Source organism: Pleurodeles waltl, chromosome 1_1 (assembly GCF_031143425.1).
Source record: "Pleurodeles waltl isolate 20211129_DDA chromosome 1_1, aPleWal1.hap1.20221129, whole genome shotgun sequence".
NCBI lineage: Eukaryota > Metazoa > Chordata > Amphibia > Caudata > Salamandridae > Pleurodeles > Pleurodeles waltl.
In genome coordinates, this window is record NC_090436.1 from 332,040,481 (window position 1) to 332,184,659 (window position 144,179).

The window sequence follows — 144,179 nt, forward strand, 5'->3', positions numbered from 1 at the left end:
AGTCTAGCAAATATCTTCCTGTAAAAGAAAATCTGGAAAGATATGTATTACATAACTCAAAAGAAACTTACTAATGTTAACCTAGCATGATGCAATACAATGACACAACAAAACAAAAACACAACAAAAAATAACAAAACCCAACACAATGACATCAGCAGAAGGCAGTATAACAACAACATAGCAACAGGACAACACAAAACCACATTAAAAAAATACACAGAAATGCAATACAAAAAACACAATGCTGTGCATAAAACAACACAACAAAACCCTACAATTGCAATTCAATAATCAAAAACAGCAATAATACATATAAAAACAAAACCTAACATGACAGCAAAAGAACAAAACATATTCATGCAAAAAAGATACATTCGTGCAATTCGAAAAACAGCAGAGCTGCACAGATAAGTACAAACACAATGACAATGCAACAGCACAGGATGAAATGCACCACTAAACAACACAATGCCATGATATAACGGAGTAGCGCAAAAACACACCACTTTGGCAACAAAGCACAACTGAAAGCAATCCACAAAACAATTCAAACACACAATGCAACCTAAAATAAGAATTCAGAAAAACACTTAACAATTTTATAGCTCGGCCTTTATAGTAGATTGTAAGGCTGCTGTATTTTTTGTTATTGTGTTGTGCAAGTTTGCTGTGTTACGTTGGTGCGTTTTTGTGCAGCTGTGATGTGCTGTTTTGTAATTGCTAGTGTTTTGAGTTGCTGTGTTGTATCATACTGGCTTCTTGTGTTATGTCGAAGTGTTACATTGTTATAGCGCTGTGTATTTGTTGTATTTTTTGTTGCACTGTTCTTGTGTTGGTTTGTTGTGTTTTATTTAGCTGTATCATCGTAATGTGACTGTGCTCTATTTTTTGTAGTTGTGGTTTCATCTTTGTTCTTCAACTGCATCTTCTCTGCTTGTATGTGCACATACTTGTCACATTTCTCCAGTTTCTGCATGTATATATATGTATGTGCAAACTACCGATCACAGGTTTGAATCACGGAAAGAAAGCTTTGTTGGCTAATGCTCCGGCTGCATCAATCTGTGTGTAACCTACAGGAAAATATTAACAGTAATCCATTAAAGCAAAATCAGTAAAACAGGATACCATTGATCTGGGTGAGAGAGACAATAGCAGTGTTTTAATGCAAGCAGCAAAGCCTGTTTACGAAGTTGATCATTATTAAAACAGCTGCAACCTAAAACGTACACTATTTTCTTCAAAACCAATAATTCCTGTATTGATGTGGAACGATAGCACGGGACGGGAGACGTGGTTAAGAATAAATGAGAGCAACTGGAGAACAAAAGTCATTTCTCTACATCTTCTAGGTGGGTAAGACACGTGTAACTGTCAAATTTAGGGTCTCATTTACAAGCCCTTTGCACCACTGTTGCGTCATTTTTTTACACAGCGGTGGCACTAGCAGTCCACTACACTGCTCCATATGTACAAACTGACGCATTGGGCTCCATGGTTCAGTTTGGGAAGTGTTGCTTCACATTATACCTGTGCCAGGTGTGATGTATGCAGATTAGGCATTCCCATGGGAAAAGCTACGCAGAACTGAAGCAGTGAAATGTACAACATTTCACTGGGTCATTCTGGTCCTTCACTGCATCCAAATTATTACCGCCTGCTCACAGCAGGCGTAAAATTGACACAACCCTTTTTCCTATGGGAGACTCCTCGCATTGCCAGTGTTGTGTCACTTTAACGGTGCTACCCCAGAAGTGCGTGAGTTTAACACTAAGAAATGCATCTGAATTTCTGACGCATCTGTGAAAACATGTGCCATGGAGTTATGTATTGTAAATACATCACATCCATGGCATTGTTAGGGGATGTGAGGGAAGCACAAGAAATATGATGCATTGATGCAATGCCTCAGGTTCTTGTAAATGAGCCCCTTAGTGTTTGCATGGGGTGGTGGGTGAGCAGAGCAGGTAAGGTAGATCCCTGGGCATGGGTGGAGAAAATGTTGATGCCCTTGCTGACAGCAGTGAATTAAATTAGGCGGCAGAGAATCCCTTTTTTTTACTGCTCAGTGCATGGATGAGCAGTGACGGGCCTCTGAACACAAACATCACCAGCTCATCTAAATCACCGATATAGCTGCCCCAGACAGATAATGGTTGCGTTCATATGTGTGAGCAGGGGTCAGAGGGTGAAGGGAGGGCAAGGAAGGGGGCTAAAAGGGTGTTAAAAACATTGGCTGCAGCATGATACTGAAGGATCAGACATGAATGACTAAGTCCATGTTAAACTGGCAAATCAGATGGAAACAAAGTGGCAAGTAAAACAACAAGGCTAGAGCAAGATGAGAAGGGGGCTGCTGCTGGCATAGCCTTAATGCACACACAGTTCCATGCACCCCTCAAAAAATTGGAGCATTGGGCTTGGGTCCAGCTCTCCAATGCTAAAGGCCAGCCCTGCAGGTGAGAACACAAATCGGCATCTGAAAGAAAATGATGAATTCAGTTAAAATATAGGAAGAAAATCAAACAAACATGGTATGATTCCAATGAGACAATGTTTTTGACCACCCGAGGTATAATGTCCATTGCTGAACCCTAACATGGCAGAAATGTGGGGCAGAGGAAGAGGAGAGGGTATTCTTGTTCGATAGCACACACATCATAGCCATTTGGAGCAACTGGCACAGGGTTCGTGTGGAGAAGGACTCATGTCGGCACTGGGATGCCATGAAAAGCTGTTCCTGTTATTGCCTGCAGCATTAAATCTGTTCTGAGCCTCTTAACCCAACCCACCAGACCTCAGCAGGGGGCCTGATCTGTAAGTAATAAACAGCAGAAAGGATAGCCTGTTTTCTAAAGCAGTCAGCCACTGCTGTTCTGTTCTGTACCCAACAGGGACATCAACCCTTCTTTAACAACTACTGAGTCTGACACTGAGCCAGAAGAACGCCTCATCTTCTATAACACATGCAGCCAGAGGCTGGAGAAGATCTGTCACACTTCATTTACAAACTCCTGCCAGCCAATGCTGTGCCCTGCAGGAAGCTGGCTCTGTATATACTTTACCAAAGTAAGGTATAGTGAATGCAGCGTCCAGTGGATCCCCAGAGGCTTTACAGAGGCTAAGGTAGATAGTACTAATGCTCTTTTGTGGCAGTGTGGTCGAGCAGTTAGGCTTATCAGAGGGTAGTGCTAAGCATTTGTTGTACACAGGCAGTCAAGAAATGAGGCGCACACTTATACCCTCATTACAACCCTGGCGATAAATCTCGCTTACCACCGTGCTCAATGCCGCCAACATACCTTGGCCACGGCTGAAATCCGCTACAGGTATTACAACCCACATCTCGTAATCTGCCACAATACAGACACCCACACAAGCCCGCCACACCAAAGGTCAGTGATAAACTGGAGATATCAAAACCCACACCGTCACGCCAACAAGAATACGCCCACACTATCACGACCCACGAATCAAACGGTGGTCTTTCAACCACGGTAATCCATTGGCGGCACACACTGCCGCGCTCAAAATACACACACATTTACAAAACACAACCACATTGGACAATTCCAAATGCACACACCTGATACACATACACACACCACACGCACACACTCACACCACTATACAACACACACCCACATTACCCACAACCCCTTACAACAACATTTTTGTGAAGAAGCAGAGAGAGAGAATATCAAATACTATACCAGCATCCACAAGCACACCACACCATCACACATACAACATTCACGCACCTCAAACAACACACACTAACACAACATTTCACACAGCACAACAAACATCACCTCGCACATCACCCATACCATGGCACCTCAAAGACACCCCAGGTTTTATGAGGAGGAGCTCAGGGTCATGGTGGAGGAAATCATCCGGGTGGAGCCACAGCTTTTTGGATCACAGGTGCAGCACACCTCCATGCTAGGAAGATGGAGCTATGGCGGAGAATCGTCGACAGGGTCAACGCAGTGGGACAGCATCCAAGAACACGGGATGATATCAGGAAGAGGTGGAACGACCTATGGGGGAATGTACGTTCCGTGTTTTCAAGACACCAGATTGCTGTACAGAGGACTGGCGGTGGACCCCCACCTCCTCCCCCACAACTAACAACATGGTAGGAGCAAGACCTGGCAATACTGCATCCTTAGGGCCTCGCAGGAGTAGCAGGAGGACTCGAGTCTGGTAAGGCAAATCTTTACTACCATATCCTCCACCCTACCTGCATGCCATCACATACCCCCACCCTCACCCCATCACTCCAACACCTCACATATGCCCCACTATCACAACCCAGCCATCCCAATACCAAGCCCTGCATACAACACAAAAGCATGGACATCCATCACCAAAGCATGTCCAGTACAGATACCCACACAGACCCCAAAACACTAATCACACAATGGCAAACACAACAATGCAAGCACAGGAGTAGAGGGTAACTCACACAATGCACAAGATGGCACACACAAATACAATAACTATGCATTTACACCCCAACAGGACCCATACCCAATGTCACCGCACAGGAGGTGCCAGACATATCCATTCCCCCCACAGAAGAGGCCCACAGTGACAACGGCAGCTCTGCACACCTGGATCTGGATGACCAGCTCGGCCCATCAGGGACCACTGGACAGTCGGTTCCGCTGCCACTGTCACAAACCACCACAGAGCCTCCCCGTCAGGAGACACCACCACAGCACCCACCCAGCGGGCCCATCCCTCTGTCCCCAGGACACGTCAATTAGCAGTGTGTCCACCACTACAGGGACCCCAAGCAAACCCACCAACCCAAGACAATCAGGGACCTGGGGTCAGTGGCAGTGGGCACACGGTTCAGGGGACAGAGGCACAGGATAACAGGGAAGCTGGGAGGACTGATGTGCGACAGGGGGAGGACAGACCCAGGGAACCCACTCTCCACGAGGCACTCTCAAACATCATGGGAGCATACCATCATTCCCAGGAGACCATGGGCACGGTACTGGCCAAGTTTCAGGAGACCCAGCAGCTGCAGAAGGAACACTACCTGGGGATCAGGGAGGACTTGAGGTCCATCAACACCACCCTGGTCACCATTGCAGGGGTGCTGGAAGACCTGGCCAACACCATGAGGGACACAGTGGCACACAAACGGGCCCCTGACACTAGCCTGAACGATGAACAGCCCTCCACCTCCGCCGGCGCTAGTGGACAGGAGGCTCCGCCACAGGAACAACAGGCCACCAGCACCCCACCCCCTGCAGAAGGAGAACCACCCCACAAACGGTCCCTGAGATCCAGGAACAAGATAGAGAACATTGCCAAGACCCCGCCAGGAAATAAGACTCCCCTGATTGTCACCCTTTTGTCCCACTTTGTCACCCTGACAACTTTGACCTGCCATCAATCCACTTCATATGCCCCCTTGGACAATGCACCTGTAAGACCAAGAGACTGAACTCTACCATGGACATTCCCCCACAATCACCCCAGCCCATTGCACCCCCCCCCCTCCACCTATTAGCACAGAAATAAACACCCTTGAATCACAAATCAATCTAGAGTCAGTCTGTACTTTCACAAATGTGTAATTGCAACCTCTCTGAAATATAGCAATGTCAAAGTTCATGTTCACATACCAATGTTACACAGTTGTTGGGCAGCAGTAAACATAGCAGAGGGCACAAAGTGGGACCCAGATATGTGAAATGGAAAGGCAAAGTGACATGTCAGGGTCCATACACAGAGGTAAAAAGGCAGATTTATGCTATGTCTTACAGTAGTATGAGATGTGAGAAGCAGTGTCATCCTCTTACCTGTGTCTCACTGGAAGTACTGCATGATGATGTTGTTTCGGTTGTCTATATCTTCTTCTTCTGCCTCCTCTTCTTCACTGTCCACAGGCTCCACAGCTGCCACAAGACCAGCATCAGGCCCATCCTCCTGCAGAAAAGGCACCTGGCGTCGCAAAGCCAGGTTGTGCAACATACAGCATGCCACGATGATCTGGCACACCTTCTTCGGTGAGTAGTATAGGGAGCCGCCAGTTAGATGGAGGCACCGGAATCTGGCCTTCAGGAGGCCGAAGGTGCGCTCTATTATCCTCCTAGTTTGCCCATGTGCCTCATTGTAGCGTTCCTCTGCCCTTGTCCTGGGATTCCTCACTGGGGTCAGTAGCCATGACAGGTTGGGGTAACAAGAGTCACCTGCAAATATCGAGGGAAAACTGTTAGACATCCACCAACCCATAGGGACTCTCCCATACCCAGACACCTATTTAAACTGTGTGGGGACCTTGGGATCACCTATTAGCCACACACGGTGCCTCTGGAGTTGCCGCATCACATAAGGGATGCTGCTATTCCTCAAAATGTAAGTATCATGCACAGAGCCAGGATACTTGGCATTCACATGGGAGATGTACTGGTCTGCCAAACACACCATCTGCACATTCATAGAATGGTAGCTTTTGTGGTTTCTGTACACCTGCTCATTCCTACGGGGGGGAACAAATGACACATGTGTACCATCAATGGCACCAATAATGTTGGGGATATAGAAGTCACCTTTCACTGTGGGCAAATCCTCCACCTGAGGGAACACGATGTAGCTGCGCATGTGATGCCATGGCCACTGTTGTTTGAAAGGAACCACTGGCCAGGAAATGGAGCACTGACAGGACCTGCACTAGAGGGGGAATTCCTGTGGGATGATGGATAGCTGACATTAGGTCTGGCTACAACTGGGCACACAGTTCCTGGATTGTGGCACGATCAAGTCTGTAGGTGATAATGATGTTTCTGTCTTCCATTGTCAATAGGTCCACCAGGGGTCTGTACACCCGAGGATGCCACAATCTCATCACCTGTCCCATCGGACGTGCCCTATGGAGGAGAAAGGTGAGCAGAGGGTCAGACACCACATAGGTTTCACAAGGGTGTTTAGCACAATCGTGATATAATTGTTGTGTGCCTGGTATATGGGGTCCTCCCCCTGTACACGCTACTCTACGGTCCTCCAGACAAACAGGTGAGTAAACTGTGTGCATGGAGGATGGCACATGATTGTATGGAATGTCGTGGATGGAAGAGACAGGGGGGGCACAAGCCAGCATGTGATGATGGTGAGTGTATGTTTATCTGGGCCAGGGTGGAAGGTTGTGGGCAATAAGTGAGAAGAACCGGACGGGGGAGTAACATCCATTTTTACTTCACTATTCCTCTAGGTCAGCGCCCACCAGAAGAAGGGTATTTGGCGTGCCATCTCCAAGGAAGTGCAGACCCTGGGGGGACTACCATAGACGGAGCACCCACTGCCAGAAAAGATGGGAGGACCTGCGCCGCTGGAGCAAGAAGATCGCGGAGGCCCAGCTGGGGATGGTATCCCAACGTGGAAAGGGTGCCCGTCGGACCATGACCCCTCTGATGTACCGGATCCTGGTGGTGGCATATCCTGAGTTGGATGGGCGCTTGAGGGCATCACAGCAGCCACAAGGGGGTGAGTACAGTCTCATTCAGCTGACTCTGCACGCTTGACGAGGAGTCTGGGTGGGGGAAGTGGGCTGTTGGTTCCCCTAGGCCAGGGCAGAATCGCCAAGGTACATCCATTGTATTGTAGGCTCAGTGCCACCCCAACCCCAAAGGTGGTATTTGCCCTCTACACCTAGTCAGGCTCCTGTGGGTTCCAGCTGGGCATCAAATGGATCTAGGCAGAGTCCCCCATGGGCATGTACTTTTTCCCTGCACTGTTAGTGCATGCGCTAGTGCATAGGGATGTTCCATATGTGTTGTGTCCATCAACGGTAGTGGTGTTGCAGGCATTGACCATGTGTCTCTTTTGTCTTTCCCCCCTTTTTGTTTTGTCACTGTGTCCTTGTGTGCATTAGCATCATCTGGCGGAGGAGCAGTGGCATCGGAGCAGGAGGGAGCTGCAACCCACATGGTCCTGGACGGTGAATTTACAGAGTCTGAAGGCACCAGTGGGATGGGGCGAGGGGAGCTCCACAATGGGGACAGGAACAGACACCAGCGACAGCGACTCCTCCTCTGATGGGAGCTCCCTTGCGGTGGTGGGCACCTCTGTGCCCACCCCAACAACAGGTACAGCCGCCACCCCCTTACCAGCACCGCCCTCCCAGCAGCCCCTCATCGAGTTTCCTGTGCCCGCTCACCCAGGAGGGTGGGCATCTCCTTCGCCCCAGGCACCTCAGGCCCTGCCCCAGTCAGTCCTGCTGCCCTCAGTGAGGAGGCTATTGACCTCCTGAGATCCCTCAACGTTGGGCAATCAACCATTTTGAATGCCATCCAGGGTGTCGAGAGGCTTTTGCAGCAAACAAATGCATACCTGGAGGGCATTCATTCTGGTGTGGCGGCCCAACAGAGAGCATTCCAGGCTCTGGCCTCAGCACTGATGGCAGCCATTGTCCCTGTGTCCAGCCACCCCCTCCAACCTCCACTACCCAGACCCAATCCCCTGTACCTCTGCCCATCCCAAGCACACCATCAGATCAGTATGCACACTCATCAACACACAAGAGTGGACATGGCGTCGAAAACGTGTTCAGAAAGATGGAAAACATGGCCGCCGGCGATAGGCAGCGGGAAGGCTGCTAGCAGGTTGCGGCGTTTATAGGCAGTAAATACAATTAAAGCCCGAATTTGAGGTCCCTCACCCCCCCCCCCATTCTTACCTTGCATATGCCCCCTCGCAACCGTGAACACCGGCACTCTGCGACGCGAGGAGTTCCACATGCGGAGACGCCGGGAGGTTTGGATCCGGCAAGGAGGAGCAGCGGCCCTTGGACGAGGGCGGCCCTGGAGTTGAGGAGGGTCAGGACCCTCACTTCCAGGGTAAAGCTTAGAGGAGCATCCGGGAGCACGCCGGGTAGAGACAGCACTAGTCCTACCATTAGAAGTGCTGCCGGAATTAGGAAAAAAAGCCCTGGCAGCGACGGAGAAGGAGGCGGAGAAGACCGAAGGAACTCTTTCCTTCCCCCTGGTCCTGGAGGATCTTGTTCAGCCAGATAAGGCTTTCCCATATTTCCGGGAGTCGGGGGGAGGGGATACTGGTACAAGGAGTATAAATATATCTACGGGGATTATTTAAGAAGGGGATTGTTATCTAAACAAAGCCTGGAAAAAAGGAAAAAGGAGTCCCCCAGTAAAGACCAAACTTCTGAGGTCCAGGGTGGGATAAAGGCCCCGGCATGGATAGCATTATGGGGAAGGACAAGAAAAAAGCTAAATCTCCTCGCCCGCAACAAAAAATAACCCCCTCTTTAAGATCTTATTTCAGGGCTAAGGATTTAGCCGCTTCTATGGCTACTCCCTCTTTTTCTTCTCCCCCATCGCCGCAGTCGCCAGGAAAGGGGTTGTTGACAGGATTGGAGGAAACAGATGAGGGGCAGATAATGGAGCCTCCCGTGAGGCAGACATCATGGTCCAATGGAACTATTGAGGGAGGGGATCCTCATGAGTGTGTGTCGAAAGGCCTAACACAGTTAATGGAGCAGAGTCAAGAAACCTTTTTGGGAACCTTTACGTGGGCCCCAGGTGGAAAATTCTGCCCTAGAGGAGATTGAAGGATCTCAGATAGTGATTTCGGAAATGGCAAGTCCGTCGTGTTCACAATCTGGTTCTCTGGAGTTTCTCCTACAGTCCTCGGCAAAGGAGGTGAGGCAAGGTTTCTCGGTCTCTCAATCCAACCAGAAAGGAATTCAGGAAGTTTGCGAAGGCCTAGCAAACAAGATAGACTTGTTAGCTCAAAGAACTCAGGTCTTGGAAATTCAAGTGGAACAACTAAAGGTAGTGTCGGAGAAGATAAGTCGTGATATAGTTGACCTAAAGGCTAAGAACAAATACGATGCAGAGAAGCTAGAGTCATTGGAGAATAGTGCCAGGAGAAATAATATCAAGCTAATGAGTGTCCCTGAAGGGAAAGAAGGCAATGATATTAAAACTTGGGTAGTAGACCTCTTGATGCAGAGTGGTGTGTGGGATGGTACAGAGTCAATATTAAAGGACGATATACAACGGGTACATGAAGGCCCCTTTCGGAAAGCTGCCAATAGGGTAAAACCCAGGAGGATCCTGGTGAATTTTCTCACCTATACAGTTAAGGAAAATATTTTGTCTAAGGCTTTAAAAATGGGAACACTGAAGGTGAATGTCTGTTCTTTTGAAATTAGATCTGATGTTTCGCGCATTACTTCGAACAGGCAATTAGAACTAGGTAAAAGGATGGAGGACTTTAGGAAGCTAGGTGCAACGGTTCAATTGAAGTTTCTTGAAACTTTGAAGGTAATGAGGAACAACTAAATGTATAATTTAAGAGATGTGCAGGAAGCTGATACCCTTCTGAATGAATTTAGGGGAGTTTAGATCTACGGGGGAGGTTTTGTTGGTGGTTCTTTTTGTACATAGAAGGCTTTTTCTTTTTTTTTGGCTTAAGTTAGAATATAATAGCCCATAGCGCCGAATGGCTTAATGGTCAGTAGAGATGGGGAGGTTCTCCAGGGTGAGGGAAAGGGTGTGGGGTAGAAGACGGGGAGGCGGAGAATTGGGGGGGGAGGGATAGAGGTTTGGGGAAGAATATGTGTGCCTCATTGCTAAAAAGCCCGACGGGTCGTTTTTTTGGTTTGGTGGATCCGTAAAGTGAATGTAGCTAAAGGGAATGGCTGAACTTTCCTGGAATGTGAATGGGTTGCGGGAAAAGCCCAGGAAGAATTATATTCGTCAATATATTAGGGATTCTCCAGCCCAGATCATAATGCTGCAGGAGTTTCATCTTGCGATTTCAGAGGCGCAGGATATTTTTGGAACTCAGAAATGGGTGAAACATATGGTTTGTTCGAACAACACTTCTCATGTAAAGGGAATAATGATCCTGGTTAAAAAGGGGATAGATGCAGCTACATTCCATCATAAGGCAGACTCGAACGGTAGATGGGTTATAGTTGATGTTAGATGTAGTGGGAATAACTATACACTTGTTAGATATTATGGTCCTAATTTAGATGATATAGGGCCATTACAGGATTTATGTCGTGAATTGTTAGAAACGTAATATCCAATTATAATGTCAGGGGATTTTAATGTTGTCCTAAATGAAGCATTGGATAAATCCACTGGAAGCAGATCAATAGGTCATTTGAAATCGCAAGCGTATATGAAAACAATTATGAAACAATTTGCGTTGGTGGACGTTTGGAGGGAAATTCATGGTCAATCTCGGGCTTATACCTATCATAATAAGAAATATAAACATCACTCCAGGATAGATTATTTTTTGATAAGTAGGTCTCTTAGGCAATCGGTGGTTGGCACTGGCCATATTCCCGTACACTTGTCTGATCATGCCGTGGTAACTTTGACCTTGGTATGTGAAGTGGAACATTAGCTGCGTAGGTGGACGCTGGATAGATCCCTTTTAAATGATCCCCAGATAGTGGTACACTTAGAACATGAATCGAAGCTCTTTTTTGAACTCAATAGGAATTCTGCAGCTCCTCAAGTGGTCTGGGATACTTATGAGGCTTATATGAGAGGGATTCTGATAAGCATTTCTGCACAGAAAAATAAAGGCTATAGCAAGGAAATACAAGATCTTGAAAAAGATATAGGGTGTTTAGAACAAAAGCTGGTAAAGTTACGGAAGGAAGGAAAGAACGAGGAACTTATACGGTTGGATATGTCATCTAAGCAGGCCTTGTTGGTAGCCATAATAGAAGCGAGAGTAGGGAAAGGTAGGAGGCAAGCAAGTTGGAGCATTTTGAATATGGTGAAGGCGCGGGTAAGCTATTGGCTTGGAAGGCTAAATCAGATTCTGTAAGTAATGAGGTAGTAGGAATAAGGGACCCTATTACGGGGATGGTATTAAGGGAGGTTTCCCAGGTCCAAAACTTTTTTGTGAGTTTTTTTGAGTCATTGTACACAAAAAGCCTGTCAGACTTATCAGAGGGTGGCCAACAAGAAGTAGAAGATTTACAGATGAGGAAATTGGATAATGAACGGAAGGCGGTTTTGGAGGAGGAGATTCTAGGTAGTGATTTAGTTCAGGCCATTGCTAAAGGTAAAAAGGGGAAGGCAGCAGGGCCTGATGGTCTACCGGTTGAATTTTATGTGAAAATGCAAGCTGTTATAGCCCCAGTTTTAACCCAGCTTTTTAATTCTGTTTTCAATGGAGAGATTCCCCTCAACAAGTCTTGGAATGAGGCTGTGATTACACTGATTTTGAAGCCAGGGAAAGACCCTCTATCTTGCGAGTCATATAGGCCAATTTCTTTATTAAATAGTGATTATAAATTATTTTCAAGCATTCTGGCCAATAGGTTAAGTTCGGTAATTGGGGGACTGATTCAGAGTGATCAAAAGGGCTTTCTAAAGGGAAGGTATACATATGAGCTATCCCATGAATTGGTTGGGGCAATTGATTTAGCAATTGCATGCAAATTACCTCTGGCAGTCATAACATTGGATACTACTAAAGCCTTTGATAGAGTAAAATGGAAATATTTACATCGTATTTTGGCTAATCTTAATTTTGCAGCAAAGATTTGTGGGGCTTTGAAAACTATTTATAAGGCCCCACTAGCTAGACTATTATTGAATGGGAATTTAACTAAACCCTTTCCTAGAACAAGGGGAACGAGGCAGGGATGCCCATTGTCCCCGTTATTATTTGACTTATATATAGAACCTTTAGCCCTTATGATTAAGAAAGACCTGCTGATTAGGACATTTAGTTATATGTGCTGGGAAAAGAAAATCTCTCTATATGCAGACGATATCATGATTTTTACTAGAGATTTGCCCTTTGCGTTAGAAAGATTAGAGGTTTTAACAAAAGATTTTGGCCAGATGTCAGGGTATGCAGTAAATTTGGCAAAGACAGAAATAGTGACTTGGAACATGAATGAGAAGCACAGGTTGATTAAAAAGGAGATGAAATATTTGGGTATTAAGATCACCTCGCACATCACCCACACCATGGCACCTCAAAGACACCCCAGGTTTTATGAGGAGGAGCTCAGGGTCATGGTGGAGGAAATCATCCGGGTGGAGCCACAGCTTTTCGGATCACAGGTGCAGCACACCTCCATGCTAGGAAGATGGAGCTATGGCGGAGAATCGTCGACAGGGTCAACGCAGTGGGACAGCATCCAAGAGCACGGGATGACATCAGGAAGAGGTGGAACGATCTATGGGGGAATGTGCGTTCCGTGTTTTCAAGACACCAGATTGCTGTACAGAGGACTGGCGGTGGACCCCCACCTCCTCCCCCACAACTAACAACATGGTAGGAGCAAGACTTGGCAATACTGCATCCTTAGGGCCTCGCAGGAGTAGCAGGAGGACTGGAGTCTGGTAAGGCAAATCTTTACTACCATATCCCCCACCCTACCTGCATGCCATCACATACCCCCACCCTCACCCCATCACTCCAACACCTCACATATGCCCCACTATCACAACCCAGCCATCCCAATACCAAGCCCTGCATGCAACACAAAAGCATGGACACCCATCACCAAAGCATGTCCAGTACAGATACCCACACAGACCCCAAAACACTAATCACACAATGGCAAACACAACAATGCAAGCACAGGAGTAGAGGGTAACTCACCCAATGCACAAGATGGCACACACAAATACAATAACTATGCATTTACACCCCAACAGGACCCATACCCAATGTCACCGCACAGGAGGTGCCAGACATATCCAGTCCCCCCACAGAAGAGGCCCACAGTGACAACGGCAGTTCTGCACACCTGGATCTGGATGACCAGCTCGGCCCATCAGGGACCACTGGACAGTCGGTTCCCCTGCCACTGTCACAAACCACCACAGAGCCTCCCCCGTCAGGAGACACCACCACAGCACCCACTCAGCGGGCCCATCCCTCTGTCCCCAGGACACGTCAATTAGCAGTGTGTCCACCACTACAGGGACCCCAGGCAAACCCACCAACCCAAGACAATCAGGGACCTGGGGTCAGTGGCAGTGGGCACACGGTTCAGGGGACAGAGGCACAGGATAAGAGGGAAGCTGGGAGGACTGATGTGCGACAGGGGGAGGACAGACCCAGGGAACCCACTCTCCACGAGGCACTCTCAAACATCATGGGAGCATACCATCATTCCCAGGAGACCATGGGCGCGGTACTGGCCAAGTTTCAGGAGACCCAGCAGCTGCAGAAGGAACACTACCTGGGGATCAGGGAGGACTTGAAGTCCATCAACACCACCCTGGTCACCATTGCAGGGGTGCTGCCAGACCTGGCCAACACCATGAGGGACACAGTGGCACACAAACGGGCCCCTGAAACTAGCCTGAATGATGAACAGCCCTCCACCTCCACCGGCGCTAGTGGACAGGAGGCTCCGCCACAGGAACAACAGGCCACCAGCACCCCACCCCCTGCAGAAGGAGAACCACCCCACAAACGGTCCCTGAGATCCAGGAACAAGATAGAGAACATTGCCAAGACCCCGCCAGGAAATAAGACTCCCCTGATTGTCACCCTTTTGTCCCACTTTGTCACCCTGACAACTTTGACCTGCCATCAATCCACTTCATATGCCCCCTTGGACAATGCACCTGTAAGACCAAGAGACTGAACTCTACCATGGACATTCCCCCACAATCACCCCAGCCCATTGCACACCCCCCTCCACTTATTAGCACAGAAATAAACACCCTTGAATCACAAATCAATCTGGAGTCAGTCTGTACTTTTACAAATGTGTAATTGCAACCTCTCTGAAATATAGCAATGTCAAAGTTCATGTTCACATACCAATGTTACATGGTTGTTGGGCAGCAGTAAACATAGCAGAGGGCACAAAGTGGGACCCAGATCTGTGAAATGGAAAGGCAAAGTGACATGTCAGGGTCCATACACAGAGGTAAAAAGGCAGATTTATGCTATGTCCTACAGTAGTATGAGATGTGAGAAGCAGTGTCATCCTCTTACCTGTGTCACACTGGAAGTATTGCATGATGATGTAGTTTCGGTTGTCTATATCTTCTTCTGCCTCCTCTTCTTCACTGTCCACAGGCTCCACAGCTGCCACAAGACCAGCATCAGGCCCATCCTCCTGCAGAAAAGGCACCTGGCATCGCAAAGCCAGGTTGTGCAACATACAGCATGCCACAATGATCTGGCACACCTTCTTCGGTGAGTAGTATAGGGAGCCGCCAGTTAGATGGAGGCACCGGAATCTGGCCTTCAGGAGGCCGAAGGTGCGCTCTATTATCCTCCTAGTTTGCCTATGTGCCTCATTGTAGCGTTCCTCTGCCCTTGTCCTGGGATTCCTCATTGGGGTCAATAGCCATGACAGGTTGGGGTAACAAGAGTCACCTGCAAATATCGAGGGACAACTGTTAGACATCCACCAACCCTTAGGGACTCTCCCATACCCAGACACCTATTTAAACTGTGTGGGGACCTTGGGATCACCTATTAGCCACACACGGTGCCTCTGGAGTTGCCGCATCACATAAGGGATGCTGCTATTCCTCAAAATGTAAGTATCATGCACAGAGCCAGGATGCTTGGCATTCACATGGGAGATGTACTGGTCTGCCAAACACACCATCTGCACATTCATAGAATGGTAGCTTTTGTGGTTTCTGTACACCTGCTCATTCCTACGGGGGGGGGACAAATGCCACATGTGTACCATCAATGGCACCAATAATGTTGGGGATATAGAAGTCACCTTTCACTGTGGGCAAATCCTCCACCTGAGGGAACACGATGTAGCTGCGCATGTGATGCCATGGCCACTGTTGTTTGAAAGGAACCACTGGCCAGGAAATGGAGCACTGACAGGACCTGCACTAGAGGGGGAATTCCTGTGGGATGATGGATAGCTGACATCAGGTCTGGCTACAACTGGGCACACAGTTCCTGGATTGTGGCACGATCAAGTCTGTAGGTGATAATGATGTTTCTGTCTTCCATTGTCAATAGGTCCACCAGGGGTCTGTACACTCGAGGATGCCACAATCTCATCACCTGTCCCATCGGACGTGCCCTATGGAGGAGAACGGTGAGCAGAGGGTCAGACACCACATAGGTTTCACAAGGGTGTTTAGCACAATCGTGATATAATCGTTGTGTGCCTGGTATATGGGATCCTCCCCCTGTACACGCTACTCTACGGTCCTCCAGACAAACAGGTGAGTAAACTGTGTGCATGGTGGATGGCACATGATTGTATGGAATGTCTTGGATGGTAGAGACAGGGGGGGCACAAGCCAGCATGTGATGATGGTGAGTGTATGTTTATCTGGGCCAGGGTGGAAGGTTGTGGGCAATAAGTGAGAAGAACCGGACGGGGGAGTAACATCCATTTTTACTTCACTATTCCTCTAGGTCAGCGCCCACCAGAAGAAGGGTATTTGGCGTGCCATCTCCAAGGAAGTGCAGACCCTGGGGGGACTACCATAGACGGAGCACCCACTGCCAGAAAAGATGGGAGGACCTGCGCCGCTGGAGCAAGAAGATCGCGGAGGCCCAGCTGGGGATGGTATCCCAACGTGGAAAGGGTGCCCGTCGGACCATGACCCCTCTGATGTACCGGATCCTGGTGGTGGCATATCCTGAGTTGGATGGGCGCTTGAGGGCATCACAGCAGCCACAAGGGGGTGAGTACAGTCTCATTCAGCTGACTCTGCACGCTTGACGAGGAGTCTGGGTGGGGGAAGTGGGCTGTTGGTTCCCCTAGGCCAGGGCAGAATCGCCAAGGTACATCCATTGTATTGTAGGCTCAGTGCCACCCCAACCCCAAAGGTGGTATTTGCCCTCTACACCTAGTCAGGCTCCTGTGGGTTCCAGCTGGGCATCAAATGGATCTAGGCAGAGTCCCCCATGGGCATGTACTTTTTCCCTGCACTGTTAGTGCATGCGCTAGTGCATAGGGATGTTCCATATGTGTTGTGTCCATCAACGGTAGTGGTGTTGCAGGCATTGACCATGTGTCTCTTTTGTCTTTCCCCCCTTTTTGTTTTGTCACTGTGTCCTTGTGTGCATTAGCATCATCTGGCGGAGGAGCAGTGGCATCGGAGCAGGAGGGAGCTGCAACCCACATGGTCCTGGACGGTGAATTTACAGAGTCTGAAGGCACCAGTGGGATGGGGCGAGGGGAGCTCCACAATGGGGACAGGAACAGACACCAGCGACAGCGACTCCTCCTCTGATGGGAGCTCCCTTGCGGTGGTGGGCACCTCTGTGCCCACCCCAACAACAGGTACAGCCGCCACCCCCTTACCAGCACCGCCCTCCCAGCAGCCCCTCATCGAGTTTCCTGTGCCCGCTCACCCAGGAGGGTGGGCATCTCCTTCGCCCCAGGCACCTCAGGCCCTGCCCCAGTCAGTCCTGCTGCCCTCAGTGAGGAGGCTATTGACCTCCTGAGATCCCTCAACGTTGGGCAATCAACCATTTTGAATGCCATCCAGGGTGTCGAGAGGCTTTTGCAGCAAACAAATGCATACCTGGAGGGCATTCATTCTGGTGTGGCGGCCCAACAGAGAGCATTCCAGGCTCTGGCCTCAGCACTGATGGCAGCCATTGTCCCTGTGTCCAGCCACCCCCTCCAACCTCCACTACCCAGACCCAATCCCCTGTACCTCTGCCCATCCCAAGCACACCATCAGATCAGTATGCACACTCATCAACACACAAGAGTGGACATGGCGTCGAAAACGTGTTCAGAAAGATGGAAAACATGGCCGCCGGCGATAGGCAGCGGGAAGGCTGCTAGCAGGTTGCGGCGTTTATAGGCAGTAAATACAATTAAAGCCCGAATTTGAGGTCCCTCACCCCCCCCCCATTCTTACCTTGCATATGCCCCCTCGCAACCGTGAACACCGGCACTCTGCGACGCGAGGAGTTCCACATGCGGAGACGCCGGGAGGTTTGGATCCGGCAAGGAGGAGCAGCGGCCCTTGGACGAGGGCGGCCCTGGAGGTGAGGAGGGTCAGGACCCTCACTTCCAGGGTAAAGCTTAGAGGAGCATCCGGGAGCACGCCGGGTAGAGACAGCACTAGTCCTACCATTAGAAGTGCTGCCGGAATTAGGAAAAAAGCCCTGGCAGCGACGGAGAAGGAGGCGGAGAAGACCGAAGGAACTCTTTCCTTCCCCCTGGTCCTGGAGGATCTTGTTCAGCCAGATAAGGCTTTCCCATATTTCCGGGAGTCGGGGGGAGGGGATACTGGTACAAGGAGTATAAATATATCTACGGGGATTATTTAAGAAGGGGATTGTTATCTAAACAAAGCCTGGAAAAAAGGAAAAAGGAGTCCCCCAGTAAAGACCAAACTTCTGAGGTCCAGGGTGGGATAAAGGCCCCGGCATGGATAGCATTATGGGGAAGGACAAGAAAAAAGCTAAATCTCCTCGCCCGCAACAAAAAATAACCCCCTGTTTAAGATCTTATTTCAGGGCTAAGGATTTAGCCGCTTCTATGGCTACTCCCTCTTTTTCTTCTCCACCATCGCCGCAGTCGCCAGGAAAGGGGTTGTTGACAGGATTGGAGGAAACAGATGAGGGGCAGATAATGGAGCCTCCCGTGAGGCAGACATCATGGTCCAATGGAACTATTGAGGGAGGGGATCCTCATGAGTGTGTGTCGAAAGGCCTAACACAGTTAATGGAGCAGAGTCAAGAAACCTTTTTGGGAACCTTTACGTGGGCCCCAGGTGGAAAATTCTTCCCTAGAGGAGATTGAAGGATCTCAGATAGTGATTTCGGAAATGGCAAGTCCGTCGTGTTCACAATCTGGTTCTCTGGAGTTTCTCCTACAGTCCTCGGCAAAGGAGGTGAGGCAAGGTTTCTCGGTCTCTCAATCCAACCAGAAAGGAATTCAGGAAGTTTGCGAAGGCCTAGCAAACAAGATAGACTTGTTAGCTCAAAGAACTCAGGTCTTGGAAATTCAAGTGGAACAACTAAAGGTAGTGTCGGAGAAGATAAGTCGTGATATAGTTGACCTAAAGGCTAAGAACAAATACGATGCAGAGAAGCTAGAGTCATTGGAGAATAGTGCCAGGAGAAATAATATCAAGCTAATGAGTGTCCCTGAAGGGAAAGAAGGCAATGATATTAAAACTTGGGTAGTAGACCTCTTGATGCAGAGTGGTGTGTGGGATGGTACAGAGTCAATATTAAAGGACGATATACAACGGGTACATGAAGGCCCCTTTCGGAAAGCTGCCAATAGGGTAAAACCCAGGAGGATCCTGGTGAATTTTCTCACCTATACAGTTAAGGAAAAGATTTTGTCTAAGGCTTTAAAAATGGGAACACTGAAGGTGAATGTCTGTTCTTTTGAAATTAGATCTGATGTTTTGCGCATTACTTCGAACAGGCAATTAGAACTAGGTAAAAGGATGGAGGACTTTAGGAAGCTAGGTGCAACGGTTCAATTGAAGTTTCTTGAAACTTTGAAGGTAATGAGGAACAACTAAATGTATAATTTAAGAGATGTGCAGGAAGCTGATACCCTTCTGAATGAATTTAGGGGAGTTTAGATCTACGGGGGAGGTTTTGTTGGTGGTTCTTTTTGTACATAGAAGGCTTTTTCTTTTTTTTTGGCTTAAGTTAGAATATAATAGCCCATAGCGCCGAATGGCTTAATGGTCAGTAGAGATGGGGAGGTTCTCCAGGGTGAGGGAAAGGGTGTGGGGTAGAAGACGGGGAGGCGGAGAATTGGGGGGGGGAGGGATAGAGGTTTGGGGAAGAATATGTGTGCCTCATTGCGAAAAAGCCCGACGGGTCGTTTTTTTGGTTTGGTGGATCCGTAAAGTGAATGTAGCTAAAGGGAATGGCTGAACTTTCCTGGAATGTGAATGGGTTGCGGGAAAAGCCCAGGAAGAATTATATTCGTCAATATATTAGGGATTCTCCAGCCCAGATCATAATGCTGCAGGAGTTTCATCTTGCGATTTCAGAGGCGCAGGATATTTTTGGAACTCAGAAATGGGTGAAACATATGGTTTGTTCGAACAACACTTCTCATGTAAAGGGAATAATGATCCTGGTTAAAAAGGGGATAGATGCGGCTACATTCCATCATAAGGCAGACTCGAACGGTAGATGGGTTATAGTTGATGTTAGATGTAGTGGGAATAACTATACACTTGTTAGATATTATGGTCCTAATTTAGATGATATAGGGCCATTACAGGATTTATGTCGTGAATTCTTAGAAACGTAATATCCAATTATAATGTCAGGGGATTTTAATGTTGTCCTAAATGAAGCATTGGATAAATCCCCTGGAAGCAGATCAATAGGTCATTTGAAATCGCAAGCATATATGAAAACAATTATGAAACAATTTGCGTTGGTGGACGTTTGGAGGGAAATTCATGGTCAATCTCGGGCTTATACCTATCATAATAAGAAATATAAACATCACTCCAGGATAGATTATTTTTTGATAAGTAGGTCTCTTAGGCAATCGGTGGTTGGCACTGGCCATATTCCCGTACACTTGTCTGATCATGCCGTGGTAACTTTGACCTTGGTATGTGAAGTGGAACATTAGCTGCGTAGGTGGACGCTGGATAGATCCCTTTTAAATGATCCCCAGATAGTGGTACACTTAGAACATGAATCAAAGCTCTTTTTTGAACTCAATAGGAATTCTGCAGCTCCTCAAGTGGTCTGGGATACTTATGAGGCTTATATGAGAGGGATTCTGATAAGCATTTCTGCACAGAAAAATAAAGGCTATAGCAAGGAAATACAAGATCTTGAAAAAGATATAGGGTGTTTAGAACAAAAGCTGGTAAAGTTACGGAAGGAAGGAAAGAACGAGGAACTTATACGGTTGGATATGTCATCTAAGCAGGCCTTGTTGGTAGCCATAATAGAAGCGAGAGTAGGGAAAGGTAGGAGGCAAGCAAGTTGGAGCATTTTGAATATGGTGAAGGCGCGGGTAAGCTATTGGCTTGGAAGGCTAAATCAGATTCTGTAAGTAATGAGGTAGTAGGAATAAGGGACCCTATTACGGGGAGGGTATTAAGGGAGGTTTCCCAGGTCCAAAACTTTTTTGTGAGTTTTTTTGAGTCATTGTACACAAAAAGCCTGTCAGACTTATCAGAGGGTGGCCAACAAGAAGTAGAAGATTTACAGATGAGGAAATTGGATAATGAACGGAAGGCGGTTTTGGAGGAGGAGATTCTAGGTAGTGATTTAGTTCAGGCCATTGCTAAAGGTAAAAAGGGGAAGGCAGCAGGGCCTGATGGTCTACCGGTTGAATTTTATGTGAAAATGCAAGCTGTTATAGCCCCAGTTTTAACCCAGCTTTTTAATTCTGTTTTCAATGGAGAGATTCCCCTCAACAAGTCTTGGAATGAGGCTGTGATTACACTGATTTTGAAGCCAGGGAAAGACCCTCTATCTTGCGAGTCATATAGGCCAATTTCTTTATTAAATAGTGATTATAAATTATTTTCAAGCATTCTGGCCAATAGGTTAAGTTCGGTAATTGGGGGACTGATTCAGAGTGATCAAAAGGGCTTTCTAAAGGGAAGGTATACATATGAGCTATCCCATGAATTGGTTGGGGCAATTGATTTAGCAATTGCATGCAAATTACCTCTGGCAGTCATAACATTGGATACTACTAAAGCCTTTGATAGAGTAAAATGGAAATATTTACATCGTATTTTGGCTAATCTTAATTTTGCAGCAAAGATTTGTGGGGCTTTGAAAACTATTTATAAGGCCCCACTAGCTAGACTATTATTGAATGGGAATTTAACTAAACCCTTTCCTAGAACAAGGGGAACGAGGCAGGGATGCCCATTGTCCCCGTTATTATTTGACTTATATATAGAACCTTTAGCCCTTATGATTAAGAAAGACCTGCTGATTAGGACATTTAGTTATATGTGCTGGGAAAAGAAAATCTCTCTATATGCAGACGATATCATGATTTTTACTAGAGATTTGCCCTTTGCGTTAGAAAGATTAGAGGTTTTAACAAAAGATTTTGGCCAGATGTCAGGGTATGCAGTAAATTTGGCAAAGACAGAAATAGTGACTTGGAACATGAATGAGAAGCACAGGTTGATTAAAAAGGAGATGAAATATTTGGGTATTAAGATCACCTCGCACATCACCCACACCATGGCACCTCAAAGACACCCCAGGTTTTATGAGGAGGAGTACAGGGTCATGGTGGAGGAAATCATCCGGGTGGAGCCACAGCTTTTCGGATCACAGGTGCAGCACACCTCCATGCTAGGAAGATGGAGCTATGGCGGAGAATCGTCGACAGGGTCAACGCAGTGGGACAGCATCCAAGAGCACGGGATGACATCAGGAAGAGGTGGAACGATCTATGGGGGAATGTGCGTTCCGTGTTCAAGACACCAGATTGCTGTACAGAGGACTGGCGGTGGACCCCCACCTCCTCCCCCACAACTAACAACATGGTAGGAGCAAGACTTGGCAATACTGCATCCTTAGGGCCTCGCAGGAGTAGCAGGAGGACTGGAGTCTGGTAAGGCAAATCTTTACTACCATATCCCCCACCCTACCTGCATGCCATCACATACCCCCACCCTCACCCCATCACTCCAACACCTCACATATGCCCCACTATCACAACCCAGCCATCCCAATACCAAGCCCTGCATGCAACACAAAAGCATGGACACCCATCACCAAAGCATGTCCAGTACAGATACCCACACAGACCCCAAAACACTAATCACACAATGGCAAACACAACAATGCAAGCACAGGAGTAGAGGGTAACTCACCCAATGCACAAGATGGCACACACAAATACAATAACTATGCATTTACACCCCAACAGGACCCATACCCAATGTCACCGCACAGGAGGTGCCAGACATATCCAGTCCCCCCACAGAAGAGGCCCACAGTGACAACGGCAGTTCTGCACACCTGGATCTGGATGACCAGCTCGGCCCATCAGGGACCACTGGACAGTCGGTTCCCCTGCCACTGTCACAAACCACCACAGAGCCTCCCCCGTCAGGAGACACCACCACAGCACCCACCCAGCGGGCCCATCCCTCTGTCCCCAGGACACGTCAATTAGCAGTGTGTCCACCACTACAGGGACCCCAGGCAAACCCACCAACCCAAGACAATCAGGGACCTGGGGTCAGTGGCAGTGGGCACACGGTTCAGGGGACAGAGGCACAGGATAACAGGGAAGCTGGGAGGACTGATGTGCGACAGGGGGAGGACAGACCCAAGGAACCCACTCTCCACGAGGCACTCTCAAACATCATGGGAGCATACCATCATTCCCAGGAGACCATGGGCGCGGTACTGGCCAAGTTTCAGGAGACCCAGCAGCTGCAGAAGGAACACTACCTGGGGATCAGGGAGGACTTGAAGTCCATCAACACCACCCTGGTCACCATTGCAGGGGTGCTGCCAGACCTGGCCAACACCATGAGGGACACAGTGGCACACAAACGGGCCCCTGAAACTAGCCTGAATGATGAACAGCCCTCCACCTCCGCCGGCGCTAGTGGACAGGAGGCTCCGCCACAGGAACAACAGGCCACCAGCACCCCACCCCCTACAGAAGGAGAACCACCCCACAAACGGTCCCTGAGATCCAGGAACAAGATAGAGAACATTGCCAAGACCCCGCCAGGAAATAAGACTCCCCTGATTGTCACCCTTTTGTCCCACTTTGTCACCCTGACAACTTTGACCTGCCATCAATCCACTTCATATGCCCCCTTGGACAATGCACCTGTAAGACCAAGAGACTGAACTCTACCATGGACATTCCCCCACAATCACCCCAGCCCATTGCACACCCCCCTCCACTTATTAGCACAGAAATAAACACCCTTGAATCACAAATCAATCTGGAGTCAGTCTGTACTTTTACAAATGTGTAATTGCAACCTCTCTGAAATATAGCAATGTCAAAGTTCATGTTCACATACCAATGTTACATGGTTGTTGGGCAGCAGTAAACATAGCAGAGGGCACAAAGTGGGACCCAGATCTGTGAAATGGAAAGGCAAAGTGACAAGTCAGGGTCCATACACAGAGGTAAAAAGGCAGATTTATGCTATGTCCTACAGTAGTATGAGATGTGAGAAGCAGTGTCATCCTCTTACCTGTGTCACACTGGAAGTATTGCATGATGAAGTAGTTTCGGTTGTCTATATCTTCTTCTGCCTCCTCTTCTTCACTGTCCACAGGCTCCACAGCTGCCACAAGACCAGCATCAGGCCCATCCTCCTGCAGAAAAGGCACCTGGCATCGCAAAGCCAGGTTGTGCAACATACAGCATGCCACAATGATCTGGCACACCTTCTTCGGTGAGTAGTATAGGGAGCCGCCAGTTAGATGGAGGCACCGGAATCTGGCCTTCAGGAGGCCGAAGGTGCGCTCTATTATCCTCCTAGTTTGCCTATGTGCCTCATTGTAGCGTTCCTCTGCCCTTGTCCTGGGATTCCTCATTGGGGTCAATAGCCATGACAGGTTGGGGTAACAAGAGTCACCTGCAAATATCGAGGGACAACTGTTAGACATCCACCAACCCTTAGGGACTCTCCCATACCCAGACACCTATTTAAACTGTGTGGGGACCTTGGGATCACCTATTAGCCACACACGGTGCCTCTGGAGTTGCCGCATCACATAAGGGATGCTGCTATTCCTCAAAATGTAAGTATCATGCACAGAGCCAGGATGCTTGGCATTCACATGGGAGATGTACTGGTCTGCCAAACACACCATCTGCACATTCATAGAATGGTAGCTTTTGTGGTTTCTGTACACCTGCTCATTCCTACGGGGGGGGGACAAATGCCACATGTGTACCATCAATGGCACCAATAATGTTGGGGATATAGAAGTCACCTTTCACTGTGGGCAAATCCTCCACCTGAGGGAACACGATGTAGCTGCGCATGTGATGCCATGGCCACTGTTGTTTGAAAGGAACCACTGGCCAGGAAATGGAGCACTGACAGGACCTGCACTAGAGGGGGAATTCCTGTGGGATGATGGATAGCTGACATCAGGTCTGGCTACAACTGGGCACACAGTTCCTGGATTGTGGCACGATCAAGTCTGTAGGTGATAATGATGTTTCTGTCTTCCATTGTCAATAGGTCCACCAGGGGTCTGTACACTCGAGGATGCCACAATCTCATCACCTGTCCCATCGGACGTGCCCTATGGAGGAGAACGGTGAGCAGAGGGTCAGACACCACATAGGTTTCACAAGGGTGTTTAGCACAATCGTGATATAATCGTTATGTGCCTGGTATATGGGGTCCTCCCCCTGTACACGCTACTCTAAGGTCCTCCAGACAAACAGGTGAGTAAACTGTGTGCATGGTGGATGGCACATGATTGTATGGAATGTCTTGGATGGAAGAGACAGGGGGGGCACAAGCCAGCATGTGATGATGGTGAGTGTATGTTTATCTGGGCCAGGGTGGAAGGTTGTGGGCAATAAGTGAGAAGAACCGGACGGGGGAGTAACATCCATTTTTACTTCACTATTCCTCTAGGTCAGCGCCCACCAGAAGAAGGGTATTTGGCGTGCCATCTCCAAGGAAGTGCAGACCCTGGGGGGACTACCATAGACGGAGCACCCACTGCCAGAAAAGATGGGAGGACCTGCGCCGCTGGAGCAAGAAGATCGCGGAGGCCCAGCTGGGGATGGTATCCCAACGTGGAAAGGGTGCCCGTCGGACCATGACCCCTCTGATGTACCGGATCCTGGTGGTGGCATATCCTGAGTTGGATGGGCGCTTGAGGGCATCACAGCAGCCACAAGGGGGTGAGTACAGTCTCATTCAGCTGACTCTGCACGCTTGACGAGGAGTCTGGGTGGGGGAAGTGGGCTGTTGGTTCCCCTAGGCCAGGGCAGAATCGCCAAGGTACATCCATTGTATTGTAGGCTCAGTGCCACCCCAACCCCAAAGGTGGTATTTGCCCTCTACACCTAGTCAGGCTCCTGTGGGTTCCAGCTGGGCATCAAATGGATCTAGGCAGAGTCCCCCATGGGCATGTACTTTTTCCCTGCACTGTTAGTGCATGCGCTAGTGCATAGGGATGTTCCATATGTGTTGTGTCCATCAACGGTAGTGGTGTTGCAGGCATTGACCATGTGTCTCTTTTGTCTTTCCCCCCTTTTTGTTTTGTCACTGTGTCCTTGTGTGCATTAGCATCATCTGGCGGAGGAGCAGTGGCATCGGAGCAGGAGGGAGCTGCAACCCACATGGTCCTGGACGGTGAATTTACAGAGTCTGAAGGCACCAGTGGGATGGGGCGAGGGGAGCTCCACAATGGGGACAGGAACAGACACCAGCGACAGCGACTCCTCCTCTGATGGGAGCTCCCTTGCGGTGGTGGGCACCTCTGTGCCCACCCCAACAACAGGTACAGCCGCCACCCCCTTACCAGCACCGCCCTCCCAGCAGCCCCTCATCGAGTTTCCTGTGCCCGCTCACCCAGGAGGGTGGGCATCTCCTTCGCCCCAGGCACCTCAGGCCCTGCCCCAGTCAGTCCTGCTGCCCTCAGTGAGGAGGCTATTGACCTCCTGAGATCCCTCAACGTTGGGCAATCAACCATTTTGAATGCCATCCAGGGTGTCGAGAGGCTTTTGCAGCAAACAAATGCATACCTGGAGGGCATTCATTCTGGTGTGGCGGCCCAACAGAGAGCATTCCAGGCTCTGGCCTCAGCACTGATGGCAGCCATTGTCCCTGTGTCCAGCCACCCCCTCCAACCTCCACTACCCAGACCCAATCCCCTGTACCTCTGCCCATCCCAAGCACACCATCAGATCAGTATGCACACTCATCAACACACAAGAGTGGACATGGCGTCGAAAACGTGTTCAGAAAGATGGAAAACATGGCCGCCGGCGATAGGCAGCGGGAAGGCTGCTAGCAGGTTGCGGCGTTTATAGGCAGTAAATACAATTAAAGCCCGAATTTGAGGTCCCTCACCCCCCCCCATTCTTACCTTGCATATGCCCCCTCGCAACCGTGAACACCGGCACTCTGCGACGCGAGGAGTTCCACATGCGGAGACGCCGGGAGGTTTGGATCCGGCAAGGAGGAGCAGCGGCCCTTGGACGAGGGCGGCCCTGGAGGTGAGGAGGGTCAGGACCCTCACTTCCAGGGTAAAGCTTAGAGGAGCATCCGGGAGCACGCCGGGTAGAGACAGCACTAGTCCTACCATTAGAAGTGCTGCCGGAATTAGGAAAAAAGCCCTGGCAGCGACGGAGAAGGAGGCGGAGAAGACCGAAGGAACTCTTTCCTTCCCCCTGGTCCTGGAGGATCTTGTTCAGCCAGATAAGGCTTTCCCATATTTCCGGGAGTCGGGGGGAGGGGATACTGGTACAAGGAGTATAAATATATCTACGGGGATTATTTAAGAAGGGGATTGTTATCTAAACAAAGCCTGGAAAAAAGGAAAAAGGAGTCCCCCAGTAAAGACCAAACTTCTGAGGTCCAGGGTGGGATAAAGGCCCCGGCATGGATAGCATTATGGGGAAGGACAAGAAAAAAGCTAAATCTCCTCGCCCGCAACAAAAAATAACCCCCTGTTTAAGATCTTATTTCAGGGCTAAGGATTTAGCCGCTTCTATGGCTACTCCCTCTTTTTCTTCTCCCCCATCGCCGCAGTCGCCAGGAAAGGGGTTGTTGACAGGATTGGAGGAAACAGATGAGGGGCAGATAATGGAGCCTCCCGTGAGGCAGACATCATGGTCCAATGGAACTATTGAGGGAGGGGATCCTCATGAGTGTGTGTCGAAAGGCCTAACACAGTTAATGGAGCAGAGTCAAGAAACCTTTTTGGGAACCTTTACGTGGGCCCCAGGTGGAAAATTCTGCCCTAGAGGAGATTGAAGGATCTCAGATAGTGATTTCGGAAATGGCAAGTCCGTCGTGTTCACAATCTGGTTCTCTGGAGTTTCTCCTACAGTCCTCGGCAAAGGAGGTGAGGCAAGGTTTCTCGGTCTCTCAATCCAACCAGAAAGGAATTCAGGAAGTTTGCGAAGGCCTAGCAAACAAGATAGACTTGTTAGCTCAAAGAACTCAGGTCTTGGAAATTCAAGTGGAACAACTAAAGGTAGTGTCGGAGAAGATAAGTCGTGATATAGTTGACCTAAAGGCTAAGAACAAATACGATGCAGAGAAGCTAGAGTCATTGGAGAATAGTGCCAGGAGAAATAATATCAAGCTAATGAGTGTCCCTGAAGGGAAAGAAGGCAATGATATTAAAACTTGGGTAGTAGACCTCTTGATGCAGAGTGGTGTGTGGGATGGTACAGAGTCAATATTAAAGGACGATATACAACGGGTACATGAAGGCCCCTTTCGGAAAGCTGCCAATAGGGTAAAACCCAGGAGGATCCTGGTGAATTTTCTCACCTATACAGTTAAGGAAAAGATTTTGTCTAAGGCTTTAAAAATGGGAACACTGAAGGTGAATGTCTGTTCTTTTGAAATTAGATCTGATGTTTCGCGCATTACTTCGAACAGGCAATTAGAACTAGGTAAAAGGATGGAGGACTTTAGGAAGCTAGGTGCAACGGTTCAATTGAAGTTTCTTGAAACTTTGAAGGTAATGAGGAACAACTAAATGTATAATTTAAGAGATGTGCAGGAAGCTGATACCCTTCTGAATGAATTTAGGGGAGTTTAGATCTACGGGGGAGGTTTTGTTGGTGGTTCTTTTTGTACATAGAAGGCTTTTTCTTTTTTTTTGGCTTAAGTTAGAATATAATAGCCCATAGCGCCGAATGGCTTAATGGTCAGTAGAGATGGGGAGGTTCTCCAGGGTGAGGGAAAGGGTGTGGGGTAGAAGACGGGGAGGCGGAGAATTGGGGGGGGGAGGGATAGAGGTTTGGGGAAGAATATGTGTGCCTCATTGCGAAAAAGCCCGACGGGTCGTTTTTTTGGTTTGGTGGATCCGTAAAGTGAATGTAGCTAAAGGGAATGGCTGAACTTTCCTGGAATGTGAATGGGTTGCGGGAAAAGCCCAGGAAGAATTATATTCGTCAATATATTAGGGATTCTCCAGCCCAGATCATAATGCTGCAGGAGTTTCATCTTGCGATTTCAGAGGCGCAGGATATTTTTGGAACTCAGAAATGGGTGAAACATATGGTTTGTTCGAACAACACTTCTCATGTAAAGGGAATAATGATCCTGGTTAAAAAGGGGATAGATGCGGCTACATTCCATCATAAGGCAGACTCGAACGGTAGATGGGTTATAGTTGATGTTAGATGTAGTGGGAATAACTATACACTTGTTAGATATTATGGTCCTAATTTAGATGATATAGGGCCATTACAGGATTTATGTAGTGAATTGTTAGAAACGTAATATCCAATTATAATGTCAGGGGATTTTAATGTTGTCCTAAATGAAGCATTGGATAAATCCACTGGAAGCAGATCAATAGGTCATTTGAAATCGCAAGCGTATATGAAAACAATTATGAAACAATTTGCGTTGGTGGACGTTTGGAGGGAAATTCATGGTCAATCTCGGGCTTATACCTATCATAATAAGAAATATAAACATCACTCCAGGATAGATTATTTTTTGATAAGTAGGTCTCTTAGGCAATCGGTGGTTGGCACTGGCCATATTCCCGTACACTTGTCTGATCATGCCGTGGTAACTTTGACCTTGGTATGTGAAGTGGAACATTAGCTGCGTAGGTGGACGCTGGATAGATCCCTTTTAAATGATCCCCAGATAGTGGTACACTTAGAACATGAATCAAAGCTCTTTTTTGAACTCAATAGGAATTCTGCAGCTCCTCAAGTGGTCTGGGATACTTATGAGGCTTATATGAGAGGGATTCTGATAAGCATTTCTGCACAGAAAAATAAAGGCTATAGCAAGGAAATACAAGATCTTGAAAAAGATATAGGGTGTTTAGAACAAAAGCTGGTAAAGTTACGGAAGGAAGGAAAGAACGAGGAACTTATACGGTTGGATATGTCATCTAAGCAGGCCTTGTTGGTAGCCATAATAGAAGCGAGAGTAGGGAAAGGTAGGAGGCAAGCAAGTTGGAGCATTTTGAATATGGTGAAGGCGCGGGTAAGCTATTGGCTTGGAAGGCTAAATCAGATTCTGTAAGTAATGAGGTAGTAGGAATAAGGGATCCTATTACGGGGATGGTATTAAGGGAGGTTTCCCAGGTCCAAAACTTTTTTGTGAGTTTTTTTGAGTCATTGTACACAAAAAGCCTGTCAGACTTATCAGAGGGTGGCCAACAAGAAGTAGAAGATTTACAGATGAGGAAATTGGATAATGAACGGAAGGCGGTTTTGGAGGAGGAGATTCTAGGTAGTGATTTAGTTCAGGCCATTGCTAAAGGTAAAAAGGGGAAGGCAGCAGGGCCTGATGGTCTACCGGTTGAATTTTATGTGAAAATGCAAGCTGTTATAGCCCCAGTTTTAACCCAGCTTTTTAATTCTGTTTTCAATGGAGAGATTCCCCTCAACAAGTCTTGGAATGAGGCTGTGATTACACTGATTTTGAAGCCAGGGAAAGACCCTCTATCTTGCGAGTCATATAGGCCAATTTCTTTATTAAATAGTGATTATAAATTATTTTCAAGCATTCTGGCCAATAGGTTAAGTTCGGTAATTGGGGGACTGATTCAGAGTGATCAAAAGGGCTTTCTAAAGGGAAGGTATACATATGAGCTATCCCATGAATTGGTTGGGGCAATTGATTTAGCAATTGCATGCAAATTACCTCTGGCAGTCATAACATTGGATACTACTAAAGCCTTTGATAGAGTAAAATGGAAATATTTACATCGTATTTTGGCTAATCTTAATTTTGCAGCAAAGATTTGTGGGGCTTTGAAAACTATTTATAAGGCCCCACTAGCTAGACTATTATTGAATGGGAATTTAACTAAACCCTTTCCTAGAACAAGGGGAACGAGGCAGGGATGCCCATTGTCCCCGTTATTATTTGACTTATATATAGAACCTTTAGCCCTTATGATTAAGAAAGACCTGCTGATTAGGACATTTAGTTATATGTGCTGGGAAAAGAAAATCTCTCTATATGCAGACGATATCATGATTTTTACTAGAGATTTGCCCTTTGCGTTAGAAAGATTAGAGGTTTTAACAAAAGATTTTGGCCAGATGTCAGGGTATGCAGTAAATTTGGCAAAGACAGAAATAGTGACTTGGAACATGAATGAGAAGCACAGGTTGATTAAAAAGGAGATGAAATATTTGGGTATTAAGATCACCTCGCACATCACCCACACCATGGCACCTCAAAGACACCCCAGGTTTTATGAGGAGGAGCTCAGGGTCATGGTGGAGGAAATCATCCGGGTGGAGCCACAGCTTTTCGGATCACAGGTGCAGCACACCTCCATGCTAGGAAGATGGAGCTATGGCGGAGAATCGTCGACAGGGTCAACGCAGTGGGACAGCATCCAAGAGCACGGGATGACATCAGGAAGAGGTGGAACGATCTATGGGGGAATGTGCGTTCCGTGTTTTCAAGACACCAGATTGCTGTACAGAGGACTGGCGGTGGACCCCCACCTCCTCCCCCACAACTAACAACATGGTAGGAGCAAGACTTGGCAATACTGCATCCTTAGGGCCTCGCAGGAGTAGCAGGAGGACTGGAGTCTGGTAAGGCAAATCTTTACTACCATATCCCCCACCCTACCTGCATGCCATCACATACCCCCACCCTCACCCCATCACTCCAACACTCATATATGCCCCACTATCACAACCCAGCCATCCCAATACCAAGCCCTGCATGCAACACAAAAGCATGGACACCCATCACCAAAGCATGTCCAGTACAGATACCCACACAGACCCCAAAACACTAATCACACAATGGCAAACACAACAATGCAAGCATAGGAGTAGAGGGTAACTCACCCAATGCACAAGATGGCACACACAAATACAATAACTATGCATTTACACCCCAACAGGACCCATACCCAATGTCACCGCACAGGAGGTGCCAGACATATCCAGTCCCCCCACAGAAGAGGCCCACAGTGACAACGGCAGTTCTGCACACCTGGATCTGGATGACCAGCTCGGCCCATCAGGGACCACTGGACAGTCGGTTCCCCTGCCACTGTCACAAACCACCACAGAGCCTCCCCCGTCAGGAGACACCACCACAGCACCCACCCAGCGGGCCCATCCCTCTGTCCCCAGGACACGTCAATTAGCAGTGTGTCCACCACTACAGGGACCCCAGGCAAACCCACCAACCCAAGACAATCAGGGACCTGGGGTCAGTGGCAGTGGGCACACAGTTCAGGGGACAGAGGCACAGGATAACAGGGAAGCTGGGAGGACTGATGTGCGACAGGGGGAGGACAGACCCAGGGAACCCACTCTCCACGAGGCACTCTCAAACATCATGGGAGCATACCATCATTCCCAGGAGACCATGGGCGCGGTACTGGCCAAGTTTCAGGAGACCCAGCAGCTGCAGAAGGAACACTACCTGGGGATCAGGGAGGACTTGAAGTCCATCAACACCACCCTGGTCACCATTGCAGGGGTGCTGCCAGACCTGGCCAACACCATGAGGGACACAGTGGCACACAAACGGGCCCCTGAAACTAGCCTGAATGATGAACAGCCCTCCACCTCCGCCGGCGCTAGTGGACAGGAGGCTCCGCCACAGGAACAACAGGCCACCAGCACCCCACCCCCTGCAGAAGGAGAACCACCCCACAAACGGTCCCTGAGATCCAGGAACAAGATAGAGAACATTGCCAAGACCCCGCCAGGAAATAAGACTCCCCTGATTGTCACCCTTTTGTCCCACTTTGTCACCCTGACAACTTTGACCTGCCATCAATCCACTTCATATGCCCCCTTGGACAATGCACCTGTAAGACCAAGAGACTGAACTCTACCATGGACATTCCCCCACAATCACCCCAGCCCATTGCACACCCCCCTCCACTTATTAGCACAGAAATAAACACCCTTGAATCACAAATCAATCTGGAGTCAGTCTGTACTTTTACAAATGTGTAATTGCAACCTCTCTGAAATATAGCAATGTCAAAGTTCATGTTCACATACCAATGTTACATGGTTGTTGGGCAGCAGTAAACATAGCAGAGGGCACAAAGTGGGACCCAGATCTGTGAAATGGAAAGGCAAAGTGACAAGTCAGGGTCCATACACAGAGGTAAAAAGGCAGATTTATGCTATGTCCTACAGTAGTATGAGATGTGAGAAGCAGTGTCATCCTCTTACCTGTGTCACACTGGAAGTATTGCATGATGATGTAGTTTCGGTTGTCTATATCTTCTTCTGCCTCCTCTTCTTCACTGTCCACAGGCTCCACAGCTGCCACAAGACCAGCATCAGGCCCATCCTCCTGCAGAAAAGGCACCTGGCATCGCAAAGCCAGGTTGTGCAACATACAGCATGCCACAATGATATGGCACACCTTCTTCGGTGAGTAGTATAGGGAGCCGCCAGTTAGATGGAGGCACCGGAATCTGGCCTTCAGGAGGCCGAAGGTGCGCTCTATTATCCTCCTAGTTTGCCTATGTGCCTCATTGTAGCGTTCCTCTGCCCTTGTCCTGGGATTCCTCATTGGGGTCAGTAGCCATGACAGTTTGGGGTAACAAGAGTCACCTGCAAATATCGAGGGACAACTGTTAGACATCCACCAACCCTTAGGGACTCTCCCATACCCAGACACCTATTTAAACTGTGTGGGGACCTTGGGATCACCTATTAGCCACACACGGTGCCTCTGGAGTTGCCGCATCACATAAGGGATGCTGCTATTCCTCAAAATGTAAGTATCATGCACAGAGCCAGGATGCTTGGCATTCACATGGGAGATGTACTGGTCTGCCAAACACACCATCTGCACATTCATAGAATGGTAGCTTTTGTGGTTTCTGTACACCTGCTCATTCCTACGGGGGGGGGACAAATGCCACATGTGTACCATCAATGGCACCAATAATGTTGGGGATATAGAAGTCACCTTTCACTGTGGGCAAATCCTCCACCTGAGGGAACACGATGTAGCTGCGCATGTGATGCCATGGCCACTGTTGTTTGAAAGGAACCACTGGCCAGGAAATGGAGCACTGACAGGACCTGCACTAGAGGGGGAATTCCTGTGGGATGATGGATAGCTGACATCAGGTCTGGCTACAACTGGGCACACAGTTCCTGGATTGTGGCACGATCAAGTCTGTAGGTGATAATGATGTTTCTGTCTTCCATTGTCAATAGGTCCACCAGGGGTCTGTACACTCGAGGATGCCACAATCTCATCACCTGTCCCATCGGACGTGCCCTATGGAGGAGAACGGTGAGCAGAGGGTCAGACACCACATAGGTTTCACAAGGGTGTTTAGCACAATCGTGATATAATCGTTGTGTGCCTGGTATATGGGGTCCTCCCCCTGTACACGCTACTCTACGGTCCTCCAGACAAACAGGTGAGTAAACTGTGTGCATGGTGGATGGCACATGATTGTATGGAATGTCGTGGATGGAAGAGACAGGGGGGGCACAAGCCAGCATGTGATGATGGTGAGTGTATGTTTATCTGGGCCAGGGTGGAAGGTTGTGGGCAATAAGTGAGAAGAACCGGACGGGGGACTAACATCCATTTTTACTTCACTATTCCTCTAGGTCAGCGCCCACCAGAAGAAGGGTATTTGGTGTGCCATCGCCAAGGAAGTGTGGACCCTGGGTGTCTACCATAGACGGAGCACCCACTGCCGGAAAAGATGGGAGGACCTGCGCTGCTGGAGCAAGAAGATGGCAGAGGCCCAGATGGGGATGGTATCCCAACGTGGAAAGGGTGCCCGTCGGACCATGACCCCTCTGATGTACCGGATCCTGGCGGTGGCATTTCCTGAGTTGGATGGGCGCTTGAGGGCATCACAGCAGCACAAGGGGGTGAGTACAGTCTCATTCAGCTAACTCTGCACGCTTGACGAGGAGTCTGGGTGGGGGAAGTGGGCTGTTGGTTCCCCTAGGCCAGGGCAGAATCGCCAAGGTACATCCATTGTATTGTAGGCTCAGTGCCACCCCAACCCCAAAGGTGGTATTTGCCCTCTACACCTAGTCAGGCTCCTGTGGGTTCCAGCTGGGCATCAAATGGATCTAGGCAGAGTACCCCATGGGCATGTGCTTTCCCCCTTTACTGTTAGTGCATGCGCTAGTGCATAGGGATGCTCCGTATGTGTTGTGTCCGTCAACGGTAGTGGTGTTGCAGGCATTGACCAAGTGTCTCTTTTGTCTTTCCCTCCTTTTTGTTTTGTCACTGTGTCCTTGTGTGCATTAGCATCATCTGGCGGAGGAGCAGTGGCATCTAAGCAGGAGGGAGCTGCAACCCACATGGTCCTGGACGGTGAATTTACAGAGTCTGAAGGCACCAGTGGGACGGGGCGAGGGGGCTCCACAACGGGGACAGGAGCAGACACCAGCGACAGCGACTCCTCCTCTGATGGGAGCTTCCTTGCGGTGGTGGGCACCTCTGTGCCCACCCCAACAACAGGTACAGCCGCCACCCCCCTACCAGCACCGCCCTCCCAGCAGCCCCTCATTGAGTTTCCTGTGCCCGCTCACCCAGGAGGGTGGGCATCTCCTTCGCCCCAGGCACCTCAGGCCCTGCCACAGTCAGTCCTGCTGCCCTCAGTAAGGAGGCTATTGACCTCCTGAGATCCCTCACCATTGGGAAAACAACCATTTTGAATGCCATCCAGGGTGTCGAGAGGCTTTTGCAGCAAACAAATACATACCTGGAGGGCATTCATTCTGGTGTGGCGGCCCAACAGAGAGCATTCCAGGCTCTGGCCTCAGCACTGATGGCAGCCATTGTCCCTGTGTCCAGCCACCCCCCTCCAACCTCCACTACCCAGACCCAATCCCCTGTACCTCTGCCCATCCCAAGCACACCATCAGATCAGTATGCACACTCATCAACACACAAGAGTGGACATGGCGTCGAAAACGTGTTCAGAAAGATGCAAAACATGGCCGCCGGCGATAGGCAGCGGGAAGGCTGCTAGCAGGTTGCGGCGTTTATAGGCAGTAAATACAATTAAAGCCCGAATTTGAGGTCCCTCACCCCCCCCATTCTTACCTTGCATATGCCCCCTTGCAACCGTGAACACCGGCACTCTGCGACGCGAGGAGTTCCACATGCGGAGACGCCGGGAGGTTTGGATCCGGCAAGGAGGAGCAGCGGCCCTTGGACGAGGGCAGCCCTGGAGGTGAGGAGGGTCAGGACCCTCACTTCCAGGGTAAAGCTTAGAGGAGCATCCGGGAGCACGCCGGGTAGAGACAGCACTAGTCCTACCATTAGAAGTGCTGCCGGAATTAGGAAAAAAGCCCTGGCAGCGACGGAGAAGGAGGCGGAGAAGACCAAAGGAACTCTTTCCTTCCCCCTGGTCCTGGAGGATCTTGTTCAGCCAGATAAGGCTTTCCCATATTTCCGGGAGTCGGGGGGAGGGGATACTGGTACATGGAGTATAAATATATCTACGGGGATTATTTAAGAAGGGGATTGTTATCTAAACAAAGCCTGGAAAAAAGGAAAAAGGAGTCCCCCAGTAAAGACCAAACTTCTGAGGTCCAGGGTGGGATAAAGGCCCCGGCACGGATAGCATTATGGGGAAGGACAAGAAAAAAGCTAAATCTCCTCGCCCACAACAAAAAATAACCCCCTCTTTAAGATCTTATTTCAGGGCTAAGGATTTAGCCGCTTCTATGGCTACTCTCTCTTTTTCTTCTCCCCCATCGCCGCAGTCGCCAGGAAAGGGGTTGTTGACAGGATTGGAGAAAACAGATGAGGGGCAGATAATGGAGCCTCCCGTGAGGCAGACTTCATGGTCCAATGGAACTATTGAGGGAGGAGATACTCATGAGTGTGTGTCGAAAGGCCTAACACAGTTAATGGAGCAGAGTCAAGAAACCTTTTTGGGAACCTTTACGTGGGCCCCAGGTGGAAAATTCTGCCCCGGAGGAGATTGAAGGATCTCAGATAGTGATTTCGGAAATGACAAGTCCGTCGTGTTCACAATCTGGTTCTCTGGAGTTTCTCCTACAGTCCTCGGCAAAGGAGGTGAGGCAAGGTTTCTCGGTCTCTCAATCCAACCAGAAAGGAATTCAGGAAGTTTGCGAAGGCCTAGCAAACAAGATAGACTTGTTAGCTCAAAGAACTCAGTTCTTGGAAATTCAAGTGGAGCAACTAAAGGTAGAGTCGGAGAAGAACAGTCGTGATATAGTTGACCTAAAGGCTAAGAACAAATACGATGCAGAGAAGCTAGAGTCATTGGAGAATAGTGCCAGGAGAAATAATATCAAGCTAATGAATGTCCCTGAAGGGAAAGAAGGCAATGATATTAAAACTTGGGTAGTAGACCTCTTGATGCAGAGTGGTGTGTGGGATGGTACAGAGTCAATATTAAAGGACGATATACAACGGGTACATGAAGACCCCTTTCGGAAAGCTGCCAATAGGGTAAAACCCAGGAGGATCCTGGTGAATTTTCTCACCTATACAGTTAAGGAAAAGATTTTGTCTAAGGCTTTAAAAATGGGAACACTGAAGGTGAATGTCTGTTCTTTTGAAATTAGATCTGATGTTTTGCGCATTACTTCGAACAGGCAATGAGAACTAGGTAAAAGGATGGAGGACTTTAGGAAGCTAGGTGCAACGGTTCAATTGAAGTTTCCTGAAACTTTGAAGGTAATGAGGAACAACTAAATGTATAATTTAAGAGATGTGCAGGAAGCTGATACCCTTCTGAATGAATTTAGGGGAGTTTAGATCTACGGGGGAGGTTTTGTTAGTGGTTCTTTTTGTACATAGAATGCTTTTTCTTTTTTTTTGGCTTAAGTTAAAATATAATAGCCCATAGCGCTGAATGGCTTAATGGTCAGTAGAGATGGGGAGGTTCTCCAGGGTGAGGGAAAGGGTGTAGGGGTAGAAGACGGGGAGGCGGAGAATTGGGGGGGGGGGGAGGGATAGAGGTTTGGGGAAGAATATGTGTGCCTCATTGCGAAAAAGCCTGACGGTCGTTTTTTTGGTTTGGTGGATCCGTAAAGTGAATGTAGCTAAAGGGAATGGCTGAACTTTCCTGGAATGTGAATGGGTTGCGGGCAAAGCCCAGGAAGAATTATATTCGTCAATATATTAGGGATTCTCCAGCCCAGATCATAATGCTGCAGGAGTCTCATCTTGCGATTTCAGAGGCGCAGGATATTTTTGGAACTCAGAAATGGGTGAAACATATGGTTTGTTCGAACAACACTTCTTATGTAAAGGGAATAATGATCCTGGTTAAAAAGGGGATAGATGCGGCTAAATTCCATCATAAGGCAGACTCGAACGGTAGATGGGTTATAGCTGATGTTAGATGTAGTGGGAATAACTATACACTTGTTAGATATTATGGTCCTAATTTAGATGATATAGGGCCATTACAGGATTTATGTTGTGAATTGTTAGAAACGCAATATCCAAGTATAATGTCAGGGGATTTTAATGTTGTCCTAAATGAAGCATTGGATAAATCCACTGGAAGCAGATCAATAGGTCATTTGAAATCGCAAGCGTATATGAAAACAATTATGAAACAATTTGCGTTGGTGGACGTTTGGAGGAAAATTCATGGTCAATCTCGGGCTTATACCTATCATAATAAGAAAAATAAACATCACTCCAGGATAGATTATTTTTTGATAAGTAGGTCTCTTAGGCAATCGGTGGTTGGCACTGGCCATATTCCCGTACACTTGTCTGATCATGCCGTGGTAACTTTGACCTTGGTATGTGAAGTGGAACATTATCTGCGTAGGTGGACGCTGGATAGATCCCTTTTAAATGATCCCCAGATAGTGGTACACTTAGAACATGAATCGAAGCTCTTTTTTTAACTCAATAGGAATTCTGCAGCTCCTCAAGTGGTCTGGGATACTTATGAGGCTTATATGAGAGGGATTCTGATAAGCATTTCTGCACAGAAAAATAAAGGCTATAGTAAGGAAATACAAGATCTTGAAAAAGATATAGGTTGTTTAGAACAAAAGTTGGTAAAGTTACGGAAGGAAGGAAAGAACGAGGAACTTATACTGTTGGATATGTCATCTAAGCAGGCCTTGTTGGTAGCCATAATAGAAGCGAGAGTAGGGAAAGGTAGGAGGCAAGCAAGTTGGAGCATTTTGAATATGGTGAAGGCGCGGGTAAGCTATTGGCTTGGAAGGCTAAATCAGATTCTGTAAGTAATGAGATAGTAGGAATAAGGGACCCTATTACGGGGATGGTTTTAAGGGAGGTTTCCCAGGTCCAAAACTTTTTTGAGAGTTTTTTTGAGTCATTGTACACAAAAAGCCTGTCAGACTTATCAGAGGGTGGCCAACAAGAAGTAGAAGATTTACAGATGAGGAAATTGGATAATGAACGGAAGGCGGTTTTGGAGGAATAGATTCTAGGTAGTGATTTAGTTCAGGCCATTGCTAAAGGTAAAAAGGGGAAGGCAGCAGGGCCTGATGGTCTACCGGTTGAATTTTATGTGAAAATGCAAGCTGTTATAGCCCCAGTTTTAACCCAGCTTTTTAATTCTGTTTTCAATGGAGAGATTCCCCTCCCCAAGTCTAGGAATGAGGCTGTGATTACACTGATTTTGAAGCCAGGGAAAGACCCTCTATCTTGCGAGTCATATAGGCCAATTTCTTTATTAAATAGTGATTATAAATTATTTTCAAGCATTCTGGCCAATAGGTTAAGTTCGGTAATTGGGGGACTGATTCAGAGTGATCAAAAGGGCTTTCTAAAGGGAAGGTATACATATGAGCTATCCCATGAATTGGTTGGGGCAATTGATTTAGCAATTGCATGCAAATTACCTCTGGCAGTCATAACATTGGATACTACTAAAGCCTTTGATAGAGTAAAATGGAAATATTTACATCGTATTTAGGCTAATCTTAATTTTGGAGCAAAGTTTTGTGGGGCTTTGAAAACTATTTATAAGGCCCCACTAGCTAGGCTATTATTGAATGGGAATTTAACTAAACCCTTTCCTATAACAAGGGGAACGAGGCAGGGATGCCCATTGTCCCCGTTATTATTTGACTTATATATAGAACCTTTAACCCTCATGATTAAGAAAGACCTGCTGATTAGGACATTTAGTTATATGTGCTGGGAAAAGAAAATCTCTCTATATGCAGACGATATCATGATTTTTACTAGAGATTTGCCCTTTGCGTTAGAAAGATTGGAGGTTTTAACAAAAGATTTTGGCCAGATGTCAGGGTATGCAGTAAATTTGGCAAAGACAGAAATAATGACTTGGAACATGAGTGAGAAGCACAGGTTGATTAAAAAGGAGATGAAATATTTGTGTATTACGATATGTAATAAACTAGAGGACATCCCAGTAGAAAATTTGAAGAGTGTGTTTAAAGATATAAATCAACTTTTGGTGAGTTGGTCTCATTTACCCTTGACATTATATGGGAAGGGAAATTTAGTTAAAATGTCAATTCTCCCTAAGCTCACTTTTCTTTTCAACACGATTCCTTTACATTTTCAGAAGGAAGAGATACATAAAATTCAGGCTAGAATTGATAGTTTCATTTGGTCTTCTAAGGGGGTCAGGATTGCAAGAAAAAAGCTTAGAAGGAAATATGATAAAGGAGGGATCGCGCTTCCTGATCTCCAATTATATGTTTGGGCGTTTCAGTTAAAAAATGCAAAAGATTTGTTATCAGTAAACACGACAAATCATTATAGGAGAGCTCTGTTAAAATGTGAGATGCAGAAGGGCAGAAATGTATGTACAAGTTTGGTCACCCAAAATTTAGGCTGAAAATGTTACAAGCATCTGCCTTATTGTGGAAGCAGATAAGGAGCACCACAAATCTATCTTATTATAGCCTTTATACCCGAATATGGGGCTCTCCAGGTACTCCAGCATGTCTTAAGGATGTCTTATCACGATCTCTGCAGGAAGAAGGTATTGAGGAGTGGGGACAGTTACTTCAGGGGGGAAAACTGAAATCCTGGGAGGAATTAGAGATAGAAACACAAAATCCAGTATCCAGGTTTAAATATTATCAGTTGCAAGGCTGGGTTAGGTCATTGTAAGAAAGAGGAACAGATACGAATGAACTAGAGGATGTATTGGTTAAGGGTTTGTCCGGTAAAAAGGAAATAGCAACCTAGTATAGACTGCTTTTGGATAGCTTAGAAAGGGATCTTAATTACCCAGGCTCCCTATGGGACGATTTAATTCATAGCGATGAAATTATTAGGTTATGGCAAATGTCTTGGCAACTTCTATACCAGGTGGTAAAACCGGCCTTTTTGAGGAAGAACCATCTTTTTGTATTACACAGGGCTTATTGTACCCCTCAAAAAATAGCTAAGTTTAGTTCTAAAGAGGACATTGCTTGTAGGAAATGTGGCTTACTCAAGGTGGATGATATTCACATGTTTGTGCCCTGTCCTCAGATCGTAGGCTTTTGGTCAGAGGTGTTTGAAATCTTATGTAAAATATTTCAGACTCGATTAATTTGTACTGCAGCACTAATTTTATTTGGTTGGTCCCCAGACTTACATTATCTGTCTAGTTACAAAAGGAAGCTTTTGTTTTATTTGATTTTGTTGGGCAGGCGGGAGATATGTAAAAACTGGACATCTGAGACATCACCTATGCTATCTGCGTGGTTGAATGCGATTTCATATATATGCAGGTTAGATTTGAACCGGGCCGGGGCTAACCTGTAAAAATGATGGGAACCTTGGGTAAAGTGGGTGGATCAAGGTACCCATGTTTCCGTAAGTGTCCGATGATTATTAAAAAGCAGAAGGAGATACATTCCGGGAAGGTGTCCTGGGGTAGCCTTACTCCTTTTTCTGACGTGACTTTCTGCTCTGATTGCTGGACCCATCCAGAAGTTCTGGATTCGGGGCGTGGCATAAATCAGTTTGGAAGTAAATAAAGTAAATGCGGACACCAAAAAAAAAAAAGAGTGAACATGGCAAACATAAGCACCACACATCCCACAGGCACTCACACAAGCACCATCCCCATGCAGACACACCAACATCCACTGCCTCCACTGTGTCCCCCTCTTCCACGTCCTCCTCCTCCCTCCCTGTCTTGTCTCCACTCACACCTGCATGCACTACATCCTCAGCCACTACCTCCATCACAGCATGCCCATCACCACACACCGCTCACGTGCACTCACCACTCCCACCACCATGCACACGTCCCCTGTGTCCTCTCCCAGTGTGTCTGTGAGCTCTCCTCCCAAACTACACAAACGCAGGCACACACCCACCCAACAGCCATCCAACTCACATTAGCCTCCGGCCCATGCACCTTCACCCAAATTCAGCAGACGTACACCTCCTACAGCCACTACCTCTTCCTCCACTCCCAAACTCCCTCCATACTCCCGTCCCAGTGTGTCAAAAAAATGTTTCCTGGATAACATTGACCTCTTCCATACACCTCCCCTCACCATCCTTCCCCTAGGGCAAGGATGTCCAGGTCCCAGCCCAGCACCTTAGCCACCAAATCCTCCAGCACTGTGGTCTCAGCAAGTCTTGTCACATCGTGGGCGGCACCCATCAGGGCTGCCAGTGTGCCACCTAGCGAGGCCAAGGATCAGCCCATTCCGCCACCTGCCAACAAGTGCCCACATGCCACAGGGGAAAGCCGCACCAACCACCCAGCAAGGCCTCCTCCAAGCCAAAAGGGGGACAGTGCCAAGGGACCAGCTGCGACATCCAAGGTGGGGAAGGGACACAAGGCTAAGGGGAAGCCAGGACAGGGCACATAGCCTCCGGCTGAGGGACCAGAGTCACCCCTTCTGGCAACCAGAATAGCAACCTGTACAGCGGTGGACACCGCCACCTGCACGTCTGCTGCCTCAGCAACAGTCCCCAGCATCATCCCCAGTGGGTAGCCGTTTGAGGCTGCAGGAGATGTCCTGCTGTCTCCCTCCACAGGTGCTGACACATTCACCACCGGCAGCATCTCCGCCAGAGACACCGCCGCAACCACTGCCACCAGCTCGCGACGTGCTCAGACAGTGCCACCACAGCCGACATGGCAAACATTCCCAGTGGACAGCCAGGAGATGTCATGGACCCTGCACAGCATACATGAGGCACGACACCCAGCACTGTGAGTAGCAGCAGGTGGCAGGCAAAGTCGCAGCAGGGTGGAGTGTGTCTCTGCCTCCATGGAGTATCATGCTACCTGTTCCCAGGCAATCTCGTGGCACACACACCCAGGTGAGGAAATGGGACCTGCCACACTGCATGTGAAGCACTCTGGGCACCAAGCCCCCTCCAGAACCAGTGGAGAAAAACATCCACTCGCACAGTCCTTGGCAGGATGAAGCACTCTGGGCACCAAGCCCCCTCCAGAACCAGTGGAGAAAAGCATCCACTACCCCAGTCCTTGGCAGGATGAAGCACTCTGGACACAAAGCCCCCTCCAGAACCAGTGGAGAAAAGCATCCACTCACACAGTCCTTGGCAGGATGAAGCACTCTGGGCACAAAGCCCCTTCCAGAACCAGTGGTGAAAAGCATCCACTACCACAGTCCTTGGCAGGATGAAGCACTCTGGGCACAATGCTCCCTCCAGAACCAGTGGAGAAAAGCATCCACTACCCCAGTCCTTGGCAGGATGAAGCACTCTGGGCACCAAGCCCCTCCAGAACCAGTGGAGAAAAGCATCCACTACCTCAGTCCTTGGCAGGATGAAGCACTCTGGGCAAAAAGCCCCCTCCAGAACCAGTGGAGAAAAGCATCCACTCACACAGTCCTTGGCAGGATGAAGCACTCTGGGCACAAAGCCCCTTCCAGAACCAGTGGTGAAAAGCATCCACTACCCCAGTCCTTGGCAGGATGAAGCTCTCTGTGCACAAAGCTCCCTCCAGAACCAGTGGAGAAAAGCATCCACTACCCCAGTCCTTGGCAGGATGAAGCACTCTGGGCACCCATCCCCTCCAGAACCAGTGGAGAAAAGCATCCACTACCCCAGTCCTTGGCAGGATGAAGCACTCTGGGCAAAAAGCCCCCTCCAGAACCAGTGGAGAAAAGCATCCACTCACACAGTCCTTGGCAGGATGAAGCACTCTGGGCACAAAGCCCCCTCCAGAACCAGTGGAACATGTCAACAACTTGAGAGACTGTGGCTTTGCACTCCCCAGGACAAATCAGTGGGCAAACCACCTACTTGAGAGACTTGAGAGACTGAGGCTTTGCACTCCCCAGGACAAATCAGTGGCCAAACCACCCACTTGAGAGACTTGAGAGAATGTGGCTTTGCACTCCCCAGGACCAATCTGTGGGCAAACCACCCACTTGAGAGACTTGGGAGACTGTGGTTTTGCACTCCCCAGAACCAATCAGTGGGCAAACCACCCACTTGAGAGACTTGAGAGACTGTGGCTTTGCATTCCCCAGGACCAAGCTGTTGGCATGAAGCCCCCTCGTGGAGCAGTGTCGTCGTCCATTCATCCGGACGCCCCCCCTCCCCCTGATGTGCCTGTTTATTTTCGATCTGATGCCCCAGCAGTGTTCTCTCCGTTTCGAGTCAGGTATCATATGTGGGCTTCGCCCATGCATTTTGTTACCACTGGTCCACGGACAATTATTGCAACACTATCCGGACTTGTGTCGTTGCTGTACATATTTATATATACTGATGATCTAAAGTTATCTTGGCCTATCTGATTTTTCGATGATTACACTCGTTACAATCATTTCATTTTGTCCTTGCGTTCTTCCAGGGGATTAGGGGTGTAAATGTAATGTTGCTGCATGTATTTGTGTGTATGTTGTTGTGGGTGAGGGTGGGGGTAGGGGTGTTGCGTGTTGCGTGTGTGTGTGTCACTCTCTCTTTCCTCCCCCTCCCCTGTGTGCTAGGTGCAGTACTCACTGTGGTCGTCGCCGGCATCTTTGCTGCTCCTGGTAGAAGAGGAGGTAAACCAACATGGGCAGGACCTGTAAGTCGGGCTCCATGGCGCCCTGGTTCCTCGTTGGGTGTCGAGAGGTGAGTGGTTTCCGTTCCAAGTCCTGTTTCTGCCGTGCTTTTGATGGCGTGGGTACCACCCCGGAAAAGGTGGCAGATAGGCCTGTTGTAATACAGTGGGCGGTACATTGTGTTCCGCCTGTCTGTTGGCGCTTACTGACATGGTGTATGTTTCTACCGCTGTGGCGGTCGGAATGTTAAAGTGGCTGTCTATGTTGGCAGTTTCCGCCATGGTAGTGATTCCATTTTTTTAACCGCCGGCCAGTTGGCGGTATTAACGCCGCTTTAACACCGACCGGCAGGGTTGTAATGAAGGCCATAATCACTAACTCCAGGCCAATTGTTTTATGTATCAAAAATATACTTTAATTCTAGAACCAAAAAAATCTTTGTTGTAGGTAAGTACAGTTTCACAAATGTATCACTTTCAAATATCAAATGCACTTTGGTTAGAATTCACAGATAAAACAGTTTATAGATAAGTAATACTTTTTAGTTCCAAAAGTAGACACCTTGCAATTCCTCATAGAAAGCAATGCAGTCCTAGGGGAGGAAAAGTAACAACACAATTCACAGGTAAGTACTTGACTTACAATCCCAGTCTTCAGGGGTTAAGGTGTCCACGTGGCAAAGTTTAGGCAGACACCAAGGGTGCACTACCAGCAACACGGGACCGGCCGGGTGCAGAGGTCAAAGTTGGTGTTGGGCGCCCAAAGGAATCCTAAGGAGACAGGGGGCATTCAGAAATAAACAGGGCACCGGTTAGTATCTGCGATTTCAGGGCACAGACCTGGGGGGTTTAGATCAGCACCGGGAGGGCCACAGGTAAACACCAGACACACACCCTCAGCTACACAGGGGCAGCTGGGTGCAGAGTGAAACACAGCATCAGGAGCCCAATGCTTTCCAATGAGGGAACCCCAGGGGTCAACTCAGGGTGGATTCGAGGTCAGAATGGCCTGGGGACTTTCTCTGGACCGGTGGGCCACCTGGACATGGGCCGTGGGCATCAAGGTGTAGAGTAGACAGGAATCGTAGATCCGGGTGGCTCTGGAGTCCTTCTTGGAGGTTTCTTTGTGGACAGGAGTCCTCAGGATATCTTGGTCCTTGGGTAGGCAGGTAGTCCTCTGGGCCTTTGTAGAGGTTGTTGGTCCTGCAGGATAAGTCATCTTCTTGTAGCAGGATTCTTGAAGCTGCAGACAGGCAGGTAGGACTGGGGTCAACTCATTTGTCGTCTGGAGTCTCCTCAGCTGGTACATCTCTTCAGTCCTTCTTAATTTCAGGTCACCAGGAATCTCAAGAGCAAGATTAGGGGTGCCCCTAAATACTAGATTCAGGGGCATTAAGGCAGGGGACAGAGGGCAATGGCTACTGTCCCTGAGGGTGGCTACACCCTTGCTATGCCCACTCCCTTTAAAGAGGGGGCAAATTCCTAATCCTATGACTAACACCCTCCAAAACAAAATGGAGAATTCTTCCAGAAGAGGTTCACCTCAGCTCTGGGCACCCCAGGGGTGTTCCCAGCTGCAGGGGACACTCCTCCTGGTGTTTACTAATTTTCACTTTGGACATGCTGCCAAAAGTGGTGCGTGGTCTGGGGGATGGGCCTCTCCACTAGCTGGAGTGCCCTGGGGCAGTGTTAGAGGAGGCAAGAGTCTTTGAGGCTCACCGCCAAATGTTGCAGTTCCTGCAGGGGGAAGGTATGAATCACTTCTACCCAGAGCAGGCTTTGTTCCTGACCCATAGAGCACAAAGTCTCTCACCCCATAGGGTCAGAAACTTGTCTGTTAGTGGCAGGCTGGCACAGACCGGTTAGTTCTACACTAGAGGATTGGGTGAAATACAGGGGGCATCTCTAATACTGTTTAAAGGAGATATTTCATTACGTGTATAGTAAAAAGGGTACACATATAATAATGCTGCAAAAAGCCATAATAGAATGTATTAGCTATGTTTCTTAACTTATTGAAAAACTATGGTAATAATACATGATATCAAAATAATAATAGTAGTAGATATCTTTATATAAAAAGCTATACAGAAGATTCATGATGAAGAAATCGGAAAAGGGAAGGTCCCAGAAAATGGCTCCAGGAAGGGTGGGTTAGAGGCAGTGATGGGCAGGTTGTGAGGGAGGTTCTTTGTGTTTCCTTCCAAAACAATCCTTAGCAAAGACAACGGGTCTTTCTTTAATGTGATAAAGAATGCAACAACATTTGTGAATGCTTGTGTTTGTAAGTGTAATTGGTTGTGCCAATGCATGTTTACTTTTTTTTACAATTATTTTTTAATTATTAATATATTTTATTTTCAATAAGGTAAAATTGTGCCGTTATATATTACATATTTTTACAACATACAAGAGTTTTGATAGCTTATTGCAGAGTTACTCCTCTCGGAGGTTCACAATTACGATTCTATGATGCCCTGGTGCATAGCTCTTGGCTTCACATCTGTGACATTTAACAATACAATGTCAATACAATTGTTTATTCATAGTTACAATTTACAGCTAGTTTGTAGTATGCAGTAAAATTCGTACCAAACTAAATATTGACATAAAAAAATAACGACTAGAGTAACAGATTAAAGAATATTCTTTAGAGAAATCAGTCATTAAATAACATTGAAATGTACACGCAAGAAAGGGCCCAATACACACCTTTTACCACTTATCCACTTATCCCTATTGTGCACAACCCAGATTTCCCACAGATGCCACTTTGGAAACTGGAATTGTGGCAACTTTGAGTTACCTTTATCGGGACAGAGGACTTCTCTCCCAGGAAGTGTGTGAAGGGGTGGTGCTTAACTAGAGTGGATGACTTCAGACTCACTCAACTACTACACTGAGTGGGTTCCAGTGCATGAAGGTACAAAGTGTGTAGCGAACCCCACCGCCTTACACTTGAGACCATAGTTGTGACCGGGAGCTGCGGAAAGGAATCACCTTGCTTAAGTTAGCGATTTTAGATATGGGCAGCAGGCCCAAACATAGCTACACTCAGGGCTGGTAAGGAGATCTAGTTTGGAAGGAACTTGGCGCTACACAGAACAAAACACAGAGAAAACACCTACAAGCTCCTCAGTAGATGGTATCTTTCCCTGACCCAACTCAACTCTATGTTTGTGAGCCCTGAAACCTGCTGGAAAAAGCTGCGATGAGAGGAGCAATTTCTTCAATATGTGGTGGTACCTCACTTGCACACACAATCGCTGGTCAGCCATCATCTCACAAATCAGAGCTATACTAGACATAACACTCCCATTACACCTCTGCTACTTACCCCATGACTAATCCATGGGAAAAACCTTTCACTCATTTGTTAGTGGTGGTGGGGATGGCCCTCATAATTCTGGAAACAACCCACGACCCCACCGATATCAGTGTGGTGGAGTGAAGTATGGTCATTCTATGCACTAGAAGTGGCGAACCACAATGCTGAACAACCATATGGATACATTCAAAACCATTTGGCTTTGCTTTCAAACCTTTATGAAGAGCAAAGACTATTGGCAACAGCCCTCAGCCAGGTACCGGAGCTGATTTGGAAAGCTGGGCTTCACCTTATGGACTTTGGATTGCTAGTGCGCCTTGTCCTTAGTAAGTTAACTTACAAGGGACAGGTATAGGTCGATGAATCTTTTGGATCGCATAGGGTATCCTAGTCAAGTATAGTGAATAAAAGAAAGCTTCAATAAATCAGTCCAACCAACTTAAAATACCATGAACTAATCTAATCAGAAAAACCACCATCACTCATATGAAAGTTAGTTCTGTTTATTCCCTATTAGTTACAACTCTAATCATAAACCTTTATTCAACATTATCCTGATTTCCAATTTTTATTGTCAACTTGAGCAATGAATTCTCTGCAACTTTATTAATATGCAACCAACGTTAAACAAAGCATAGCAATTCATCAGCAATTGAACAATTCAGCAATATAAGTCAGTCAGTTTAAGTCACCCTTGTCAACCTACCTAACCCCAAATTAGCATCAGCATGTGGGTCTTCATGCAAAAAACAATTTAGTCAAAACTATTAATTTGGAAAAAATCTATCTAAAAGGGAAAAACATTTAAAACAGCGCAGTTGGTACCTAGAAAGAAAAAGCATTCATTAGTCAGTCAGGTAATAGCTACCTATCCAAGATAGATCAGCAACGAATCATCTTCGTCTCCAGGTCATCAGTCACCAATAAGACTCTGGCTCACAGGAAGCCAGCCCAAGTTCCAGCACTTCGGACAGCGTCTCCTGACGTCATCAACTTTTGCCTCTCCGTTACGATTCTTCCCCTCATGTCGTGACTTTTTATTAGGGTCTCTCAGCCGGTCCCACAATTTGCCCATTGGTCAACCTTATCAGGGGTTATGACTCTAACCTATAAATTTTGTTTACCACTTGTCTACGTTATTTTGAGAGTCAAGTTCCATTAACATGATTGGTTCTTTTGTCGATGAGTATATCATTAGGTTCTGCGGGTAACTAAAATTTAGCCTACTCTACACATAATTGTATCAATTTGTTCTGACCGTCTCCTGTCCGCTGGTGAGTTTGCAGATTTTTCTAGTGGCGTTTCATGGTGAACTCTGTGCAGTTCAAGGTCTCTTTTCTCCAGTTCCAGTCTGCGGCAGCTCATCGCATCTCCACGTTTAAGCAAGCAAGGCCCAGTGCCGACTAGGCCTCTGATATAGCTAAGTTAAGGATATGAAGCATCATAACATAAATTTATATCTCTCATTATAACACATTAGTACAATTATTAAACATTTTCATATTATTTTAGTATTGTTAACACAGATGGTGACCACTCCCCGTGGGCACATTTTGCACATTACACGTTATTTTCAATTACTGTTAATCAAATGTCAAATTCTCTCATTAGTCACTATACGCAACTCATTAGCATATTCTTATATTAGCATATCTGCTGCAACAGGATCAAGTAATGCCTCTGATGCAGATAACTCCCCCTGATCTTAATGTGCTTCAGTATTGGCAGTTTATTGCTTACCATGGGTGTGGCGCAAATTATCGTTGCAGTGAGTAAATGGTATTGTTTAATAAGTACTGTTACTGTAATCTGTGGAATTGATATACAAAGTGGTTAAAAATGACACTAAAATGCAATGTATCTCAACCAGAATGTGGGGTCATTGTAGGGCAAATTTACTAACACTTTGTGCCATGTTTGCATTGTAAAAGTGGTGCAAGCTGGCACAAAGAGTAGAATTGGGATTCACCAAGTTTTACTTTGCTTCAAGGGGATTACCATGCTTGGTATGTAGGAATTGCTGTGTAGCCACTCATAGTTTTGGACTCAAAGCCCTATTATTAAAGAAGTTAGACAAGGCTTTTCTTTTCTGTTTTTTCCCCAAACTTTTCTAACTTTTTTTGTAGGTGTGCTGTAATTTACAGCACACATACAAAGTTAGAAACGTTTTAAACTATGCCTAAGCATGGTAGTTTGTAGAGGAAGGGTACCCTACAACTACATTTCCTATGCTAGTGATCACACACACACACTACTGTACTGTACTGTTCTTCCCCATTAACACAATGCAGTACAACTGCTTGAAATTTGGCCCTGTGTTTCCCAACAACGCACAACTTCTTTCATTGCAGACAACCTTACATGGATGAAAACAGCAACTTTGATGATGTACAATCATATGTCTGTGACTGAAATCATTGCAAATGCTGCTTAGCCACGAAAAAGGAGTGCGTTCGTCGAGGAATGCCCACCAACAGCAGCTGCTGATTGCACTCAGGAAGAACCAAAAATATACCCACAACCCATGCTGTAAAATAGCTTATAAAAAGATGGATGAAGACTGATGGCATGCTTTAGAATTCAGTGAAGCAAGTGCTCTACCATAAATTGGCACAGCTCCTATCCCATCGAACTCATTATGTACTGTCCAATTTAGGAATGGGAAAAATACTAGCTATACAACGACAAAGCCTCAAATGGGTTTGCCATTGGAGATATCTGACCCGGACACCTGTCGACCATAGGACCACTGAATAGCTTTGCCCACCACCAAAGATTTCCTTGCTGGGTTCTGAAGTACAGAAAGAAACCCTGTCACAATGTTTTAAAAAATAATGCACAACAGGCTAGTAAAACATGGCTCCTATTCAGCATTTACCTGTGTCCACAGAGCATCTTTTGCACCTGTAGATGCAGTTTTAGCACAGAGGCCAAATGCCAAACTCTAGGATCTTCCTCCGGCAGTGGTGCGGCGGATGTGGGGGATGGAGGCGAGGGCGAGGCTGGCGGAGCGAAGTTTGTGGGTGGGGGTGTGGAAGGTGAGTCTGTCGTTGAGGTAGGCTGGGCCTGTGTTGTGGAGGGCCTTGTGTGTGTGGATGAGGAGTTTGAAGGTGATCCTCTTTGACACTGCTAGCCAGTGAAGGTCTCTGAGGTGGGGGGAAATGTGGTCACGGCGTGGGATGTCCAGAATGAGGCGGGCAGATGCGTTCTGGATTCTTTGCAGTTTTCTTAGGAGTTTGGTTGTTATTCCTGCATATAGGGCGTTTCCATAGTCCAATCGGCTGCTCACCAGGGCGTGGCTGACAGTTTTCCTGGTTTCTACGGGAATCCACTTGAAGATTTTGCAGAGCATGCGGAGAGTGTTGTAGCAGGAAGAGGAGATGGCATTGACCTGCTGAGTCATGCTGAGTGTAGAGTCCAAGATGAAGCCTAGGTTGCGTGCGTGGGTGGTGGGTGAGGGCGCTGTTCCTAGGGAGGTGGGCCACCAGGAGTCATTCCAAGTTGAGGGGTTGGTGCCAAAGATGAGGATTTCTGTCTTGTCTGTGTTTAACTTGAGGTGGCTTGATTCCATCCAGCTGGCGATGGCGTGAAGTCCATTGTGGAGGTTGTTCTTTGCAGTTGTAGGGTCTTTCGTGAGGGAGAGGATGAGCTGAGTGTCGTCTGCGTAGGAAACTATGTTGATGTGGTGGTTTCGTGCTATGTTGGCGAGGGGGGCCATGTAAACGTTGAAGAGCGTGGGGCTGAGCGAAGATCCTTGGGGAACTCCACAGATGATTCTGGAAGCTTCTGACGTGAACTGTGGGAGGCTGACTATCTGGGTTCTGCCTGAGAGAAATGACGAGATCCAGTCGAGTGCCTTGTCGCGGATTCCAGCGTTGTGTAGGCGTGTGCGGAGAGTGTGATGACATATAAACACCCTTAAATCACAAAACTATCTGGAGTCAGTCTGTGCTTTCGAAAATGTGTATTTGCAATAACTGTGGAAAACTGCTATATCCATTGTATTGTCAACATACCTATGTCACACAGCTCTAGTCCATGAGGAAACAAAGCAGATGTCACACAGTGGGACCCACATCTGTGAAATTGAAAGGGAAAGTGACAACTCAGGGTCCATACACTGGGTGAAAGTGACAGACAGATGACAGGTAGAACAAGGGTATCAGATGTAGCAGGCAGTGATGTCTTCTTATCTGTGTCTCACTGGAAGTATTGATGAATCACTGTGTTTCTGTTGTCGATATCCTCTTCTTCTGCTTCCTCGTCTTCACTGTCCACAGGCTCCACAGCTGCCACAAGACCTCCATCTGTACCATCCTCCTGAAGAAAAGGCACCTGTCGTCGCAAAGCCAAGTTGTGAAGCATACAGCAGGGCTCGATGATCTTGCACAACTTCTTTGGTGAGTAGAATAATGAACCACCTCTCAGATGGAGGCACCTGAACCTGGCCTTCAGGAGGCCGAAGGTCCTCTCTATAACCCTCCTAGTTCACCCATGGGTCTCATTGTAGCGTTCCTCTGCCCTTGTCCTGGGATTCCTCACTGGGGTCAGTAGCCATGACAGGTTGGGGTAACCAGGGTCACCTGCAAATGTCGAGGAAAATCTGTTAGACACACACTAACTCTTAGGGATATACCCAGACCCAGACACCTAGTCACACTGTATAGTCCTCACCTAATAGCCACACACGGTGCCTCTGGAGTTGCCCCATCACATAAGGGATGCTGCTATTCCTCAGAATGTAAGTGTCATGCACTGAGCCAGGAAACTTGGCATTCACATGGGAGATGTACTGGTCGGCCAAACACACCATCTGCACATTAATCGAATGGTAACTCTTCCGGTTTCTGTACACCTGTTCACTCTTGCGGGGCGACCAAGGCCACATGTGTCCCATCAATGGCACCAATGCTGTTGGGGCTATGTCCCAGGGCATAAAAGTCACCTTTCACTGCAGGCAAATTCTCCACCTGAGGGAAAATTATGTAACTGCGCATGTGTTTCAGCAGGGCAGACAACACTCTGGACAACACGTTAGAGAACATTGGCTGGGACATCCCTGATGCTATGGCCACTGTCGTCTGAAAAGACCCACTTGCCAGGAAATGGAGTACTGACAGGACCTGCACTAGAAGGGGGATTCCTGTGGGATGGCGGATAGCTGACATCAGGTCTGGCTCCAACCGGGCACAAAGTTCCTGGATTGTGGCACGGTCCAATCCATAGGTGACAATTACATGTCGCTCTTCCATTGTCGATAGGTCCACCAGCGGCCTGTACACCGGAGGATGCCGCCATCTCCTCACCTGCCCCAGCGGACTTGCTCTATGGAGGAGAACAGCGAGCAGAGAGTCAGCCAACACTGAGGTACGAAAACACAACTTTATTCCACAAATTTTTTAATCCGCTATGTGCCTGTCTTAGTGTGTATGCAAGGCCTAGATATGTGTGATGCATTTAAAATTAAGGCAATATGGCCCCCTGAAATGGCGGCTGCCTGACCTGTAATGTGGGACAAGGGGATATGAGGTAACTGCGCTGGTGTTGTACACCATTGCGGTAGGCGGTCGAAGACCGCGGCGCAATCCTGCATTGGTTAACATTGGACCCTATGGGTCCCAGGAGCCAATGACGATGTACGCCAGCGGTGACGGTACGCACCGCAGCGGACGTGACTGCCATTTTCTCTCTGTTCACTCACTTGATACCTGATCTTCGTCAGGAGAGGACCTACACTGAAAGTGCTGCTTTGACCTCAGTCTGGAAGAGACAATGGCTCATGTGTCTGGGGAAAGGGCCCCTGTCTTCAGCACGGAGGAGTTGGAGAAACTAGTGGATGGGGTCCTACCCCAGTACACGCTACTCTACGGTCCTCCAGACAAACAGGTAAGTACACTGTGAGCATGCTGTATGGGCAATGCCTGTGTGGAGTGGTGTGGAGGGAAGCCTGGGGGGGGGAGAATGAGGCGTGCATGAAACGACGGTGAATGGATGTGCGTCATGGCAAGGGTAGGGATGCGGGCCAATGACTGTGACGGTGCGGATGGTTATATCTTCTCCTTGTCCCCTGTACTATTCCTGTAGGTCAGCACCCACCAGAAGAAGAATATTTGGCGTGCCATCGCCAAGGAAGTCCGGACCCTGGGGGTCCACCACAGACGGAGCACCCACTGCCGGAAAAGATGGGAGGACATTCGCCGCTCGAGCAAGAAGATGGCGGAGGCCCAGGTGGGGATGGCCTCCCAATGTGGAAGGGGTGCCCGTCGCACCATGACCCGTCTGATGTTCCGGATCCTGGCGGTGGTGTATCTGGAGTTGGATGGGCGCTTGAGGGCATCACAGCAGCCACAAGGGGGTGAGTACATTCTCATTCAGCTGATTCAGCGCACATTGGAGGTGTCTGGGTGGGGAGGTGTCTTTTGTGGGTTCCCCTAGGCCAGGGCATTTTTAGTAGGCAAGGGCCCTTCGTAAGGCAGGCCATGTGGCACCCCCCCACCTGTGTTCAGAGGCAACTACACCTAGTCAGGCTCGTGTGACTTCCATGTGTGCAGCAATTGTTCATAGGCCTTGTAACCCATGTCCCTGTGATTAATTAGGGTACTCAAAGTGCACAGCGTAGTGCAGGGGGCTTCTCTGTCTGTAGTGTCCGCCAATGGTAGCGGTATCGCATGCACTGAACATGTCTTTCTTCTGTCCCCCCCCCCTTTTGTGGTCTCCTTGTTCTTGTGTGCATTAGCATCATCAGGCGGAGGAGCTGTGCCACCAGAGCAGGAGGGAGCTCTATCCCACATGGCCCTGGAGGGCGACACAATGGAGTCTGAAGCCACCAGTGAGATGGAGGGCGAGGGGAGCTCCACGGCGGGGACGGGAGCTGAGACAAGAGACACAGACTCCTCCTCTGAGGGTAGCTCCCTTGCGGTGGCGAGCCCCTCTGTGCCCCCCACATCTACAGGTACAGCCGCCACCCCCCCTACCAGCACCACACTCCCAGCAGCCCCTCAGCGTGTGCCCCGTGGCTGCTCACCCAGGAGGGTGGGCATCTCCTTCGCCCCCGGCACCTCAGCCCCTGCCCCTGTCAGCCCTGCTGCCCTCAGTGAGGAGGCCATTGACCTCCTCAGATCCCTCACTGATGGGCAGTCTACCATTTTGAATGCCGTCCAGGGTGTAGAGGGGCAGTTACAACAGACCAATGCATACCTGGAGGGCATTAATTCTGGTCAGGCAGCCCAACAGCGATCTTTTCAGACTCTGGCCTCAGCACTGATGGCAGCCATTGTCCCTGTGTCCAGCCTCCCCCCTCCAACTTCCTCCACCCAGACCCAATCCCCTGTACCTCAGCCTATCCCAAGCACACCATCAGACCAGCATGCACAGACCTCAACACACAAGGGAAGCTCTGGCAAACATAAGCACCACACATCCCACAGGCACTCACACAAGCATCATACCCATGCACACATACCAACATCCACTGCTTCCACTGTGTCCCCCTCCTCCTCGTCTCCCTACTCCCTCCCTGTCTTGTCTCCATTCACACCTGCATACACTACATCTTCAGCCACTACGTCCATCACCAGCACACCCATCACCACACCCCATTCATGTGCACTCATAACCCCCACTACCATTCACACATTCACTGTGTCCTCTCCCAGTGTGTCTGTGAGCCCACCTCCCAAGGTACACAAACGCAGCCACACACCCACCCAACAGCCATCCACCTCACGACAGCCTCCAGTCCATGCACCTTCCCCCAAAGTCAGCAAACGTACACCTCCTACAACCACTACCTCTTCCTCCACTCTCAAACCCCCTCCAGCTACCCGTCCCAGTGTGTCCCAAAAACTTTTCCTGTCCAACCTTTACCTCTTCCCCTCACCTTCCCCACCCCTTCAGTCCCCTAGGGCCCGCCTTTCCAGGTCCCAACCCAGCACCTTAGCCACCACATCACCAGGAACAGTAGTGCCAGCAGTAACCGGCTTCTCGAGTGCGCCAAGCAGCAGGGCAGCCAGTGTGCCAAGGAGCCAGACCACGGACAGTCCCCCACCTCAGAAGCATTAAAAGTTGGCCACTGCCCGGCGGGAGAAAGGCAACACTTCTGGCACCAAAGGCTCTCCCAAGAGTGCAGTTGGGAGGGGGAAGACAGCTGCGCCACCATCCAAGGTGGGGAAGGGGCACAGAAAGAAAGGCAAGTCGCCGCAAACCTGCATGGCGGACAAGACCTCCACCAGCACTGCTGCCAAGGACACCGCTGCCACCAGCACCGCTTCACAGGACACCGCCGCCACCTGCACCGCTGCCAAGGACACCCCCGCCACCAGCACCGCCTCACAGGACACCGCCGCCACCAGCACCGCAGGCCAATGAGCGCAGAAAGCTCCAACGCTACTGAGTCCGCCATGAGCAGGTTGTAGCACTCTGGGCACAAAGCCCCCTCCAGAACCAGTGGCGAAAGACATCCACTACCTCTGTCCTTGGCAGGATGAAGCACTCTGGGCACAAAGCCCCCTCCAGAACTAGTGGAGAAAGACATCCACTACCTCTGTCCTTGGCAGGATGAAGCACTCTGAGCACAAAGCCCCCTCCTGAACCAGTGGAGACTGTTATCCACTTGAGAAACTGTGGCTTTGCACTCCCCTGGATAAAGCAGTGGGCAACCCACCCACTGAAAAGACTTGTGAGACTGTGGCTTTGCACTCCCCAGGATAAAGCAGTGGGCAACCCACCCCTGAAAAGACTTGTGAGACTGTGGCTTTGCACTCCCCAGGATAAAGCAGTGGGCAACCCACATACTGAAAAGACTTGTGAGACTGTCGCTTTGCACTCCCCAGGATAAAACAGTGGGCAACCCACCCACTGAAAAGACTTGTGAGACTGTGGCGTTGCACTCCCCAGGATAAAGCAGTGGGCAACCCACCCACTGGAGAGACTTGTGAGAATGTGGCTTTGCACTCCCTAGGATACAGCAGTGGGTATGGAGCCCCCTCGTGGATCTGGCGTTGTGCACTCACCTGGCTGAGGTGCCCCCCCCTTCCCTTCCCCCTGAGGTGCCTGTTGTATTTCTATCTGATGCCCCTGCAGTGTTCTCTCCGTTTTGATCGGGTATTGAGTGTGGGCCTCGCCCATGCATTTTGGGCCCAGTGGTCCACGGACTTTAATGGTGCAATACCTGTACTTGTATTCTTGGTGTATATATTTGTTTGTAGTGTATATATATCTTTGAGTACTGGATTTTAATAGATTACAAATGTTCAAATCATTTCCTTTTGTCTTTGCATTCTTCTGGAGGGGGTTGGGGGGTGTAAATCTATTGTTGCAGCATGTATTAGTGTGTGTGTTGTAGTGGGTGAGGGTGGGGGTGTGGGTGGGGGTGTTGCATGTGTGTATCACTCTTTTTTCCCTCCCCCCTCCCCTGTGCCGTAGGTGCAGTACTCACTGTGGTCGGCGTCGCCGCCGGCATTCGTGCTCCTGGTAGAGGAGCATGGCGTCCTGGTTCCTCGTGGGGTGTGTAGAGGTGAGCGTTTTCCCTTCCAATTCCTGTTTCCGCCATGTTTTTGTTCGCGGTGAATCCGCCCCGGAAAAGGTGGCAGATTGGCCTGTTGTAATACTGTGGGCGGTACATTGTGTTCCGCCTGTCTGTTGGCTGTCACCACCGCAGTGTTTGTTTGTACCGCCGTGGCGGTCGGAGTGTTAAAGTGGCTGTCTATGTTTGCGGTTTCCGCCACGGTCGTGATTCCATTTTTGTTACCGCCGGCCTGTTAGCAGTTTTACCGCCACTTTAACACCGACCGGCAGGGTTGTAATGACCACCTATATGTGTTATTGTCAGAGTGGGCATGTAAAGGTCCCAGGTGAAATCCAATAGACACCTCATCAAAGTTGACTAGAAGAACCTGTACCCAACTATTTGTTGCAGAATCCATTTTTAGGGGGTTGTTACACCCAAAACATCCCCCCCGAAGCTTCACACTTGTCTGTGGGAGTGAGCCCCAACCCCCAAATGCTATCCTCAAGATCCGGATCCAACACATATCGGAGCGGATAGTTAAACGGCCGTGAGTCGCAGCACCATGCATCTCCTGATTGTCTGCTTCACCGGGTATGATATAGAGCAGTGCAGAGCCTCATATTGCAGCACTGCATGGCTTCGGATCGCTGGCTTCATCAGATCCAAAGCAGAATCATACCAAGCTCCACAGAATTGTGCAGCTCCTGACTGTAAACCTCACTGGATGCAACACAGCGCAACACAGGGCGATGCAGAGTCACATAAAAGTCCGAAGTTAAGACTTCTAGTGGGACAAACCTGTTCCTGTCCCCAGCCCACTCTCAGTCACAGTGGACCAGAACTTGTGACTTTGTCTGGATCTACCTTGACCAGATACCAGCAGTTGCCGCTTCACTCCTTTCTGTGCTATTATACCTACAAATTTAAAAACTCATATTTCTAATTCTAGTAATTAGATTGTTGTCACTTTGGTGTCATTTTCTTTATTAAGGTTAATTCCATTTTGCTAAATAGGTTTGGAGTTTTCCTACTGTTATGTTTTCACTTTACTATTTTTGGAGTGCTGCATAAATACTTTACACATTGCCCCTAAGTTAAGCCTGACTGCTTTTGTGCCAGATGGTTAAGCAAAGATTTATTTGCTGACTTGCCTTGCTCCAGATTTATGGAGCCACTCAGGTTCTTGCGCGGCTCCATAACTCACCTACAAGGTTTGCATTGGAGCAAACTCAAACTGGCTCATAAATAGGCCCCCAAGTTTCTGATAAATATGTGCAAGTTGTCAGTCCCCAGCACCTCAGTTTTACCTGCATCGAGTTGCAGTTTATCGTTCTTCATCCAGCTCAACATCGTTGAGTTATTTCTATGTGGTTCTCTATCTGGATAATAAGTGGGCATCATCTGCATAACAATAAATTTAAAAATGTAAACGATTCCAAGACCTGCGAAGCAGTTTCATACAACTGACAGCGCTCTCATCCTCCTCACAGACTAGCAGTCTTACACTAGCAACAGCTTTTTCACATCCCCAGAGGTTAGCAGTACCACACAACTGGAAGCTCTCTCACACATCACTAACAATGTCAATAGGCCTAGCTGATTATTGAAAGTATTTCATTGGCGTTTGGTTCATTCTCGTGTGAGGGATTCTAGATGAACGTGTGGGGGAAAGTAAGGGTGACTAAATGATGGATTAATACATGTATGTATGGATTCAAGAACCAGGGCAGGCAGTGACTAGTGGGCACCAATTGAGCCAGTTAATGTCATTTTACTTTATTGTCCTGGGGTCTGCCCAATTATTGAACCAATAACCAAGAATGCCTGTTTTACACTTGGCCCTCATGGTGGTGAAGCAGAGCAGACCAAGGCTGACTGAGGGCAGTGGTACTGGGTTATCCATTTAGGACTTAGCAGAACATAAATGGCATGCAATGAGCTATTGTCCATCCAGTTTTTCGTCTTATTGAAGTAAAAGTATTTTGATTTTTGTTCACAAAGAAATACTATATATACAATTAAACCGATTTGGGTGTTCCCTGCCTTTGTGTGCACAGGCCTTTAACCAACAGCTACAGCCTCCTTAATGTAAAGCTGTCGTGCTGTACTCTGGGACTGATGGTACACTAACAGTACTCTTCTCAAAACCGGGGCCACCACCCAGTGTGGCTATCCACCTCATAAAGTATACTGTCTAGGTGCATTCACACTAAGGAATTTTAAATATCGTCTAGCGTTTTTATGGAGTTTGTCTTCAAGGTCTCCTGTTTCTTGATGGACTACACACGTTGGCTGATGTGGCCACAGATGTTTAACTGGCACTGCCGACCGATTGCAGTATTGTGCTGCAGTCCATGTCATGAGAAGGAGATGAGCATGGCCCCAGAATTGCTGCAGTATGTCTCCCATGGTTGTCTTGCTCCTCACAGTTGGGGAACTGCTCTAGAGAGGCTATGCAGGCCTGACAAATCCTGCCGGCCCAAATGGACAAGTGTGGAGTTTTCTGCGGTCACTTACAGCTTTGGGGTTTGACATCCCTTCCCAGGAACTGATCAGTCATAAAACCTTTGGCCTGGGGGTGTGGCAGGAGGGTGGATCAGGGCAGCTGTGACTTGGACTTAATGAACAAAGGTACAAAAGATGTCATGCCACTTCCTTCCTGGCAACCACACCTCTCTGGCTGCAGAATCTATATGGTTGTGGGGCTAACCTGCACACCAAAAGGCCATTTGCTCTCTGCCTGTCCTTCAGGGGAGCTTGGTCCACTTCAAAGGGATCTCTTAAATATTTTGCAGGGCTCCCTCCAATTGACACTCCTGTCTGACAAGGCTCAACTTTGATCTGCATGTCCATTAGCTATTTGCACAGAGTAGCTCCATAATGGACTTTAGTCTTCATACAGTCAATCACATATAAACTCTCTGTGGTCATTCTACACCACATATTCAGATTACACATGCATTTGCCATCTATGACCCACTTGTATGTAATGATTGATTCAGGTGGAAAGCCAGTGACCAAGAGATTTGTTTTCTAGAAGCTAATATGCAATCTCCCATTGAAAGTAAGAGAAAAACGATGGCCCTTCCACTTGGGATCAAACCTGCTGCCACTGCACCAGCCTTTCCCAAACTAAGGACATTAGACACTCTTCTGACAGCAGAGGTCCTCTTGAATACTCCTCTTTCCCAGACAACTCTGCATGTAAAGTAATTTTAAGCACATCTGCAGAGAACACACATTATTGTAATGAAAAGCAAAATCTACAGAAACCAATTGTAAAAAGCAAGCTGTGGGCAGAGTTGCACACTCCACTAGCCATGTAATGGACATTCCTGGTGTGTGGGTGCGTCTCTGCAAGTGTAAAATGGCTAGACAGTGCACACACACCGGCTACATGTTGGCTTGAGGAAAGGCTACAGATCCATACACATATTGGGTGTCTATCTATTAGCTATTATCTATTAACTAATGACTGGAGATGTAGATTTCCTGGAAACTGTGGCAGACTTTAACATAATGGAATAAAGTCTTATAGCCTGCCGTAACGGGCTATACCGGCCATTATAGGCCTGCTTCAGTGTTAAAGTGCTGAGATGAAGGCAAGGGCCTTTAACAAGGGAGCTGGCCTTTAATAGCCTGTATAGTCCAGCTACAGAGGGCTATAAGGCCATTATTTATTTAACATGTTTATTTATTGGTATTTCGGTTGGTACATCATCTATGTCATAGGAACATTTTTACTCTTAAATATCTTGCATGTTACATGTTCATGACAAGCATTACTGAACCATCATACACTGTTGTCCTTCAGTATGCACCCCACACTGCTGGTTTACCCCCGTCTCGCTCTGCATCTATAACAACCAAGCACAGTGTGAGTTATCAATGGTTCTCCGGTTCACGCGGTGTGTTCAAGAGGCCGAGTGACTATACACCACAGGTAGCAATTCAAGGCTTTCAGATACCCAACTTCTTCAAGTGTTGAGGTAAACAATCTTAACCTATTTAACTAAGAAAACTTGCCCAGTGATTTGCCCAGACTATGTGGTCTGCAGGTGGGTCTGCAAGTGTGCGAGGCCAGGCCGGGGGGAGGAGGACAGGGCACGGGGTGGGCATGACAAAAGACCACAGGCCGCCCACACCCTCGTCTGGGGGTCCCAGGTGTCTGGCACAGTGGCTACCTTAGCTTCCTAGATCAGGTGGTCCATCTGCAGGTTGATGCATGGTGGCCTCAAGTGTTTCCCACATTCCCACCACCTCTGCCCATAGAGGGGCTATCAGTTTGTTTCTCATCCCTCTTATCTCTTCCTTGTGGACGGTCCACTCCTCTGCCCTAGCCCAGCGTGTGACATCCTCCACCCAAGTTCTCAGTCTGGGCCCCGTGGTAGACTTCCAGGCCATTGCCAATCTCCTACATGCCAGCCCGAGCGCCAGGTCAATAAATCTGTTCACCAGCTTTTTTGGTAGAGGCCTATCAAAGATTCCCAGTAAGCAGACAGACGGGCCATAGTCCATCTGCCTGTCCAGCATGTGATTGAGGTGATCAATCACCTCTCTCCAGAAGCGCTGCAGGTCCGGCCAACCCCAAGTCATTTGTCAGAAGTCAGCGTCCCCCAGCCTACACCGATTGCATGCCCCTGATTTTGAGCTGTATAACCGGTTGATTCTGTGTGGGGTAAGGTATGTCTTATGTACGTAATTATACTGTATATACTTCAAGCGGGTGTTGCAAGAGATCTTCTAGGGGTAGGCCAAGATCTGAGTCCACTCAGCGTCCGACAACTGGCTCCCTAGGTCTGTGTCCCACCTGCCCCTCAGTCCTCCCAAAGAGCGGACCTCCATCCTGTACAGGGCTCTGTAGAACCATGTCACCAGGTGGGAACCTCCTCCCAATGTCATCATAGCCTGAAAGATTGCATTTTCTGCGGGTTCCTCACTCTCTTCCTCCCACATGTCTCTCAAGGCTCGTACGATAGCCTCATAGTTTAAGAATTGACTGTCCGGTAGGTCTGTCTGGTCTGTCAAGTCACCAAACGGGATCAGCATTCCCTCCTGGAACATGTACCCCACCGTCTCTATCCAGGCCTCCGTCCAGTGTTGTAGCCGCCGCACAGTAAAGGAAGTGCAAGGGTCACCATGCGGGAGTCCCACCAGGGGGAGGGCAGGGGCATATGGACTTGCCGTGCTCGTTCAGCATTCATATGTGGAGAAGTGTGGCACAATGGTTAGAGTGGCAGACCCTGCTGCAGAGATCTGACCCGAGACCAGGGTTCAAGTCCCGCCACGGCGGGTCTTGGGCTCAATTCCCTTGGACCAGATAATTCTCATCTTGGTGCCTAATCTAATTAATAAGTCCCACTCTGTAATTCTGGGCAATAGCTTGCTTAATCTCCAGAACAGCCCTGACAGCGCCTGGATGCCTGGCTTTACCCTGGGGGTTCCCCAGGTGTGGGTTCCTCACAGGGAAAAGCCAGGAAGGGTTCCACAGTTGTATGTGTACAGTGCCTTGAGACCCTAACGGGTGAGTAGTGTGCTATACAAGTGTGAAGCTTACATTTATGTTTTTCAGCAGATGGCTCTGCGTCAGGCCACCAGCACCACCAACAGGTTCAATCTCGGGGGGCGTCTTCCCCGTAGTAGGCGAGCCAGTAAAACTGTCTCTTGAGTATGAGCTCCGTTGAGGTGGACCATAGATGAGTCCAGTCCATGGAGCCATCGCGCAAGCCACTGGAGCTGGGCCACCAAGTGGTACAGTTCTAAATCCGGCACTCCGAGTCCACCCTTTCGGTGGCAAGTGGAGCATAGCCAGTGCTACTCTCTGGCATTCCTCATCCCATATTAGCTCCCTCAGGAGCCCATTCAGAGTGTGAAACCAGGCTGCAGGGATGAGCAATGGCAGGTTAGTGAAGTAGTAAAGAAGCCTGGGGAGCATCACCATTTTAGACAGGGCTATCCGAGTCATTATGTGGAGTTTTAGTGAATGCCAAAAGGCTACCGCCATCTTCAGAGCTCTATACGCGCCTCCCAGATTGCCCTCGTGCAGATCCTTTAATTATAATACTTGTAAAGCACGACTAGTCACCCGCTATGGTCTCAAGGCACTGGGGAGGGGGGCAATAAGTGAGAGGTCATCAATGATCACGTCAAGAGCCAAATTGTGAGGTCCTTTCTGAATTGTGATAGAGTGGGAGATCTTCTGAGGTGGTTGGGAAGGGAGTTCTAGGTCTTGGTGGCGTGGTGGGAGAAGGATCTTCCTCTGGCTGTGGCCTTCTGGACGCTTGGGAAGGCGACGAGTGCAAGGTCGGTGGAGAGGAGCTGTCTGTTGGGCGTGTAGATGTGGAGTCTTTGGTTGATGTACTCTGGTCTGGTGTTGCAGAAGGCTTTGTAAGCATGCGTGAGAAGCTTGAATGTGATTCTCTTGTCTATTGGGAGCCAGTGCAGGTCTCTCAGTAGAGCAGAGGTGTGGCTGTGTTTGGGGGTGTTCATGATGAGACGGGTGGAAGCGTTCTGGATGCATTGCAGTCTTCTCTGTACCTTGGTGGTGGTTCCAGCGTAGAGTGCGTTGCCGTAGTCTTGGTGACTGCTGACGAGAGCCTGGGTGACTGTTCTTTTGGATTTGGTTGGGATCCATTTGAAGATCTTCCAGAGCATGCGCATGGTGTTGAAGCAGGTGGAGGAGACTGCGCTGACTTGACGGTTCATCGAGAGTGCTGAGTCCAGGATGAAGCTGAGGTTGCGGGCGTGGTCGATGGAGGCCAGAGCGCTTCTGAGGGCAGTGGGCCACCAGGAAATGTCCAAGGCTGAGGGGTTGTTGCAGATGACGAGGACTTCTGTTTTTTCAGAATTAAGCTTGAGGCAGCTCTCCTTCATCCGGGGGGCGAGTGCCCTAATTCCATTGTGGAAGTTGGTTTTGGCTGTGTGGGGGTCGTTTGTGAGGGAGATGATTAGCTGAGTGTCGGCGGCGTATGAGACGAAGTTGAGTGCATGGTGTCTGGCGATGGTGGTTAGGGGGGCCATGTAGATCCTTCAGATCATGATAGATCTGGATACCCAGGTATTTAAAAGTACAAGGAGCCCACTGAACATCTGCATGGCAGGAGAGCGGGTATGGCGCCCCTACTACCATCAGGAAAACACATGTCTTGCGCCAGTTAAGGGGCAGGCCGGGACGCAGCCAAAATCCTCCAGCATCTGCAGCACCCGCAGGAGCGCTGAGTTCCCATCCCGTAAATGAATGAGGAGGTCATCCACATAGAGAGAGATGATGTGCGGTGTTCCTTGTTTGATCACTCCCCATTCTCCGGCCTTTGCTCGGAAACTCTCCGCCAGGGGCTCGATCAGAAGGGCAAATAATAGAGGTGAGGGGGGCCGCCCTGTCTGGTTCCTCTACAAATCACATAGCTGCTTGAGATTGTGCGCCCTGTCTTCACTCTCGCCATAGGCCGAGCGTACAGCAGATTAATCCATTGCACCCATTGCCGTCCCAGCCCCATCCGCAGCATCACCGCTTCCAGATAGTCCCACTGCACCGTGTCAAAAGCCTTCTCCAGGTCCACTGACACTATCATGGCCGTCAGTCCCAAGTGGTCCGTGTCTTCATAAAGGAGAGAGTAGAGTCTCCATAAGTTATGTGACGTGCTGCGTGTGGGTATAAACCCATTCTTGTCAGTGTGGATGAGGGTCTGCATATGGGGGAGCAACCTAGTCACTAGTCTCTTGCTCAGCACCTTGACGTCAGTGTTGGCATAGAGAGGGGGTGGTAATCAACCACTGTCATGCCCGTCCACTTACACTTGGGAAGCAGGATCACTAGGGCCTGCCTAGTCCATGGTGGTAATTCGCCCGTCTAATAAGCTTCTGAGTATGGCACTACCTTCCGGGGTATCAGTATCCCGAAAACCTCTGATAGAACTCTGGTGGGAGTCCATCAGTACCCAGTGTTTTCCTGGATGCTTGTGCTGAGATGGCAATTCCCAATTCCTGTTCGTGCCCCCAGCTCCTCCCTGTCCCGTTCCGAGACCGTCACCAACTGCATGCCCTCCAGGTAAGTCCGCAGAGAGTCCGGATCCACCTCCTTTGGTGCACCATACAGGCTTGTGTAGTAGGACTGAAGCTCTTCATTGATATCTGTCGGTGAGTATAGTTGAGTCCCTGTTCGAGATGTCAATTGGGTAATCGGGAGAGCCTCTGCTCTCTGGTCTGACCAGCCACGCCAGTAACCTCCTGGTCCTGCCCTCCCCTGCATGCAGGATGCCCAGGTATGTCTTGTAGTCATGGCATCGGAGGCGCTCTAGCGTTTCAGTGTGGGCTTCGACGTCTCAGCCAGCTGCTGCGCTGCCCCTTTGTCCGTCCCCAGCCTCAACTCCCACCAACGTAACTCAGTCTCCAAGCGGGTATGTCCGATTCTAGCTCCTTCCTGATCCCCACTGTGTGCCCAGTGCAGTGTCCCCTTATAAGCACCTTCAGGGCTTCCCATTCTGTTCCCCTAGAGGAGGCTGACTCCCTGTTCAGGGAAAAATAGTCCTTCAATTTAGCCATTAGTGCAGTACGGAAGACCTCTCCTCCAGTGCTCTTGGATACAGTCGCAATGTTGGGATTGGGGTGCGCCCCTCCAGTGTCCGAAACATCAGCAGTAGCGGGCTATGGTCAGAAAACCTACCTAGGTACGCCGTATACAGAACATCGCTTATGACTGTCATGGAGCAGAACATGTGGTATATTCTTGTGTGTACTTGGTGGCAAGATGAGTAGTGCGAGAATTCCCTACTGTGGGGGTGCTGTGTCTGCCATGCGTCTGCCATGCCCCAGTGATCTAGCCATTGTTCCAAGCCTTGAGTGCAGCAGCTCCCGATAGCAGTGGGGAAGAGCGGTCCCTGTCTGGGTCAACAACACTATTGTAACCCCCCCCCGGAAAGTAGGGCCCCTCAGGGAATCGCACTTGTCTGGCCACCAGGGTCTGCCAGAAATGATTCTGGTCTTGGTTATGAGCGTATACACTCCCCAGTACTATGGGTCTGCCCTTAAGGCATCCCTCCACAATAGCATACCGCCCTTCTTTATCCACCTCAATTGTGTTGGGCTCAAAGGGCACCCCCATCCGGACCTACACCAGGGTGCTCCGTGCATATGCTGAGTAGGTAGTGGTGAAGAGCTGCCCCCGCCAGCACCTGCGGAAGCTATCAGCCTCCGACTCTTGAGGTGGGTCTTCTGTAGGAGAGCTACCTGGACACACCTCCGTTTCATACAGGTCAGTATGTTGTGCTGCTGTAGTGTGGTCCCCATCCCTCGGATGTTCCAAGACATCAATTTAATAGGTGTGTCAGTGGTCAGCATTTTTTTTTGTGGGTTGCAATGTCCATAGGACCATACCCCCACCCCCCCATCAACCCCACACCTATTGTATATCTGGCCCATAACAGGAGGAAGAAAAAAAGATAGGGAACCAAATACAACTCCCAACTCCCTGACCCCAGATATCAATTTAATAGGTGTGTCAGTGTTCAGCATTTTGTATTGTGGGTTGCAATGTCCACAGGACCATGCCCGCCTCCCTTGCTCTCTGTAACAGGATGTCATGGTCCCTGAAGTGTAGCAATTTTGCCACCACTGGTCTAGGCATCTTTCCCAGCGCAGGGGTCTTAGGGGGCACCCTGTGTGCTCCCTCCAGTGCGAAAAAGGTGGTAAGCTGTTGATCGCTAATAATGGACTTCATCCCGGATTCTAGGAGGGCTACTATGTCAGCACCCTCAACCCCTTCCGGTGGTGCCACTGTATGGATGTTATTGTGGTGGCCCTCAGCATCCTCTGCTTAGTGTTTTAGTCTTTGCACTCTGTCCGTAGGTCCGTAAGGTGGGTAATCTGTGTCTCGTGGGATCGCTGTAGGGTTCCCAGACTCGTCACCTCTTCCTCCGTAGTTTTCACCCTGTCCACTAGTTTTCGGTGGTCTGTCTGCAGGTGGCACAGCTCTTCTGCCAATTACCCGATCTCTTGTCCAAGGGTATTTTTGGAGTGTTCAATCGCTTCCAAAGTCTTATGAAGAGTAGCTTGCACTGGTGGAGGCTGCACAAACTGGCCCAGGGCTGAATGGTCTCTGCACTTGCAGTTTGAGGCGTTGCTTCCCCATTGGAGGGCCTCACTGGTAGACTCTTAAACTTCATTACAGCTCGCTGGCGGGGCAGCTGGAGAGCGAGCCTCTTGACAACTACGTTAGCCCCCCTGTCCGGGCCCGCCCCAACCGCCTGGCGAGATCGCGCTCTCACCCCTCCTCAGGTTGCAAATTCACAGGGAGATCCCAGATGGGCCCGTCCACTTCCGGCCCTCTGTGGCTATGGGGACCCCCCACTCGTAGACACAGGGGGAGATCTTAGAAGGGGCAACAGGACCAACTCTCCTACACCAAATGGCCCCCACAGAGGTCCGGTCTCAGCTGCAGCTTTTCCTGGCCCTAGCAGGGCACCAGTGCTTCCCCCTGCATCTGCAGCCAATTGGGCATCACTAGAAGGTAGAATGTTCTAATAAATAATACAAAGGCCTCACGGAGCCCAAGGTCACAAACTCTTGAATGTTGGAGCTCCGGGCTTTTACCAGCCATTAGAAGCCCAAATCACTCCATTATCTTCAATGGAGCTCCCAATATTCCAATGTTCTAATATTTCATTAACCCCCAAACAGAACTATCCATAAACCTCAAATTTTTGTGTCTGGTCTTTCCACAGTTTCATTCCAAAGTGTTCTTGTGGTAAGAACCTCAAAAATACCCAAAGCCTAGCTGTGAGGGTGAAACACTTGTTAGGGAGTTTGTAAATAATGAAAATTAATGTAATTAATAAGTAGCAATAAAATGTAGACATCAGACGAAAAGCTGCATTTTAAACGCAAGTGAGAACACTAGGCATTCACAATTACATGTATTTAGATTGAATGGTTGTAGAATGCATTTTCCTCTTCTTTACAAAACCCTGACCTAGGACGGGAACGTATGATGTTAAACTTTTAACCCCTTGTGAGCCCAGGACGGCTTGAAGCCATCTGCCCAGATGATGGGTGAGTGCAGAGGATGGCTCCAAGCCTTCCTTGCACTCACCCACGGGAGAAGCTCTGGTGCTTTCCCCATGGGCAACCCCTGTAAACCCTGACACCAGGGGGGGCAGCAGAAGCTCTTCCACTGCCACCCGACCCCCCTCCCTCGGCATCTCATGACATCAGGATGCGCATGGTGCACCAACGTCATAAGAAGCTGCTGGGTAAGCGAACTGCTTCCAGCGCATCAGAGAAACTGGTGAGTTTCTCCTCCAGGGAGGGCTTGGGGGGGTAAAGAGGCATCGGCGACAAGAAAGAGTTTTTCATTTCCTGATGTCTCTTTGCAGTGTATTCCTACTGCACGATCCTGGGTGGGGCCCATGATGCTTGGAATATCAGATTGTCCAAAAGAGTGGAATTAGTGGGGTTCCATTGGCGATTTTAGTTTGTGGCTCTACCCATGCAGGGGAAGGATGTCAGGAAAAGTTGTGCAGGCAGTTGCCGCTGGGGGGAGGCTGTGCACCACCAAGGCAACCACTACCAAGGTGCAGGGGGTGAGTACAAGGAGCAAGTTGTGATCAACCGATTGAGTAGAGCAACAAGAGCCAGGGAATTGTAGCAGCCCAGACACCAACAGATGCTGGCCAATCCCCTTATTGGACTTAGAGGTATGTGAGGAGGCCCCACACCACCTACACTCCTTACCCAGGAGTGACCAGAGGTAAGTGGAGCATCAAGCATCACAGCCAAACAGGAAAATAATATGATAACAAGGGAGAGCAATAGAAGGGTAGTCTTCTGCCACAAGACAAAGCTGGGTCATAGGCATATCCAATTGTAGTCTTAAATTCTGGAGTGACAGACACAGCAAATGTTACTCAATAAAGATCTCAGCCCAAGATCTCAAAGGGGTAGACTATCCTGGGCATGCACCTCAATTCTCTGGATAAAGGTTATTAGTAGATGACACATGTGTTAATCAGGATAACAAGAGCAAAGGAGGAAAGTGCAGCTTTTGGTGGAAGAAGAGCGTCCGGAAAGAAAAAGACATCAGTGAGTTTGGGATTAGCGATGCAGGGTGAAGTGTTCTAGACTTGTAGGTGCAGAAGGACACAAAGCTGCACTGATGTTGATGATACTGGTAGTGCACAAGACAGGAAATGGGCAATGGACCTGGGGATGAGAGCTGTAAACTTATTCAAAGAAAGATGACCACGGATTGTCTAAATGGCTGTGTGATGAGAGGGAAAGAAGCTCATGAAGAAATGCAAGAAAAGTTAATGAACAACCTGTGTTGGACCTGGCGCGTTCTGCCGGGTCACCTCAGATTGTTTGCCTTCCTTTGCTGAACCCATTTTTATTGGCTTTAGGACTCTGTACACTGTGCTCCTGCTAATCACTGGTAAAGTGATTGTGCTCTCCCTTCTAAACATGGTAAAATTGGTATACACCTTATTATTCCAGTTAATTTGCATACAAGTCCCTAGTGTATGGTGTTACATGTATCTGGGTCCTGTAAATTAATTGCTACTAGTGGGCTGTAGCACTCTTTGTGCCACTCACTATTATAGTACTGCCACTGCAGACTGTAGTGAAGTAGTAAAACTGCCATTTCGACTTTGTGAAATAAACCTTATGCCAGGCCTAAACCTTCCTTTTTAATTCTTAGAAGTCACCTCTAAAGTGGACAATATCAGCTTGTAGGCCAGGATGCATGGTATTTAAAATTAGCACTTGTGTACTTAAAGATTTACATGTATTGTCACTGGCAAACACCCAAATCACTGCAGCGAGGGTAGCTTGCCCAAAAACTAACATTGATTTACATTATTGCATTTAATAAATGATAATGTCAGATTGAGAACAGCTACGGAAATACTTCTTTCACCCATTTGAATTGTAATGTAAAATCCTCTTTAATGGTAAAGTTGGATTTTAATTTACTATTTAGTAAATTACACTTTTAGAATGTTGGCATTTGTCTGCCTCAACCAAATGTGCCTTTCTGCTAGTGACAAAGGTCATGTGACTGGTAGTGGCTTTACTGGGGTCTGATGTGTATTCCTTCCAGAAAGGGGACAAAGTGGTCTTGGGTGTGGGGTAGAGTAATCCCATCCTGAGCAGGACGACTTGGGGAGGTTGTACCCAGCCTCTTCCTAAACCTCAAAGATAAGCCTAAGGGGTGTACCCAGCACCTTCTTGAGGTCAGAAGATGTCTGCCCTATCACTGACAAATGCAGCACAAACCTGGAACTGCCGCCCCTTTGTGTTTTTTAGTGTCTTAAGAGAACATGCAGATTAAGATAAAGAGCGAAGGTAAGGTGACTGACCTTTACTGTTGCACGCAACAAACACACACACACACACACACACACACACATCAGCAATTCTGTGACTGTCTACGTAAGCTAGTGTTTTAGAGCAAGAGTTTAGCCAGTAGCAGAGATGGCATCTTGTTAGATGACTGCTGCTCGAGCCCTAACTCAGGTTATAGAGGACAGCTGTGACGTAGGATCAGAGACTGATACAGCATCTGAGGGATAGGACAATGGCTCAGACTCTGGGAGTGATTTATCTGACAGCTCCTCTTTCAGTGATTCTGAGGGAGGTGATGAGGACAGTCCTGAAGTCCCTTCCCAACCACAATCTGTGCAGCAGGACATAGCGGGTTATCCCAACCCAGAGAGCAGGTGCATGTGGTGGCAAGCACAGAGAGAGTGCTCTCTTGGGAGCTACCCAATTTAGGAAACTAGAATTAAGGGGTCCCTGGAACAATAGAAAGAGAGAGCCAGGGAATGAAATCTATTCTTACTAAGAAATGCCTCTCTTTTTTATTATATACAAAAAAACTCTACATATCTGAAATAACACACATTTTTTCAGTAGAAAAACATTTTGTTTATTATTGTTATTGACGATAATAAAAATAGAATAAAACCTATATAAACTCAACATAAGACATGAAAAGAACCACAAAACAAGGACATCACCTAAAGACTCAAGACAAATCACATAAGACAACAAATACAACAACTTCAAACCCTAACATAATATTTACATACTACATCAATATACAGTGTTTGCAGAATCATATTAAAATCAAAATAATGATTCCTTCATCCGTAATATCAACTTGCTCTACTTTTTGGAGTCTTTAGATTGTCATATAATCATTGAAGTCCTCTATCACTATTTTCTTCCATAAATTTCAAAGAAATTTAGGCATAATTTCCTATATCAACTGTAATAGTGATGGCCACGTAGTTCAGAAGTGATTTGCTATACCAGCCTATATTGAGGGAGAGTAAGGAAAAATTCAAAGAAAAGGCCTGGGTAGAGTTGGAGCGCGCTACAGTCCTGAAGGATCCTGGTTTGTTTTGGAAGGTGGTGAATAGAGGTTCTTTTGCAACAGAGACATCTGAGGGTTTGGGCTGTAATATTGCCACGGAGGCTTGGGTAAATTATTTCTGTAGAATCTTTGAGGGAATCCCCCTAAGAAATAATTGGCAAAAAGAGTGTGTTGTGGTTCCCAATCTAGCGATCAGGTTTTCGCTCCACAAAGTTATTGATGCACTCCAGGGTAGCGCTATTAACAAAGCCCCGGGCCCGGATTCCATCCCCATGGATTTGTACAAATCTTGTCCTCAGCTATGGGCACCTGTTCTCTTAAATGTTCTTAATGCGGCAGTTACCGTGGGAATTCCTGCCTCTTGGAGAAGGGCTTGTATTATCCCAGTGTTTAAAAAGGGGGATCGGAATGACCCTAAGTCTTATCGCCCCATTTCCCTACTTGACTATTCTGGGAAGATTTTGGGACGGATCATCATAAGGCGTATTGAGGCTTGGATGGCAGAAAAGGACATTTTGAGCCGGGACCAGTACGGTTTTAGGGAAGGTCTTGGCACACGTGAACAGTGCCTTAATCTTCTGATGATGATTGGGAAATATACGCAAGCCAGGAAGGGCACCCTTTATCTTGCCTTTATGGACCTTAGTTGTGCCTTTGATAAGGTAAATCGGTCCATATTGTGGGAAAGGATAAGTCAGTTAGGGGTGGATCCTAATATTGTAGAGCTGCTCCTGTACCTCCACTCAGGATCGGTTGCTAATGTGAGGGTGGGGACAAATGGGGAATGTTCACAGGCTTTTAAGCTCACAAAGGGCGTTCACCAGGGGGGTGTGTTGGCCCCTACTCTGTTCCTTTTATATACTAATGGATTGTCGGATTTCTTGGTGGAACACTGTAGGGATGTCCCTAAGGTGAATGACACTAATGTCCCTGTGTTGACGTACGAGGATGATGCGGTCCTTATGGCCCGCACCATGAATGGCCTCCGTAAAGTAGTTAGAGCCTATGCCTCTTACATGTCAGGCTTGGGTCTAGAGATCAATTATAAGAAATCGCATTTTATGGTATGTGGTTGACCTTTGAGTAGGGTTGGGGAGCTAAAGGTTGATGATCAAATTATTAGCAGGGTCAATGAATTCCCATATTTAGGGGTGATCTTTGATGATAAAGGCTCATGGAAACCTTCTATTGCCAGAAGGAGTATGCTCTTCCATGCCTCAGTTGGTGCCACTTTTGATTTTGCTGTAAGAGTAGGAAGTAACCCTATGAAGCCTCTGCTTGAAATCTACAGGCGAAAATGTCTCCCTGTCCTGTTGTATGGTGCAGCACTCTTGGGGTATATGGACACCTGAGCGCCCATTGTTGAAGAAAATCGTTTCTGTAGAAGGCTATTGGGTGTTGGCCAAAATACCTCAGGTTTTTGTCTGCATCTAGAACTAGATCTTGAGTGTGTGCAAGACACTATTCAGTTGGCTCCCCTCTTGTTATGGATTTCGATTTGGAGTAATGAATTAGCCATTTTTAATAGAGAGATCTTAAGGGACTCTTTGGCCTGTGATAATGTAAAATATATTCCCTGGCTGATGTATATAAGAAAGGTAGCACAGGATTTGGGGTGGCCGAACTTGTTTGACACTCCTGAGGGTCTGACTAGCCGGGATAAAAATTGGGTAAAGGAGAATTTTTTAAGAATCCAGGGGGCTGAAAGAAAGGGGAAGGAACTAGGGAAACAATTGGTCAGGGATTTTGTTATGTTAAAGATGGGGGTGGGTCCTGAGCCCTATCTCTTAGCGATAAAAGATCTGAGGGAAAGGACTCTCATCACTTGATTTCACTTGGGGATCATTAGAAGTAATCTCTGTTTTCCGTTAGGTCAGTATGGTGAAAAATCTATCAGACCTTGTCCTTGTGACGGGGTGTCCCTGCAGACATTGTCCCATTTTACGTTATTCTGTGTTTTTTATGCACCTTTTAGAAGACGTTTTTTATTACCCCTGCTGAGGCCAAAGAGTTTTGTGCAATATCGTCCTGCTTTTTGTGGCTGCAAATGGCCTCAGATGCATTGGTATAGAGGGGGTTGGGATTGTTTTTGAGTGGAGCCATTACTTGGCGTAGTAATGTAGAGTTTTTTAAAGGGATTTTTTAGACTATTATCCTTGGTAACGAGGTTTTATTTGTTTTTAAAAATATGATTATTGTTATTCTACTGTTTTATTGATATTATGGTCTATTTATTGTTGTTTATGTAATCTAAGGGTTGAATTATTTCATACCGAATAAAGTCTATATCACATATGTAGAGTTTTTTTGTATATAATAAAAAAGAGAGGCTACCCAATTTAGTTCAGCCCCAAATTCCACCACCCAAATCGTGTTGTGGAGACACCAAAATTATCTATCACAAAACAACCTGATTTTGTAAGGCAGGCACCTGCATTTTTGGGCCCGGGCTCAGAGGCCATACAGGGAAACCTACCAAACCCAGATATTTCTAGAAACTAGACACCCGGGGGAGTCCACAGAGGTGTAACTTGTGTGGATTCCCCAAAGTTTTCTTACCCAGAAAACCCTGCAAAGGTGAAATGTTGAATTCTCTAGTTTTTCTTGCATTTCTGTCACACTACAGGAATATGCTGGGGACCACCCAGTGTTTTTCCTGATAAAAACGCTACCCCACTTGAGTGCCTGTACCCAGTGCCTGCGTCAGGAATCGATCACCCCAGGGTCAACATTTGCACTCATGGAAGGACTAACATTGACAGTTGTGTGATCCATTCCTTACACTGGCACAAGGCCTATCCACACAAGTGAGGTACCATTTTTATTGGGAGACTTGGGGGAATGCTGGGTTGAAGGAAACTTGTGGCTCCTCTCAGATTCCTGAACTTTCTATCATTGAAATGTGAGGAAAAAGTGTTTTTTTGTCAGATTGTGAGGTTTGCAAAGGATTCTGGGTAACAGAACCTGGTGAGAGCGCCACAAGTTAACACATCCTGGGTTTCCATAGGTGTCTAGTTTAAAAAAATGCACAGTTTTGGTAGGTTTTCCTAGGTGCCAGCTGAGACCAAAATCCACAGCTAGGCACTTTCCAAAAAACACGTCAGTTATCAATGTAAAAATATGATGTGTCCATGTTGCGCTTTGGGGCATTTCCTGTCGCGGGCACTAGGTCTACCCACACAAATGAGGTACCATTTTTATCGGGAGACTTGGGGGAATGCTGGGGAAATGGAAGTGTGTGCCCCCCCTCAGATTCTAGAACTATGCAGCACCGAAATGTGAGGAAAATGTGTTTTTTGCCACATTTTGAGGTTTGCTAACGATTCTGGGTAACAGAACCTGGTGAGAGCATCACAAGTTATCCCATCCTGGGTTCCCCTACGTGTCTAGTTTTGAAAAATGCACAGGTTTGCTAGGTTTCCCTAGGTGCTGGCTGAGCTAGAGGCCAAAATCCACAGCTAGGCTCTTTCCAAAAAACATGTCACATTTCAAAATAAAAATGTGATGTGTCCATGTTGCGTTTCCTGTCACGGGCATTAGGCCTACCCACGCAAATGAGGTACCATTTTTATCCGGAGACTTGAGGGAACACAGAATAGGAAAGCAAGTGTTATTGCCCCTTGTCTTTCTCTACATTTTTTCCTTCCAAATGTAAGACAGTGTGTAAAAAAAAGTCTATTTGAGAAATGCCCTGTAATTCACATGCTAGTATGGGGACCCCGGAATTCAGAGATGTGCAAATAACCACTGCTTCTCAACACCTTATCTGTGTCCATTTAAGAAATACAAAGGTTTCCTTGATACCTATTTTTCACTCTTTATATTTCACCAAATGAATTGCTTTATACCCAGTATACAATGAAAACCCATTGCAAGGTTCAGCTCATTTATTGGCTCTGGGTACCTAGGGTTCTTGATGAACCTACAAGTCCTATATATCCCCGCAACCAGAAGAGTCCAGCAGACTTAATGGTGTATTGCTTTAAAAACTCTGCCACAGATGAAAAAAGTTATAGAAGAAAACGTGGACAGAAATGTCTCTTTTTTCCACCTCGATTTCAATTTATTTTTCTTTTAGCAGTTACTTTCTGTGGTACAACCTTGACGGATCTACACAAATGACCCCTTTCTGAGTTCATAATTGTGTCTAATTTTCAGAAATGTGTAGCTGTCTGGGATCCAGTATTTGTTTCATACCCATTTCTGTCACTAACTGGAAGGAGGCTGAAAGCACAAAAAATAGTAAAAATGGGGTATGTCCCTGTAGAATGCCAAAATTGTGTTGAAAAAATGTGGTTTTCTGATTCAAGTCTGCCTTTTACTAAAAGCTGGGAACATGGTGATTTTAGCACTGCAAACCCATTGTTCATGCCATTTATAGGGGAAAAAACACATGCTTTCTTTTGCAGCCCTCTTTCCCACTTTTTCTGAAAAAACAAACAAAATGTTAGCTGTATTTTGGCTCATTTCTTGGTGTCCTCCAGGGGAAGCCACAAACTCTGGGTACCTTTAGAATCCCTAGGAAGTTGGAAAAAGGGATGCAAATTTAGCGTGGACAGCTTATGCAGACAAAAAGTTATGAAGTCCTAAGTGTGAACTACCCCAAATAGCCAAAAAAGGGCTCAGCACTTGAGGGCCCAGCGGCTAGGGGTTAATACACTGCGGGGCATATTTATACTCCGTTTGCGCTGAATTAGCGTCGTTTTTTTCGACGCAAATTCGGCGCAAAACGAACGCCATATTTATACTTTGGCGTTAGACGCGTCTAGCGCGAAAGTAGGAGTAAAGAGCGTCATTTTTTTGCGTGAACGCCTTCCTTGCGTTAATGAGATGCAAGGTAGGCGTTCCCGTCCAAAAAAATGTCTGTGACGCAAATGCGTCGTATTTATACTCCCGGGCAAAAATCACACCCGGGAGTGGTCGGGTCAAAAAACCCCGCATTTGCGCCTCTTTTTAACGTCTGGGTCAGGGCAGGCGTTAAGGGACCTGTGGGCTCAAAATGAGCCCACAGCTGCCCTCCCATGCCCCTAGGGACCCCCCCTGCCACCCTTGCCCACCCCAGGAGGACACCCAAGGATGGAGGGACCCACCCCAGGGACATTCAGGTAAGTTCAGGTAAGTATACATTTATTTTTTTTTTATATTTTTTTTTTGCCATAGGGGGGCCTGATTTGTGCCCCCCTACATGCCACAATGCCCAATGACCATGCCCAGGGGACATAAGTCCCCTGGGCATGGCCATTGGGCAAGGGGGCATGACTCCTGTCTTTACTAAGACAGGAGTCATGTAAATGGCGTCTGGGCGTCGTTAAAAATGGCGCAAATCGGGTGGAGGCGATTTTTTGCGTCAACCTGACTTGCACCATTTTTAAGACGCCCTAGCGCCATTTTTCCCAACGCCGGCGCTGCCTGGTGTACGTGGTTTTTTTCCACGCACACCAGGCAGCGCCGGTCTGCTTGCGCCGGCTAACGCCATTCAATAAATACGGCACCCGCATGGCGCTTCAGAATTACGTTAGCCGGCGCAAAAGTTTTTGACGCTAAACTGCGTTAGCGCAGTTTAGCGTCAAAAAGTATAAATATGGGCCTGCATGCCTACTTCTGGCTTTTAGGTGGACTGCTATGACTACCACAAGAGGATGAATTCCACAAATCACTGTCCCTAGCATTGCAGGAGTCCATCAGTTCGAGGCACAAGTGGGTGTCCAAGCATTAATGTACATTAGTCTCTTCATGCAATTGGTTCAAAAGCAAGCGTTACGCCAGGCCATTGGTCTTTCTCCAGTCCTGCCGTGACATTGAGGAGTCATTGTGGGGAATTTGCCTACATTTTGCACGTGAGCCGAAAAGGCAATAAGATTTGCAGTCGAGGGGACCTGCACCACTACACTTGTGGACGTTTTGTGGCAATACAAGAGTGGGAGGGTGCCTGCGCCATGTCTGTGCACCATTGTCTCTGTCTTAGGGGAGGTTGACAGCAATGGGGTTGGTACCTCAGGCATGTCAATTTGAGGGCTGCTAAGGGGGGGAACCAATTTTCTTCACAAATAGTCAGATAAATGTGGGTAGGTGCCCTTCTTTGACCCACTCCTTTACCCATCCTTCAAGGACAGCTAACACTGGTCTTCTTTCTGCTGTCTTAGCATGCCTCCCAAACACACTCGTTCCGCAGGAAGCCAGAGTGGTTCGGACTCACACTCACCGACTTAAACCACGAAAGATGAACAGCTTGTCCTGGTGAGGAAGTTGCTGGAGTCAGCGCAATCAAATGGAATGGATTGGATCTTGCAAGGGATTACTGAGCCGCCCCCATTGTACCCAGAGCACATCAAGAGCAGGCCCCCGAAAAGAGCATGAAAAGTGTCCATGTGGTGTCATGAGCAGTCCCCACCTTCATCACCGGAGAACTCTTCGGGGACAGTGCCTTGGGATTACCCCTGAACCTGGTCCTAAGTAGGGTGAGTCACATACGTCCAATGATGTGAGGGGCATTCATAATTCTGGGCTGGGACAGCAGAGCCTGACTTCATCCATGGAGATGCAAGCTTATGCTTATTTGGGTACAGTGGGTGAGCAAAGCAGAACGAATTTCCCTACCTAGTATAAGGGTCAGGACAATTTAGGTCTGATCATGACACAATCAGCAGGGCCATCAAATGGGTTGATCACTGAGTAGATGCTGTTGCAGCACGAGTCAAAAATAAGGTTATCCCCAGGGCTAGACACCTTAGTAGCTCCAGGAAACAGCTTAGGTGCCCTGGCAAATGTTGCCCAAACTGTGCAGACTGGAGGGGCACAATCCTTAACTTCCCAGATAGCCAACCAGGCAGCACAGGTGTGGGCAATGCAGCAGAGTGGGGGGCAAACTTGTGACATGTGATTGGCACTGAGGTCAGTAGCTGGCACATCTCAGTCACTCCAGCACCAAGTGCCATTAGGAAGGCTTAATCAAGAGGGACTACTTAATGGTCAACAGCGGGGCTTTCCCCAGGTAAGCACTCCACCCCCTCAGTAAATCTCTGGTGTGGAACCGGGTACGGCTGGGCCTAATCTTTCTACCTACCACCCCACCATTTTTAGGAGTGGTCTCCTACACTGTCTGCAGCTGGGTCACTAACATGGCATGTCCCCTCTGACTTAAGGGAAAATATATGGAAAGGGGAGCTCTGTTACATGTTCTCTTTAATTATTTCAGGAGTGACAGAGGATAAGGGAAAACTGGGTAAGGATGGTGAGGCAAAAGCGAAGCAAGTTTGGGTTGATAAGACCATCTGGGGCTGGGTCACAGGGTTCTCTGTTTAGGTTCCTATTCCTTGCTGGAAGCTTATATAAAGGCAAAAAGACCTGAGGTTGCATGGGATCAGAGGGAGGTCAACATCTGGTTTCCTGCGATTCAGTAAGGGCATGGATCTTCCGGGTATGGGCATTCCTTTTGTTTCCAAGAGGAAATTAGTGACAGAAAGCCCGCTTGCTGGCAGTTCAACAGGGAAATGTGTTCAAAGGGGGCAGCATGCAGGTTTAAACACTCACGCTCATTCTGCGGAATACAGGGGCTCCCCGAGGTCAAGTGTTTCAGGAAATAAGGAAAGGACAAACAGCAGCACTCCCCAAAGCAGTAACAATATTCCTTTGAGAAACGCCCACTCTCCAATTAAATTGCATGATTGGCTCACCCGCTGAGTAAGAACAGGAGGACTAATGATGCTCAGACTTTTATTATGGCTTCAGCTATAGTTTCGGAATAGTTCCAAGGCCATTCCTGGTTCCCCCCCCACCTAGAAACCAAAAATATTTAATGACTGTCCCACTGATAGCTAGGCACACAATTCTCAAAGAAAAATCCTTAGGCAGGGTGGAGGGCCCTTTTGAAGCACCATTAGTGCCTGGTTCAATCTGCCCTCCCTTGGGGCTTGTACCAAAGAAGAATACAGAGAAATGGCACCTAATTCACAGTTTCTCCTACCCCACAGGATCATCCATCAGTGATGGTCTTGACCCAGGGCTCTGCACAGTGAGGTACACTTCTTTTGATCAAGCAATTGCCAAATTGCACATGCTGGGGAAAGGGGATTCAATGGCTAAATCTGATATAGAGTCAGCCTTCCGTTTGTTGCCTATGCACCCTGAGGATTTTAAGATCCTTGGGGTTCACTTTCAATTACACATTTTACTTGGACAAGTGCATATCTATGGGCTGTTCCTTTGACTGTGCACACTTTGAGACTTTAGTCGCTTCTTGGAGTGGAGAGCCAAGCAAATGGTGGGTTCAGATGGAATAGTTCACTACTTTGATGACTTTTTGTTTCTGAGTTCACCTGATTATCCTATCTGTAACCAGAATCTACAGGGATTCATCTCCTTATCCAAGGCTCTTGGGCCCTGATTTATACTTTTTGGTGCAAAACTGCACTAGTGCAGTTTTGCACCAAAATGTTTAGCACCATTTCTGTGCACCAGCCGGGCACCATATTTATGGAATGGTGCAAGCCGGTGCAAAGGGTAGACTAGCATAAAAAAATGACATTAGTCGGGTGGGGCTCGCGGTATGGAAGAACGGGGTTTTGCACCAAAAAATGACATCAGGCAGGTTAAAGTTAAAAATAATGACTCTAACCTGCCTAGAGTAATTTTCTGACGCAAAACCATCCATACCACATGACTTCTGTCTTAGAAAAGACAGAGAGTCATGCCCACCACCCCAATGGCCAGCACAGGGGACCAGGCCCCCTGGGCATGGCCATTGCACCCAGTGCCATGTAGGGGTGCCCAGTTCAGGGTCCCCTATCCTCTGCTGGCCCTCAGGTGTGGGTGGGTGTGTCTCTAGGGCCTGGGGAGGGCACCTGTGGGCTTATTCCATGGTGTTTCACCAGGGAAATAGATCCACAGGTCCCCTAACGTCTGCCCTGACCCATGTGTTAAAAATGGTGCAAAGCAAACTTTGCACCATTTTTTGTCCCCTTCCTCCCTCCCGTGTGTGATTTTAGCACGGGGGCATAAATATGGCGCTAAGGCCATAGAGTCATATTTTGCACGGGAACGCCTACTTTGCACCTCATTGACGCAAAGTAGGTTTCCATGTCCAAAAAATGACTTTAATTCCATAAATTTGGCGCTAGATGGGTCTAGCACCAAAGTATAAATATGGAGTTAGTTTTGCACTGAATTTACGTTTAAAAAAAATGACACAAATTTGGTGCAAAACCAGTATAAATATGCCCCTTGGTGTCCCATTAGCTTCAGACAAAACAGATGGCCCAACCACCAAACTTTCCTTTCTGGGGATTGAGACTGATTCCATCAGTGGTAAATGTAGCTTTCCCAGGAAAAAAGTGCTCCAATTTCAAGCAGCACTGGACGCTTGTGTGCAAACCTACAAGACCACCTTGCATCAACTGCAGGTACTGGTTGGGCAGCTGAACATTGCTCTACAAGTCATCCCAGTGGTAAGGCCATTCTCCAAGAACAATGCCAGTGTTAGAAATGGGGTCTTTGGTTGGCAGTCAGGTTACCCCCTGTCCAAGCAAGAACCCTCACCCTAGTCAGAGTAAAAGAGAATCACCCTCAGCTAACCCCCGCTTACCACCCTGGTAGCTTGGCACAAGCAGTAGGCTTAACTTCAGAGTACTAGGTGTAAAGTATTTGTACCAACACACACAATAACGTAATGAAAACGCTACAAAATGACACAACACAGGTTTAGAAAAATAGAAAATATTTATCTAAACAAAACCAGACCAAAACCACAAAAATCCACAATACACAAGTCAAGTTATCAATTAAAATGCAAAAAGAGTATTCATGTAATGTTAAACACACACTAACACTGTTAGCGTGAAAATGTACCTTGGGTGCGTCAAAAATAACCCCGCACGGGCGAGTGTGCATCAAAAGAGCTTGCGATGTATCGATTTCACTCACTCACAAGACCTTGCGTCGTTTCTCCTTTCACTGGGCCGGGCGCATCGTTTCTTCTCTCCGCAGGAGAGCGATGCATCGATCTGGTCAGCACTCTCGGGTCCGGGCAGGCCTTGCGTTGTTTTTACATGCCCAGCGTTACTTGCGTTGGAAATCCAGCTGCACGATGATCCGAAAACCATGCAGCGCGGGTTGAGATCTCACCGCCTCCATCAGCAAAGCAGTGTGTCGTTTCCCCAGCTCCATGCATCGATTCTTTGGTTTAGTTCAAGGCGAACGACAATTTTCAGCCGCGAAGCCGGCGGCACGTCGATTTTTCAGCCGCAGATTGGAGCCGGGTTGATCTTTTTCCGGCACAGCGTTCTGTGTGTGGATTTCTTCCTCTTAGGCTGTCAACTTCCCCTTTCAGGGTCCCAGGAACTGGATGGGCACCACTTGGCAGAGTAGGAGTCTCTCCAGAGACTCCAGGTGATGGCAGAGAGAAGTCTTTGCTGTCCCTGAGACTTCAAACAACAGGAGGCAAGCTCTAAATCAAGCCATGGAAGATCTTCACAAGATGGAAGGCACACAAAGTTCACTCTTTGTCCTCTTACTCTGGCAGAAGCAGCAACTGCAGGATAGCTCCACAAAGCACAGTCACAGGCAGGGCAGCTCTTCTTCCTCAGCTCTTCAGCTCTTCTCCAGGCAGAGGTTCCCCTTGGTTTCCAGAAGTGTTCTAAAGTCTGTGGGTTTGGGTGCCCTTTTCATACCCATTTTCTCCTTTGAAGTAGGCCTAATTCAAAGCAAAGTCTTTCTTGATTGTGAAATCCTTCCTTTCCCAGGTCAGGCCCCAGACACTCACCAGGGGGTTGGATACTGCATTGTGTGAGGGCAGCACAGCCCTTTCAGGTATAAATGACCCCCCTCCCCTCCCTCCTAGCACAGATGGCTCATCAGGATATGCAGGCTACACCCCAGCTCCCTTTACGTCACTGTCTAGTGAGAGGTGCAACCAGCCCAACTGTCAAACTGACAGGGAATCCACAAACAGGCAGAGTCACATAAATGGTTCAAGCAAGAAAACTTTCAAATACACAATCTTAAAATCAACTTTACTAAAAGATGTATTTTTAAATTGTGAGCTCAGAGTCCCCAAACTCCATATGTCTATCCACTCCCAAAGGGAATCTACACTTTAATCAGATTTAAAGGTAGCCCCCAGGTTAACCTATGAGAGGGATAGGCCTTGCAACAGTGAAAAACAAATTTAGCAATATTTCACTGTCAGGACATATAAAACACATTACTATGGCCCCGCAGGGCATTCTGACCGCGGCGGTTTGGCCGCGGTCAGACAAGGAAAACCGGCGGTCTCCCGCCGGTTTTCCGCTGCCCTGGGAATCCCCCATGGCGGCGCAGCTTGCTGCGCCGCCATGGGAGTTCCGACCCCCTCACCGCCATCCTGTTCCTGGCGGCTCCGACCGCCAGGAACAGGATGGCGGTGAGGGGTGTCGTGGGGCCCCTGGGGGCCCCTGCAGTGCCCATGCCAATGGCATGGGCACTGCAGGGGCCCCCGTAAGAGGGCCCCACTTTGTATCTGCTTTGCAGACACTGAAGTACGCGACGGGTGCCACTGCACCCGTCGCACCTACCCACTCCGCCGGCTCCATTCGGAGTCGGCTTCCTCGTTGGGAGGGGTTTCCCGCTGGGCTGGCGGGCGGCCTTCTGGCGGTCGCCCGCCAGCCCAGCGGGAAAGCCAGAATGGCCTCCGCGGTCTTTCGACCGCGGAGCGGCCATATGGCGGCTCCCTCCAGGCGGGCGGCGACCGCCGCCCGCGGGGGTCAGAATGACCCCCTATATGTCCTATCTTAATCATACACTGCACCCTGCCCTTGGGGCTACCTAGGGCCTACCTTAGGGATGTCTTACATGTAAGAAAAGTTAAGGTTTAGGTCTGGCAAGTGGGTACACTTGCCAAGTCAAATTAACAGTTAAAAACTGCACACACAGACACTGCAGTGGCAGGTCTGAGACATGATTACAAAGCTACTTATGTGGGTGGAACAACCAGTGCTGTAGGCCCACTAGCAGCATTTGATTTACAGGCCCTGGCACCTCTAGTGCACTTTACTAGGGACTTATTAGTAAATCAAAAATACCAATTATAGATAAACCAATTACATACAATTTACACAGAGAGCATATGCACTTTAGCACTGGTTAGCAGTGGTAAAGTGCTCAGAGTTCAAAAGCCAACAAAAACAGGTCAGAAAAAATAGGAGGAAGGAAGCAAAAAGATTGGGGATGACCCTGCAAAATGGCAAAATCCAACAGCCAGGGCTATGTCAGGGCTGCAAGCTAAGCATCCCCACACAAGGCTGTCCAAAGAAGTGAGGGACAATATGGTAATTTTGGCCACTTTTCTCTAGAATTTCAATGGGACACTCATCTGGCCATAACCAGCCACTTCCAAGGCCAACTTGGAGTTGTACACAGATGTAGCTGGCAGTGTAGGATCTGGGGCAATATTTCAGAATAAGTGGTGTATGGAACGGTGCCCACTGCACTGGTGGAAACGTGGCTTAAAAAAGAATGTAACATTTTTGGAGGTGTTTCCCATATTGACAGTCATAAAGATTTGGGGGAAGGAATGTCAGGGCCTGATTCTCCGCCAGCGATTTCATGGCGGTAACACCACCATGAAAAGTCTGGTGAAGAACGGGTGCAGGGGGCCCCAGGGGAGCACCTGCACTGCCCATGCAGTTGGCATGGGCAGTGCAGGTGTGCCCCTGGCTAGCACCCTCGCAATGTTTACTTCTTTTCAGGCAGTGATCATTGTGAGGTTCCTAGTGTACCCTGCATGAGGGTCCAAGTGGACCCTGCATCTACAGCATTTCTGCCAGCTCGATTACGAGTCAGATACAACGCTGTACGGTGTTTTCCGATAGGCCAGCAGGCAGAAACTCTTGATAGGCCTGACAGGGAGTTAGCCACTATTGCCAGAATGACTTTGACTTCAGGGTAATTAGGTAACATGATTTATTGGTCATCTATATAGGGGAAATTATATGGTTTCTCTGGGAAGCAGGGGGGTGCTAGAGTTGTTGGTAAAAGCACTCAATAGGTTGTAAGGTAAGCTGCAACACACAACAATATTTTGGTCAGAAATTATCCCACATGCTCAATGGGGATACAATGTGTGTTCTAAAGCACTAAAACTCTCTGCTAGGAAACGAAACAGGTCAATGGAGAAATTCAAATGTCACCCTATATTCACAATCAGGCACAGCGTGTTACAATAGGAAAGCAAAGACTTATTTGAGAATGGTGGGGTCCATTTGTCCAATATGGGAACCAACTTTTTTATTCAGATTACTCTAGGGTCATTATTCATGCACAAACACTGCCAGGATAGGGGGAAAGCATTTTCACTGGTAACCTCTACACACTGTGGCAAAAAAACATAAGTATTATCTAGGATGGACAAATATATGACGCCATGCACAGATGTCAATGTGGGTTTTGGGCTGGCTGGAAGGTATGGTGGGCCTGACGGCAGCATGGCATTCTTGCCCCACTCATGTGAATATATAGCAATGTGACTGCCTTCTCTTTTGGCTTATGTGCTTGCTGCTCAAAGAAGGACTGACTTCTACTCCCTGTCATATTGTATTATGGCACAATATTTGGATTACTTTGACTTTAAAAAATATTAAATGATGGCAAACCGTTTGTTTACTTGTGTGAAAAGTAAAGAAGAGATTCGGCCAATTGATAGACCAAACACAAGTCCATTTATTTTTGACTTGGAGTATTGGGTGAGGTACCGAGTACAGTTACTATGCACCTCGATCGAGCAAGATAGCATGGGGAGGCAATAATAGGTTACGAGGGGACCACCAACTTAGCCTGCTGGTTTCACCATTTTGTCCTCTGTATGAGAGAGCAAAATGTAGTGTTGACCCTCGACCATACTGAGAGAGATACCCCACCTTTCCTTTGTCCAGTCCCTGCCAAGTTAGTGGGTAGTAGCCTGGGGCTCCAGGGGGTGGACATAGGTTCAAGGGGGTTCCTCAAGGGAGGCATGGAAGGAAAAGCCTGCTTTTTCTATACCCAAACAGTGCTCTGTGCTACCCCTTTTGTTCTTGGCATCGAATGAATTTCCTTCTCAGAGATCAATGATTTTCCAACCGACGCAACCCCTAGATACAAGTTCGTCATGGGGGGATTTAAATTTCTGGTGAAGGAAGGGGAAAAAACCTTAAGTAATATCTAGTATGGACAATTATATGACGTCATACATGGATCGAAAGCTGGGTCTTAATTACTGTTGATGTGAGTTTGGGGCTGGCTGGAAGGTTTAGTGGGCCTGAAGGCAGCCTGGCACTGGGGTTGCTCACATCTGGATTTCATTTTTTGGCTGGAACGGAAGTGGTCGGGCTTGGACACAGGTGTTTTCCCTCCCCATGCTGATGGCCGTTACTGTATGGAAATTGTTGCTATGCCTACACAACAAAATAATTTTAGTGAAAAATGCACACTACCCCCATTTAATTGTGCATGTGAATATATATCAATATGGCTGCCTTCTCTTTTAGCTTATGTACATGCTACTCAAAGGAGGACTGGCTTGTCTTCCCTGTCATTCTGTATTATGGCATGATATTTGGATTATTTTGACTTCAAAAAAATGTTAAATGATGGCAAACTGTTTGCTTACTTTTGTGAAATATAAAGAAGAGCTATGGCCAATTGATAGACCAAAGATGAGTCAGTTTATTTTTGACTGGGAGTACTGGGTGGGGTACCTTACTTGGTGTCCTCATGAGTAATGGTTCATAGAAAACACCAAGAGAAAGTTCCCATTGAAAAAGAGCAAACGCATTCCTGACTGTACCCTATAAATGTGGAAAGTAGTTGTATGCATTGCAATGTGGAAATAGAGGGCCTGATTTAGAGTTCAGTGGATGGGTTACTCCATCACAAACGTGACTGATATCCCATCTGCCGTATTACAATTGCCATTAGATATAATGCATTTGTAGTATAGCAGATAGGATATCCGTCACATTTGTGGCAGAGTAACCCATCTGCCCAACTCTAAATCAGGCCCAGAGTCTCCTAAGTGATCATGTCTGTGGATTCCTGATTAAGTGGCTGTTATTTCTTTACTGATTTTACAGAAACTCTAGAGCTGAACAGACTAGATTGCTAATAGGTAAATCAAAGCATCTGCTGTGAATGTTAACTAGAAAAATCAGGTGCATATTTTAACCAAACACTAAAAGTCTGCCCAGAGGAATTCTGATTGAATTCCACCACAGAAGACCCCTTTTAATAAAGGGGAAAAAGGCTATGTGTTACAGTGCTTCATTTATAATTTAAAAAAACATAAGTGCCATGGCCCTCGTCAGAAGGCCACTGCATCTTGCTCAATCTATTGTCCCTTCTAACAACAGTACCAACACAACTATTAATCATGACACTCCTACAAGTGTAACGGTTCAGACTATTCCAGGCCCCCAAGGGTATAAGAATGGCTTGCGTGCCAGGTAGTAGTCATTTTTTGTATTGTATAATAATATTAAGTGGCAGACTATTATCAGTGCAAGTGGTGACAATTAAGTGCCAGTGTGGAGCACCAGAAACCACTGGCTCAAATTAAGCATGTATGTGTTACGACCATTATGACTGACTTCTGGCAATGAATCAGAATACTGCATACTTTAAATGCCTACAAATTTATTAGGGCAGTCATTTTACATCAGTCTGTGGACTGCCATGACATTTATGCATATAGTTTACCTCTTTCCCCTTTTGTGTCCCTGATAGGTGGTTGTAGATCATATCAAATTTCAGAATTTGTGCTGCAGTTCGCATCTGCATATCATAGACAAAAACAACTTCACCCGACCATAATGAAGACGATCTGTTGTACATAAAATATACTAATAATGAAGCATAGGGATTCAATTGACTGACTGCGTCCATTAGTCCCTAAACATTCAATGCAATTTCCTTTCTTAGACACCGAACTTCACTTGTGTCATGCAGTTGCTGTTTTTAGCTAAGATGATAAATAATTCTCCTGGTTCTTTCAGATGATCTGAGCCCAAACTTAACAGACCAAATACTTTCAGGTACTCACTTGTTTGGTAGAGGAACCTGCTTAGAACTGCCTAGTGTCCCACCAGCCTTGGGGAGTCTTTGGTCTCTGACAAGTTAAAGGAGTACATGTTCTGCTTTGATTATCAAAATCTTTTAAAAGTGAAACATTCTTGTAGTAACCTTCATTATTTTATCCTCCAAGTTTCAACATTCAATATTATTTATTCCAGGTCAATTTCACCTGTTTCTATAGGCATTGCAACATTATGTTTGTCTTTTACACAGAAGACTTAAAATTAAACTACACTGACCTTTCGTAGGAACTGCATAATCGGGCAGAAGCTCCTCTACAGAATTGTTTACAGAATTGTCCAATCCATGTTTGTAATATCCCATATGGTTTCAACCCATAAAACAATTCACTATATGTGGGACATTTAGTTATTTTCTAAATTCACAAAATTTTGAGATAAAAACTTAATGGACCAATACATACCGTTAATAAAAAAAAGAAGCAAAATGTTCAAAATCATGCAGCAGAAAAAACAAAATACAGATGGGGGAATCTGGATGTCCAAAACAGAGCTACCTGGACTGGGAAAAAGAGAGAGGAAAAGAGGACTTGTGGATCATCCTAATGCAATAAGCAGTGCTTAATTTGGAAAAGAGTAAGTTCTAGAGCCCAAAGTTTTGCTCGAGTCAGAGTTAACAAGCCACACCAACCCACCTTTGTGTGGCCCTGCATAACTTGGTAAATTTGGAGTAAAGCAAGGAAGTGCAAGTCATTGGCATGCATTACTCTGCACCAAGAAGGCGTTACATGATTGGAGAGTGGGTGTTCTCACGCAATTACCCATGCTTTCTGGCACATTCCCAGATTTACCAAGAGTAGTTGTCCTGGGAATGTGTCAAAATTGTACGCCTTAATGATAGAGGTGCAATTCTCTTCTTTCTAAGTGTGCTGCAATCATACACATTCACAATGACACAAGGATGCTTGCGTTGGCGCTAGGCAACCTCAAGTGCATGAGTGCAGTGTTTTCTCCCTTTGTCACTGTGTTTCAGTTTTTCTCTTCCTCTTTACAGATGCTGAACTAAAATATGGAGGGACAGCCAGTAAAGTAAAAACACACACACACACATGCTCAATGTGTGGATATTAGAAATGGAACATATAGAAAGAGGCGTAAGAGTGGTCAACAGTGGGTCTCTTTATTAAATGTAAGGAAAAATGAATTTATGAAAAAGTCCTAAAATGTTTGGCAAAACTGAGTCACACAATATAATTCGAAGTAACATTTGCCATTCTCTTATAAGGAGATGGCATTGCACCTCAGAAGAACACTAACAGCTTTTTGCAAAGCATATCTTAGCAAAAGCGGATTTATTGATCATTTTAATAGTTTTAAACAAGGATTTGTGCAAAAGTTGTTGTCACAGAAGTTAAGATTTCACTTGCAAGAGGCAGAGCAAAAAATTTGCAACCTAAGCCAAGTTGGCACTGATATGAAATTTGAATCACAGATAGAGCTACATACCACACCCAATGTGGGACTACATACATCACATGCAACTTTTCAATGCTTAAATCAAGCCACGTTGAGCAACTGCCATCCACTCCTTCACTCCATCCTCTCCTATCACATCCCATGTGAGATTACTCAACTCACTATTGACAAGGTATCAGATGATACTGTGTAACACCCAATCTGCCCCATCCACAAAATGTTTCAAGTAAATTAGTGCTAGAATGCCGGGGATAGAGAGTGCACACCATACAAAGAAACACATTGTAATTAACTCACCTATTTTTTGTGGGGTATGTATAATACACCATAGGATATCACGAAATCAGTGAAGTGTGCCGTATCACCGGAACAGCTCTTCCATCTCTATGGAAGAATCATGTGGATGGGAGGACATCATATGCTCTACTCTGTCCAAGTAATTTATATGTAACACTGGTTGGAAAAGTGCTCACAGATAGGAGAATGGTCAGTTTGGCCTGGTTTCCTGCCCATCTTGGTAGAAGTAGAACCAAAATACAATTATCCACTAGGAATAGATACACAACCAAGTCCCACAGTGAAGACCTAAATTGTTCACTGGAAAATTATTTCTTTATTCAAATTGAATCAGATAATTTGAAGAATGCTTAGTGTCTACAGGTCACACTCTTACATTTGTGTGACTCCTAACAAACAGTATAGTCATCAAATGAAGTATAGAAAACACACAGCTAAAAAGACAAAAAACAATATTGAAGTGCTATACATAACAAAGCCATGAAAAAAACATATGAGCCAATAGTTCCTGAAAGCACCGTTATATATTAGCCAATAAGCTGCTTAGCCATTCAGTGGCGAGCAGTATTGTATTGAGGTAATGCAAGTATTGGAAAAGGAGTATCGTCTGTCAGCTAACAGTCTATCGCTGGTAAAAATATCCGATACGATCCAATGTTATTAACATCCAATTTTTCGGAAATTCAAACAGGCATTCCTCAACTGTTGTAGTCGACGCGTTTCGGCCTTTATAAATATGGCCTCCTCAGGACATCAAGAACAGTGCCTGTATATACAATATATCACATTATCACTACAGTGATAGTGCTAACTTTGTCAACACAAACCACCAGGGGTGTAAAGCCACCCCTGTTCACCCTAAAAAAACACCAATGTACAAAGTTTAAGTAAAATGAAGAAATTGCTTAGCTACACCAAAACAAAACCCCATAGAATAACAAGACTGTTAGAATCCATCTATGTTACAATCCCACCTCAAGGATTGCCTATTTTACATATTTACATAGTTGTAAAATCTGATAGATAAAGCCAGGACATAAGAAGCTCACCAAAAGTGATATATGCAAAAAGTAACAATTAGGAGGTGCCAGTGCGCGTAACCAGAGAAACTAACCATGTTGGTTTCTTATTAATAAATGTGGTGCTCAAAGATAAATGCAACGTAAAGATTGCAACCAATCTAGAAAGGGAACATAGTAACAACAATTATCTTTATGTAGATTAAAAATATGCTCCCATATAGGTAACGGAGCTGCGCTACTCTTACCTAATCTGATTTAATGAAGCAGAATCAATCCGCGCATAACCGGCATTCAGTAATGAACCTGCAGCGAGCGCAGTAAACCTTTTCAAAAAAATCCGAACGGCGCTAGCAAGGAGAGCGCTTTGGCAGCGCACACTGGCACTTGGCATAGAAAACGGACTGCCAGTTTTGAATATGTTGAAAGAACACACGGTAGGCAGGGCGGCCATCTTTGAATGTATAATGCATAACTCAGATGGCACAGCAAAGAACTAATCGGTAAAAATGCTACCTCCGCGTAACAAGACAGTGAGACAAAAATATGAATAGCATTTCTGTACTTCAGCAGAGAAAAACTTCCATCCTAAAAATAAGTATATTTACGCCTTAATTAGGGACCACATTTCTGTGAGATCATTTAACTCCTTATTAGCAGTCCCAGATCTTTCAATCAAACGAGCTTCCATTCTATCCAGAATGGAAGCAATCTCTCTTCCTGTTTTTGTTTTTTCCACCACATAAATTATAGACCATCTGATATTTTCAGGTCTATGATTATTTTCAATGTAGTGGTCAACCAGTGGGGCACCATGCACTGCACACCTGATCCTAGACATGTGTTGTAGGATACGGGTTTTAACTGGCTGTGTAGTCTGGCCTATATAAGTCAGAGAGCAGGGACAGGTAATACAGTAGATCACGTTTTGTGTATTACAGTTTGAGAATCGAAGTTGGTGATGAATTTTGCCATTCACTTCTATATCCTTGCTCTTCTCTGTATATTTACAAGCCAGACAATTATTGCATTGAAAATGGCCAATGATTGGTGGTGTAGCATACTTCTCAAATCCAATCTTTTCTTTGTGTTTGAAGTAAAAGGGGCATGTACTAAAGCATCATAAATATTACGACCTCTTTTAAATTCAAACAAGGTTTTTTTTAACCCTACTGGGTGAAGTAATTTCCAGTTCCTTTCAATAATAGCTCTAACTCGATTGGTCTTAGGATTGTATGTAAGTACACAAGTTAGAGGACACTCCTTGTTTTTTTGCTTAGGGGTTAACAGATGTTCTCGGGGTGTACCACGCCCGCTTGAAAGCCCCTTTAACAATTTTCTTCGGATACCTTCTATCTAACAACCTTGATATCAATGCCTCTGAATTTTCAAAATAATCTTTTTTATTGGAACAATTCCTGCGAATGCGTAGGAATTGCCCATAAGGCAAGTTCTCCTTAAGGGTACGGGAATGATTGCTTGAAAAATGCAATAGAGTATTTCTGTCAGTAGGTTTTTTATACGGACTACCAGAAATACAGCTATCAGTTGATTGGATCCATAAATCTAGAAAGTTAATGCGTTTGCAATCAGATGCCAACGTGAAGTTCAAGTAAGGTGTCAAATGATTAATCCAATGATGGAAGGTAGAAAGTGCTTGCAAATTACCTTCCCAGATCATAAAAATATCATCAATATAGCATAGCCACATTTTAATGTGTTTTTGGATGGGGTTGTTTATATCATAAATCCATTTGTCTTTGAAGTAGGCCATCACTAAGTTTGCAATTTCGGGAGCAAAATTACACCCCATTGCTACGCCTTTGACTTGTAAGTACATATCATTATCAAAGGTGAAAACATTATTTTTTAAACACAGCGTGGCCAAGCTTATGATGAAAGAAGTAGGTGCAGTATGACGGCCAGTTCTATCATCTAGGAAAAGCTTCAATATTTCTAATGCCTCATTTTGTGGGATGTTTGTGTATAATGCTTCTATATCTAAGGTTACTAGTAGTTGTGTTCTTTCATCAAATGGACTACCTTCAAGTTTGTTAATCATATGGGTGGAATCCCGTACATATGCTTTGGTGTTATATATTAGTGGTTTTAGAAAGAAGTCTACATATTGTGCCAGAGGCTCTAAAATAGAGCCACAGGCCGCAATTATCGGTCTTCCTGGAGGATTATTAATGTCTTTATGGATCTTAGGGAGAATATAAAGAAGAGGAGTTTGTGACTGACTTTGATTTAAAACGTCGTACTCTCCTTTACATATCCATCCTTCTCTTAATGCTTCACCTGTGATTGCTGTAATCAAAGTTTTCAGTCTAGGTATAGGGTATTCAGGAATCAGGCGGTAATGTTCTATATTGCCTAATTGGCACCGTACTTCCATATTGTATTTATCCTTGTCCAATATGACAATGCCCCCACCTTTGTCTGCTGGCTTAATGATAATACTGTCATTCTGTGACAGGGAAAAAATTGCATACTTTTCTTCCTTAGTACAGTTTGTTTTAAAGGAAATTTTAGCATTATTCAATACGTCAATTTCTCGTAAACCACATCTTCAAAGAACTGAATTTCACGTGGCAAACTGGTAGTGTCAGGGAAAAATGTAGATTTTGGATGTAAACCACTAACATTGTCCTCATTACAAGGACTGTCATCAGATTTATCCAGAAAAAATGCCTGTAGTCTCACTTTACGTAAGAACTGCAAAACTTCCGTTTTGGTATCAACAGGATCTTGTAGTTTGGTGGGAACAAAAGAAAGTCCCTTATTTAGTACCTCATATTCCATTTCTGAAAGATTATAGTTAGACAAGTTGTAGACAGGTATCCTATCCTGGCTATAGGCAGTTATCTTCTGTATGTTCTCTTGGTAGAAGTGGCACGTGGTAGAAGTGGCTCATCACTTTTCATCCAGGATTTTTCAAGCTTCAGAAATGGTAATGCAATAAACTCACCTGTGCAATTTATAGATAATGGGCCTGATTACAACTTTGGTGGAGGGGGTTAATCCGTCCCACATGTGACAGATATCCCGCCCGTCATATTACGAGTCCAGTATATCCTATGGAACTCGTAATACAGCAGGCGGGATATCCGTCACATTTGGGACGGATTAACCCCCTCCGCCAAAGTTGTAATCAGGCCCAATGCTATTGTCACCCTTTTGCTGAATCATTTCCATTGGACTAGTGATTGACCATTTTAGGGCCACCCCAGTTAAAACAAATCTTGAAATGTGACAGTTTATCTTCAAGTCAGGGTTGAAGGTCTCCACTACTTGGTTCCTGCCAATGATTTGTATTTATGTGTACTGAACAATCCGTTATATGCTTCTGATTTACAGTACATGCATACCTTGATTGACCTGCTGCTGCATTAACAACAGTGGCTCATATGGTTTTCGGTGCATACATTTCAAATTAGTGGCCCTGGTCTCAGACAGGCTGTGTGATGGTTTAGGTCTTTGAATGAAGGGTAAAAACAGAGATTTATAAGTGGTTGAGACCTCAGTTCGCTGACCTTGCACCATGCGCGTTTTGGTGGCGATTATTCTTACCTCTTTTCTATTCATTCTTTATTTTATTCTAGATCACTCATGAACCTGCGCTGAGGCTGTCATTTTCAGTAGTATGCTGATAATAGATCACGTCAGCCGGATCAGTTTACCACCTCTGTTAACACTGCTGGCTGCAGAGGGAACATATGTGAGATGTAATAGTCAAACCATAGAAAAGGACAAAAAACCATTCACACTATTTGTAGGCACTCCTGAGATTCTGAGGATTTTGTGTTCACCCCCTTTCTATGAGTCTGCTTAAAGTATTGCAACGCCGAGTACACCATAGATTTGTTGGAAGAAGTCGTTTCTTACAAGAGAAAACCCCGGAAGCAGCTGCCTATTTGCCTTCTGCTCTCGAGTTGCTGGCCACTGGAGCATGCCACTCACATTTCAGGAGTCAGCTGGGCTTGCATCATAACAGAACAACCACAAAACATGGCATTTGAAAACTACGGTTCTTCTCCACTAATATTTCCAACAAAGCAAAACACTGCATTAGAACTGTACACTTTGTTCCTTTTCCTAAAATAAATACAATTCAACACAAATGAGACCAGAATGAACAAAAGTGCAGGTAATACATAAGTAACAAAATGTTGCACCCGAAACGAAGTTCTGTATGACATTAAACAATGATATAAGATATAAATCCATTACTAAACCCAGAGAAAGTAACCAAGCCAGTCGACTACATACTTCTAGACGGACAACACCAAACCTTGAAACCCTTCTGCAGTCAATACTGTTGTGCTTCACACACTCTCCTAAGGCCCCATTCACATTTACCCCTGCTACCCTCACCAGCTCTGCGTAGTGAGAACGTAGACCCTTCACTACAGCTCACACTGCTTATGGAGTGAAGATCGACCCTGTGACTGAACAACTCACTATCACTCACAATCTTACCTTGAATACTCCCTTCTGGTACCACTCCCAAGAAGGTGCCTAATGAGACTGGTTTAAATTTAAACCTAAATAATTTACTGAGATGCCAGACTTTCCCATCATTCAGGCTAGCTGAATTGGTCAAAATTCCTTCCACACAGAATTACTCTGGAGTAATTTTATTTTTTAAACAATATCCTACTTCTTAATTTGCATCACTGATTCCATGTTCACGATCATAATACCTTTTATGTACATGTTGGGCGCAAAGATTATTAATTATGACTATAGCGGGAGACCAATTCCTCTATCTCTCTAAGTTAATCTAGCATGTATTATCTTTATTATAGGGTTCTCTGCACCTCAAGATCTTGAACAGACTAAACCCAAGTGACAATGGGTGTGGTGCGATAAACCCAAAACATTTTAACCACTTCATATTCCCAGTCTTTCTCCGTCTTTATGGCAATACACACATTTCCCATTATTACCCTGTTAAAGCCCTCAACACCTCCATTGCTCCTCAGGTGATATACAGCAGTGACGTTGTGCCTAACATCATTCCTAGATACAAAATGTCAACTTCCTCGGAACTAAATTGTGAACAATTATCACTCATCAAACGTTTGGGAAGACCTTCTGTCTGAAATACTTCACCCATAATTTGACCTCAGTGGATGCATCTGACTTGGAAACAACATTTACCTTAGGCCACTTCAGGAAGGCATCAATTAGTACTAGGAATCACCTTGAATGGGGTCCAAGATAGCTATAGAAACTGTAATCCATGGAGAATTTTGTCCAGGAACTGGAAATAGTGGTGGTCTACGCGTGACTGGGATTTATCATCATTGAAACAGTCAACACACACACAGACAAATCTTTCTATCTCAGTGCCTGACCCTGGCGACCAGTAATATAACCTTTGTACTTTGCTCAACTCAATTCTTCTTCGGGATCACTGACACAATATTGAGGTAAACAATCTTGTTTGACACAACTGTTGTGTTAAAGTATTGTTTACTAAAATATTGTTTCCTTATACGTATGATGGTATTTTTTTAAAATACAAACATAGTTTATAGTAGTAACTCTCTCTCTCTCTCTCTCTCTCTCTCTCTCTCTATATATATATATATATATATACACGCACACAGAAAGCAGTCCCAGCCGTGTTCCGGAAACTCCAACGACATAAATTTATTTCCTCAAATGCAAGAAAGTGCCAGCACACCTTCATAATGCTGTAATTTTATTTATTAAGGAAAGGATTTCCCCTGCAGCCTTGTTCACGGATGGAGTGGGAATGCAACACACATATTTAAATAATATTAGATATAAACAAAGGACATCTCAATGTAAATCCACATCTAATTCACAGACGATGGCAGCCATTTTAAAGCTGTCTAATTGTTATACATTTTATAGCACAATCTTATCTTTAACGAATGTTTTCAAGCAATCGAGATATATGCTTCATGATTACTTTAAATATTATTAGAACATTGGAACGTTGGCAGCTCCATTGAAACCAATAGAGTGCTCCGGGCTTTTACTGGCCGGTAAAAGCCCGCAGCGCCAACATTCCAATGTTCTCTTTGTTCACAGCAAGAGCTGTGAACAAAGCCTCACGGAGCCCGGGCCTTTAATAGCCGGTAGAGCCCGCTACGGCGGGTTCTAAGGCTATATTCACAATAAACATTATCCATAACTATATATCAATTCTCTGAGTTTCATGTCATTAGATAATCGTTATTTCCACAGTAATTAATTGAATCTCATTTATAATACTGTCCCAATCAAGCCCAAGTGGGCGAAAGTATATACAAGTGTAATCATTATGCACTTTGTAGCACAATATTATTTGTAACCAATATTCTCAAACAATCAAGATACATACCTCATGATTAATTTAAATATTATTCACAATAAACATTTATTATTATATATGTTTTTTCTCTGAGTTTCATGTTGTTACATATTATTTGCACAGTAATTAATTCAAATTACAATCCAAATTACAAATTGGATTGTAATTTGAATTAATTACTGTGAAAATATATCTTGATTGTTTTTAAATTCAAATTGGAATTTGAGTTTTGATGATGTGAATTTAAGGATGGTGGCTATTTGTTTAGGTACCACAGAATGTGGGTCCTTTTGCTCTTTGTTTTGTTAAGAGGTTATTTTGTACTATTATGTTCCCATCATTTTGATTTCCAACTATGAGGAAGACTGTATCTGTTTCCCGCTTCAAGATTTGATATTTGATGTGCATAATATGCAAGGGCAGAAAAAAGAAAAAATGCCACTGGGCAAATGGGTTTATATGAATGTAGGAATGCAAATATTATTTCCACTCGTGGATGTACTAAATTGGAGATGATGAGTATATAGAGTGACGATTATGCTAATATATTTAGTTTACTATATTCCATTTTAGTATGGTGTGAGTTAAACAAATTCCATTTAAATTTTTCAATGGTAAAACTGTGGGTGGTATTTTGACTTACTATTCTGTTTCCACTGGACAAAGTTTAATTTAAACTAATATTTGAATAATTTATTTTAAGTTATTTTGAAATTGTGGGTGATGATTTGGTTTAATACTGCATAATTGAAAAATGAACATGTTTGACCTTCTATGTGGAAAGCGGGGCAGTTTTTCTTCTATGTCTATGAAACCATAGAATATAGTTTCTAAGGGTAGCGGGGCATTAGTAATGACTTCTGGCTATGAGGAAGACCTCAATGGTTGAAACGCGTCAGCCAATTTGAAATAAACAGTTTTTGATTGACATAGTTTGGAGTGTCAGCTTTCCTTTCTTCAGCACATTTGGAAAGGCGATTTGCGATATATATGCATATATATAGATACCTAGCTATATATATATATATATACATATATATATATACATATATATATGTATTTACATATATATATATATTAAATAAAATGTATGCCATATTAACTTTAAAAAATAAAAATAATAACAATTACACTTAATATTATGCACATGTATTTTTTAAATGCAACATAAAACATAAAAATACATAAAGTAACATATATTTACATACATATATTTTAAATAAAATATATGCAACATTAACAATAAAAATTTAGATAACAATATAGCCTTAGAACCCGCTGTAGCGGGCTCTACCGGCTATTAAAGGCCTGCTCCTGCGTTAAATAGGGCCTTCAACAAGGGGGAGGGCCTTTAATAGCCGGTAGAGCCCGCTACAGCAGGTTCTAAGGCCTTTAGAACATTCTGCCACTCAGGGCAGAATGTTCTATTAAATAAAACAAGTTCCTCATGGAGCCCGAGGGGATTAAAATCCCCTTGGGCTCAGTGAGGCTTTGTTCACAGCTGTTGCTGTGCACAAAGCGAACATTGGAATATTGGCGCTGCGGGCTTTTACCGGCCAGTAAAAGCCCGCAGCACTCCATTGTTTTCAATGGAGCTGGTAACGTTCCAATGTTCTAATTATACTTAATACTATATATATATATATATATATATATATATACATATATATATATAAATATATATTAAATGCAATATAAAACATACAATATTAAATAAAGTACCAAATAAATAAATAAAACAAACAATTTAAAAAACTGAAAAACACAATTACAAAAAGTATTATAAAAACAAAAAATACAGAAGATAACATTGAGAAAATAAACAAATAATAAAAAATATATGTAACCAGTAATGGTAACAGTATTGGAGTCTGGGAATATTAAATATACTATTCCCACTCCAGTTTATGCAACAGAAGAGAAAGAGTAGGACTTCAAAGGGGTTACATTTACTATTCCCATTCACAACAGTTCAACAGTAGGCAAGGTGTTGGACTTGGGAGGGGTTACATTAACTATTTCCACTCTAACCAACACAATAGTACAGAAAGTGTTGCACTTCGGAGGGGCTAACTTTACTATTGGACTTCAGAGAAGTTACATTTACAATCCCCACTCCATCCAGCACAACAGTAGGGAAAGTGTCAGACTTCAAAGGGGTAAGATTTACTATTGCTACTCCAGTCTTGGACATTGGAGGGGTTACATTTACTATTCCCATTCCAGTCTAAGCAACAGTAGGAATAGTACATCTCTTCAAACACATTTTATATTTGAATAGCCCTAACAATTTGGACAAATATATTAATTTCTTAATTCAATTCAATTCAAAGAAGCTTTATTGCGGCTACAAGAGCCAAAAAATCGCTTTTTTCTAATTTCTTAATACAAACATTATTAATTAGCATTATTATAGATATATATATAATATATATATATATATATATATATATATATATATATAAGTATATACATATATATACACATATATATTTATATATATATATACAATTACCCACTTTATATATTAACTATTAACTAAATTATTAATTATCAATTTAAAATAATTGCAATTTAATTATTACATAACTCTATACCCCTACAAACCTAGTAGCCCACACCTAAAATAATACTAAAATAAATAAGTATACCACAATTTACATGATTGATAATAAATTAAATACTTAATAAATAATTAAGAATGAAAAGTTATGAATTAGTTAATAATTAATCATTATTTACGACCTGATTAGGAGTTTGGAGGTCAGTGATCACCATGGCAGTGGTCTGAGAGCCACAGTGTTGGCGGTCTGACCTCTGTATTACAATACATACTGTTAAATAGATGAAAGACCGCTACAGTCCCACCCTCACTGCCAGCAAATCTAGACTGCAGTGTTGACTAGATAGGCTAATGCATCTATCAGAGGGCAGACCGCCAGTCCAACTGCCGTCCCAATCACGATGTTGCTTCCCAATGATGTGACCATGGAGGTCCACCCACCAGATCTGAGCTGATGAAAACAGAAGGATATAAGGCAGAAACACAACTGTAGGCAGCCTCACACATCATCCTTCATGTCCTGCCACTGCTTGTGCTGCTCGATGGTGCACAAAATCAACGTCATCATGGACGCAACCAGTGTTCATGGATGCAGCCAACGGTAAGTTAAACACCTACCCTTTTCCATCCAACTCCACAGCAACTCGACGGGCTGTCATTGACCTGGTATGTGTGCTGTGCTCCGTGTCCCAAACATATGTCATGTGCCTCTGGTACGGAGTTGTACACAACGTATGTCCCAACACAGCCCCATGGTGCCCCTTTTGGCCAGATCACTGACACTTCACCACCACATTCAACTTAACATGATATGTGTGCACATCTCAGTTTCATGGATAGTGATGTGTTCATAACATTGTGTCACACAACAGCAAATCTGTATCAATATCACACCTGCAAATTGAAGTGACACCCTCACATTCTACACATGCCATGGCCTGTTGTGACAGAAAACATATATCTGTATGGATGTGTCATTGAACCCAAGCACACAATCCCTGCAAAATCCTTGCAATGGAGCAACACATATCACCCACATTGCAAGAGAATGTAAGGTCAATGGGATGCAGAATAATGTATGTGAAAAGCATCGTAAGCACACAGTGTAAACTATCCCTGCAGAATGGCGGCATCAGGGGGACCCCAGGAAGGCTGCTACTCCGGGACACATTTCAGTTTGTACATGCCTTAAAAAACACTATTTGCAGAAGAACTGTGGCCTAATGAATATCAGGGACAACCAATAGCATAACCAAGTGCCATGCACTGTGGCAAATGTGTAAGTCTAGAAAGTAAATACACCAGGAACAGCATGGATCACACATTTAAATAAAGTAGGTGTAAGGTACACACATCATAATGGACACATGCCCATTCAATTGTATAGGAAGGTGTCACAATTGAATACCCTTCATGTGTGGGCAAACAAACCTCTAGCTTGAACGAATGTCCAATCTGCATCACAGGGAGAAATGCAACCCAATAGATATTGACAGTGGCCAAGCCAGTAAGAAATACTTATCATGTGAAAGAACACTTGATGCAGTGCCACCCCAATTGAATCACATTCCACACAACCATCCACAGAACATTTTACCTTGTCTTGTGTGACTCTAGCACTGGTTCCAAAGTCAGATACTACCAACCTCAGCAAATGTATCCTCAATCAGGGTGAAACAAACAGAACTGTAGTCATACCTCATAAGTTATTCATGAACATCAAAAAGGTAGAAAAAATGTCAGGACCAATGTATAGCAAAGCAAACAACTGAACTTTATGTACAGGCCTCCAAAAACGGAGAAGAGGCCATTGGCCAGACCTTCGTAAAAGGTGTGCTGAGCACACTGCTGTGACCCATAGCTTGCCTCTCAGATCACTGTCACAGAAACTTCCATAGGAAGGGACATTTAGTGGGCATTCCAGTCAACTCAATGATCACCCTTTGGTGGGCTGGGATTAGGGTTTGGATGGGTGGGTTTGGTATTTGGGGGATAAGCTTCACTTTAGGAGGGGTTGGCTTCTTCTTGGGTTTAAGTGGGGTATGGCGGGGAAAAGGGGTACAGGTGTCATAGGGGAGGACTTAGACATGGAAGGGATGGGTTGGGGTGTGGTCGGGGACCTTTTTGCTTTGGGGGGGCGATCCACAGGGTTAAGGGCAAGGGCAAACATAAAACTTTCTTTGGGAAAATGGGGAGGGTGTACAGGAGGGAGTAGGGGTTGGGAGGTTGAGGAAGTGCTTGTGTCAGGTGTGGCTTTGAGTGTTGTTGGTGCTGCTGTGTGTGTGTGTGTGTCTGGAGTATGTGCGTTTAGTTGGTGTCTGTTACGTGTGTGAGTGTGGGTGTTTGTGTCTCTTGGTGGGCTGTAACGGATGTGATGGGTATGGTGGGAGTGGTATATGTGTCTGTGTGGGTGGGAGTGGTGTCTGGAGGTATGGTGGATGTAGTGGCTGTGGGTGTTGGGGTGGTGTCTGGGGGTATGGTGGATTTGGTGGCTTTGTCTGTGGGTGTTGGGTGGTTTCTGGGGGTATGGTGAGTCTGTTTTTTGTGCCTGTGAGTGGCTGGTGTCTGGGGGTAGGGTGGATGTGGAGGTGGTTGTGAGTGGGGTGAGAGACTGTTGAGTGCTTGTGTGTCTTGTGGTGTTTGTGTTTATATGTGCTGCTTGTGGTTGTTGAGGTGTATACGTACGTATGTGTGAGTGTTCTTTTGACAGGCATGGGAATAGGGAAATTAGATTGGGAAGAGGAAGGTGGGGGGAGGATTTTGGGGGGGTGGAAGGCTGTCGTGAGGGAGGAGGCCACTTCCTGAAAAGATCTCTGTAGGGCACACATAGCACTGAAAATGCCTTCCAGGTACGCAACTTTTTGTTGGAAATGGGTGCCCTGCACCTGGATGGCATTCAGGATGGCAGTCTGACTGTGAGATTTTCATCAGGCGGTCAATAGCCTCCTCACTCAGGGCAGCAGGGGTAACAGAGGCAGGGGTTGAGGTGCTTGGTGCCTGGTGCAAAGGAGACAGCTACCCTCTTGGGGGAGCAGGCCCAGCCAACTGGGTGAGGATCAACAGGGAGGGAGATGTAACTGGGGGTGGCAGACAAGGATGGAGTAGATGGAGGGACTAGGAAGTGTCTACTGGAGGTCGACTAAGAAGAAGATAATGTGGAGCAGGTCTCCTCCATAGCATTCCCCTCATCCTCTGGGCTACTGGGTCCCTCTGTGTCTGATGTCTCATAACCAGAGGTACCATGGGCAGCTGCTTCTCCACTAATCCTGGTCCTTTTTCCTCCAATTGCCCGTGCTGATGGTGAAATAACAAAGACAAATAGGGTCAATCCATGTGCTGGAACACACTTGAACAACAGCTTTGATTACAAACCGTTACCATAAAGTACAGTAGCCCCCAGCCACAAGCTCCTCCAAAGTGCCTCCAACATTTGCAACACCACATGCATGCATGCTACATAAACTGTAAGCATTTGCACGCAGGAAAATTAGAATCACAGACAGCTTCAGTTGCATAAGTGAAGTTGTCCAAGCACAATACCCAGGGATCAAGTAGGAGAACTTGTCACCTTGAATGGTTTCGCTCTTGTAGCACCCCTCACTAAACAGTTGGCATCAAATATAATGGCAATGCCAAGGACATTATCACAGGTTCCATACAAGGTAATGCAATCAGCAAATGTTAATATGCACAATACCACATCATGATGAAATGATGAGCAAATAATCCAGCGATGTTGCAGTCAGAAGTACAGCAGCCCGAAGAAGGTGAAATGGAAACACCCAAGTCCCTAATGGGAATTTCACAATATGTAGATTGTCAAAATAGTGTAATGGAAGCGGTACTAATGTTGTTTTGCTAGAAATCACATCTTGTGCAGAAAAGTACACTGGGAACAATCTGGTCAAAATGTCTATGAGATTTGTGAACAAATATTCACAGCACAATGATTCAACTAGGCCTAGGGAAATCACCTGTTTCAATTGGTACTGCAGAGATTATCCTTCTAATATTGCATCACTAAAAGACAATAGTCCTTGAATGTTGCTGCGGCTCACAGAATCTCCAAATTCAGAAGGGAATGGAAATGCACATTGTGAGTAAATACTGTAGGTCTACCTGTCATGTTCATCATTGCTTCTGCAATTGATAAATGACATGGAGTAACAGGTTACGGCAGTTGTTCCCATCCTCCAGTCTGGGGACCCCTGGTGGTCCATGAAGCCTCTTCAGGGAGTCCATGACTGCTTAGAAAATTAACTAACGTTAACAGATTAATAACATGTATATAAATAAAGTGGTAAAGTGTAAAATTCAATTTTTTAAAACACACTGTAAATGTCAAGGAATTTTGAATTGGAGGCTAAACATTAAATTAGTATCCTCAGATTGATTTATGGGAGCAGTGCTGGTGCATCAAACAGAATATAGTATGGACGATGTGTGGCTTCAGTAGAATTTTGAAAATTTCAAACCTTCCTATTAATTTTTTTTTTTATTTATTTGTTTACACATTAAATAAAATGTGTTATAATTTGTGTATGTGTTTGATGGAATGCTTGTTTCTGTATTTTTTGTGATTTTTTTGCAGTTCAAATCATGAACAGTGTTTAGGCCTGGGTCCCTGACTTTTTTATGATGACACAGTGGGGGTCCCCGGTTTCCAATAATGATTCAGTGGGGGTCCCTGGTTTCCAGTAATGATAAAGTGAGGTACACAGACATCAAAAGGCTGGGAACCACTGAGTTAGAGTATGTGTGACCTAACAAACAGTGTTGACACACTCCTGTCTGTTGTACCACATGAACTGTATACCCATCATATGAAACTATTTTCCAAGAGATTTTGGAATGCACACATGTGATGGAATCAGATATCATCCCATAAAGGCAGGTAGATCATGGATGAAACAGTAGTGGAAGTGATATTACAAAAGTGCAAGATACACATGCTAATATGTAGGCACAAATACTGATGCCAACAGTGACGTTACCCAAATCATTTAACTTTAGATTCCCTACTTACCTGTGGAAAGTCCTGCTCAGTGACTGCGCACAAAGGACAATGTCTGGTAGGTATCATGTATGATGGCCACCACCATATGAGAGACAATAATGAGGCACCATCACTCTTTACACACTGAAGAAAAGTGGCCTGTTGGGTATGGATGTCAATATAGTCTCTTGAGCAGACACATGGCTGAGTACAGCAATCTATTACCACATTTTGTTCGATGTTGGGGCTGACTCACGGAAGACGAGTGGACTGCTGGGTACAAATGATACCCACACCATGAAACCACATGAGATGATTGACCACTGCACTCAGTCATGTGTCTACACCAGAGAGTAGATTGGTAGTGGACTGTATTCTGTTGTTTCTTGGTCACTAGAATAAGAGCCAAGACACATCACCATGCACCAACTACCATACCTACACAAACAATACCTCATCTTGTGTATCCCACATTAGCCATATCCAATATTCATGAGAAGATGACTGCCTCTAACACCTCAACCTGGCAATGTAACACCCCCTTGTAGCTGCTGTGCTTCCATCAAACACCCATCAAGCTTGGGGTAGGCCATGCCAGTATGCAGGCCATCAGGGGGGTCAGGGTCTGGCGTGGGCCCTGCCCACATTGGGAAGATAGCCCCAGCTGGACCTCTGTGATCTTTTGGACCCCGCATCTCAGGCCCTCTCTCCTTTTTCGACAGAGGATGCTTCGCCGGGGATAGAACCCCAGGGACCACACCATCCAGGCGATGGCTCTCCAAGCTGACCTGTATGGAAACAATAGACAAATGAAGAGGTCACAATTGCACTGTTTTAGGGAAACACACATTTTTGAAACACCTAGCGCACGCATTTTGTAATTGTCAACACACAACATGTGTAAAGCACACATGGTGATAAGAACAGGGAGATAAATACATACTTTTGGAGTCATCTGCTGACTATCCACAAACCTGGTCGTGACCTACACTAAGTAAGCCCACTGACACATTGTATCCCATGACCAAGCAGCATGCACTGTGATGTGAGCCACTAGTAATACAACACACCATTGTGACCTTCTGAAGTGTAAACTACATGTGCATGATTGTACAGACACCTTTACATCCAGGCACATTGACTAGCTGCATACGGTTCATTCAGGCAGTGTTAGAAATGGGGTCTCTAGTTGTCAGTCAGTTTACACCCAGTCCAAGTAGGTACCCTCTATCTAGTCAGGGTAAGCAAGATACACAGCTCAGATGACCCCTGCTCACCCCTTTGGTAGCTTGGCACAAGCAGTCAGGCTTATCTCAGAGTCAATTTGTAAACTAGTTGCACCAACACATACAGTACCACAGTGAAAACACCACAAAAAGACTCCACACCAGTTTAGAAAAATAGGTAATATTTATCTAAATCAAACAAGACCTAAATGACAAAAATCCAACATACATAAGTAAAGATATCAAATTTGAAAGTAAAAAAAGAGTCTTAGTCCAGAAGAATCAATGGATGTGCTGTTTTTGCACAAAGTACCTGGAATGCGTTAAAAATAAAGTGTCACGGGCCAGCATGCATCGGAACTGCAAGCGATGCGTTGATTGCTTACTCACAAGTGAGGCCGCGCGTCGATTCTTTCTCCACTGGGAAAGCGATGCATCAATTCTTTCCTCTCAGGAAAGGGATGCATCGGTTTCCGTATAAGCAGCCTTGGGTCCGTGCAATGATGATGGTGATTTTGATGTCCAGGAACGATTCATGGAAAATCTGGACACACAGTAGCGATGAATCTACCCTGAGCTGGCAGTGCTTCAGTTACCCCAGTGCTGCATTGATTTTTGAGCTGTGGTACAGGCACTGCATTGATATTTCTGCAGTTCAGCTATGGTGCATGGATTTCCACTCACGTTCTGCCAGCTTTTCCTTCCAGGGGCCCGGGGACTGGATGTGGCACCACTTGGCATGTCAGGGATCTCAGCAAGAGAGCCCATGGGGTTGGCAGGTGATGTCTTTGTTGTCCCTGAGACTTCTGAAGAGGAGGCAAGTTCAGTCCAAGCCCTTCCAGAATCTTCACAAGCAGGGTACACAGCAAAGTCCAGTTTTTTAAGGCAGAAGCAGCAACTGCAGGCCAACCCAGCAAAGCAAACACAGCAAAGGGGCAGTATTCCTCCTCATAGCTCTTCAGCTCTTCTCCTAGGGGGAAGGTGGAGAAGTGTGGCTCAATGGGTGGAGAAGTGTGGCTCAATGGTTAGAGCGGCAGACCCTGATGCAGAAATCTGGCCCAGGACCAGGGTTCAATTCCCGCCTCGGCGGGTCTTGGGCTCAATTTCCTCGGACCTGATAATTCTCGCATCGGTGCCTAATCTAATTCATGGGTCCCACTCTGTAACTCTGGGCAATAGCTTGCTTAATCTCCACAACGGCCCCAACAGCGCTGGGATGCCTGGCTTCACCTTGGAAGTTGCCCAGGAGTGGGCACCTCACAGGGAAAAGCCAGGAGGGGTTCCACAGCGGTATGCGTACAGCGCCTTGAGACCCTAACGGGTGAGTAGTGCGCTATACAAGTACGAAGTAAGGTTACTCCTGATCAGAAGTGTTCTAAAACTCAGAGGTTTTGGATCCACTACTTATACTCATTTCTGCCTTTGAAGTAGGCAAATTTCAAAGGAAAGTCTTTATGGTGCGCAAGACCCTGCCTCTTCCTTGTCCTGCCCCAGACACACTCTAGGTGGTTGGAGACTGTATTGTGAGGGGACAGTCACAGTCCTTTCAAGTGCAGGTGACAGCTACCCCCTCCCACTCTAGCCTAGGAAGACTCATCAAAATTTGCAGGACACACCTCAGATCCCTTTTTGTTACTGTTTAGAGTGAATTCACAAACAGTCCAACTGTCAGTCTGACCCAGATGTAGATGGCACAGTGAAGCAGAGGAACAGATTGGTTAAGCAAGAAAATGCCGTTATCAAGCAAACAATCTAAAAAACTAAACTTTACCAAAAGATGAACTTTTAAATTGTGAGTTCAGAGACCCCAAACTCCACATCTCTATCTACTCCCAATTGGAAACTACACTTAAAAGATATTTCAATGCAACTCCCATGTTAACCTATGGAAGAGATAGGGCTTGCAATAATGAAAAAGAATTTGTCAGTATTCCACTATCAGGACATTTATAACACACCACTACGTGTCCTACCTTTTAAATACACTGCACTCTGCCCATGGGGCTACCTAGGGCCTGCCTTAGGGGTGACTTACATGTAGTAAAAAGGAAGGTTTGGGCCTGGCAAGTGGGTACACTTGCCAGGTCAATTTGGCAGTGCAAAACTGCGCACACAGAGACTGCAGTTGTAGGTCTGAGACATGTTTACAGGGCTACTCATGTGGGTGGCACAATCAGTGCTGAAGGCCCACTAGTAGCATTTGATTTACAGGCCCTGGGCACCTCTAGTGTACTTTACTAGGGACTTACTAGTAAATCAAATATGTCAATCAGGAATAACCAATCGTAATCACAATATACACAGGGAGCACTTGCACTTTAGTACTGATTAGCAGTGGTAAATTGCGCAGAGTACCAAAACCAGCAAAAACAAAATCCAGCAACAGTCAGAAATACATCAAGCAGAGGTAAAAAGACAGAGTACTATGCCAAGGATGCCAGGTCTAACAGGCAGCTACCATGGTACAGACTACACTGTAATACTTAGGTGACAATGAAAGGGCTGGCATTGGTGTCACTGAAAGCTTCTTCTCTGTGGAGGTGTGGAAATGTGGCCTACATAAAGGAATCTCAGCCCAATTGTGAAGGGATTTGTGAGGTATGTACTGTTATCACAGGACATACCTCTTACCATATGTGGCTGTCTTACAGAGATGGCATTCAACATGCCAAGGCATGTTTGTCTGATTGGTTGCATGTAACAAAGCTAGTGATTCACATGCCATGATCTCCCCTGCATCAACCAACTAGCTGCACTGTGGGTTTTTCACTTGTGCAATAGGCCTGTACTGTACAAACATGACTTCTGGAAAGATGACAACAGACCTGTGGGAGTAAGAAGCCTGTAATTAGGCAAGGACACATATCAACAATAATGGTCAATGGAAATAAGTACCAGGCCAGGTGGTTACCCCGGTACCTATTCCTAATGTAGTCAATGTAAAAGCATGCAGGGCAAATCTTGCTTCAGAAGGCTCATTTTGGCCACATCCAAGGATCAGAATGTCTACGGGGAGTAGGTCCAGTACCTCAGTTGTATAGCAACAATTACTGTGCACCAGCCTGCGCTATGTCCTATGGTGGGAAAAAGGTTTTGACCAGCCTTGCTGTCTGCAGAATGAGCGTACAGAGCCTCCCTGAACAGCATATTACCTTCACTTCCATGCATGACAGTTCATCCTGTGTTATTCCTATATGTGAGTTCAGGGTTGTGCAGCACTCTAAAGGGCTCAGTGAGTTTTACAAAGTTCTCATACCTCAGTTTGCCAAGGCCTGATCTGGGCTGAATGATTTGTGGGACTTTACACTATGCTAAAACATCCTCAACTGACTCAAACAGTATACATACACAGCTCATGTTGTAATGCAAATACATATACTCTGTTATTCACCATCATCGGATCATCAGACAATTCATTGTTTGGCTGTAAAGTTTACTTTCATAGATATTTGAACGCAACACAAGGAGGATCTAGGGTTTATCACACATCACACATCACACAACACAATTGGCATTTGAAATGCACAGAGTATAGGGCTCCACAATCCACAACCTGTACACCCTATATAGTATGGACCACAGATTGTGACAACAGGCATCCAAATGACTCACTGGAACTGAAAGGCACATTTTGGCTTGTGAGGAAGGCAAAGATGGTTTCGAACATAGTCAAATAGGTATGCAAAATTATTAGCTGTTTCTCAGGTGAGCCATAGAGCCTACCATACATGGGCAAGGTCTCTTTTCAACAAGTATCTCCAGTTCCTCTGGAAAGAAGACAGGGGCCCTTTTACCTGCTTGGCCCGGCATGATTGCTCTCAGAGGAGGCACACAGCAGCTGAAGTGGTGGACTTGTTGATGGCAGTAGCGTCAGGAGGCAAGCAAGATATTTTCCAAACTGCCACCTACATGTATGCCACATACGTGGTCATCACCATCGATAGGCACAGCCATTGGCCCGCAACCGTCACAGCCAACAATGTTATCCCATGGCTGTGTCTACCGCAGTTGGAACCGCCCACCGAGCGTCGACTTTTGCTGGCGGCAGGAGGTTCCTAAAGTCCAACAAATGAGGTCACACATCTGCCATTTTTGCTGTTGAAACTACAGTTTTGTTTACTTTTTTAATGTGTCACAACATCTATTAATGTGTAGTAACATCTCAACAGAGGTAAAGCTCCCTTGATATGTAGATTCTCCTACCTACACAGTCATCAGTGCAGTGCGTTGCTGGTCTCAGATGCCATAGGACCGTAATGTACTAATCCCCTGCTGGTGATAGTATTTTTGGCAGTTGGAACATACTCTACAATATCAAGGGGCACAAGACGAGCAGATAGGTGTGTTATGTGCCCATATATGTAGTAGACACATGTCTAGACAACCATGGGGATCATAGCTGGACCCTGAATAGTAGACAGTTTTGATGTGTAATAGGTGTAATCTATTTCCAGTCAGTCATTTTTATCACATTAACTTTGGTCTTATCAGATATGTTAGTTTGGACACAGTGATTATTGCTCTAATTCATTTAATTCCACAAATAGGTACCCTGGGACAGGGAGGCTATGACAACATTCAGTCTACCATCCATTTCCAGACCTCCAGAGCATGGAAGAATGTGACATAGTAAAGCAGTTCCATCTGAATAGGCAAGCAATCCAAGATCTATGTCATTAGTTGGAGCCAGATCTCATGCCTCAAAGCACTAATCCAACATGTATACCACACATTGTAAGACTCATGGCAGTACTACACTTCCTGGCCACAGGGTCATTTCAACATACAGTGGCTATGTCTGTTGATATGTCACAACCCATGTTCAGTGGTGTTTTAAGAGATGTGCTATGAGCAATGATGAAATACATTGACAGCTATACATGGTTCTCCAGAAGTGAGGATTTAGGCAATTTGACATGTTGTGGGAGCCACTGATGACACCCATATTGCATTTGTACCACCACATGCCAGTGAACAAGTCTATCACAACAGACAACACTTCCATTCAATCAATGTGCAAGTTGTCTGCTTGTCAGATCTGTACATTTCAAACATCCATGCCTGATTCCCAGGTTCAGATCATGATTCCTTTGTAATGCAGAAGAGAACCATACCCAGCTGATGTCATAGTTGCAACCACAGCGGGCCTGGCTTGCTGGTAAGGTACATCTGTTGTGAACTTTTGTGTGTAATGTTAGGTGCTATAATTAGGAAGTGTGTGACTCGTTGTGTTACTTATGTCTCATTACAAAACAGGAGACTCAACATACACCAACCTTTTTTTTAGTTAATAACACTGCTGAGGAATCCAATTACACTAGGAGAAGTCGGCTTCAATGAAGCCCATGGAAGAACACAGCAGCCAGTTGAGCGGGCTTTTGGGCTCCTGAAGGCCAGGCTTCACTGTCTGGGGGAGCCCTCCTCTACTCACCTGGGAAGGTGTGTCAAATCACCGTGGTGTGCTACATCCTCTATTACTTTGCCCTGCGAAGGAACATCCCTTACAGCCCAGAGGAGGGGAGACTGCAGTGCCAATTGTTGAGAATCCAGAAATGCCAAATGAAGATAATAGTGGTGAAGAGGAGGGAGCTGACTTGCAACAAGATCTCATCAACAGCATCTTCTCATGAGTGTAAGTATGTCATGAGGTGTCATGCCTTTGACTGTACAATGATCTCTTTGTGTGATGATGTGAGGAGTATTTTTTAACAGTTCTGAAGCTGAAGCTCTGGTAAGTACTGGCAAAGTATGTCTGATGAGTAAGCTTTTGACACAATAACATTTGGGAGATGTTGCTTTGTGTAAGATTTATAACATGGACTTCATTGTCCAGATGTTTATTATGTGAATTGTGTGGTTTCATAACTATACTGCTTGTTTTTGCATTGTTTCAGGTACCTTCACCATGACATCGTCATTGGGACATTTCCGAGTTGTGATATTGGCAGGTATACGATGCTGTTTGGACATACAAAGTAGGCATGGACTGTTCCTGGGAATGTAGGTCACAAACTTTGGGTATACAAGACCTGTGCCAAGACAACTTGCACAGTGATAGGATTGAAGTTTGGAAGACTCCATTGGACTTGTTCCTTCTCGTGTGGTGGCCCTGATGCAGCATGTGTGTCACAATTTAGTCAGAAAATGTGAAGTCCTAGGCCACATTCATGTTAGTTTCCCTTCACATTGGCTAAACTCTTTTTGTATGAACTGTATGTAGCTGTTGATGTGTTTCATCACTATTGGGCAAAGTGCCTGTGACACATCACTGACATTTGTTTGTGTCATACCACCAGATGCAGAAGCACTGGATTGTAATCACTCTGTGATCAGAAACTGTTATACTGCCATCTGTCTGAGTCTTGCATTAAATTATGGTGTATTCCTTTTGTGATGTAGGTGATGTGGTTCCAGCGTGCTTGCCTATTCTACCGGACAATGTGTGATATATCCCTTCCTTCCATGGTCTAGAGGTCTGTACCTGTAAATTTGATTATTTACCCAGTATGATTCAATCATGTACGATGTGCTATTGTTCAGATATATTGACAGCCTATGAGCTGAACAATCTAATTAAATTTCTTCTTTAACAAGTCACTTTTATGTATTTGTTTGTGTGGAATGGTTGTAATACTGAGCTGGACACTGTGTACATGCAACATATCCCTGCTTCTACAAGCAGTGTGTTTTTTCATTGTATGCTTCACATGATCTTTCCTATCTACATTGCTAAATGTCAAATTTAAGCAGACAATGAATTTGTGACTTGTGAATTTAGTACAGTGCTAAGGGTGAAATCAAACTTGTGGCAAAAAATAACATAAATGAAAAGTGAAGGAGTCAGTCATGGTGAATGAAATCATAGTAGTAGATGCCACACCATCAGAAGTCCATTCCACACCATCAGAAGTCCAGAGTACTCCTTCCATCAGATACGGAATGGGGTTCAGGATCAGTACCCATAGTGAATATTTGACACACAATGGAGGACATTAAGGATGAAGTTTCTTGCTGGCAGTGGTGGGTGGCTTGCCATCCACACCTCTAGGATTTTTACATGGACATTCCCGCTTTGGAAGATGGAGGGGCATTCAGTTGCTGCAAAGGCAGGAATGTCGGAGGGTGGTTGGTCCTCTGGCAGGGTCTCCCTTCCTATGTCTGCTGCAGATGTACTTGGGTGTTATGTAGTTGGCCCACAGAAAAGGGTAGATGTTGGGGTAAATCACTGCTCAGGGTTGTATGGATGTCCCTCAGCACCCATGTTAGGGTGATCATGTTGGAGTTATGGGCCTCCATATGTTGGTTCATGTCCCTCTGCAGCTGCTTGATTTCCCAGAATTCGGTCAGAACCTGGTCCATCATGCCTTGGGACTCATGATAGACCTCCAAGACTTGGCTAATGGTATCCTGGCTGTGAATGGACCCAGCGGCCTCACTCTGCCATCCCACAATCCCTCCCACAGGCCCTACCCCCATGAGCTTCTGTGCCCTTGACACAGGGTGCCCTCTCCAACAGGGTCCCAGATCCACAGTGTCAGGATTGTGCATTTGCACCCCAGGATGCAGGATTGGGGCCCAAGATGGTAACAACTGTGCTAGGTACACAGGTTGGGGGGGCATGTTGTTGGGTGGGAGGTGTTATTGTTGCCATTGTGCTGTGCCAGCTCGACCTGTTGAGAAATAGAGTACTATGTTATTAGTTGAAGTGTGGAATCTACATGCAAAGGTTTTGTGTGACTGTATGTAGAGACCTTGGATACTCTTAAGTGGTAGGTGTGCTGATTGTGCTATGTTATCATGATATTGAAGTTGTTGACATGACATCTGTGATGCTTGCAGAAACTATTAGACTCAAGAAGCTCATTAGATGTGATGATCAGTTGCACTTCAGATGAGGGAATGAACAAAATATCTTAGAAACAGTTAACCCAACACAATGGAGAGGAGACATGTATTTGACCATTCCAATGCCTAGTTGTGTGAGATACAGGCGAACACATAACTTTGTGTTATATGTAGCTGTAGCCATCATATGAGCAGTGTTGAGTCAATGTGTTAACTGTCACTGTCAATGCCTTGTGAATACTTGATGTACACATTTGGTAAGGTGTCATTCCTGTCCTCAATAGTTTCATTTTGAGATACCAGGACAAGAGCAGGCTAGGTAGACAGACACATCTCCGAGTAGAACATGATATGTATATTGCTCACTCTCATGTTAGTGAACATCATTTGAGAGATGGCACACAGGTGTATTTGGACATGTTCAGAAAGACTTGTTAGTTTGAGTTCAGAAACAGGGTCTCCTGGTCGTTGTAGTCATGTCACTTGAAGCCGCCCCACACCACACAAATGCTAAACTCCCAGGGGAGGGTACATCATTTGAGAGATGGTACACAGGTGTATGAGGTGTATGTGGACAAGAGCAAGAAGGCCTGTTGGTTAGAGGTACAGAAGCAGGGCCTCCTGGTAGTTGCAGTTATGTAACTTTGCTGAGTCCCCACATTACACAAATGCTAAACTCTCAGGGAAGGGTACATCATTTGGGAGATGGCACACAGGTGTATTTGGACAAGTGCAGGAAAGCCTATTGGTTAAAAGTACAGAAACATGGCATCCTAGTAGTTGCAGTCATGTCACTTGCTGAGTCCCCACACCACACAAATGATAAACTCCCAGGGGAGGGTACATCATTTAATAGATGGCACACAGGTGTATTTGGACAAGTGCAGGAAGGTCTGTTGGTTAAAGGTACAGAAACAGGACTTCCTTGTAGTTGTAGTCATGTCACTTGCTGAGTCCCACACTACACAAATGATAAACTCCCAGGGGAAGGTACGTCATTTTAGAGATGGCACACAGGTGTATTTGGACTAGTGCAGGAAAGGCCTGTTAGTTATGGGTACAGAAACAGGACCTCCTGGGTCTGTACTTCACAACACTTGACAAATGTTTAGTCTTACATATCTGCTGCCACACTGCAGTTAGGTTAACCCATACGTTTACATGCCAACATTTCCCATGGGTCCTGGGATGATCTTTTGATGTTACAACATTTACAGACCCCATTCCAACATATGGCATGTAATTGGGATTCATACATGTGATATTATCCACGACAATGCACATTGACAAGCTTACATGTCTGCAACTCTGGGTTTTGTTGGGAAAGTAGATGAGCAACACAGTGGCAAAAAAGTGAGATGTGAGCATGCAGGAAATTGAAGATTTGTGACAGTTTTTGTGTTGTAACTTACCCGACTCCACTCACCCAGCTGTTCCTCAGGATGCAGAATGGCAAATGCCTTCTCCTCCCAGGGAACGAGTTGTAATGGGGCACTGGGAGGACCACCACTAGTCTTATTGGCCTCCATGTGTTGCCTCAAGGCTAGGGAATGCACCTTCCTCTTCAGGTTGTTCCACCTCTTCCTAATGTTCTCCTTTGTGCGAAGGGTGGTGCCTACACCATTCACACTGTCAATTACGGTTTGCCACATTTCCATTTTCCTACTGAAAGGAGTATGCTGAACTTTGGCTTCCAACAATTGTGGCTCTACTCTTATGATTTCATCCACCATGACTCTCAACTCATCTTCAGAAAAACAGGGATTTTTGGGACGTGACATGGGTGTAAAATCAAGTGGGTGTGAGGGAATTTCTTTAAATAGGGAGTAAATGGACAAAGGTTTCTGAAAGGTAGTGAATGGGATGGTGCAAAAAGGGGTGCACTGTCTGTCAATGATGTGAAAAACAGTGGTCTCTGGTCTCTTTCTTGCAGTGGAGGCAAAGGATCATGGTATGGGAAGGGCTGTGTTTCATAGTGTGTTTTGCAGGTGTGTCCACTGGGCCAATAAATGTCAGCTGTGTTTCTTAAATCCTTCCAATGGGAACTTCTCTGTTACTTTGCTGAATGCCTAAAGCAGCAGCTGACAACCACAAAGGGACCGCCACTGTTTTTGTAAGGGCTCGGAGGTTCCACATGCCGTGACGGCGATGGAGAGTGCATCACCAAGTTTGCAGGTAGCTGTGCAGCTGGCAGGCATCCATTTGTTTTGGACGTCTGCGCATCAGCCTACACACATTGCAATGTGGAGGCCTGGGGACCGTCGGCGTAGCAGTCTTTTTGGGACTGCCGCCTTGGCGGTCTGGCGTTACGACCACCAAACTCATAATCTGGCCCTTAATTGCCTTCCCATCCTCTCCCCCTACAAACCCAAAAACCTACTGCAACACTATAAACTACAATTATCAATTAACTAAAAAAAATTGTCACTTAAAAATAAAAACTGTATTTAAAAAATGTATAACAATTGTGTAAACAGTAGTAACCTATACAATTAACACATGAACTAAAACACAATAAAACTATTTAAAAAACAATATTTTACTGACAACAGTTTAAAAAACAACAATAATCGTAAAAACTATATTACTTACCTAAAAAATGATGGTGATCATTACAACTTTGGCGGACGATGTTAAAGCTGCGGAAATACCGCAAACAGGCCGGCGGACAAAAAAAGGGAATTATGACCCTGGCGGAAACCGCCAACAAAGACAGCCACTTTAACACTCCGACCGCCACGGCGGTACAGACAAACAGTGCGGCGGTTACCGCCAACAGACAGGCGGGAGACAATGTACCGCCCACACTATTACAACCCGCCGATTCACCGTGGATAAAAACACGGCGGAAACAGCTTTTGCTATGGGAAAACGCTCACCTGAACACATCCCACGAGGAACGACGACTCCATGGAACCAGAGCTGCAAATACTCCCTGCCCTTGTCTTTCTGCTCCTCTACGAACAACAGCTACGTAGGCGCAGAAGACACCGGTGAGTACTGCACCTACGACACAGGGAGGGGAGAGGCAAAAGTTAGGGGGACACCCACCAAACACCCCCACCCTCGCATATCACAACATACACACCAATGCATTCACAAAAATCACAAGAACAACCCACAATCCCCCTGGAAGAATGAAGACACAATGCGAAATTCGGTCAAACATTATAATGTGCCAATATACATGTCATACAAAAATATACTGATATATATTAGAAAATCACTCATAATTATATACAATACGAGAAGTAGTGCAGACATGTACACAACAATGTCTGTGCACCAACAGTCCAAAAATGCATGGCTGAGGTCCACAAACGACACCTGAGCACAATCGGAGAGAACACTGCCGGGGCATCAGATAGAAATACTACAGGCACCTCAGGGGGAAGGGAAAGGGGGGCACCTCAGCCAGATGAATACGAAGCCAGATCCACGACGGGGGACCATGCCCATCGACGTATCCTGGGGAGTGCAAAGCCACAGTCTCTGAAGTCTCTACACTGGGTGGTTTGCCCACTGTGCCATCCTGGGGAGTGCAAAGCCACAGTCTCTCAAGTAGATGCAGTTCTCTACTGGTACTGGGTGGGACTGGTGCCCATACTGGATGTGAAAGTTCCTGTCCTGTCACTGTCCCAGCTGCACATGGGATAAGGATGCCTGATGTGGCGGTCCATTCATTCCTACATGGTGCCTGCCCTGTTCAGCGGGGCTTTGCCATAGCGGTCTTTGCCCTGTTCAGCGGTGCTTTGCCATAGCGGTCTTTGCCCTGTTCAGCGGTCTTCACCATGGCGGTCTTTGCCCTGTTCAGCGGTGCTTTGCCATAGCGGTCTTTGCCCTGTTCAGCGGTCTTCACCATGGCGGTCTTTGCCCTGTTCAGCGGTGCTTTGCCATAGCGATCTTTGCCCTGTTCAGCGGTCTTTACCATGGCGGTCTTTGCCCTGTTCAGCGGTGCTTTGCCATAGCGGTCTTTGCCCTGTTCAGCAGTGCTTTGCGATAGCGGTCTTTGCCCTGTTCAGCGGTCTTCACCATGGCGGTCTTTGCCCTGTTCAGCGGTGCTTTGCCATAGCAGTCTTTGCCCTGTTCAGCGGTCTTCACCATGGCGGTCTTTGCCCTGTTCAGCGGTGCTTTGCCATAGCGGTCTTTGCCCTGTTCAGCAGTGCTTTGCCATAGCGGTCTTTGCCCTGTTCAGCGGTCTTCACCATGGCGGTCTTTGCCCTGTTCAGCGGTCTTCACCATGGCGGTCTTTGCCCTGTTCAGCGGTGCTTTGCCATAGCGGTCTTTGCCCTGTTCAGCGGTCTTCACCATGGCGGTCTTTGCCCTGTTCAGCGGTGCTTTGCCATAGCGGTCTTTGCCCTGTTCAGCGGTGCTTTGCCATAGCGGTCTTTGCCCTGTTCAGCGGTCTTCACCATGGCGGTTCTGGTACGGACATTGGTGAGTGGCATGACATTCCATCATTGCCCAGCGGGGCTGTGACAGCCGGGGCCCTCCTGGGCTGTGAATTTGGCGGTGGTCTCTGGACCAGTGACGATACTTGGGCCCTCCTGGGCTGTGACTCTGGCGGTGGTCTCTGGACCAGTGGCGATACTTGGGCCCTCCTGGGCTGTGACTCTGGCGGTGGACTCAGGACCAGTGGCGATACTTGGGCCCTCCTGGGCTGTGACTCCGGCGGTGGACTCAGGACCAGTGACGATACTTGGGCCCTCCTGGGCTGTGACTCCGGCGGTGGACTCAGGACCAGTGACGATACTTGGGCCCTCCTGGGCTGTGACTCCGGCGGTGGTCTCTGGACCAGTGACGATACTTGGGCCCTCCTGGGCTGTGACTCTGGCGGTGGTCTCTGGACCAGTGACAATACATGGGCCCTCCTGGGCTGTGACTCTGGCGGTGGTCTCTGGACCAGTGACGACGGTGCTGGCGGTTGTGTCTGGACCGCCGGAAATGATGGCGCACTTTTCCGCCGTGACACCTTTGGTGGAGTCAGGTCAGTTGTTGTCCCACCAGGAGTCTTAACACGGTCCCGTCGTCCACTCTCCAATTTTAGAGCCTTTACAGGGGGTGGGCTGCCAGTGCCTTGGCTCCGGGTCATACTGCCTGCCCTAGTGGCCGGTGCACTCCACAATCCCTGAACTTGCACCACTGGTATTGGAGGCTTTTTGGCTGAGGCGCTACGACAGGACTGATGAATTGGAGGGGGGGTGGGGGCAAAAAGGTCAATTTTACACAGGGACAGTTTCTGACGAACACTAGGTGGGTAGCTGGAGGGGGTCTGGGAGTGGAGGAAGAGGAGGTGGTTGTAGGAGGTGTTACTTTAGCTGTTTTGGGTGCAGGTGCAGGTACAGGAGGCTGTCGTGAGGTGGATGGATGTTGGGTGAGTGATTGCTGGCGTTTGGGTACTTTGGGAGGGGGCGTCACAGACACACTGGGAGAGGACACAGGGGACGTGTAAATGGCAGTGGAGGTGGTGAGTGCAGGTGAGTGGCTTGTGGTGCTGGGTGTCCTGGTGCGATTCCTGGTGCCTGTAGATGTGGTGCATGCAGGTGTGTGTGTAGACGAGACTGGGAGGGAGGAGGGAGAAGAGGAGGAGGCGGACACAGTGGAGACAGTGGATGTTGCTGTGTCTGTATGGGTGTGATGCTTGTGTGAGTGCCTGTGGTATGTGTGGTGCCTATGTTTGCTTGAGCTACTTTTGGGTGTTGACTTGTGTGCATGCTGGTCTGTAGGTGTGCTTGGGATGGGCTGGTGTACAGGGGATTGGGTCTGGGTGGAGGAAGTTGGAGGGGGGAGGCTCGACACAGGGACAATGGCTGCCATCAGTGCTGAGGCCAGAGATTGCAGGGTTCGCTGAAGGACAGCCTGACCAGAATGAATGCCCTCCAGGAATGCATTACCGTGTTGTAACTCTCGTTCTACACCCTGGATGGCATTCACAATGTTAGACTGCCCAACAGTGAGTTACCTGAGGAGGTCAACGGCCTCCTCACTGAGGGCAGCATGGGTGACTGGGGCAGGGCCTGAGGTGCCTGGGGCGAAGGTGATGCCCACCCTCCTGGGTGAGCGGGCACGGGGCGAACGCTGAGGGGCTGCTGGGAGGGCGGTGCTGGTAGGGGAGGTGGCGGCTGTACCTGTAGAAGTGGTGCGCACAGATGGTGCCGCCACCACAGGGGAGCTCCCATCGGCGGACGAGTCCGTGTCGCTGGTTGGTGATCCGGTGGCCGACGTGAAGGTCCCCTCACCCTCCGTCCCACTGGTGCATTCAGAGTCCGTGATGTGGCCCTCCATGGCCATGTGGGATGCAGCTCCCTCGTGCTCCGGTGCCACTGTACCTCCGCCTGTTGATGCTGATGTACAAAAGGACAGGGAGAGCAGGAAAAGGGGGGAGACAGAAGAACGAGAGTTTTAGTGCATGGTATTCCACTACCGTTGGCGGACAAGACAGACGCAGCAGCCCCCTGCATTACGCCGTGCTCCTGCACTCTGCACACGCAATTTTTGGGTTATGGCCTACATGGCGGACATCTGCGCACATGGATGCCACAGGGGCAAATATACCTCGACTTGGCACTCTGCTGAGGTGGGGTTGAGTGCCACATGGCCTACATAACGGAGGGGCCTTGCCTACCTAACTCGCCCTGGTCTAGGGACACCCACAGCCCACCTCCCCCACCCAGACACCGCCACTGCACGCAAAGTCCACAGAATGAGGTTGTACTCACCCCCTTGTGTCTGCTGTGATGTCCTCAAGCGCCCATCCAACTCCGGGTAGGCCACCGCCAGGATCCGGAACATCAGGGGGGTCATGTTGCGACAGGCACCCCTCCCACGTTGGGAGGCCATCCCCAGCTGAGCCTCCGCCGTCTTCTTGCTGCAGCGGCGAATGTCCTCCCATCTCTTCCGGCAGTGGGTGCCCCGTCTGTGGTGGGCCCCCAGGGTCCGGACCTCCTTGGCGATGGCACGCCAGATGTCCCTCTTCTGGTGGGTGCTGACCTACATGACATGCACAAGGGAAGAGGAACAGTCATTACCAACTGCACCGTCGTTGTGAGTGGCCCCCTCCCTACTATGGCCATGTGGCCCATTCATTAGCATGCATTAATGTTCAATCAACTCTGCCCACTTCCCTCTTCCACCCAGCCCTCTCCACCCAGGCCTAGCCCATACAACGTGCTCCCTGTGTTCTAACCTGTTGGTCTGGAGGACCGTAGAGTAGCGTGTACTGGGGGAAGACCCCATCCACAAGTTTCTCCAACTCCTGTGCAGTGAAGGCAGGGGCCCTTTCCCCAGACGCAGCAGCCATCGTCGCTTCCAGACCGAGGTCACAGCAGCACTAGCAGTGTAGGTCCTCTCCTGTCGAAGGTCAGGTATCTGGTGATTGAACAGTTAGAAATTGGCGGTGACGTCGGTGACGTCCGCAGCGGTGCGCATCATCACCGCCGGCGCACCTGTTCATTGGCTCCTGGGACCCATAGGGTCCACTGTTAACCAATACAGCATTGCGCCGCGGTCTACGACCGCCTACCGCGACGGTGTGCAACTCCAGCGCAGTTACCCCACAATCCCATTGTCCCAGTTTAGAGGTCAGGCAGCCGCCATTTCAGGGGCCCACATGGCTTCATTTACTACTGCGTCACACATAGCTAGGCCTACACTCAACAGACATATAGGAAGGGTTTCGTGAGTGGTGTAGTCTTGTGTGTAACTGTGGGTACATACCTGGAGGAATAGTGACTGGTTCTTCGCTGTTGTCCTTCCTAGGCACTGTCAGCTGGGACATATGAGAAGATGGCGGAATCCTCAGGTGTACCGACCGCTGGTGGACCTGTGGACAATGGAAGAAAGACATATCATCGTCACCTACCGCTTTGACCGTGCCACTATCCAGGAACTATGTACCCAGTTGGAGCCAGAGCTGATGTCACAAATCCGCCATCCGACTGGAATCCCCGCTGACGTGCAGGTGCTGTCAGTGCTCCATTTCCTTGCAAGTGGGTCTTTTCAGACAACAGTGGCCATGTCATCAGGGATGTCCCAGCCTATGTTTTCCAACGAGCTGTCCAGAGTGTTGTCTGCCCTGCTGAAACATGTAAGGAGCTACATCATTTTCCCTCAGGTGGAGGATTTGCCTACAGTGAAGGGTGACTTCTATGCCCTTGGACATATCCCCAACGTCATAGGTGCCATTGATGGGACCCATGTAGCTCTGGTCCCCCCGCAGGAGTGAACAGGTGTACAGGAACAGGAAGAGTTATCATTCCATGAATGTCCAGATGGTCTGTTTGGCAGACCAGTACATCTCACAGGTAAATGCTATGTTCCCTGGCTCAGTGCATGACGCCTACATCCTGCGGAATAGTAGCATCCCTGATATGATGGGTCAACTCCAGAGGCACCGGGTATGGCTATTGGGGGACTCTGGTTACCCCAACCTGTCCTGGCTATTGACCCCAGTGAGGAATCCCAGGACCAGGGCAGAGGAACGGTACAATGATGCCCATGGGCGGACTAGGAGGGTGATCGAACGCACCTTCGGACTCCTGAAGGCCAGGTTCAGGTGCCTCCATATGACAGGTGGATCCCTATTCTACTCACCGAAGAAGGTGTGCGACATCATCATCGCCTGCTCCATGCTCCATAATTTGGCTTTGCGACGCCAGGTGCCTTTTCTGCAGGAGGATGATCCAGATGACGCTGTTGTAGCAGCTGTGGAGTCTGTGGAGCCTGTGGTCAGTGATGAGGATGAAGCTGAGGAAGAAGAAAACGACAACAGGGAGTCAGTCATACAGCAATATTTCCAGTGACACACAGGTGAGAACATTTTCAGATTTTACATTACATTCACTGTCACACGTCTACCTCTATCCTGTTTGTCTATTTCAATCACAATTTGTTAATTGAGTTGTACCCTTCCATTACGGTTTCACAGGCGTGGTAACCTACGTGTCCACTGCTTGCATCCTTCAAGGGCTTGTGATTTGTGACATAGGTATGTTAGCCTTACAATGGTACAGCCATTATGACACTGTCATTGATAATACAAAGTACGAAATCATAGACTGACTCCAGATTGTTTTGTGTTTCAAGGGTGTTTATTTAAGTGCTAATTATTGGAGGGGGTGGTAAAATGGAGAGGGGGGATGGTGGAGGAATGTCCATGGCAGAGCCCAGTCTATTAGTCTCACAGTTGCACTTCCCATCTGGGCATAGGAAGTGGAGCTGGGGCAGTTCGAATATGGACAGGGTAACAAAGTGGGACAGTGGGAGGACAATCAGGGTGGTCTCATTTCCTGGCGGGGGTCTAGCCATCTTGCTCTGTCCTGTTCCTGGATCTCAGGGACCGCTTGCGTGGTGGTTGTCCGTCTGCAGGGGGCGGGGTGCTGGTGTGGTGGTCCTGTGGCGGGGCGTCCTGTCCACTAGCGCCGGCGGAGGTGGTGGGCAGTTCATCGTCCTGGCTAGTGTCAGGGGCCCCTTGGAGTGCCAGGGTGTCCCTCAAGGTCTACTGTATGTCCTTCAGCACCCCTACGATGGTGCCCAGGGCGGAGCTCCTCCCTGAACCCCAAATACTGCTCGTCCTGCAGCCGCAGGGTCTCCTGCAACTTGTCCAGGACCGTCGCCATCGTCTCCTGTGAGTGGTGGTACGCTCCCATGATGTAGGAGAGGGCCTCGTGGAGAGTTGGTTCCCTTGGCCTGTCCTCCCCCTGTCGCACAGCAGCCCTCCCAGTTCCCCTGTGTTCCTGTGCCTCCGTCCCCTGGACCGTGTGCCCACTGCCACTGCTCCAGGTCCCTGTTGTTGTTGGGAGGGTGGGTTACCCTGGGTGCCCTGTAGTGGTGGACACACCGCTGATTGACCTGTCCTGGATAGGGAGGTTTGGGCCCGCTGTGTGGGTGCTGTGCTGGTGTTACCAGAGGGTGGAAGGTCGGTGTTGGGCTGTGCCTGTGCAAGGGGAACCGACTGTCCTGAGGCCCATGATGGTCCGGGCTGGTCATCAAGATACAGTAGGGCAGAGCTGCTATTGTCACTGTGGGCCTCTTCTGGGGGTGGAGTGGTGTTGTCTGGACCCTCTGGTGTGGTGACGGTCCTTCGTGTTCCTGCAGGGGCATAAGATCATGATTATTGCATGTGTGTGTGTAATGGTGTGCAATGGGTGGCTGTGCGTGAACCCCTGTGCAAGGATTCCTGTGTGGGGGCTTGTGTGATGATGGTTGGGGGGGGTGTTCTGGGTATGTGCTGTGAGCATGCTTTGGTGAGGGGTGACCATGCTTAGTTGTGTCATGCAGGGCTTGGTGGATGTGTGGTTTGTGTTATGGGTACATTAGTGATGAGTTGTAGTGATAGGGGAGGGTGTGAGGGTGGGGGTGTGTGATAGCATGCAGGTAGGGTGGGGGATCTGATAGTTGAGATTTGACTTACCAGTGTCCATTCCTCCACCGACTCCTCCGAGGCCCTCAGGATGCAGGATGGTCAAGACTTGCTCCTCCCATGTTGTTAGTTGTGGGGGTCCGCCGCCAGTCCGCTGTACCGCGATGTTGTGCCTGGATACCGTGGAACGCACCTTCCCCCGTAGGTCATTCCACCTCTTCCTGATGTCCTCACGATTTCTTGGGTGCTGTCCCACAGCGTTGACCCTGTCAACTATTCTGCGCCATAACTCCATCTTCCTTGCTATTGATGTGTGCTGTACCTGTGAGCCAAATAGCTGTGGCTCTACCCGTACGATTTCCTCCACCATGACCCTGAGCTCCTCCTCCGAGAACCTGGGGTGTCTTTGCCGTGCCATGGGGTGGTGTGTGTGATGTGTGGGGTGGTGTATGTGTTGTTGAGTGTGGTGAGTGTAGTGGTGTGTGGTGTTTTGTGCGTGGAAGTTGTGTGGGTGATGGTGTTGTGTGCCTCTGTGTGATGGGGTTGTCAATTGCTGTGCTGTCTCTCTGGCCTTCTTTCAGAATTTGTGGTCGTAGGGGTTTGTGGGTGATGTGGGTGTGTGTTTTAAATAGTGTTGGGTGTGTGGGAGTGTTGTTTGTATGTGTATCAGGTGTGTGTATTTTGAATTGTCCAATGTGGCGGTGTTTTGGAGATGTGTGTGTATTTTGAGCGCGGCGGTGTGTACCGCCAATGGAATACCGCGGTTGAAAGACCGCCGCGTGGATTCGTGTGTCGTAATAGCATGGGCGTGTTTCTGTTGGCGTGGAGGTGGAGGATTTGTTTCCGCCAGTTTATCACTGATCTTTGGTGTGGCGGTGTTGTGTGGGTGTCTGAATTTCGGCAGATTCCGAGATGTGTGTCATAATAGCTGTGGCGGTCTACCGCGGCCACGGCAGTGTATTGGCGGTCTTCTGCACGGCGGTAAGCGCCTTTTACCGCCAATGTTGTAATGACCACCTATATTCTTGACAACAATATTTTTGTATCACAATATTTTATTTCTGACATCTCCCGATATGTACAACTCGATATTTTCTACAAACACCTTTTTTACCCAGTCAGACATGACGTATCTTTTAATCTCCTGCAGTAATTCATCCTATCTATATGCTTCCAGCCATTCTTCCTCAGAAATATCTTTAAATTGAGGAACAATGTTTGTTACTCAAATATCATTCAGCCCACTATTCGTACTGTGCAAAAGAAGTATAGGAGCCATACTCAGAAAATCTGTGACTATGTTTTTAACACCATAGATATATTTCCCTACATTGTTATAGTCTAGCAACTGAAGGGACATCCAAACTGTACAAGGCATTGCCTGGAATAACCCACTTGTTGCAAATCTTTTGGTTAATGGTTTATGATCTGTTCTTAGATCAAATTCAGTCTCCCAAACAAAAATTTAAAAGTATGCAATTCCCCATTTACACACTAGCATTTCCTTCTTGATTACAGAATAACACTCTTCCATCTTGGGGAGTGACCTGGAAGAAAATGCTGCCATTGTTTCTTTGCCATTCACTCCAATTTGAGTCAACACTACCCTCAAGCCTCTCTCATCAGTAGCAATGACATATCTAATAGAAGGAGCAAAACCCATCAAGGGTGAAGTGGAATAAATACTTTTTTTAGCTTGTCAGAGTCATTCTGTGACAGCAGATTACATTAAAAAACAATAACTTTTTTGAAAAGAGATGACATATATTGTATGTGCACATAGCAACACTTTTACCACATTTAGCACAAAAATCTGCCATTTCAAGGAATGACCTGACATCATCCTGACTATTGAGTGGCTATGCATTGACATTAGTGCTGTAGACGGGGAGTGAACGCATTCCCATGGGCGCATTGAAAGCTGATTTGTTAACTGAATAAAGAAGAAGCTACAAGAACTTGCAACATTGATTTGGTCTGTATATAACAATGCGTGTTTCTAGAGTAGGATTACCATTCCCACTTCCACACCCCTCCCATTCTCCTTTTCCTTTTCATTCTTTTGTTAGCACGGTGCTTAGCGACTTTATTGAGTTTCTTGAACCTCTTCATGAGAAGTTCTGCTTTGATTATGTATTGAATTATTGAGCTGACCTTTGATGCTGAAGCTTTATATTTTATGATTTCCCTCAAATTCAGAACTCTGTGTAGGTTTCTGAACTGACATCTTTTTCTTCTCGTTCCTAGAATATGGATTGTTTCCTTTGTGGAACCCACTAATGCATTTTATTGTGATATATTACTTACTCATTTCGTTATTGATTTCTAACCAAACTCTAATGATTGAGATTAATAAAATATTGTGTGCCTTTCATAAAGAAGAACTACTAAAAAGATTTTGACTGATAAACCCCTTTAACTTATACCAAACTCTTTTTATTGACTGAAACAGACTAGAAATTGTTAGTATCATCTAATGTGATGTACAGCTCCTGATTAATCTCCCTTGACTGGGGGTGAGTATCTGAAAAGTTTCAGCACACTCTCCATCATCCTTTTGTGTTGTTAACGTTGCCCTAAATGGGAAGTGTATGCCCAGACATAGGTCCTGTGCTTACTGTGCCACTGGATTCAATTTAGCCTGGCTGATGAAGGGTGATACCCTGAAACCGGTCCTAGGATGCTTGTGTCCGCTCTAGGGAGGACCTGCCTAGACTGTGCCCATAGGGAACCGGGCCAAGACTTATTTGCATATGGCTGGGTCCAAATTGGGGTGCATGGTGAGCAGAAGAATGGTGGATTAAACCTAGATCTGTGACTAGGGGTGAGTGTTTGAAAAGTTTCTGCACTCAGTCCATCATCCTTGTGTGTTGCTATATTCTCCATCAATGTCAAAGAATCACCAAGCTGAGAAGAGAAGGTAGCAGGAGAGAGGGGGCTGGTACTACCTAGATTTTACCTGAACAATCCCCACACCAGCAGGTACTAAAGAAAAGCAAGAGTCACATAAACTTGATACTCAAATCCTCACATGACTCGCATTCTTCTATTGGGAAGTAAAACTACAACGGCAGCAATTTGTGATCATTCTGTGTTTGAGCTATTTTAATCATCAAATATCAGGATGTGACCAGAAGGTTTGGCACCGCTAAGTGCTACAGTCTGATCCTTGCAGTATCACCTCCCTGAAGCTTTAGAATGCTCCTTCACTTTAGCGAGCTCCGAGGCTGGCCTATGCAAATCCTCCTTTAATCCTCCCCATCCAGCCACATTTCAGTGATAGTTGTTGCCTAGATTGCCTGCTTTCTTATAGGTCACAAACTGAGGAGTAGTTGAGTGTGCTTTGCCTCCGATTTGATGCCTTGGGCAACTTGAAGTGGCATCTGGGGACGAGGCCTAGAGCAGGGCCTTTGGTGATGCAGTCCAATTGCCATACAGTGACTGTGATCAGAAGAAGCGGGTGCGGGGAAGGGAGAGAATGGATGGCCTCCTTCAATCTCCTTAGGATGTTCAGGAGGACAAACCAATGCCCCCCATGTGTGTGTTCCTTTGCTTGCCAGGGCCTGAGAAGATGTGCAAGGATGTATTGCACGGAGCGTACAACCCCCGCTCGATTACCAGCCTTCTTACAGTCCAATGTACAACAGGGTGCAGAGGCACCTAAAAGGATCGGCTGGCCAGCATAGCAGTTTTGACCTCCATCGCAGGAGGGGTGCGTGGACCTGGCAGTGCCTGTGCTGAACAAGAATGTGTACAGTTGAAAACATAGCACAAAAAATATTGAGAGAAGAAAAACAAAGCCGGCTGCACCAAATAGAAGACGAGAACCAGCACAACTCTGATGTCTGTCTGTGTGAGAGCACTGTGGTGAGTCCCCTACAGTGATGCTCTCCACTTCTGGCCCTCTGAGACTTGCTCCCTGCATAACAGACCTCCCGGTGACCTGTGACTGGCCCACTTTTCATCTGCCTGGTCTTGGACCTGATGGGGACCCATCATGGTACATAGGCCTCCCTGCTCATAGCTCTGCCGAAGGGCCTCACTAACTGGGAATGGCTGTGGGCACGCTGTATGGTGAAAGTTGTTAGCGCCCTGGAGAAATGTGAGGCAACATGATATGTTCCCTCCTTCTTTGACACCACTTGCCCCTTTCACAGCCTGATCATCCTGGAATTTGCTTATTGGACAGTAGTGTTGCACCAGCTATCCCCTAACACAGGTGCACTCTCCTTTTGCCTTTTTTGATCTACGAACCCCAGTGATGCCAAGGACTGTGCTGCTAGTCCTAAGGGGGATGCTTGTCTCAGCCTGGTCATTCTCAAATTGCCCCTGTCACATTGCATTAGGGGCCATTGACACTGATATAGACTGGAGGCTTGCGGATCCTACTCACCGGTTGAAGGTGTCTGATACCTGCTGCAGGGCATGGCCCCACAGGCTTTATCTAAAGTTGGTGATGGCCTCTGCCTGGGTACTGGTGCTTAGGAGTGAGCTCCCGCTTCCTTTTACTCTGCCACTGGACTTTTGGTGTGTGCATCTGTGAGGACTAGAGAGCTAACATGCCTGCTGCTCTCTTAATTCCAATAAAGGGGCCATGCTGAAGGAAATAATGATGGTGAAACCTAAGTCTTCTAAGTCTTTGTCACAGGATCTCAGTGGCCCAGCACCACCCTCTATTTCCACAGACCAGGCCCTAGGCAGTCTAAGTAACCTCAAAGCTACTCTTCACACATATTACACTCAAATTGAGAACATGCATCATTCAATCATGGGCACTAAAACATCATCAGAGACCACGATTGCCAATGTCTTACTGGATGTGAATTTGTTGAAGGCAGATCATAAACAGTTGGCTGTCCTGGTAGATGAAGCGGAGTCCCTCCTAACTGCCTTGGGACCCACGATACAAGAGCTGCAGTTGAAAATGATGAGTGAGGAGGTGGCTTCTTTATACAGCAGGGCAGATGATGCCAAAGGACACTCTATGCACAATAGTGTCTGCCTGCTGGGATTCCCTGAATGATCTGAGGGCCCCAGTGTGGAGTTATTCATCAAAAGCTAGCTGATGGAGAAGATACAAGTGGACAAAATGCCTAAATGCTTCTCTGTGGGAAGATCACATCAGATACTGATAATGCTGCCCCCACCGGGAGCCCCACTCCAACCCGTTATTGCCTGACTTCTCAATTATCGGAACAGGAACTTGATGTTGCAACAGTTTTGGGCAAACGTCCTCTGGCACTATGAGACTGCTGTGATCATGGTGAACTCTGTTTTACAGCGGAAGTGCAATGTCTCTGTGGCTCCTACGTGAGTGTCAAACAAGGCCTCAGAGAGTTGAACTTTATATATGCACTTCTATTCCCAGTGAAACTCAGGTTAGTCGACGGTGAAACAACCCATATCTTTCCCACTACAGAGAACCTGTGGGCTTGGCTACACACCAAGGAACTGGCTCAGGCTCCTCCCATGGACTCAAATGCAGAGGAATGGTTGGTGCCCTGATCTTGACTAGGGAAGTGGAGAGCTATCAAAACCTGACCCTCTCAAAATCAGGTAGTGGAGGAATGGCCACGGGTAGTGAAAGAGGCCTCACACCACACCACAAATCCATTTGCTCTTTTGCGAATGGAACACTTATCAGAGTCTGGCTCGTACATGGGTGGCTCTGTGTCTTCGAGAGCTAGTGTCCATTAGGGCCCAAAAATTACTCCACGATCAGCAGATGACTTGTAGCACACAAGTCTGAGCCTCATAGGTGCATACCTGTACACTTGGTCTACTAGCATAACTGGATATCTTCAAGGTAAGCTGCTGAGATTAGAATGGGCTGGATGCTGAGTACTCCTAATCGGGCTCACACCATGGTGAAGCTGGGCACAAGATTTTCTACATTCTACAGAGAATGTTGAGGGCATATGGCCACGGACTCGATTGTCACCTGATCTGGGGTGGGTGGAACAATTGTTATGTTGTTTCTGTTGTTTTATGTTTGTTTTTATGGAGCCTTTGTATACAGTCAAGTATATTTGGCATGCATATCGGTGTTGGAGAGGTTTACAATGCACCAGTGTGGGCAGTGTTAGACATGGGGTAGGTGACGATTTGGGGCATCAGCTTGTTGCTTGGAACACACATTACCATTCCAGATCATGGGAATACGCACGGAAAGTCTTACACCCACTGTATAATGTGTTAACATAGAATATGCATGGTATGGCAACTCCTGCCTACCTCAGGTGCCACCATACACATTTTGCCATGATCAAAACTGCTGCAGAACTGCAGAAGGTCCATGTGAAGTGGTGGGGACAGCTCATGGCACATCCTCATTAGCATATGCATGAGGGGTGCTTATACTAATTGCTCCAGGAGTCCTATACGTGGTTGATTACCACACTGTGGATGCTGGGGGCAGATCCGTGATACTGGAGGGACACTTGGATGGGGTCTGGTTGCCACTAATGGGGATCTATACATTTAACTTTAATCTGTAAGATTTCTTTTGAACTGGGACCTTTCTCTTCCTCACTTGCACAATGCAACATTTATTAGGACAACACTTCCACAATTGGCTGACTCAAAGGCACTTATATGATGAGTAGTACTTAGGGTACCCAGCAGATTGGGAATATTAGTTTTACTCCCCGATTCACAACATTCACACCAGACTAGATCTGAGTCTAAGAACTGCCTGGCTGGGGACACAGAATACCTGATTGGACTATCTGGCCTGCAATCTACTGGATCACTGTTTTTTGCAGGTAGTTCTGCAATGGGGCAGACCATGCCAGAGAATTCCCATCTAGCAGCTACAGACTGAAGTGCTGCTTGATCCCCTATTTCAGGAAGATCTAGCGACGTGTATCACTCAAAACTTTGATCTTAATAAGGGATCATCCCATCCAGGGCTCTGGATTGGGATGCACCCAAAAGTGGTTGTCAGGGGCCATTGTATGGCTGCCACTTGGAGGGGTATGTTGTATGCTACAGGATGAATAGATGGCAATCGAAATGGAGCTACACCCCTTGGAGAGAGAAGTGGCTGCTCACATGACAGGGGTTGATTCTGTCTGTCAACTCCTTTAAATGGTATAGGAGGGCGGAAATAAGGTTGGGCCGGCATAACTATAAGTGTCACATGGCCATGTTCCATGCAGAGAGAGCTTGGCATGCACGTTGAGGGTGTGGCTGATTAAACAAGACCAACAACACTCTCCAGTTTGAGCCATTAGATGCAAAGATGGCTCACTGGTAATCCATAGGCTGGTATTAATGATACATTTCTGAACAATTATCACACTCTGTATGGAGCTGAGGATGCCCCTGCTCCTGATCTGTTGGGTAGGGTCTTAGGCTGGATGCCACTGCCTCACCTGTCTCAGCTTCAGAGGACTTTAGATGAGCCTATACAGTAGGAGGAGATAAGAACAGCTATAGCTCAAACTGCCCAGAACAAAATGCCATGGACAGATGGGCCACCAATTGAATAGTACACCATGTTCTCTGCCCTGCTTACCCAGCAAAATCAAAAGGCCAGTTTCCAGACTCGATGAATAAGCTGTTGATCATGGTACTCCCCAAACCGAGATGCAACCACCTAGATGTGTGCTAATACCATCCACTATCCTTAACCTTGACTGTAATGTCTTGGGGAAGGTGCTTGCAAACCGATTGCTTGCTGGGATCGACAAACTGGTGCATAATGAGCAGTCGAGATTCATATGTGGGCATAGCACCTTCCTTAATATCTGGTGGTTTTGTGTTCTCATCCATGGTTCCCCGTCGGAGGCACACTGCAGCATGGCAGTGTCTCTTGAAATTGAAAAAACTGGGAATTTTTGTTGGCAACTCTGGAGAGCATGGGATTCATACCAGAGTTTCTGGGTTTGATTTGCATGCTGTGCTCAAACCCAACAGTTAGAATTCGGACAGGCCAGTTTGTCTCGGACAGGTTTAAAGTCAAGAGTGGCACTAGACAGGGATGCCTACTTTCACCATTGCTATTTGCGATGGAGCCACTATCTTGCAGCTTACCCAGGACTGGGGGATTTAGGAACTGGACATCCATCACATCATGTCACTTTATGCAGATGATCCATGGTCTTCTTACTCAAAGTTGGGGCCTCTCCTCTGAGCATAATGTGCTTATTAGTTGACTTTGGGGTTGTCTCTGGACTCAAGGTCAATTGGCCCAAATCCTGCCTGTTAACTCTTATTCAATTCCTGTGCTTCATAGAGATGCTTCAACTTAACATCAGCTCAAAAGGTGGTATGATACATTTAAATACCTAGGCATTTGAATATATCACACCGATAGGGATCTTAAGGAGGGCAACATGGGTAGGGGGCTATGACTGTTTTGAGAATCCCTCTCCTTTTGGAATTTGTTGCCCCTCTCTCTGTTAGGGAGAGTAGCAATGGCTAAAATGTTAGTGCTGCCCAGGTTACTGCATTTTTTGCAGCACTTCCGAGCATGCGCCCCAAATGTTTTTTTAGGAGTTGAATGGGGGGAAGGTAGATCTAGTCAATGCACAAAGACCCCTAATTGAGAAAGGCTCGGCATGCCAAACTTTGAAAGGTATTATGTGGTGGCACAGCTACAATGGCTGCTGCTGCGCTGGCTAAACATGACTTCTTGTCCTGAGTGGGTGGCCATCCGAATGATACTGGGTGAGACAAGTGTTTACACCTGGTTAATGGATCCGGATTGTCAGTCACAACACAGATCAAACCTGATGGTGATTGCACAGGTCTGCTGGTGTTGGTTTGTGCATGGGGAGAACCACCACATTCTTTATTCACCGTCAGTAGTACTGGGGAAATTGTTGGGCATTCAGGACTTGACTGAGAAACATGACTTGATGGTGTGGAGCAACATCACAAAACAACATGATGGATGAAGTGTTGAAACTTTTCAAACACTCACCTTCAGTCACAGATCTGGCTATAATCCATTGTTATTTTGCTGTCCATGTCACACCAGTTTCGACCCAGCTATATGCAAATCAGTCTTGACCTTGCTCCCCCTTGAGGAGCCAGATCCTCCCTGGCCCAGAAACAAGCATCCTGGGACCGGTTTTGGGGTATCACTCCTCTTCAGCCAGGCTAGCTTGCATCCAGTGGGGCAGCGAGCAAGGGAACCATGCCTGTGAAACAGATAATAGTCTGCAAATTTGGATGATCTATCTCCTCCTAGTTTTTATTTAGGCATGGCAAAAAAACAGGGTATCAATAGTACAGTTACACACCGGCCATGCCGATGTGTTGGTGCTTGGTTTACATTTAGCTTTTGCCACATTTACCAGAAGAATCCCATATCTGAATTTTAAGAACAGAGACCTTGCATGAGGAGGTTCTATGCAGTCCATAAATGCTTCATACCTTAAAATACTTTTGATATCTATAAAGTGATTAGATAAAGTGCCATGTGTCATTGAAAATATCCTGTTTTCCATGGTATGTATGCCCAGTCTTTTGGCTTCAAGATAGCTTAAATCCCTTCATTTAGGTTTTCTGGTTTTTTCCACACTTCATCTATGCACAATTTATACAACCAACTCTTAACACACTTCAACCATGAACTTCAACACTCTAAATCGAATGTTTTAACCTCTAGCACAGCCTGTTTAATTGGGATCTCAGATTTTGCCGTCCAAACCCTAACCCATGAAGTAGATGCTGTCCCAGGATACTCCAGTTCAACCTGCCATTTGGCTCCTTCATTTGACCTGCTGTTGTTGCATGGTGAGTGCTTTGCCATCTTTGACTTTTGATTGATAGTTTTAAAACTTTGGGGGTTATTCCAACTTTGGAGGAAGTGGTAATCCGTCCCAAAAGTGACGGTAAAGTGACGGATATACCACCAGCCGTATTACGAGTCCATTATATCCTATGGAACTCGTAATACGGCTGGTGGTAAATCCGTCACCTTTGGGACGGATTACCACCTCCTCCAAAGTTGGAATAACCCCCTAAGTGTCTTAAGGAGGTGTAAGAGAAAGAGCACGACCCCTGTGAACAACGTACAGCAGTACCTTGCTGCATGTCTTGCATTCCTGAATCAGCCTGATTATTGTCCCCATTGACTCCTGTCCTTTTAGCAGTCTGGTGAAGTTGTGTGAAAGACAAAAGCCAGGAGCAGCCTGCAATGAACAGCAAAAACTAAAAAGAATTGCCCAACATGCAGCGGGAAACTGCATAATTGATGAGAACAATAACCTCATTGAAGAAGTTTCAACTATTTTTGACAAGGTGAAGAAGTTGGATTGTGTTAACGACGAACCAAAAATTGCAGCTATATTTGAAAAGGGACAAACGTCTAACAAACCCAAGGCTCAAAGCTTGGAGAAGACTCAGCATGATAAAGGGAGTGAAGCTCTTATTGAGCTAAACCAAACCAGAGGAATGTCACTATGGAGAGTCAGGTCACAAATAGCATAGAAGGACTACATGAACTTGGAACTAATATTGTTTATGAGGTGCCTGGTACCAATCGTTTCAGTCCGCTTGCTAGTAAGGCTAGCGATGAGGATAAATTGAGTAATCAGGAAGGAAGGAGTCACGGGGACAATCATTCATGGGCAGTAGAAGAGGGTGATTCTATTCAAAAGCTGAGGGTCCTTATTGATCAATTAAGAGGAGAAATAAGTAGCCTGAATTCACAAGTATACTTACTACAGCAGAGTATTGAGAAGGTGGGTGTGGCTAAGTCTCAAGGTATTGGAACCTCTTGGTCTGGGTCTAATGCCAATGAGGGTGTAATCAGGCAAACATCAGGTGGTCACTTGGAGGGGGGCGAACTGCCAGGGAAACACCAGAAGAAGGATTACAATACTACGCATAATTGAGTAAAGAAATGTTACACAAAATGTTATAAAGACAGGGGAGGAAGTGAAGCCCGGTGCTCCCATAGCATTCAGCACAGACACCATAATTGTGCCTGAGAGCCCAATGAACAACCACAGACTGGCGATGCCAGTTTGAATAGGAGTACTCTGCAGTCCCCAAGTTCCCATGGCCAAAGTCAGATCGTGGGTACTGGGCCAAACAAAAGATGTAGAAGTTTGCCACCCAGACCACCTCCAATGGAAATTCACCAAAAGGTTCTACATGGTTAATGTCCCCAAATTACCTACAGGAATGAAAGAGAAAAGTAATTCCCTCAAAAATAAGGTGATGCAATGGGTGAGGAGCTACAGACACTGTTACTCTGTGATCATAGCTGATCTATTGGAGGTGAAGCGCTGCTCACAGCAGAATCGACAGTTCAACTACAAAACCCTTGATCTTAGCAGAGAGTAGTACGGAGCAGGTCTTGTGAATTTGGATCTGCACACTTGTCCACCAAAGGGTTCACAAATCCAGTTTAAGTATAATCCCCCCTCTACTGATTTCAATAGCATCAGCAGGAATATGTTGCCACTGACAAACCAAATTATTGTCTCCCCTTGTCCTGTTGCAGCAAATAAGAAGGGGGATGACCTCAACAAGATTGACTCAGGATGGTAGTGCTGGAATTACAAGGGGTTTATCACCTGTGCCAATACATACAGGCAATGCCACAGGCAAATGTGGTTCTACACCACAACTCACACACAGATCTCTTATTTCCTTTCAGAATCAGGATCAGGATATGCAAGAAAGAGGATGGTAGGACGAAGATAGGAAAGGGAAATCAAAGAAACCTTAATGTACAAAATATGGATGATAGTCTACAACTCAGATTGATTTCATGGAATTTAGCGGGGATCAAAAATAATATAATCTGAATGAGGAACCTTTACAGATAGGTATCATACATGTATGTTTCAAGAAACATTGACCACAAAATGTATCTATAAGATTGAATATACAAGCCTTCATTGCAACCCTGGCCGTCGGTGATATAGTGGCAGTAATACCGCCAACAGGCTGGTGGTAATTACCGCCAAATTATGACCATGGCGGAAAGAGCTCAGACCGTCAGCCACTTTACCACACTGACCGCCAGGGTAGAAAAAACAGGCACCACAGCGGTAGCCGCCGACAGCCAGGAGGAAGTCAATGTTCCGCCCACCATTGGCGGTACCAACGACATCAAAACCCTGGTGGAAACACTGGACAGAAGGGAAACAACTCACCTGTGGAGACTCAGGGAAGAACCACACCTCCATGGAGCCTGAACTGCATATATTCCCAATGCTGTTCTACATCCTGCTCCAACACGAACATCAACAACGGCTACAGCCGCCTAGCACAGAGGGGAGGGAGGGAGGAAAAAGAGAGTGACACGCACACTCATAACACACACCCCACACACACACACACCATACACACAAGCAGATGCAGTAATAAAACATATACACCACATACCCTTCTGGAAAAATGCAAAGACAACACAAATAGATAAAAGTGATTGTAATAAGATAAATAAGGTAGTAATATGTGCATCCAATCTAAAAGTATATACATATTTATAAATCAAGGGACACTGCCCAGCCCTCAGTGTTAGTTGGTCACAGGGCCACATCACAAAGTCCAAGGCCCCACTTGACTCCTGCAATAACACGGAGAGAACACTGCATGGGCATCAGTTGGAAAATAGGCAGGCACCTCAAGGGGATGGGGAACAGGGGGGGCACCTCAGCCAGATGATGGAACGCCACTGGTTCCGGAGGGTGGCAACATGCCCTGTGCGCTGTCCTGGGCCACAGTCTCTTGAGTGGGTGACTTGCCCACTGGCTCTGGAGGGGACAACATGCCCTATGCTTGGTCCTGGGGAGTCAAGGCCACAGTCTCTCGAGTGGGTGACTTGCCCACTGCCTCTGGAGGGGGCAACATGCCCTGTGCTTGGTCCTGGGGAGTGCAAGGCCACAGCCTCTCCGGTGGATGGCTTCTCCACTGGTTCTGGAGGGGGCATTGTGCCCTGTGATCTTCTTCCTGGGGAGGAGAGGGTGAGTGGATGGCTTCTCCACTGGTTCTGGAGGGGGCACTATGCCATGTGATCTTCATCCTGGGGAGGTTGGGGTGAGTGGATGGCTTCTCCACTGGTTCTGGAGGGGGCGTTGTGCCATGTGATCTTCATCCTGGGGAGGTTGGGGTGAGTGGAGGCCATCTCCACTGGTTCTGGAGGGGGCATCGTGCCCTGTGATCTACATCCTGGGGAGGATGGGGTGAGTGGATGGCTTCTCCACTGATTCTGGAGGGGGCATTGTGCCCTGTGATCTTCATCCTGGGAAGGATGGGGTGAGTGGATGGCTTCTCCACTGGTTCTGGAGGGGACATTGTGCCCTGTGATGCAGGTCTTGGGGAGTGCAAGGTCACAGTCTCTCAGCTGGGTGTCAATCCCACAGGATTTGCAGGGGCAGCCCGCACAACAGCCCATGGACGCAGGACTACACACTGTCTGCCGGCGGGGACAGCTGCTCAGTGGTGGTGGGAAGCTCCTGCCCATCCCCAGCAGCCTCGGACGGTTGCTCACTGCTGGTGATGGGGCTGCTGCTGCTGGTGGTGGTTGTGGGGGGAAGCTCCTGCCCATCCCCTGCAGCCTCGGACGGCTCTCCACTGGTGCTGCTGCTGCTGGTGGTGGTTGTGGGGGAAGCTCCTACCCATCCCCTGCAGCCTCGGACAGCTGCCTACTGCTGGTGCTGCTGGTGCTGCTGGTTGCGGGGGGAAGCTCCTGCTCATCCCCTGCAGCCTCGGACGGCTGCCCACTGCTGGTGGTGGTGCTGCTGCTGGTGGCAGTGGTGGGGGGAAGCTCCTGCCCATCCTCTGCAGCCTCAGACGGCTGCCCACTGCTGGTGGTGGTGCTGCTGCTGCTGGTAGTGGTTGTGGGGGGAAACCCATGGCCATCCCCTGCAGCCTCCAATGGCTGCACCACCATGGTTGGTGGTGGGGGCTCTGAGTGAGTTCCAGCACCAGGTTCCTTTTCCTTTCTGCCTGTAGGTGCATGCCCCTTGCCCTTCCTGGCAACAGCTGGTGATGGCTCCTTGCTCCTTTTGGCAGCAACAAGGGATGGCTCCTTGCTCCTCTTGGCAGCAGCTGGGGACGACTCCTTGCTCCTCTTGGCAGCAGCTGGGGATGGCTCCTTGCTCCTCTTGGCAGCAGCTGGGGGTGGCACCTTTACCTACACGGTAGCAGCTGGGGTGGCACCTTGACCTTCCTGGCAGCACTTGGAGCAGGCACTCGTTCCGTGTGGCTGCCTGGTTCCCGGGATCCCTTCCCACCACAAGTTACTGAGGACACTACTGGGCTCATAGACTGGGTGGTTGAGGTGCTTCCCTGGGTTTTACACACCCTTGCCAGACGTGAAGGATGGGGGTGGAGGGGTAGGGCAGAGGTCAAGGGTGGAGAGGAAAAGCTGCTTAGGGACATTGGGTGGGAAGAAGGAAAGTTCTGGGAGTGGAGGAAGAGGGAGTGGTTGTAGGAGGTGTCTGTCTGCTGTGTTTGAGTGCAGGTGCATGGGCTGGATGCTATTGTGAGGTGGATGGCTGTTGGTTGTCTGAGTGGTTGCGTTTGTGTACTTTGAGAGGAGGGGGCACAGACACAGTGGGAGAGGACACAGGGGACATGTGCATGGCTGTTGGGGTGGTGACTGCCAGTGAGGTGTGTGTTCTAATAGGTGCGCTGGTGATGGAGGTAGTGGATGAGGATGTAGTGCATGCAGATGTGAGTGTCGACGCAACTGGAAGGGAGGTGGAGGAGGGGGCCACAGTGGAGGCAGTGGATGTTGGTATGTCTGCATCTGGATGGTGTTTGTGTGAGTGCCTGTGGGATGATGTGTGGTGCCTGCGTTTGCCTGTGCCACTCTTGTGTGCATGCTTGTCTGCCTGTGTGTTTGGGATAGGTTGGTGTTGAGGGGAATGAGACTGGGTAGAGGAGGTTTGAGGGGGAGGGTGGAAACAGGGACAATGGCTGCCATCAGAGAGGAAGCCAGAGCCTGGATTGATCTCTGTTGGGCCGCCAAGCCGGTGTGAATGCCCTCCAGAAATGCACTGGTGTCAGAGTCACCAGATCCTCGGGGTCTGTGCACGTTCCCAACACGTCCACCACTGAACAGCTCCAAGACTCTGATATATAAATCACAGAGACTGAGAGAGTTCCACAGGGGAAGAGGGGATTAGGAAGGGAACAGCTGGGAAGGAGACCTGTAGTAAGAAAAAGGTTAGAACACACAATATGAAAATTATATCTCCTGAAATCAATACTAGACTATGATTCTAAGCCTAGTCACTCTGAAAACATGAACAATCTAAGAGTTTAGTTTAAAATGACTAAGTTTCAAGATGGCCGGATACCTGTAGGGGAATCAAGATGAATTAAATGAAAACTTTCTTATTCAAGTACTTTCCTTTACATGAGAATCAGAAAAAACATTCTGACTAAATTTTAAACCAGTCATATAAATCCTGTTTTGAGAATGTATACTAGGACCATACAATATTGGATCTAGAAACTCTGGCCTTCTGTGTACTCTTAAAATGTTTCAACACAAATTGCGCATATTGCAGAGAGATATATATATATATATATATATATATATATATATATATATATATATATAGTAAACACCATTAAAGGATTGTGCACCATGAATAACACAATATGGATTCAGGAAACAAATCACATAACTTGTCAACTCGAATATTACATAATAAACATCTTAGAATAGTAGCATACAATAAACAACATGAATTAAACTCGAGGAGAGAATCGTGCGTCTTGCCAATTCGAGTGTTAGCATGTAAAATACCAAGAAATGGTAGCACGCAATGAATATCAAAGTCGAATCATCATTAATCGAATCGAGCGTCTTGCCGATTCGTAAAACACAATGTAAATGTCAAGGAATAACAGCTCACAATAAATAACAAGATCAAAGTACAATGAAACGAATCGCGCTTCTTTTGCCGATTCTTAAGCCACCATGTAAAATGTCAAGAAATGGTAGCGAGCCATGAACAACAAAGTTAAATGCTCATGAAACGAGTTGTGTATCTTGACATGTAAATGTCAAGAAAGAATAGCGCGCAATGAACAACAATGTTTAAACACCATAAAACGAATTGCGCGTCTTGCCGATTCTTAAGCCACCATGTAAATGTCAAGAAATGGTAGCACGCAATTAATAACAAAGTCAAACCTTTATGAAACCAATTGCGCGTCTTTCCTATTTGTAAACTACCATATAAATGTCAAGAAATAATAGCGCGCAAGTAATCTGTTACTCATTTAAGAATTTAAACCAAGAATATGAAAATTCTAAATAACGGTGTCGGGACAGTCCAACCACCGTCTTACCGCCTGGAACAATGATCACCAATGAAGGATTAGGACAGAAGACTGGAAGATCCAAATAGGTCGCCGGGACAGGAGCTCAGGAAGAAGCTGCTGCTCTGCACCGGGGCCTCTGAATAGTGAGCACTGGGAGTTGGGCTGGCTCTCTTTTATAGAGTCTTGTCCCAGCTCAGAACCACGCCCAGGCATGTTGCAGGGAAGGTCTCTGGAAGGCCCTGGAAAGGGGCCACACCCTAACACACTCTGAAAACCTGCAGCAATACATTGCAAAGGAACAGTATTTGTAAGCATATTAAAAATAAGTTTTCAGGATTGAACTCTGCAATGCAAAAGGTTGAACCACAACCTATCATCACAATGCACAAATTACTTTGTTTTGAGAGTGCTGGGTTTTTGCATTTTTTGTCGCCAATAGAGCGCGTACTGCTCTGGTGTTGACAATTGGACTGTTGCATTTGGGCTGCCAGCCTGTGGATGGCATTCACAATGGTTGACTGCCCAACAGAGATGGATCGCAGGAGGTCAATAGCCTCCTCACTCAGGGCAGCAGGGCTAAGTGGGGCAGGGCCTGAGGTGTCTGGGGCAAAGAAGATGCCCACCCTCCTGGGTGAGTGGGCACGGGCAACTCACTAAGGGGCTGCTGGGAGGGTGGTGCTGGTACGGGGGTGGCGGCTGTACCTGTAGCTGGGGTGGTCACAGAGGTGTCCACCACCACCAGGGAGCTTCCATCAAAGGAGGTATCCATGTCCGAACTGTCCCCTCCTGTTTCCCCCATGGTGCTCCCCTCAACCTCCGTCCCACTGGTGCCCTCAGCGTTGGTGGACTCTGCCTCCTGGGTCCTGTGGGATGCAGCTCCCTCCGTCGCCGGTACCTCCGCCAGATGACGCTAATGCACATAAGGACAGGATGACAAAACAAAACAGGGGAAAGAGACCAAGGATACATTTGGTCAATGGCTGCACCAACACCACCGTTGGAGTACACAGCACCCTCACACACAGGGAACAGCTCTACGCACAATGCAATTCACTACCAGTAACAATGCTAGTCACCAGGGCATGGGGAGGGACACATACCACCCATTGCAGCATACCTGAGACCCACACACCCCTGCCCAATAGTGGATGCCTATTAGCTAGGTTGGAGGAATATCACATCAGAACTCTGTCCAACATGGGACCTACACTGCAATGTCAGCCCTGGCCTAGGGGCACCGACAGGCACACTTCCCCCACCCGGATACCACCCCACCAGGCATAAGTAGCAATGATGGGCACTGTACTCACCCCCTTGTTGCTGCTGTGATGCCCCCAAATGCCCATCCAGCTCCAGCTAGGCCACCGCCAGTATGTGGACCATCAATGGGGTCAGGGTTGGACAGGCACGTCTTCCTTTTTGGGAGGCCATCCCCAGCTGGGCCTTCTGCCGTCTTCTGTGTGCAGCATCTCAGGTCCTTTCACCATTTCTGACAGTGGGTGCTCTGCCTGCTGTAGACCTCCAGGATCCGGACGTCCTTTGCGATGGCATGCCATATACCCTCCTTTTGATGGGCACTGACCTGCAGAGGAAATATACACAGGGAAAGGTATTATTTAGACTGTCCTGCCTGTTACACTCATGGCCCATCATAGCCCTCCCATCCCCATGCATAGTTCTCACAGTGTACTCACCTGTTGGTCTGGATGCCCATACAGCAGTCCGTACTGGGGTAGGGCCCCATCCACTAGTCTCTCCAACTCCACCGAGGTGAAGGCAGGGGCCCTTTCCCCAGTCACACAGGCCATGGTAGGTTTTAGACACAGGTCACAGCAGCACATGCAGTGTAGGTCCTCTCCTGTTGAAGGTCAGGTAGCAAGTGAGTGAACTGATAGAAAATGGTGGTGACGTCCACTGGCGTACATCACCACTGGCCACTGTACCCCATAGGGCCCAATAATAACCAATGAGGAGTTGCGCAGCGGTTCCAGACCGCCTCCTGCAACGACACACAATGTCAGTGGAATTACCTCACTTCCACCTGTCCTTCCATACAGGACAGGCCGACGCCATTTCAGGGGGTGGTAGACCATGGATCATAACAGCGTCACAGATCACAATTGTACATTCAAGACATATGCCACTAATACATTAACAAATCACATCATGCATTGAACTGTAGTGGCTACAATGTACAGATTATGACCGGCTCATTACTCTTTTGCCCCATAGATTGCAACCGCTGTGGATGAATAGGAGATGAGACATCCTCACGTGTACAGACCCCTGGTGGACTCAGCAAAAATGGAGGACAGGCACATCATCCTCACCTACAGACTTGACAGGGCCACAATCACGGAGCTGTGTGCCCAATTGGAGCCTGACCTGATATCTGATATCCGCCACCCCACTGGGATCCACCCCCTCTTGTGCAAGTGCTATCAGTGCTCTATTTCTTTGTAACTGGTTCTTTCCAAGTGACAGTGGGCTTGGCAGCAGGAATGTCACAGCCAATGTTCTCAATAGTGCTGACCAGAGAGTTGTCTGCCCTGATTAAACACATGTGCAGCTACATTGCTTTCCCCCAAGTGGAGGATTTGGCCACAGTAAAGGCTGACTTCTATGCAATGGGACATATCCCCAACATAATTGTGGCAATTGATGGAACACATATTTCATTTGTGCCCCCGCCAGAATGAACAGGTATTCAGTAATCAAAAATGTTTTCACTCGATAAATGTACAGATGGTGTGTTTGGCAGGCAGTACATCTCCCATGTCAGTGCTAAGTATCCAGGCTCGGTGCATGATGCTTTAATCCTGAGGAATAGCAGCATCCCAAATGTGATGGGCCAACTCCAGAGGCATAGGGTGTGGCTAATAGGTGAGCCCTGGTTCCCACCCAGTGTATGTTGGTGTATGGGTATGGTGTGGGCCATATGGCATAGTGTGTGCTAACAGGTGTCCCTCGATATTTGCAGGTGACTCTGGTTACCCCAACCTCTCATGGCTACTGACCCCTGTGAGGAATGCCAGGACAAGGGCAGAGGAAAGTTACAATAAGGCACATGGGCGAACAAGAAGGATAATAGAGCGTACCTTCGGCCTACTGAAGGCCAGGTTTCAGTGCCTCCATCTAACAGGTGGATCCCTGTGCTTCTCACCCAAGAAGGTCTGCCAGCTAATCATGGCAAGCTGCATGTTGCACAACCTTTAGATGCCATGTGCCTTTTTTGCAGGCGGAGGAGGCTGGAGATGGCTGTGTGGCAGCAGTGGACCCTGTGGACAGTGAAGATGAGGAGGCAAAGGATGAGGACAACACAACTGCAGTGATTAGACAATACTTCCAATGACACATAGGTAAGAGAGTGTAACTTCACATTTTATTGACAGTTTTGTGTTTGACATTGTCACTGACAGGCTGTGAATTCCCACTTCTATGCCCACTCACTGCACCCTTTGGCAACTCTTTTTGCAGATGTTGGTGCCCCACTATCGCTCCTGGTGTGTTCACAGCAGCCAAC